Here is a 118038-nt window from a genome sequence, read left to right on the forward strand (position 1 = left end):
TTGCTGGTCAGAGAGGAGACAGACGGACGGGCGCAGGAACAGGGGGAAATGAAGGGGGATTCAATCAAATTCATGTTCATTAAAATCAGAGGACATCACAAAAATTAGAAAGATGCTGACAAATCAAAGGGTCTCAGTACCTGAATTACCATAGTCATTTACTTATTAAAGCCAGGATGCTTCCTGTCAATCAAGAGCCATCACATTCTCCATTTGCGGCGGAAAGCCAGCGTAATTGCTTCTCATACTAATCAACACAACTTGTGTAATTATGCCTTGAAAGTGACATTGGAGGCTGAGAGCGATGTGAGCAGTCTTGACAGCGGAGACATCTCAGATTCATCGGGAGATTTCCAGCCTCGCTGCGAGGAGACAAGCCACTCTCAGACCAAGTTACTCACTCGAGCAGTTTACAACCATAAACACAAAGAAAAGACGATAAATCAAGCTGAAGTAATTACAAAGCAGAATACAGTGTATAAAGGAAGCTCGGCTCAATAAGGCCACTTTCCCAAGTATATTGAGGCAAAATGACTACGCTGTAATTAAAACTGCTGTCGTATTTCTATCATTTCTTAAGTAAACATATTATGACAGTTCACTAAATTGTGGGAGAATAGGAAATTACAGCTCTGTTACCATGCTGTTTACATTAATGTACTCGCTGAGCCGAAAACCCTACAAATAAAACCCTAAGCATTCATTAAAGTTGATTGAATTCTGCTTAATCACAGACTTTACATGTGTCTTCAGAATGAACTTTGGGTAAAACTAGCTTCAACATTCCTTCAGGCATAGGAAAACTATCCAAACCATATTCCCAGGCTGCATCTGTCACCAGTCACACTGCGGCCCAGCCAGGAAGGTCAGAGCGAGGTCAAATTACTGGAACAAATCAAGAGCCACGACATGAGACTCTATCTACATAAAATATGCATATTATTGACATACAGTGACAACAGATTCTTCTTTATATACTGTGAACTTTACAGTGAATTAAGGATTTTCAATGCTCTCATCAAAATCCAAAGATAAAGATGCTGCATTGTCGGGGTTTGACGACGCAGATCTAGTCCGGCTCAGCACATAAGGCAGAGACCACAAAAAAAAAAATGGGCTCTGTGCTCATCTCTTTCAAAGAGGTGGGAGGAACCATCGGAAAAAAGTCACCAACATCAAAAAGAACTCTGGCATGCTATGAGTAGAATAATGATTTAATCTGCAAACAGAAATAAAGATGAGAGATTTATGGCTCGTAAAAAGTTCAAACAGAAAAAAACAAAAATGTGTCATTCCTCACTTATGACCTCCAAACTTTGGCACATGTTGAAGACAAAGTAAAGAAATGCCCTTTTGTGGCCAAATGTGAGAAAAACAAGAACGGTTACAGATATAGAAAACAGAGGCTTTTACAGGAAAAGCCTGTGTGATTCAGCCTCTGCGTTCAACTCTAATGAGTCAAAAAGCATGACCTGCACTTAAACAAGAAGTCACAGCCAGAAGCTGTAAACTCATTTTCCCCATCCGAGCCAGCAACGTCGGCAGGACCTGGAAGATGTGCTCCGAGCATGCACGATAAATCTGACGTGAAATCATAATCATAAAAGCAATTAGCTGACCCTGCGCCACTCGTCCTTGGACATGACAGTGAGAATTCATACAGAGTCCTCTAAGGAGGCTGGCTGCCGGGTTGGGCGAGGAGGGGGAAAAGTGCAACACAGCAACAATAAAACAGAGGGCCCTTCTTGTATCATTAACCACCGAAACAAACAGCGCATGATGCACGATGAGTGTTGCGCTGAGAAACAGAGAATTGAGCTTTTCAAAGATAAAAACTTCGACCGCTGAAACAAACTGTGGTGGGCAGATGTTTCACATGTAAACCTATGGGCATGGGAAATTAAACACAATGATGTCATGGCATAATCATTTGTAGTGTTCCGTTTGTAGATCAGAAAGAGTTTACTTATTTCAAATGAAACACAAGAGCATGAATATTAATGTCCCACACGCCTTTGTTCTGTGCTTCTGCAGAACATGCAGCATGTTTAGAGTCACATGTGACAGGATACTAAATCTATTGACTGCGCGATGGCAGGTGATCAGATTTATTCGACTTTTCCCTTTCAAGGAGTGTGTTAGAATCTGAAAAATCTCTCTTCTCACACTCTCACAAGCACACACACACACATCATTTCTCGCCATCACTTCCCACCGAGTAATTACAGCAAGGCCGAACTAGTGGCTGCCACCTAGTGACCGTCTTCTCCAATAATCATGAAATATCTCTATGGCTCGCGCCCCCACTCGGACCATAACTCTCCTTTACTGCAGACAGCTCCAATAAAGGATTACAATTACAATTAAAGTAATGAGCAAAGAGGAAAAAAGGAAAATCTCAGAGAAGGTTCCCTTGACTAACTAAATGGTAGCCTAGTTTCTTGACAGAATGGAGTTACCATATCAGACTCATTACCGGCACCCATTTCTTATTCTGCCCTAATAATTTATTTGGGGCGTGTTGAAACCTGGAGTCCTCAAACATTTAAATAATGGTTTCGAAAGTGATTAATGTGAAATGAATTGAAATATGAATGCTCCAATAAGAGATTAACTTCTTGTTATTTTTGCTTTATGGTGGTGAGGATGTAAAAAAGCGGAAATCACTTACTGTAAAACATATTATCTTTTCTTTTCTAGAAGATTGTGCAAGTCATATAATCCAGAGAATAAAAAACAAACATGCAGAGGAAACATATTTCAACAAGCCCATGGGGGAAGCCATTGTTAGAAAAAAAGTACTGAGTCAAGACCCGAGAGTAACCTCTTGACTTCCTGGTATCAACGCTGTGTTACAGTTGTGCTACACCCACGCATAAGTGAAGTTTTAAAAAATCTCTTTTTAGCGCCAACATATGAGGAACATCTGTCTTCCTGCGACTCATGGGGCTCAGCTGAAGAGTCGTCAGGGGGAGCGGGGTGAAATGAGGAGAAAAAGAGCCGGAGAAAGACAACAGGGGACGACATCAGCGGCAATACCTTCACGTCGCTGGCTGAAACCATTTCTGTTGGCCCGTCCTCTGCTAACCTGCCAGGTCCCCCACAACTCCTGCACTTAAAACACTGTTCTTTTTTCTCCCTCTATAGTGTGATGGCTATTGCAGAGGGGCTACGGAAATTTGGAGACTGCTGAGCCAAAACAGATCACTTCAAAGCGGCTTATTTAACGCTTGCTAAATTTTTCATCACAGTCGCTTAATATCCTGGGGAAGGGGAGCTTTTGAAGTTGCTGTGAGACCGGGGATGTTCTTCTTACAATTATTTTCCCCCTCCCATTACCACCGTCCCTCTGTTGTACTCAAACCCCTAAACCTAAATACAAACACACTCAGTTAACAGAGGTGCCAAGATGGTACGGATGCAACCCCTGCACAAGTAAACCACATGCTTGCATACGCACACACAAACGCATTTCTTTTCATTTGGGTAATTTTTCAACATGTTGAGAGTAAAGGACAGGTCTCATTCTAAAAGTTTAAAGAATAAGAATAATATTTGGTGAAATGGTCTACACTCCTGTAGATCAGCTGCACATCCACACACATTTTCATACACACAAAAGTTTCTCTTTTTGTTGGGCGTGTTTACAAACTGACTAGGGTCTGATTATTTGCTCCTTCTTTTCTTTATCATATAGAATAGTAAACCAACAAATCTTTGGTTTTTAGACAGTCAGACCAAATAAATAATTTTAAATTATGAAGTGTTTTTTTATATTTTATAGACAAGATTATGCAAGAAAATAATAATAATCAGATGAATAGATAATTAAATAATTTTGTATCTATAACAAAAATATTTTCTCCACGATACGAGCGTCTCTATGAATGTTCTTATTCTTTACTTTATTTTTTATTTAAACTACAATTTCGAAAGAAACAAGTGTGGATATACTGTATAGCCGTTATTCATTCTTCATTTCCCTAATAGCAGACACATTTGTGAAAAAAAGACTAAATGTAATTTTGAATGCAGCTTTTATAATGAAGAAAATACAACATAAAATACAATATCTAGTCTCATATTACAATATTCTCTTATGATACTGGATAATATGTTGACGTATTTCGTTGTTTCAGAGCTAGCCCTGTTCTCTTTTCATGTGATCAAAGGGATTTGTAGACATATAATTATTGTTGTGATGCGTTTGGGTGGATATGAAGGCAGTGAGGACTGAGTGATCGGAGGAGACGAGGAGTGAGCGCAGGGTGTCACTGCAGGGAGAGAGCACAAAGACCAGGGAGACACCGGCGAGAGACTGGAAGGGGAAATGGCCATGGCAGCAGCGAGGGGAAGGTGTGGGGGGGGGGTTATAGATGTAGCAAGCCGGGGTGAGAGCGAGCAAAGAGCAGCGCCAGAGGCAACAGCAGCGGCTGGCAGCCACTGGTATACCAGTCAACCATGATGGAACACACACTCCAACAGTCCCTCGCTCCCTTTTGTCTCTCTATAACTGCAGGTCCGGGCCTCCCCCTCTGGCCCGGGTGGGGGCAAAGGCTGTGGCACCAGCCCCTGAGCTAAGGCCCCCTTTTGCCACAGAGGAGCGCCCACACTGTGTGCCAGGGCCTGCTGATCTGGGCGAGGTGAGTCAGAACCTGTTAACATGACTGGTGTCCCCAGCCTGACACACTGGCTTGCTTGACATGCACATGTGCACATAAATGTTCTACAAACGTGTGTGTGTGTGTGTGTGTGTGTGTGTGTGTGTGTGTGTGTGTGTGTGTGTGTGTGTGTGTGCTCTCTCTCTCCCCCCCTCTCTGCCCTACCAACCCTGCCAGCACTCCCTTTCCTCTCATCCAGATAAAATCCTTTCAGACATAAATTTCAATTATTCACCTCATCCAAATAATGCCATGTGACAAGAATTATCCCTACTGTAATAATCCACTTAACTGGGAAAGAGCAGCTCATCAAAAAAGAGAAAGGCGAAAAGGGCTTGGAAGTGAGGGTGGTGGTGGTGCGGGGAGACTTGTCAACCAGTCTCGAATCAGGACCCTCATAACAAGAATTTCTTCCCTTTTTGAGGAGGCAGTCTCGAAGCGCACTGGGATGATGAAATTGAAGTAAATTGAAAGAAAGCCTCGGAGAATGCTCCCACAATCAATAACCCCAGGATTAAATTAGCCTTGGCATGAAGGGATGATGGGGGGAGGATGAAGAGTGAATGGTGGTGAATGACATTGAGACATGTAGACTGAACAATGCAGCACTCCTGTAACCTGGATGCTGTGTCCATACAAGGACAGTGAATGCACCTGTGATGTATTCCATCCCACTTAGCGATAAGACAGTCCCGGCTATAATCATTGTCATCACTTGATGCGAGCAACGTGTAATGAACACTTCCATTCACACATTACGGAGAAATGTATTTACAACTTAGGGAACTTATGAAGAGTCGAGAGAGCCTGAGTTAAAGGGGGGACAAATATCATGTGAATATTTCTTATAGCTGAATATTAATATGACTATTATTACTACTGTAATGCAGCAATTGAGCAATATTTACAGAAAGTGGGATGCAAGGAAATTAAAATATTATTATACTGCAGTCTACATCTTTAAGAATGAATTGACTAACATTCTATGAATCTGTTTTTGAGGCTACTATACAAAGTCTATAGTTGATTTTTTTTTTTCTTCTTTATATTGGTGACCTAGAGACAATTGAAAAAATTGGATCCAACTGTGGCTGATTACCCACTCTTGAAACAATGGGCTAAAAATGAAATAGATATGTAGTAAAAGTGTTGTGCTAGACATGATTAAAGCAATGTTAGAGCTAAAATAGACATTTTTCCTCTAAAGACAAGGAACGTAGAGTACACTCTCATTATTGACTTGGGGACATCAGAGTGGTGCTAAAGTGAATGTCAGCTAATTGGAAGGCTTCACCACTTGATCTCACTGGGGTTTGGGTAATATAATCTGGTAGCAAAGATAATTATTTTGCTAATAAAAAAAATAAAAGAGTACCAACTTCTTTAATTTACTAGATCATAAAAAAGTCGACTGATTCTCAACTATGTGTTATCAATTGCATAGTGTATCTTCATTCTCTCCAAACAGCTGGTTTCATTGGAAAGCACACAATTAGTACTTGGTTGACAATCATGGCATGCAACATTCATCAATATTTAGAAGCCATAAATAATACAGGTTTTTTTTTTTTACATGGGATTAAATTAAATGTGAGTATCATTTGATCTCACCTGCAATGTCTATCATCTTATATGCACTTATATTAATTAGCCATTCTTCAATTAGTTTTCAACATTGTGGTTATCTGTCAAGTTATTTGTATAAAACACTGAGTTCTTACCAGTGCTTCTCTGGGGGGGGCCGCCGTATCATCTCCAAGCGGGAGGCCAGGCTGAGGGGATAAACAAACACTTGTATTAGACTGCCATCTACTGGAGGATGGAGGCTATGCTGGTTTTTGGAAGCAGTGATCAAATAGCAGCTGTTGTGGACAATTACTAAGAAAATGTATCCAGAACTGTACAATTTTAAATAAATGTGCTTTACTTGAGTATTTCCATTGTGTGCAACTTTATACTTCTACTCCCATACAAGGTCCTTCCTTCCTGCAGCGGTCAGACTTTATAACCAGCACGGCCCCTAGTAGACCCCCCCCCCCCCCACACACACACACACACACACACACACACACAATAACACCTCTTGTTGTTAAATACCAACTATGTGCAATGTGTGCAATATATATATATAGTTTTTAACGGCAATATATAGCTGGCTGCTAAATCCTCAGAACTGTTACAGGGTGTGTACTTTTGTAAAATGTGTAACTTTTTTTATTATAATTTCTTTTTTTATCTTTAGTACTTTTTTTGATGCATGCTTAGGTAACATTAAGCTGTCTTTGGTTCTTTTCTGCTGTAACAATGTAAATGTCCTCTCTGTGGGACTAATAAAGAGATTCTGATTCTTATTAATATCTTGACTCACTAGTAAGTTTACAGATTTTCACAAAATAAAATCAACTGTTAGGATGCATTTTCAACAGTAACGATGCAAATGTATTGATCATAAGATGCAAAATATAAAAGTACTTCAAATTACAATGTACATATTACTGCATCACCAACTATAATGATTAAAATAATACATGCCGTTAGTATACTTAGAGAAGGCCCTTATTTTGATCATTATAATTGTGTCTTTTTACTCCAGTAAAATTGTGTAAGTAAATTGACAAGGTAATTGATACTTCTTCTTTAGTAAAAATTAGTTAGTGGAAGTAGTTCTTCCAGCATAATGTAATTTTCCGTGATCATTCATCAAAAAAGCAATATCACAGATTAATGCTGCTGAAATAACAAAAAAGAAACTAAAAAATGAAATTCTTAAAATACATATATATATTTGACAGCATCAAACTACTCAGGAGAGTTTAAGACATTGCCACATACAACTACTTCACAACAGACATAATCAAATCTAGTAAAGTAAGTGGCTAAATCCGTGGTAGAAACAGAGTAGTAAACGATATACATCGACATAAACTCGATACACGTGCATACAAAGGAATACATATTTATGGCTATGCTCATGCACCAGTTGATTAATTAGTAAATAAGTAATTGTTATGCAAATGTTAGCATGCATGACAATCATTCATGACTTCAGTTCCTTACTTAATGTCTTTCCTGCTTCATCAGTCTCTTGGTTTACTGAGTCTGCCTTTTCATGGTTAATGGTTAAACTATGCTCTTTCATTCTGGATAAAATATGATTTATGCTTGCCTAAATGAACAGTGGATGTAGAGGCAAATTGTAAAGCTGTCCCTGCATACATGTTTAAGCATTGCGTTTATTTATGTGCATTTTTCTGCTTGTCAATGTTAGCAGAGGTTCGAGTGATCCACCAGGCTTGTTTGGCTTACAGTGACCTTTGCACATCATGTCATAATGCACAAAATAAGACAGAGAAAGAAAGACTACACGTTGAAGTGGAAGGACGTACTATGCAAGGTCATGTTAAACAGACTACTTAGAACAGACACAGACATTTTAGCATCGTACGGTGAAGCAGAATAAAGTCGGCCTTTTGCGTTCACTTTGTCAACACAAGCATGTCTGAACTTTTGAAGCGATGCAGCAGCTAGCTAGCATGCTAACTAGCAAGTGTTTGCTAACCTCTTACTAGCAAAGCAGTTATAAAAGTAACTAAAGAAAAGGAAGGCATTCAAGGGTCATGTCATCTAAACACATTATACTGTCGCGTCTGGACAATAAGAGGTGAATGTATTTGTTGCATAAATGTAGACCTGTGTTGGTGGATCAGGTTGCTCGGTGGATGCCATCTTCCTCGTCTTCTTACAGGCTGCTCGAGTGAGCCACTCTCGATTGCTTTTCCTGAAGGCTCTAAACACTGCATATTCATCACACACAAACTGACTTTCTTATCTTATCATTTTACAAAAACACTATTTTTGTTATGTCAAGGAAAATGCCATAGCATGTGTCCTGATTGCTCTCTCTAAAAATAACATAAAACTATAACATTGTGTTCATTTGTGTGTGAGCCTTTATATCAGTGTTTTGGACTGTTTGCCTATCTGATATCCCACTTAAAGGTGGGGTAGGTAAATTTGAGAAACCGGCTCGAGATACACTTTTTGTTATATTCCATGGAATGCTCTTAACATCCCGATAGCAATGAATATCTTAAGTGCTTTGACAAAAAATCCATTCAAAAATGTCATCTGTGGAAGCCGTGGCGCTGTAAAAAGCACGACCAATAAGGGGGCATTTTTTCAAATCAATTTTTATTCTATTAAATGATCACTTTAGGTATGATACATAATGCAGGGACAGAATTTAATGCAGAATATTGTTTAAAGATATGTTGTGCATGAGTGGTGCATTAATTTACACAAATCATAACAAATTGAATCAACAGAAAAAGCAGTCATCTGGGGCCATCGAGGCTCCTGACAGTCTGGGGGCCGGGAGTAGTTGGTCCCATTATCTGTTTTATAATCCAGCCTTGATTCTGAATCTGCCTGCCCAAGATAATCCTTTCAGTTGAGGCCAGTAGGCTACTACTGATATAAACTGTAATAATAATAATGGAACATTAAACGTCAGTATTGCCACCAAGTGACACATTAAAAAGAAGTGAAATTAACTACACTGACTGTAAAGACGATGCTGTTTTCATGTTTCCCGAGAGAAGTTGACACATTTCAAGTCAGAGTCTACTGAAGACAGACTCTGTGTGATAACATAATGTACTATTTATTATATGGTAACTACGCCTGTTACAACAACCAATTTATATAAGTGCAAAAACGAAAATGTAACTAAAGTCCGAGTTAATTGTTAATCAGGGTTTACAATAATGTGTGTGTGAAGGCAAAGATAGAGCAAAAACTAAAAGCAAGTGGTTAAAAGGAAAATGCTGCAGAGCAGATGATGGGTGCTTGTGGAGAAAATGGAGATGAGTACTAAATGTGTTCGAGGCCCAGGCTCTAACAGTATGTACAGAACTAAGTTGAGACAGGAGAAATGTCACAGAGTTTATGCAGAAAAAGACCTTTAGATTTAAGTCCATGAAAATATTCAACCACCAAATCGAAACAGAACAGGTCTGCTTTTTGTCCCCGAAGCCCAAACTAAAAATGTAGAACAGCTATCTGTTTGATTCCTTTATTATATCAACAAACTATTCATGGCGGAGTAACATTTATTCTTTTGTATTGTATACCTTCCTTTTCCCCTTTTGAGCTAATGGTTTGAACTTTCTATTCTCTTGGGTCTTGTATGACTATTTTAAAATACTTTATGGAGTGTTTTTCTTTGCACTTTGTCTCAATACTTCTCATGTTTTATGTAAAGCTCTTTTAATTTACTTTTAGCTAAATGTGTTAACTAAACTTGCCTTGCAGGTGCAAGTACAAGTACAGGTACATCCAGTACTTTTCAGAAGTTTATAACAATGGCAATCAAGAGAAGGTATAAAAGAAATAGCCAAACAAGGTGTCAACAAAATAATACAACTAGACATCCTTTGACCTTAAAATGCCATGGGAAGTGTTTGTTCAACACAGGCATCATATAATGATAAGACATTCACATTTTGCACAACAAATAGTTGGTATTGTAAAAAAATAGGTAAGTAAATTAATAGAAAGAAACAAATCTGACCTGTAAGGTGACTTTTCTCCAGAAGATGGCAGTGGAGCAACACTAACTCAGGAGGATGCTGCCTTTCCACCTCAGAGAAGAAGACACCGCCGCGGTTCCGTGTTCGAAACTCGAGACAGGCGAGAACTGCAGTCCGCATTTGACAGCTTTAAGTTTGAAGAAAGAAGACAAATCCGTTTCTCTATATAAAGCCTAGAATGACAGATAGGAAACCGTGTAGGGTGTGCAATTTCACACGGCAGAAATCATACGGGTTGGTAGTTCCCTCCTTAGATGAGCTGAAGACAAAAGGTAAGTTAGAATGGCTATATTTTGTTAACATGTCTAAAGGGTGACTATCATATCTGGCTCCTATTAACAAAAACTGTTTTATACTATACATATTTAAGAGAATACTCACAATAAGTCTATAAAGCGGTCACAATAACTTCATTTGTTCTATATTTTACTAAACTGAATTGTGCCATCTTATACACAAATGTTATGATGTAAAATGATTGTCAGCACTGTTTCGGCTAACATTGCCGCCATTTGGATTTTGCTGCAGTTTAGTCTTGCTAATCTGTCATTATCAAGAACGAGCTGAGTAGAGCAACATCGTGTTGAAACTTGCAGGAACTAAACATGAAAAAGTCAGGCAAGACCTTCCTCCTGTCCTCTCATTCCTGGAACACTAGTCAGCAGGCGTTGCCCATAGCTATGGATACTTTACACTCTGATAAACCTAAAATACAGGCTCGGTCACAAGTGCTGTCTTTTTTTTTTAAACTATCTACTATCTTTAAATCCTGTTACTCCAGGAGACACAAAACCTGACCCTTTGTACACATGCCAATGAAATGTGTTGTTACAGGCATTTTGTTAGAGAGCACATACCAGAGGCTATATAAGTAGGCTACAGTTAAACACAAAATAAAACTGCTCACTGTTACTCTATTAAACTGTAGTTAATGAATCAAGTAAATGGTTTCAGTTTTACTTTCACCACAAAAATGCTTCACATGTGATTTCCAAAGTTACAGACTCAGTGGGGACTGTAACTTATACTACCAGAGCCATGTTTAGCAAACCCATTGCTGAATTATAGATTGTTCATTAACAAAGAATATACAAACAAGTAAAAAGGGCCTAATGTTGGATTGGAGTAAACAGCACAATCAGCAGTGATTGTGCTGTGATGAAAGAAGAGGTGACAGTTTAGACGGATTGAGTTGTTTGTCGAAGTGGTCGGTATTTGCTTGAATCCTCTGATAGTAATTTGCTGTGCGATGGTGTGTTCGTTGTTACTGCCTGAAATATTTAGCTTAGCTAGAACTTAGTTGTCCTGATTGTTTTGCTGTGATGTAGGCTATGGCTAAAGTGTATCAAAGTTCTCAGCACTTGTGATAAAGGATATTCACAAAAAAACTTTAATGTCTGCTCTTTCCACAGGAAGTGAGTCTCTTGGGTTCAGCCCCGCTGGGCCGGTCTCAGTCGTCCTAGAAGATGATGGGACGATAGTAGAGGATCAGGCCTACTTTCTGTGTTTACCTTTAAACACAAAGTTCATGCTATTGCATGAAAGAGAGACATGGTCTCCAGTTCGCAGGAGTAAGCTTTTTACTTCCTTCTGAGATTTGTCACAGTGAACTAATTCCTATAATTTTACAACGAAATGCACATCCCTGTGTTCTAATTTACTTTTCATTATAGTGGATGGTGGCACGGCCTGGATGGCCAGGGATTCTTTGGTGCTGGATGCCGATACTGTAGACGCCTCCAGTGCTATAGCACCCTGGTGGAGCCTGGCTCAGCAGCTGAAGCAGGACCTTTCCAGCATCATCCTCATGTCTGAGGCCGAATTACAGGTGCTAGCATTATTACTCTGTTTATAAAAAGCTGAAATATGCCTTATGGCAGGCATCTCCTTCTTTCCATCTTTAATTGATTGTGTTCCTGTGTAATATCTGCAACACACCCATATGACATGTGCACTTTAAAACTGAATTCAATCTTTATAAAAAGATAAGTAAAAATAAAACATTTTGGAAGATTTTATCGGCTTAACTTTTACATGTTCTGTTCTCTTCCTCCTTGTTTTGTTCTGCTTTTTGTTGTTGCTGTGAAGCACCACATAGACCAACTGTAGTGTTCTTTATCAAAGTTAAAGTATTGTATGGCTTTGTTTCACCTGATGTTCCAGATCTTAGTGGATGCCCCATGCCCCGAGCTAGCCTCTGCTCTGGGCTTCAAGGAAAAGAAGGCCGAGGACCTTCAGCAGACACTGCAGGGTGTTTTGGACCGACGAGAGGAAGAGAGGCAGTCCAAAGAGTTGCTCCAGCTCTACCTTAAAGCTGCGGAGAAAGAAGAAGGACAGCAGGAAGCGTCAAGCCAGGCCAGCCAGGAAGGTGAGGCTGTGTCATTGGGGGTGGTTTTCATTTTTACAATATGGAATTTATTTAAAAAAGACTATTGTATTATAATATAATTCCTGGTTAAACCCTTTTATACTGTGGCTTTCTCATGCTGTGTGATGAGTTGTCTATGTATTTCACAGTTTCGTTAATGAAGAGAGTATTTCACAGCAATAGTGGTTCTAGGGAAAGCTATCATTTTCAATGTATTCAAGCCCCTAAGATCAAATAGTTAAGATAATTAATGAAAAATGTTTTTCATTGTTGTTATTTATTTCAGAGCAGAGTTTATTTTGTCAGATGCATCTTTGTATTTAGATGGCTTATAAGATAAGAGCTATGCCTTTGCCTTATAGCCACTAGGTGGAACCATTGTTGCTGCTAAATAATCCCACCTCTCAAAGAAATGTATTCAAAAAATGTCCTTATACAACAAATGATCCTGAAAGAGAATCCATTTTAATGTGTCAGGGGCTGTAGAAGTGGAGGTGGATGGGATGGAGGTGGACTCTGCATCCGGATTCATATCCAGGACACTGATGGTCCTGAAAGGAAAAACAAGCCCAGAGACCAGACTCTCCACTGAGGATCTGCAGGTAATGCTCTCAGAGACTCAACACTTCTACAGTGTGTGCTTTGACATGCCTTAATAAGTCTCTTGCTGTGAAATGATGAAGAAATTACGGAAAGCTGCAAGTCCTGACACAACACATTCATACTTTATAAGTGACTCTGTCTTAAAGTCCTAAAGGGCATTCACTTGAACTACAATGCTAAGCAAAGATTGTGTCAACCCCCATTGGAATACATAAAGAAAGCTAAATATTAGAAGCACCTTTCACTGATATAGAGTTCAGTGCACAAACACCACTAACTACTCCCTCGGCTCTACTCTCACAGTGTCAACAAAAACTGAACATTATAAGAGTCACAAAGGATAGGATTTATTACAGGGATGTCTGATTGGATTGCATTATCTTTCTATATGTATCTAAAAATGAAGCCTCCTAATGTGTTTTTTAGATGGTAGTTACCAGAAGGGTAGAAGCGATGGAGCAGGTGCTGGGATGGGACAGAACGAGGACTTCTGCGCTGCTGCAGGCCTGCGAGGCAGAGCTGACCGGACGTCTCCAGCAGGTTCAGGCCGTGCAGTCTATCAGGAGCAACGCACAGCTGGACGGCGGTGTGCACAGCGCGGAGGAAGATGCAGAAACGCCACCCCAAGGCAGCAACTAGGCCGAGGCTTCACCTGAGAAGAGACTGATAAGTGTTCACACTACCTGCCTCAGGGTCAGAAGAATGGGATATTTCTCATAGTATCCATAATGCTGGAATCCATGAATGTTAATGATGTTGACATTTGCTTTACTTTGTGAAAACTTGCAAACCACTTGAATTATTCTTTCCTCAAGCAGAAGCAGCACAGTCATTTGCACAAGCAATGTTCATCAAAGAGATGCTAGCGCTAACCACTGGCTTCACCTCTCTATTTACTCCCTATTGTGATTAGTGTCATGCTGTGAAATTAATCACAGGTCAACATATCCATGACAAGTCAAAGCTAGTTTAGCTTAGCATAAGGACTGGAAACAGGGAAATAGCTTGCCTTGGCTCCATCCAAAGGTAAGCAATTAAAGCTACTAGCACCATGTAAGCTCAGTTTTAACATATTAGTTCAGTCCCTGCTCGATGCCTTGCAATCTCATTACGGTGACAATACTCCTGAAAACAACTGTGGGTGAACAGCAAGAAATAGACCTGCAAATATTGCCCCATTGTCTGATTGTTTGATTTAACAATTGAGATATCACATGTTAAGTAATGAGCTTTAAGGGGTGCTAGTAGGCAGATTGTGTTAACTTCAGAGCCAGGCTAGCTCTTTCCTCCTGTTCTAAGTCTTTATGATAAACTCTGCTTATGCCAGCTACTTTTTAAGTGGATAGGCATGAGAGTCAAATCAAACTTCTCATATAACTCTTGATGAATGTGTATCTCCCAACATTTGGAATTATACCATGGAATCAGCTTTCCAGTATAATTGTTTACATTCTGCTCTCTCTTAAAAACCAATTCAGCAATTTGTACACTGCATTTTATTTTAAAAGGCTAAATATGTGTAAGAAATGTACTTACTTTTGCTAGAGAAACCCTGTGGAACTCCAGTTTATGGTACATAAATATATTATTTTGTGTCTGTTAGAAATAGTTTTATGTTCTATCATTGAATTGTCATTTACATCTTAATTATACAGGATATTTTTGACATTCAGAGTAGCAGTGTGTTCCTAGTTACATGAGCTGGGAGCCAGACGGGCCCTCCATTTTAAAGGCACCTCCAGTCAAATCTTAGAATAAAACAATTTCGAAATTGTGGTGGAAATACTTAGATAACAGGTATCCCTATTCAGGGTTTAGGGAACATACACCGTTTTATGAATATGCACTTATGCCTAAATGTGGTACTTCCTTTTTCATGTATGTGCACCTTAGTTTGAAATGTCATTCATATGTGAGCAAACTCACCATGAATGCTACATTTGATCAAAATATGGTGAGCTCAGGAACTCTTTACCCTTGAAGGTACAATACCAAAGTAACTTGTACATTACAGTGCAGACAAGCGTTTCTGGCAGAAAACCAAATATATTTTTGATAAAAGCTCAGTTTTAATCGTGAAAAAGTAGGACAAGATGTGAGATGATATTACTTCATACATGAAAGCTTCACTGAACACATTATGGGTACAATGGCTTCGTCCCATAGAACCAATATTTCTGGATGAGAGCTCATTTAAGACCTACTGTTATATACTACTGGCTGTGTGGTGTAAGATGGTGTGTGCAGGTCTTTGTGACTCATAGGCCCTGTAGAATATAGCCTTTGTCATGCCTGTTATTTCATCAGAGCTCTCTTGAACAATGAACACACATGAGGCGGAAGGATCATCTTTGTTGTGTCGTTGTGAGATTAAGATGTCATCACCAGCTTGTACTTTAGCATAAAATAAAGAGGAAAGTAGTGCATTCACATCAAGATCTGTCATTTATTAAGCCGTCACTCTGTTTTGCAACCCTGTAAGAATTGATAAGTGTCAGTTGGCCAACACATTCCGACTTTCTATTTATTTTAAACATGCAAATATTGGAATGGAAGTTTCATGAGTGTACATTATGTGATTTAAGGTGCCTTTTATAAACATGTTGAATGGTGGTTGGAGGGATTTTCTAAAATAAAATTTGACAGTACTTTCATCATTTATTATTACATTTATGCACTGAAAATTCTCATGCACAAAAATCTGTTTATGTGTTCATCCTTTATTTAACCATTAAGTTCCTATTGAGATAATATCTATTCTGCTATGGAGCCAAGATGGGGAGCAAAATAAAAGGTTTCATAACTCATAAGTAGGAGGAGGCGTGTGGTGCAGTGGATAGAGCCTTGGTGTTTGGATCAGGGGGTCATAGGTTCAAACCCCACTGCAGTCAGCATGTCGTTGTGTCCCTGGGCAAGACACTTCACCCCAAATTGCTCCTGTGGGGATTGTCCACAGTATTGAGTATGTACTGTAAGTCGCTTTGGATAAAAGCGTCAAACAAGTAACATGTAATAAGTACAAATGTTGTCAGATTACACATAAAGAAAACTAGCAGAAATACAAAAACACACATAGTAAATACAGGAATTTAGCGGTTAAAATGATGAATCCAAATAATAGCACTTGTTAAAAGCTAGGAACCCCTCTTTGTGAAAATGACTTTTTCATTGACATTAAGAAAACACTGTAGAAAAAACGACACAGTTCAGCACCCCATATGGTCTCTTACAAAATAGTAGGACAACATAGTGATGGGTATGTTAGCTCAAAGCCAACGGGCTGCAAGCTGCTGCTAGATATTTTCCAAGAATTGGTTAATGGGTTTCACGGTGTGCATAATTCCTGTGTATTCGGCTCCAACTAGGCTGAACAGTTAGGAGTGAGTGGGGTACGAGAGCGGTCGATTGTGCATGTGTCGCACTGTCTAGGTGGGTTGGATTATAGTGCTCAAGTAACAACTGGAGTTTTTTCTTTGTAAGCACCCGGTTGCCCTGGGGACTCTCTAGGCATTTCATGCTGGAAACAAACCATATCCCATGTGATCAGATGAGTTTTAGAGAACACATGTTGACCTGAGGCCTTTGATTCTGTTGGGTTTACAAATGTCAAGGTGATGTATGGGTCAGTACGCACATCGCTAAGTTATGTTGGCTTTCAAAATCCAAAGTATGTTTGCAGCGAAACAGAGCAGTCTACAGTAAGTTAACATAATGAGCTTTTTACAAAGTCACAAGTTCACAGAGAAGTGGCATTGGCTTATTCCAAGAGACCAGAATAAAATGAATAAAACCCTGCATCAAATCAACACAAATGCAGTTATTTCTCATAGCCGCACATTCAGGTGTGCTCTTTAGCCCCACTTGTGGGCCACAGATGGAGGAAATATTAGCAGGGGAATGCAAAAGTGTCAATTGAGAGGCAATTTCATGGGTCTGAAGAACCCCATAATGACTGTTTTGATGGAGGGGCAGAGCTGGGATTGCTGAGAACAAGCTGTATAATGTATGAGGGTTAAACGACTAGCAGTCATCGCTCCTTAGACACGACGTGCTGACGTATACTGCATGGAATTTATTTGTTATTTCTGCATTACAATGTGTTTCTGTCTTCAGCAGGAAAAATGCAGAATGGTTCACAGCTTAGTACAATATGTGAATGTTTACTCGTGTCAAAATTCTTGTCTGATAACATCTGGCTACATGCTGTATGGTCAAAACACTTACATTAGCCATTTTAATGTCTTTCTTCTTTTATTCCCACAAGCAGCAAAACACTGAAATGCCAATTCAAAAGTGGTTGAAAGAGGTTTGTGAAGGTGACATTACAACAGCATCTCAGCAAACAAAGAAATAAAACATTCACAATATCATTGGAAATTACATACAGACAAAATGTGGAGATTATCATAAAGGTACATTTCTTTGTGCTTGAACACAATATCACAAACACACTGAATCTTTAAAGATTGCCACAGTGTAAAAGTCACTGTGTAAAATATTTGGATAGCGTATATGCTCACACACAGTTTTCATGTCAACAAGCCATCAGGATCCAGCCTTAATACTGGTGTACTTGATCTTCCATCCCTTGTTCTTCCCACTAGAGTCAGATCTGAACACAACATGCACTTGGTAACTTCCTGTGTCAAACCGACCGGGTGCTGTTGATCCACAAAAGGGTCCATACTCTTGTCCAGTTGTCGAAATCTTGTAAACAAAAAAGGGGGAACATCAGGTAAGAAGATTAATTAAAGCCCTGGACGATTTATGCCCACCCAAACTTAATTATGCAGGAAACGGCATGCTCATGAAGTATATCACCCGAGGAGGACACGTCTGTAACAAACTGCCTTCACGGGCATGAGGAGGAATACATTGCTCATTTATCTCCCTGCGTGTCCTGAAGTCACTGAACGAACCTTCAACATATCGTATGGACAAGGGACATCCGAGTGTCCCTCTACGTCAAAGGGATCCAGGAAGTCTAGGATTATTCTGTGGCCCTCTTGTAGACTTATGGTGTGATCACACTGACTCATGGGGGGGTAAGGGTTCGGGTAGCCCGGACTGGTCAGAACCCCCGACAGCGAGGTCAACACCTGGCTGAGGCATGGCACTGCAGGGAAGACTCACATTTTCAGGCATGTTTCAGATATTGTGCGCAGTTCTCTCTGTTTGAGCCCTTGTATGTTACTTGGAAATACTGATGAACAGGTGTCATATGTGCAACAACACAGAACTGGCTATGAAAAATGTATTGTAAGGAAGAAAATAACTCTTCCGCGTCAATCGGGACATTTACTGGCATAATAAATAATGGGATTCATTTAGGTTTGCATTATTGCGCCGGCAAGGGTGCAGATGTTGTTAACAAATTAGTTTTGCAAAGAGGCTGAGTTCCTATAATTCATACAATTAGTACAATCTGTAGGCAGATAATCATTTTTGCCTATTCATTGCATGATTTGTTTTGTCACCCTTTTTCCTGTGGCATAGAATAATAATCAACTGGTAATTGTGATTAATGACATAGTGTCAGTACACTATTGGTGCTGCACACAGGTATCCATTTTTAATGCCATTTGAAGTTTGCTTTCCCTTAGGAATCGACAATAATTAACCTTGTCTTGCATCAGCTGGCATAGATCAACTACTTTATGCATCAGTGTGCCATTTCAATCTGAAATAAGTTAGAACAGGCCAGTTATGATAAAACGAAATCCAATCTAGAACACAATCAACTTTGTGCCAGACTTTAAATGTCAGAAAATAGTCTTTTGAAGATTTGAAGATTTGAAGACAAATGTTTTTTATCCAAATAATTATCTTTAATAACACTTTACAATACTGCAGACTGATCAAATTTTCCTCTACACTTCAGGGGAAAGTCTGAAATTACCATCATTTTGTAATTATAACACTTCGATACCACAGCAAGAAATTGGGCCAAATTAAAGACTTGGTCATTATTTGATTATATAATCAACAAACGATGTGGAATTCTAGTATGTTAAAGCCGAACATATCAAACAGAAGTCAATGCACACTAATGGAAATTGCTTTACTTCCATCAATATCTGCTGTGTCTGGCAGGGGGGATCTGAGCTGTGTATTTAGCTTGAGAAACCCCATAAAGAGATCAATCTACAGTCAAATGTTATGTGCCAATCCCTTAACACTGAACCTACCTTTACAGCGTTTGACCCTTTGATTGAGCTCAGATGAACAAGCCTCTTGAGCTTTTGGCTATGGCTCTTACCTGTGCAGGATCTTGTGTTGTCATGGAGAAGGTACCCTTGTTTGCAAGTGCAGTAATATCCGCCTATGTAATTGTGGCAAAAATGATCACACACTTTCTCCCCATCTATCTTCGATTCACACTCGTTGATATCTGTAGGAGACAAAGAGGTTAATACTTCGCAGTAGATATGTAGCTTTCAAGTCTCCTTAAAATGTGACTAAACTCAGGATAGTCTATGACTGTTTTTTTAAATTGCATTTTTCTGGAGAGTTTATGTCTCCACAGCAATTTAGGCTGACAATAGAGGAGTCCGATGTGACGTAACTCTAGAAGACACGGATAAAAGGTGCTGTAGAAGGTTGTTCACAGTGCAACAGTGTTAATTGCCTGACAACAGATATTGTAGATTATATTAATAAACACTTAAATCCGAAAAAAGGAACAACATTGTTGTGAACAATTTCAGGAAGATTATTACAACGTTTTGTTCATACGTAAGGATGCAAAGAGAAATAGGAAGTGTATGTCAAACTATGTTATTTAATTGAATTAGCCGATACCTGTATGTCAATTAAGTATTAATGTATTTCATTAACAGTGTTTGCTATTGCTTCGTCACTAATGCATTTCTGTTGTTAATAGCCTCTTTCTTTTTCAATAATTGATGTATAGACATGGGATTATATAATCCTGCTTTATATCTTTAGAAAGAACATTGCACATTGCTTAGTGCAATTACAGCCAATACAAATGTATCTACCTTGTGGCAACACATGTCACTTTTCTGCATCACCTTCTGCGGTGTAAAACGCTTGGAAGCCCGTGAATCGGCCCTCGTTAGAGTAGTCACTCCTAAAGACCAACGACATGAGGCGCCCGGCTGACAGGATGACGGTGTTCCTCGGGCTGCTTTCATAGTTCTTCTCTTCCTCTCCGCAGAACCGCAAGGTTTCGTTTCCCTCCGCCAAAACCTGGTTTGACACGGTCAGAGGCTGTTTAAAGATCATGCTACAGAGGAAGAAGAGCTCAGACTTCTTTCTTAAGTAAAATATGCAATGTATGGCAAAGTGTAAGTCTTTATGCAGTGGTGGAAGAAGTACTCAGATCTTGTACTGGAGTAAAAGTAGAAGTACAGAAGTTAAGGAATACTCTGTTACAAGTAAAAGTCCTGCGATCAAAATGTTACTCAAGTAAAAGTAGAAAAGTATTAGCATCAAAAATATACTAAAAGTACCAAAAGGAAAAGTACTCATTATGCAGATTGGCCCATTTCAGAATAATATATATGATATGTTTAGATTATAGATATCAATACATTAAAGTGTTATCAAAGCTGGTAAAGGTACAGATAATTTTAATGACTTTGTATATTGCAGGGTGGCTGGTGAATTTACTCCAGGTGTAACTGGTCTTATTTAAGTGTTGATTATATTTCACAACATTAAACAAAATCTGCAAAGTAACCAAAGATATTAAATACATTGAGTAGTATGATTTACCTCTGAATTGTAGTGGAGTAGAAGTACGAAGTAGCAAATAATTGAAAAGTAGCTCAACATTTGACTTAAGTACAGTACTTGAGTAAATCTACTTACTGTAGTTACTTTACACCACTGTCTTTATATGCATTAATAGCCCATTTCAGTATGGCGTTTATTTGTATCATTTTTAAATTGTAATAACATTAAACTGGTGCTAGATTTCTTAACACAAAAGAATAAATTATAATGTATTAACCATTTGTTTATATTTTAATAATTAATAATCTGAATATTTCAAGTAAACAGTAACTAAAGCTTTTAGATAAATGTACTCGAATAAAAAGTCAAATATTGGCTTCCAAAAGGTAGTGATATAGAAGTATAAAGCAGAATAACATGTAAATACTTCATTTACAAGCAAGTACCACATCATAGAAGCAGTAATACTTCTACTTAGGTGCAGTACTTGAGTAAATGTACTTCATTACATTCCACCAATGGCTAACCAGTGCAGATAATGGAAGTTGTAGTTTCAGCAGTGTAATACCTGGAAGTAGTCATATTCACACTGGTGTGAGGGCTCCATGCTGAAGTGGCTGAAGTAGAGTTTGACCCTGTGGCCCTCTGGGACAGAGATGTTCCATGTTATGAGCTGGTTGTCAGGGTATGGCTGGGGGAAGTGGGGGGAGGTGAAGCTGCCATATAACCCTGTCATTTCCACACTCAGTGAGACATGGAGGAGGGAAAATAGGACAAATACACAGCCCCCACTGGGCAAAACTAGGTGTGATGGCAGCAGGTTTAGGGAATATTTAGCACAAATAAATGTTAACTGACACTCACCTGGTCATGTTGGCTTCACAGTCCCCAGATATTTCGCAGGTTTTGGAGAAGTTCAGCCTCAGTGATCCAAGGGTAAATGAACCCAAGCTGTCCTGGCAGGCCGACATGTAAGTAAACAAAGTGAGACAGGCACATGATCATCTTGTCAGCTTTCCCCACCCCCCTTTAGGCACAGAAATCTATCAAATCCATTAATGCCAGAAAAACCTAAATCTATTATATCCTCTTAAACTATTTTTCTTATTGTTTTATCACTTACCACAATTTACTTCAAGTGAATTGCCTTCAGCAAAAACAGTAAGGAAGACTGAAAGAACTTACTCTGGTGTCTACATTAAAAAAATAAAGCACTATTTAGAAAACCTTTCTGTAGTTTTCGTCACCTTTCATTGGTAATATCTGTAGAATTTGCTACCTATATCACACCTAAGCGCCCTGTAAAACCTGTTTACACAGTGATGCTGATCAGATCAGACTCATGTTGCTAATTATATCAGACCTTGCTCTCATGGTTGCTGAGCAGTAAAGCTGTTAAAGAAAAGCATCGGAAAAAATGTGGCTAATTCCAACCTTTCTCTTCGACCTTTTACAACCGTATTGTGACCAGCAAGGTCACCGAGGTCAGCTGGCTAGTTGCTTCTTATTGTCCAAAGATCACTTTTTCTTTTTTTAAATAACCTTTCAAACTTTTTGCATTTGTTTTAATTAACAAAAATATATGCCTTATTAAAGAAAACGTTTGTGTATTTCATAACTTTAATAATTAAAACTACATTTAGTTCTCCTGACAGATATGAATGAAATCCATCAATATAAGCCAGCTCTATATTTAATAAAAATTAAGAAGGCCTAGCGAAGCAGAGTTCCTTACCGCTAGGTTTGGACAAGAGAGAGCCAGGCCGGGCAACACAAGGTGAACTTTGACTCATCGTGTGGTTGGCGCTTCGTCCCCTGGCGAACACACACTCCCTGGAAGGTGTATGTGAATGGGTAAATGAAAGGCAATTGTAAAGCACTTTGTCTGTAAAGGTAGAAAAGCGCAGACTGGAGTGCAGTCCATTTACCATAATTACTAACAAGGACAGAAGCCCACTGTTCAACAACATTTTTCCAGTCAATGACACCAGACTGCGTCATGATTTTTTTTTTTTTTTCAGCTAAATTATGATTTGTAAAGGTTTTAATAAGGAGGGAATTGCAGTGTATTTATTCTGTCCGTTTCGATCGAATATGTATAGTGGTGTTTGAAGTGATGGGGCGACCAACACCCATTTCCCTAACGCTAAAGCACTAATAGCTATATTTGAAGTAAATTACAATAATTATCGACCTAAACATCAATGGGTTTTTTCTCTTTGCAGATGACCTTTCTTTTCACCTGATTGTTCGCTGGTGGGATGTTGACTGTTGAGCCATTGTGGAGTCTGTACTGATTGCAGATGTTCTCCTCTTATATATCATCCAGCTGCCACTCAGCCATTGATGCTGGAGCTGAAATCACACCCTCTGACAATACAAAAATAAATCATGGACAAAATATGTATTTGTAATAGAAAAACTGTTCATAATAATAATAATTGTAATGCTCATTCAGAAACAGGGTCTACTTTTTTTTGTTCCTGGAAGTGAACATTAATTTAAAACCCTACGCTGTTCGCAGGTTACTCTGTTTGATATTTAACATGGCATAGATAAATACCCTAGGATTTTATACCATGCTTACCCTTGAAGGAGCTGCATCTTACCTCAAACACTATAAACCTCTTGATATTTTCTTTTTGGAATAAAGTGCATTTTCAACAATTGCTTTAAACATATCCCACCAAGTTTTAAAGTTTGGTACAGAGAGATCTTCTCTAAACTCCCTCATGAAAGTATATGTGCTGTTTTAAAAATCGAATTACAGACTGTTCTAACCTCTTGGTCATCTTTTTAAAGTTGATTGACCTCCACAGTCTGGACTACTTATTCTGCAAATACTTGAACTCCTAGCGTGATGTTGTACGTTGATTTGAAGGATTTAATGTGCCCTCTCTGTACCCTCCAAAGAGTGGCACAGCCTTAAGTATGACTGGTCACTCCTGAGGTGGCTGTCAGAGTAATTTGGGCCCATGTAGGCATGTGCCGCCTAGGTGCCTACACAGCTGTGTTCTATGTATTCACATTGTGCTAGTCCCTCAATGAAAGTCTCACCTGGTCCAACCGGGTGAAACATGTTGTTTTGCTGGAGATGCCTAACTTTTGTTTAAGAAACCTTAGGTGATCGACTGACCTATTAAACAACGCAGTTTAATAATCGTTCTCTTCATCTCATTATTGCTCCAAGTCATCTCTCTCACTGGTCATTGTCAAATAGCATGTTCATAATGAAAATTATCATGGCATAGAGAATCATTTTGTGTTCCTTGATGGGATCCCAGTGATGCAGCACTGTCCAGCTTGGAGGGCTTGAATGCTGGCTGATGAAAAGTGTTCTCATCATCTGATTCACAAGCTTAATGAGGGGGAGTATGTTATCCTTTATGCATTTCCAGCATTTTACACATGTAAAGTTCTGAATCATCTATGGCCCCTACATTCAGTTTCCCAATAAAAAAGATTACCTCCTAAAGACAATTTTGCAAAACCTTTCTGTTTAACAAAAACATGGTTAGTCATAAAATAACTCAAACATGCACATAAAACAAATGTGAACAAATTCCCTGAGAGGCAGTGTTTAAGGTCTCCCTTTGTTAGGGGTATGGGCTACTTCTAAATGTCATGCAGCGATTGGCACTGAAATGCCAAATCTCTAGTAATTAGAAGCTGCAAGAAGCAGATCATTCAAAATGTACTTCTTATTTGCTGTATTGACTGAGCACAAAAGATTTGTTGCACTGCAGTCATTTCGAGGAAAAAAGGAAACCTAAACATCTGAAAATGCTTACAGCTGCTAATTACAGCACCTTTTTCCATTGCTTGCTTTTTGTAGCTGCCCTGCTTTATAACCTTCACACCCTAAGGTCATAGCTTTCACAAGCTTATAGGTCATTCTATAAGGTGTGACAACCCTTTAATTTTACTGTTGATGGCTGTGGACTGGAGGCAGAATTCAATAATACAGGCGATAATGAACGGGAGAATAGGAGCACATCAATACAAGGAATCAAACATAAGAATAGAAAAATGCAATTGTAAACTTTGTGCATTTAAATTCTTAGTTCTGAATTTGAACCGGTGTCTTTTGGGGCCGACAGACAGACAGACTAAGTGGAGCTGAACAATAAACATTTAATGAATTGCAACTAGGTGTGCACTAAAAAAAAAGAGATGGATGTAATGCACCAAACCACATTTCTATTATTCAAAATGTCCAGCTATGGAGTAACGTTTTCACCTGCTTTTCATCCAAAACGAATAACATTATGTGTGGTGGATGTACACTTTAAACACGTTTGTTAGGCTGCTAAGATTTTTTGCAGAACAGGAATACATTCAAGATATTGAACTGCAGTATGTTTGATATGTTTGTTGATTAGATACAACATGTTAATACATTTTTTAAATAACCTCCATTTGCATTTGAATCTGAAGGTGAGAAGCTGTGTCCTGTGTTAATTGGTGAGTATATACGTAAATTAAATCAAGCAACTCTGAATGCCCTCCTCAATGCAAAAAACAAACAAACATTATAAATGCTTCAGGGTCTAATGAATACTGGGACTAGCTTTGTACATGTGCACCATGAACAAAGCACATTTGCAATACTTAACTTAGTGGTGTGTTTCTGCATGTACCTTAGATAATATCTCCACACACACGGAGCTGAGCTGGCACTCAAAATGTGCGGAGTCGCAGGTTGTTTTGATTTCAGCATGATCAAATCTTGAATGTCCATGAGGCACACGCTGTCCTCACTGCGCTGTGTCACCTGCTTGCTGTACCATGCCTTAATGAAGTACTTCCTTATATGAAGTCAGTCAGTCAGTCATTAAATAAAGAATAGGCCACCTGACATAAATTGAAAAGACGAGAGGACTGTGGCTATTTGTATCTAGTGAGTCAACGAAAGATGCAGGTAGAGAAAGAGCTTCAAATCAACATCAAATAAGATGCTGGAAGAGCACATTGTACATATGTCTTGAGCTAGAAGAAAATGCTCTCAAACAAGCTAGTCTATTTACCGTCACCATGCCAGCTTCATCCTCTTTTTCTCATACCTTGCTGCAATCACTGTATTCTCAAGCACTAACATGCTGCAAACTGTAATTAAGGACTTGAATAAATGGGGATGTGTCATTTCAGCAGAACACCGAGGAACAATATAGAGTTAATCCACTGTAATTTTCTTTTCTACTGTAGTCGATACAATAGGGTTTGTCTTCAACAGCAAACCTGCTGCAAAAAAAGAGAGTTTAGAAGCAGTGCTGCCCAATATCTCTAAGAATCAAATACTTACACTGATTTAAAAATGTCTGCACTTTAAATGCCTAAATGTTAAATGTTGCTGGCAGGAACATCCACTTTCAATTCACAGAACAAGAACAAATATGTTTGAATGTCGCTGCTCCGGGAACTCACTCTGTCGGTGCCTCGAGGCCAGATGTTCATGAGCTAAAGAAACAGAATTGATTGAATGCCGTCAATATAGTCTATATTAAAAATGTTCTTTGTTCTCTGGGGAGCAGCGAGTTCCTGTTAAATGTTCCCATTAACACTGCCATTGTTCTTGCTTATTGTGCGTGGGCACAGAGAATACATTAAGTGGCACAAAAACAAAAATACACTTGGAAATGACTCAAAGCCATTTCTTGCTAAAGACTCATTTCAATCCCCTGCATGTTCTGAGCACATGGAGCTTTCTTCAGGGCTGCTTTCAGAGAAAATGACATAGTGAAAATGGTACTCGCAAATAAAGGCAGAGAATAAGTGTTACTGGTGCTGCACTGTAATCTTTGTGGGCGTAATCAATGTTAAAAGAGATACTCATGGGGGGAAATCTGCCCAAATCATCGGACAAAACACAATTTAATTTGAATAACATGAGGGTTTTAGTCAAGGCAGATCCGTTTTATTTAAAAAGCATGCTTCATACAGAAGGTAGCTTCAAGTGGCTGAACAGAGTCCCAGTTAAATAAAAATTGCATGACAAATATAAAAGATTGATACCAGGCAAAGGTTGTTAAAAAAATACCAAATCATGTGTTTTCTTTACTGATGGAGCATACTGGTTAATTCTGCAAAAGTCAATAGAATGTTTTGGTAAAAACCACAAGTGTTTTTTTTAAAGTAAATGTAGTTTATTATGTTAAAGGTTAATGAAAGTCTTATCCCATTTCACAGACAAACTGTCCTAATCAACCTGACTTTATAAATAACAATGTTATTTAAAGTTGAAAGATAGCCTTTAACTTTTGAGTAGTTTACAAATCCACTGAAATATGTCAACAAGTTTTGTATTGTTTCACTTAAGGATGATTGCAGTGACAGAGCCGTTGGGCAAAGTGTCCCAGATGCTAGACCCACATGTTCAGAGTGTAATTTATTGCTCTAGAATCCCCAGATGCTAATGATAAAGAAGAATGGCTCCTGATGAATTGATGTTGAGTCTTTTTGTGCTGGATTTCATCCCTGACATCAGGCCTATTACTCTTTCGATTTGGCCCAGCGTGGCTCTTTTTCACAGATAACAAATGCGGCCATTTCCTTGCTAATGCAAACAGGCCCAGGATTTAGCAATTCAGTGGACTGCCATAAGGCGGTAAAGCATTCAGTGACGTTGGAGCGAACAGGCAATGATGAGAAATGGCACACAGGTGCTGCTTCTGCCCCTGAATCCTTTACTTCATTATGGTGCCTCGGCTCGGTGCCACCACGCTTTTTCCTTCATTAGATTTTAAACAGCTCCCTTTCACGAAAACAAGGAATTAAAATTGAAAGTTAGGAGATCATTTGTAACTTGCTTATCCAAAACAACTTAACCGAAAATGCCTCTAAGATAACTATTAAGTTAAAATCAGCAGTGAAAATGTATTCTAATAACATAATACATCCACTCATTGTGAACATACACATGCTACTGATGTAAAACGTTATAATAGTGCTGACAAGCCATGACTCAATAAATCCAGTAGGGATATTAATGGGGGGTTTCTTCTTGTATAATTGATTAAACATTTTCAGGTCTGTTAGGCTTGAGAAAAATGATGGTCAGCCTGAACATTAAACATGGATTTCCGATATGATTAATGGCACGACTCTCCTCTGCAGCAGCGGGGACTTCACATGCTGTTTATAAACAAAAACCATCACTGTCACCCGTAATGCTGTGGTAACATTTAGGATCTTTTTGTGTGTGTGTGTGTTTCTCTGCATCGTGGCAATTTGACAAATCTGTTTTTGTTGTTGTTAAAGCAACTGCAATCAGGTGTAATGCCATCCCACATTCCTCACTGTCTTAAGCAGCACTACTGGGGGAAAATAACATTACTTGAGCTCCCCACCTGCTGCTGTGGCAACGCATCTATTACAGGTGCAAATGCTTAGCAAAAGAAGGAAGATCACAGGATTGTTATCCCTATGATTAGGGTCCCATATTGTACACATCATACAGAATGCCGGAGTATTTAATCAAGACAGCCAATATCATCTTGTAGCTCTTTGAGTCCCTCTCTGAAATCCTTTTCCTTTAATGACACTATCAAGACAAGTGGCTTGTGGTCATGAGTCTGACGCTAAGTGCTAAAGAACTGCCACAGTAACTCCGACCGCTATATCGCAATGGATACCTGGATAGAAGTTTGTATTTTCAAACCACTTCCTTCAATACTTTCTATGACTCTGTGGTGGCTTCAGCCATCTCCTATGGATTGGTCTGCTGGGGCTGCAGCATCTCGGCTGCTGACAAGAAGAGACTGAACAGAGTAGTTTAGAAGGCCAGCTCTGTCTTGGGGAGTCCTTAGGACACTGTGGAGGTGGTGGGAGACAGGAGAATGGCAGCCAAGCTGTCCTCCCTGCTGGACAACGTGTCCCCCCCCCTCCAGGACACCCTGTCCGCACTGTGCAGCTCCTTCAGCGACAGGCTTCTTCACCTGTGGTGTCTCCAAAGATAGATACCCCAGGTCCTTCCTTCTTTCAGCGGTCAAGCTGTATAACCACCATGGCCCCTGGTAGACGCCCACACATATGACAACAAAGACTAGACTATAACACCCGTGTTGTGCCATACTACTTATGTGCAATATATATATATATAAACTGTAAATAACTGTGCAATATACTGTATACTCCAGTCCCAGTGACGTAACAAGGTTGTGATTGGCCCCGGTGCACCCCATACCCCAATCCCCCCCCCCCCCCATCCCCATCGCCCCAAACATAAGCGCACGCTGATGCGCTCATACACGCACGGACATACACAACCACTCAGAAGCGCCACATGTATAGGCTGGCCTCAGACCACCACAGCCTGACAACGGCACAGCGAACTAAGAAGAGGGTTAAACCTGTTTCCTTGATGTTTGTCTCTGGGGAATGGGCCGGTAGGCCTTCATAGACCGGTTGCTATAATATAGCTTCTGATCTTGGCATCGGGGGTCTCAATAGTGCCATTGAGTCCCCTATCGGTTGAGGCCCTTGGGGGAACTGTTGGACCACCGCCGGGCACAGCCAAATCCAGCCTCTCCTCCTGGCTGGCTGGAGAAGAAGGTTGCACGGCCACGGATACAGCTTCACTTGTGGAGCTAGATGGCAATGATGGTGGTGAGGCAGGTGAGCTATCGTTATCCTCCGGCTCCGGCTGCCGCTGCACGTCAACATTGCTAACGTTAGCGCTCGATTTCGAGGACGATGTATGACAAAAAAAACGGTCTAATTTTGTCAATTTAGCTGTTATATCTCACAGGCTCCGCCCTCCACTGGACTCAATGGGTACTACCCCTTGACCTTACTATGCGAGCGTTCACTTACTGAGATATCTTTAAACGTAGCCAGCCCCTCGGGGCGGGCCTACCTGACTGTGCGCGCAAGCCCACCCTATATATAGCGGCCTCGCCTCCTGACTGTCATCCTTTTCTCTTCAGCGAGCAGGATAAACAACTGAGAGAAGCGGAAGAAGAGTAAAAGGAAGAATAAAATAATAGACTCACCAATCCTAGAGCACCAACCCTGTCCTACGTGCACCGGCCTAATTGCAGGTGCCGATCCCCACCGCCTTTGTTTCGAGTGCTTGGGGCCTGAACACGCCGGGGACGGCCTGACCCAGTCTCCCTCCTGTAATGCATGCCGGATGCTACCACAACTTAGATGCCGGCACCGCATGGAGCATTTCAGGCCTACTACGAGGAAACGGAGGACCACGTGGACCTCGAGGTGGTGGAGATGGAGGAACAGGATGTGGCTGGGGGGGTGTCCATTTTAGCATGTGCCCCTGGCCGGCTCTTGGCCACGGTGCGTTGCACCGGCTGCACCGGCGATAGTTACGCCACTGCTGGTATACTCCCATCTTTAATACTTCCACCTGGCTGATATATCTCAAAACTGTTACTGGTACTGGATGTGTATCTTTTAAATTGTGTAATTTCTACTTTTCTTAATATTTGTATGCATGCTTCTCAATTAAGCTATATCTGGCTCTTTACTTGCTGTAACAAATGTAAATGTCCCATATGTGGGATGAATAAAGGTATTCTGATTCTGATACTTTACAACTAACGGTGTGTTCGTTAGTTGTAAAGTATCAGAATCAGAATACCTTTTTACCCATATACCAGAGAGTATTTTTCTAACTTACGATTTGGTCTTCACAACCTTTTACCACAAAGATACCAACAATTTGCTCGGACCACACATTCTCACAGAAAGGGTTCAAAACAATAAAAGTGATGAGATTAAGTGTCGGACTGGAGAGTCATTCATTGGATCAACGAAGCATGAAACAATTACTCTTTACATGTTTTCCACCACTGCCATCAAAAGTACAACACCACCCACACACCATTGCACCAAAGCCTCTGCTCTGCTGATTATACATGACTCATAACTGTGTATTTAAAAAAACTGTAGAGACACAGTGTTCTATAAACTGATCCTATTGATTTTTGGTCCGTTGAGTTTAAAATGGCCCCTGGCTGCGAACATCTGAATATATAACCTGCTGAGCAATTTGAAGTTGATTTGCAATCTAAATAGTTACAGATCACAGGTTAAAAAGGTTCATAAGGGAAGGGCGTCATAAACTGCAAATGACAAAAATGAAGTACAATGTCTCATGAGTCATGAATGGATATTTCTCTCCCTGACGCTTTGTTGCTGGGTGGCAATTCGTAAGATGTAATGTTGTTTTTCAGATCTAAAGCTCATATATTGCTCAGATGAGCTCATAGTCATCAGCCCATTTTCTACTGTAAGAAAGAGTTGTAATTTTACTAAATGTTTTACAAAATGGTCAGATGATTTTAGGCCAGGGTGGCATTGAGGGCGTCAGGCCGTTGTGTCCTTGGGCAAGACACTCTACCCGCATTTGCTCCTCTGGGTAATGTCCACAGTATTGACATTTACATGTCTAATATGTGTAATATGTAATTGTAAAGCGCTTTGAGCACCTGTAAAAGCGCTCTAATTAAAAAATGTAATCCTTTATTATTATTATTATTATTAAAAATGGGTAACATATACTTCATTGTTCCTGATACGGCCACTGACTTATGTTGCATGTCATCCAAATTAATAAATAACTCCAAAACATATTCAACTACATATACGTATATGTGCATGTTGCCTTACAGACCGATTGGAAGGTCAGTTCAAGTAGGTTCAAGACCATAAACCTGCTTTTTACAGGTAATACCTGCTAAACATTGACATGTTAGCATTGTCATTCTGCTAATGTTAGCATTTAGCTCAAAGCACAACAGTTGTGCTTAAAAACAGCCTCACATCGTGGCTGTGTAGACTCTTAGTCTTGTTTTAACATATTCAGGAGAATAAAGTCAAAACTTCTTCACATGTTATTCTTATTTACTCTTTTAACTGGTAGTCCTAATTACACAGTGAAGTAAAAATAGGTAGTACTTGTCATTGCATGCACTCAAATGACCTTTAGTTTAAGACCTCTCATGTTGAAGATTGCTACTTTTGCTACAGTAAATGTAACCTGCGGTTAGCGTTCTACAGCACTTTAAGGTCATCATTAACTGAATCTTTGAAACCCTGTGTTTTACTTTCTCACCACAGACCTGCCCAGCTTCCCCAAGCAGTGCCATACAGAATAAACAGGGTCACAATAGTGACCGGTGTGCAGCATCCCTGAAGCCCTTCCTCGGGCTGGTGACAGCTTGTTTTCTGAGCCACGGCTTCAGCACTGAGAGAGCAGAGGGCCCCTAATGATCAGCTTTTAGTGCTGGCATAGGTCGGCTGATTAAGCCATCAGGCATCATTAGACCCTGCTGGCAAAAACAATCTCTCCAATCTCATTGGTGCTCCCAAACAGGAGAACTCTTTGAGAGAAAAACATCAGAGGACACTTTAGCTTGTGTGGTGTGTCAGGAATACTTTGGTCAGGAACAATGAGGTAACATTCAGCGGTCAAAGACCCTCTACTTCTGATGATGTAGCTCTTTATGATGCCTTTGAAAAGCATAATTCATGTAATATGAGACACCTGGTTGTCAGGTGCTTGCTAAAACTATTCTTTAAAAAAACAGAAAGCAAGGGCTGATCAACAGCAGGAAGACATGGCATCATAATACTTTCAACTAAACAGAGGAGAGGCCCTTAAAAGGTCCTAATGATCTTTCTGCAGACACAGCGACAGGTCCATTATTCCTACTAGGCATGTCCATTTTTAAAAGTGGTGACTTATATATTTATTTTACTTCAAAATGCCTCAGCTAGTCTGTGGATACAACCTCTCTCAAATGTCACAACTAAACAAATTGAGCCGGGCTGACAGAGATGAATAAGGCTGCTGCAGGCGCTGTGTCCAGAGTCTCTGGGTTAATAAAGTACAAGTACTACAGAATGTACAGATCTTCCATCTTTGGTTTTTCAAATAAAGCATGTACACTGACTGTATAATGTATCACATCAAAATGCATAAGGGTATGATGAGTGTTTTTCATAGCCAAGATGTCAAATTAATGTGGCTATGTTGTATAGTATAGTTCAAATGTACTCAGTATTTGGTTACACAACACATCTGTTGTCAATTTATCAGCTGCAGTAATTATTCAATGTTATGTAAATCATTATTTATCAGCATAATGTAACTCTTTGTTGATAGAGTTTTTTGTAGAGAGAAGACAGCCCTTTCTTTTAGCGGGGGTCTCGACACAACATGTCTCTAACACCTTTCCTCAGAAGCATTAGCAGAGTGCTCCGTGTTAATTTGGCCTGTCTTGACGATCAAGGCCAGGTTAAAGAACCATTTGACGTTAAGCGTTTTAAAATTCTCACTGAGGGATGAAAAATGAGTTCTGACACATCTGTGAAACACAGAGACAAACAGGGACCATGTAGAATTCAATGAGGAAGCTTATAATGAAGGTAGGTCTAACATGTATTGTCTCTACAACTAACATTTATATTACAAATAGTGTTTTGACTAAATGTTCATATAAAAATATTGATACACAAATATTAATAACAAATACACACATCAACAAAAGTTTAAAAGTGAACTTTGAAGTCGTTTTTTCTCCTTATAAGGAGCTCCAACAAAATGGAAGTCTTTGTTATTTTCATACACCAGCACATATGAAGTCACATTTAAATTTGAATTACACAGTTAAGCCTGAGCACTCCTCTACGTACTCCTTCACATCAAAAGGAAAGCCAATAAAATGCTTTGCTTGCAGGCATCAGCTTTGATGTTTGCTCCTCTGCTTGCTCATTTGAGCCCGGAGGCATGAAGTCAGGAGTGGACAGCACCTCTACTGACATCGTTTTTTTATAACCTCAGCCCCAGATGTACTGATTGGCATCATAGGCTGTTTTTTTCGTAGCAGCATATGATTCTCTATTCTTCAGAATTATTATTTATTTACAGTCTAGTTATTCTCCCACATGCTGTAAGTCTAAAATATGTCATTTTGATAGGGAGCTTTTTACTGCGTACGAATTAAAGATACTAGGTGATGAACTGTAATCAAGTAAGCCCACAGGAGCCTTTGTCTGTTCAGCATCGTTAACGCGAGCGGCGGAGAAGACTTCACAGCGGTTGCGAGAACATATAATTACATTGCTTAGAAATGTGTGGAACTGTAACTCACCATCAAGGGGTGTTTTCATGAGATTATGCAGCCTTGTTCAATAAAAACTAGGATGGATCATTGAAGGGCTCTTTTCACTGCCTATAAAGGGAGAAAATGTCATCACCGTTGCCTTAAAATTCCCACCTGAACATGAATCAGCACTGTGAACCTATGTTAACTCAAGTCTTTACACCTGTGAAACAAGCATATTTATGAGCCATCATCTCCTATTCATCCTGTTCAGGAAGATAATAAGACAGTTACCCAGTCGAGGTATGACTAAACTGAGTAGGATTTCTATGGATCATTATTGTAGGTTATTTAAGAATTCTCACATTTCACTTAAGATTTTAATTTTATGATTGCATAGTGCCATATAATGTGGATAAATTACTGCAGGCAGTACACTTCAACACGAATATCCACAGAGTGTTGTATCATTTTATCTTTTCAGATCTATTGCCAGCTTTTTTCTCATAAATTCACCATGAACCAGTAATATGTAAACTTCATGCCCTACACTTGTCACAGGGGAAAGGCCAAAATGTGCTTTACAAATGTTAAAAATAAGAACATGAAAACAGTCAAAAGTGACTGCAATTTTTTAATAATCTACAACACATTTAGACACACTAGAAAAGCACAAAGGAGCAAAAAGGCCAGTTCAAAACAAGTAAGTTAGTGTACAGAACAAAGGCCAGACAGTATGAGTGTATGCGTGAATATATTATGCAAGTCATTTGTATAATGATAGAAACTGCTATTATGATGATATGCCTTTTGCTTTCGTGATTCAGCAGTCAGCCTTTAAGTGTTGGTAATTTGTTTGTTTTGTTGTTTGTTTTTGCTCAGCGGTGTGATTGGCCATCTTTTCACAGCTATTTAAAAAAACATTAGTAATTTGAACTGCCTCAAACAGCAGGATATTTCACCCGCATAATTTCCCTCATGTTATCCATCAGTTCACTCCTAGGGACTGTGGACCCGGTTAGAAAGTCAATATTTGATTGTGTCCAGCACCTACTCCACTCCCTACTGCAGTAAGTGGTTAAAAAACACACATATCACAACGGTTGTACATGCCAGAAGGACTGAGAGAGCGTGTGGTAATTGTAGTGTGACTGATTGAGGGCCGACGCTTGGTTTTTGTTGAAGCAAGAATCGAAAACAGGGTTGATAAGGTCACACAGAAAACACTTCATTATCGCAACATGCACTACCAGTCGTGTTTGTGCATTTAAAATCAAACAGTGAGGTCTGATTAGTTTCAACCGTACACCTTATTTACATTTAGATTTTGTTTTAATGTTTTATTTTACGTGTTTTCACAATCCAGACTATGTACTCTATCTGCTGCTGTTCCTGACAGCGTTGAGTGAATACAGGGGTCTCTTCTAATTTATTTACTTTTCCATCTTACTGACATGTTTAACAACCTGTGATAAGTCACTGAAGCATCTCCCAGAGCTTGTGACTAGGAATTAATAAGGGCCACAGTCTGGTTACTACTAAAACATGTACAAATGTGTGAACTAAATCATATTTATATGTTTAAATATTTGTTTTGTTTACTTATTTATCTATAAAGTATCAATTCATTTTTGTCATTTGGTTATTTATATAAAAACAGTAATAAGCCAAAATTGTGCCACTTTTTATGGTAATAGTTTTCCAAATTGGAATATTAAATGTTGGCTTACGCAATATTTATTTCCCCGTGAGTATTTATTTTGCCAGAATAAAGGAGATGCACACATTACAAGCTGCGCTCTGTTACCTTGTAAGATCGAGACTGGAAAAAAGTGGCTTTCACTGTAGGAAGTTACATTTGTCTGTGCATTGTACCATTTACAATGTTGCTTGATTTTGAGTATATATTTAAATATTCACCCTTAAATATTTCCACAATTTCTTTGTATTAATTGTATAATAAAATATGACCTTTTCCCTATTAGGTATATTCTCGAAATAAATAAACTGTGATAACGATCCCAAATGATATATCCATGCTTTATTGTTTACCCTGAAAGAAACAGCTACATACATACATACTGTACATACGTACATACATACATACATTGTATACATAAATAGATACATAAATAATTAATATTCAAACAGACACTGTCACTGTGTCAGTGAAGTCCATCGATGCTGCATGTCTGACAGGTGTAGATGTTATGTACAGCTGAGGTCTACTACAGTTCATGTGGAGCTGGCAGGGAAGGAGTACAGGAGGCGATGTGGACACTGTTAGCAGGAGGTGAACGTTTTCCAGAAGAAGTTTTTACAGGGGGCTTTACGGTCACGCTGCGGCAGTGATAGCCTGTTGTAGACGGCCCTCTCCTCCAGACGGGACTCCAGCGGCTCCTCCAGGTCCAGGGGTCCGGCCTCCTCCGGCAGCATGTTGGTGTCCAGAGCTCCGTCCAACAAGCCCGACACCAGCTTCAGGATCAGCTCCTTTCGCTCCTTACTCAGCTCCTGACCAAAAATCTGAAACATATCACAATCATGTGAAAATGTAAAATCTTGTGATCTTGGGTATTATCATTTTTTTTAAGAGGCTGAATAAAAGACTGTATGAACTTTATAATAGGTTAATAAAATGTTCTTGGAAAATATATTTGTATTCCAAATAAATTCTTTAAAATAAAAAAAAAACTCAAAATATCAAACTATTTATTTTTGACGATTTTAAAAATAATCTGGATTTTACCGTTATTATTTTTAAAACTTAAAAAAATTTCCCTACAAAAAATTGTCAAATCTATCAATAATAACTTTTAAAAACAAGAAATACATTTTGTATGAAGTATACAACAACATTTTCCTCACCCTGTTCAGATGGATGGAGCTCCTGTCCTCCACAGGAAGCACGGAGGCTGCTCTAACACTGTACAGGACCCCCATGAGAGCTGCTAACACCACCAGGAGCTGCATGCTGTGAGAGGAGTGCAGTTGACGGAGCAGATCTAAAGCCAAAAGAGCAGGAGGCTCACAGAGATGGGAGAATGAGGGTAAGAGAGAGAGAGGGAGAGTCTGAGCAGCTCAGAGATCCAGAGGAGACTGGTGGAGAAAGTGCAGCGCGGCTGGTGGTCACCACTGATGATTCTTCTGCTCTACCTCCAAAGTCCCTCACCCTTTTATACCCCTTTCTGCCACTGACGTACAGTGTGGTGGGTGGATGATAGGGGGTGTATGTGTGAGTGGGTTTAGGGGTGTTTTTGTGAGTGTGGAAGAGGAGGGGAGATGAACGGTTCAGGACAGAACAAATGGAAGCGTCGAACACTTAACCTTTTTGACAAATTGTGAACATCTGCAGAGGGCGAAGACGTCATCGGGCTAAAAGCAGGTTTTGACGTCAACATGTCACTAATGTATTGACAGTTATGAAAGACAATCTCAAACAAGATCTCTTCAGGTGGTGAATGGACAATTCCATAACTCATCAACCGCCCCAAACACTCTCAACTGGTAATTTCCCTTAAGTAGCAATCAAAAAAATCCCAAAGCAATACAAATGGACCACAAGCTGACTTGTCATTGTTATCTCAGTATCCCCTTGTATAGCTCAGTGCATCTGATTCCTGTCACAGTGCCTCTACGAGCCTCTCTGACACCTGCAGATTACAATTGAACGGTCTGACACTTACTAAGACTGAGGAAGTGCCTTCAGGAAATGTATCCACCTTAGCGGAGTAAACACAGTTGGTAAAAAGAAGAAGGACCAATTAATTTTGCTTTTCTGAATCGAACAATGGATTTTGTTCAGTTACCATCAAATAAAAAACTGTATCCCAACTAGTTTTACAAAACAAAAAATATGTCTGTACTCTCGTCTAGCAAGCCACAACGACTGTGAAAGTACAATAATTATAATTTAAATGCACTATAGCTGCAGCTCAATTAAATTCACACTATATTCTAAGCTGTTTGGATTAGTGAGAAATGGTTTCCTGGCTAGCAATACACATAACAAATGTGTCATTTACCTATTTTCTTACCCAAGTCTTTCTTATAAATTATTCTTCGGAGATCAGCACTAGACAGTGTTTGAATGATTTATATAAATATTACATAAGGCTTAATATTACATTACATTTGAATTGAGCAGAATACATTAAAGTCAACAAGTGATTACATTTAGGATGACTTGTTTATTGTATGCAGCTAAATAGCATCATTAAATGTAGTTCACAGTTTAGCAAAGAAAGATTTATCTGAGCTATTCCTAATCTGCTGTAAATCTAATTAGACTGGTCTATATAACCACTCACCCAACAAATTGTTGATGACAGCAAAAACATACACCGTTGTTGGAGAATAACTTGTTTCAAATGTTCAAGCAGCCCTCTGGCAGAAATTGCTGAATTAGCACAACTGACAGTTTACTGACGGTGCTACTGGCAGGGAACATACAGTACTTATACTCTAGTCGATATGTTTAAATTGATTTGTTGTGCTTTCAAAACAGTGTTTGAGGTATTTTCTTCCATACACTGCTAAATCTCAACATGGCCAAGATTAGCTGGGTTTTGAAACGGCTTTATATTTGCAGTTCAGTGTGTTTAAAGAATCAACAACAATTGGGCTCCTTATAAATATCTGCAGTCCAAACTGAAAGAGACTTCAAGCTGTGAGGAACGTCAGCATGACGGCAGGTCTGGGTGCTCCCAGATCTTATTAATGTGCGTGGAAGTCTCAATTTTCACTACATCTACTTCATGTATGGCCTCAAGCAACACTTCAACAGCTCTCTGATAGCGATCACAAAGGAACATTGAATATGAGATCATCTGAGGATTGGGTGTGGAGTCGTATCTATGAAATAGATGGATCCAGACATATGGGTAAAACTTGTCAAAATGCCTCAATTTAACTTGCATTAAAGTTACAAAGGACAAGAAGGTGAAATGTCTTCAAAGTTCTGTCACTTTAGAGTATTGTCGTTTAAATGGATAAACATACATTTTAATACCAACATACTCTTAAAGGATCTTAATGTAAGACAGTTTACGTTTCCATTCCTATATTACTGCAGTGAACATTCATGAACATGAAGAACCTTGAGTGCATCCACTGTAATGCACTATGAAAGCAGTATGGTAATAATGTACTGTGCTGTTGCAGGTTGCTCACATTTTAATAGAAAACCAGTGACGGCTGAGGTCTTACACAATAATGAAGGTTGATGCAACTTAGGGCAACAGTGACATTTTCCATTGCAAAACACTGACTGATGGGAACAATTGAAAGGAGCCAATGGGCTTTTCATCTAAATTCAAAGAAAACCAAGTTTAATTGAAATGCATTCCTTTACCATCATATGCATAACAGATTAAAGAACGCCATCTTGTGCCTGAATACTGAAACTGCACTTGTACATAACCATTACTGCAACTCTGTTCATACCAGTACCTGCATGACTATGTTCAGGGTTAACCATTTTCCATGAACACATCACATATGAACCTGCATTTGGTTGGAAAGTGATGCTGCTATTGGTGAAGATTAGTTCAGAAATATAAGACAGGTTTAGTGGATAGAGATCTTGAACACAATTTTAACTCAGTTTTTTCCACTGTCCTTTACAGATTTAAAATAGCACTGGGTATTTTTCCTGCAATCAACTATGGTATTTTTAAGGCACGATATATTTAAAAGATATCAGCATTATAAACCAGAAAGAAAATATGAAATGTATTCCTCCATTTAGCTGTTATTTGCAAAGATAGAAGCGTATGCACACGAGTAAACCCATCAGTGTTGGAATGCATACAGATTTCATATCGCCATTTTATTTTACCAGTTTATTAGTTCTTTAAAAAAAAAAATCAGATTCATTGCTCATGTATGAAACCATTTCTCAATAGATTCAATGTGGACTTGAAGCGAATGAGTACTGAAGATCAGAGCCGGTAAGGACTACAGGCTTACTACAGAACACAAGTACCACTGGTAGTCAATACCCAACACTTTAAGTGAATATCATATTCAATTCACATCTTTAAAAAATGTCTTGCTTTGTAAAGCTCCATTAGCCTGCTGATTCATTTGTATGTTTAACACTGTAAAATTAAAGACTTTCATTTCCAACATATGGTCAAAGCTGAGCAACTCTATTCATCCTTAATTGGTATTATTATAAAGGGATACTTTCTCAACAATGGACACTTGAACTTTCTTCTAGGCCACTTTAGGTGCCTGGTACACTTTGATAGATAAAGAACAAGTTTTCAAACAACAAACAACCAATTTCAGGCACTATAGGGTTCGTGTGTAGAGTAGACATATTTTGAATATACAGTCATGACAGATGGCAACTCTGCATTTTCCTATGAGCACAAACCGATGATTAACATTACAAATAAAAGTAAAGCAATACATTACATGTCCATATCCATGTAGTAAGTAACGTATTACATAGTGGGTAGATGCAGTGAGTTCGATAGACAGTACACAGTTTCAGAGTGAGGTTAGGTTTCCACCGCAATGCTCTTCCTGCTCGGACCAGCCCATTATTTAGCTCTTGACAAAAATGCTGATAAGACATTTACAGATGTAAAAAAAAATTGAAAAACCAAAATATACATCAGTATATTTAAATAAAAGACTGTAAGACTGGAAGGAACAAAACATTGGAACACTATGTAACTGAGCAAGGTCCCACCCGCTGATTATTATATGCCTCCACCTGTGAAATGTTGGAGGCTACTCTCTCCTGTGTTACTGATCTGTGTTGAGGAGCAGAAGACGTGGAGCATCTGCAGTCTGAGGGCCAGGTAGAGGAGGAACATGGTGGTCGCTTGTTGTTGGTCATGCTTCATTGAGAACCTGTAAATGGTAAAGAAGATAGCGACTGAAAAGTAGCAAAAATGTGTTAACAGTTTAAAGTGAACTTGAATCAAATATAAAAAGTAACATTAATAATATTTACCTTTCTAGCGAACTCTGGCAGGACGAACGATGCTTTGTGAATTTCAGGGTTGTAATATTTAAGATTCATACTTTCCATTTCTTCTTTTGATAATGCTGTCATTGGTTCCAGGAAATTTGTTTCCTAATTCAAAAGTGAAAGTGCACTCCAGTCATTTGATGGACATTACCAATGACCATGAAAACAGCAGACATGTTTATTGTGCTTCAGATTAGGTTTTACAATAAGCAAGTGGCATGTAAAGTCTATCAGACAACAATCAGGAAATTGGCGGATGGAAAATGAAGACTGACTCGCACACTTACAGGATTTGTACTGCAGAGCATGAATCCAATTTGGCCACTGGGATAAGTTGGGATGGTGGTGTAGGCGTAGTCTACCACAGGGAATAGGGTCTTGCAAAAGGTTCGCATCTCCTTTATCAGCTCCAAATGGAGCCATTGACACTCTCCTGTGAATATGACAAGAGAGCGGAATAAGGGCATGTTCATTTCCTGCCCTGTTTCTTGTAGGTGGACGACTATATTAATGGGAACACGACACTTTGAGGTGTGTAAAAAAACAAGCCATCACCAGTATTTTAAACGTACCTCAACTTCTACTCAAGTCAGCACTTTACTAATTTACATAGACATTTTCTTACTGTTAACACAAAACTTGGGTGAAATATAAAATTACCCTGCGAACAAAGAATTCCACCGGTTCTCAGCGCTGTCTTCATCAGCTGATAGTAAGACTCCTTGAACAAACTCTCAGCAGGTCCTGCAATACAATCATAACTCAGAATTGGATTGCCTAAATGAACAGTTGTGGCAAACAACGGTGTTGTTAGCTTACCAACAGGGTCTGAGGAATCGGTTATAATGATGTCAAAGGCATCCTGGTTCTTCTTCATGAATTCAAAGCCGTCTCCAACATGGAGGGTGAGCTTGGGACTGTAAAACCCTTTGGCCATCCCTGGGAGGAACTTCTTCGACGCATTAATGACATCCTTCACAGAAGACATGGAAATGAGCAGTGATTACTTAGGTGCTGTATTAGGATACAATTATCCTTTTACACAGAGAATCTGTGAATTGACGATGTTCGGCATCATAATGCTGTTCGTAAAGTCTCTCTGGTGATAGATGGGGGATGTTAGCATGGTCACCGAACCAGTCTGACAGTTTGTTGCAATCATATTAGAGGCTTCTCAATACTCAAATTTCCCCTCCTCGGTCCTCCGGTAGTGACCCGGAAATGAATTTCAGCGCGCCATTTTGAAGGACGTCTCATTTCTCGAAATGCACACCGAGGACCGAGGATCGAGCGTCGAGGAGGCTCTCTGGAGGAGCTATAACCGAGGATACACTGATGGTTCCTCCACGGCTCCTCCGCGGATGCATTTCCGGGAACGGTGGAGGCGTGACGCACGGCCGGACTTATCTCAGCCAATGACAGCTCTGCATGCATCCTCTGGATATTATTTTAGAAACGGCTTTCATCGCGTTGCGATGTTTACAGTGAGAACAGCTGTGAGGTCCGTGCAGAAAGCAGAGCAGTGTACAATATCACTCAGTATAACAGGCCTACATTACTCTCTTTATTTGCTGTAGTACAAAGAGTCGATATTTTTCTAAGACCATTTAGTGCGTCACATAATAAAATACACAACGGCTGTAGCCTGATTATGCTTTAGGAGCTGTAAGTGTGTGTTGTAGGCAGTGTGTGTTGTAGGCAGTGTGTGTTGTAGGCAGTGTGTGTTGTAGGCAGTGTGTGTTGTAGGCAGTGTGTATGTGTGTGTGGTACAGTATGTAGGTGTGTGTTGTACAGTGCGTAGATGCGGCAGACAGACGGGTCTCAGTTGGTTTGGTGTCCTCTGCTTACTTTTAATTTAATTTCAAATCTTTATTTATACAGATAAATCCCATTGAGATCATTGATCTCTTTTTCAAGGGAGACCTGCTCAAGTAGTTCCACATGAAACATAAATAGAACAACAAAAGGACATCATACAGCATCATTTACATAATTATCCACATAAACAGGTACCAACAGCTTCCGATTGACAAGCATCCAACCGAGCTTTAAAAACATTTAGTGGCACCAGATTGTTCAGTTTCCATTTAATTTGCAGACTATTCCAAGACAGAGGAGCTGCACATCTAAAAGCTGTCTTCCCTAAGACAGTCCTAGCAGTTGGCACATTTAATAAAACCACAGCATGCGATCTCAGGCAGTAGCCACTTACAATTCTCCGTGAGATCAGGGAGCAGATATAAGATGGAAGTTTCCCTAACATGGCTTTGTATGTTAGGGAACTTCTTATATCTGCTCCCTGATCTCACGGAAAATTGTAAGTGGCTTATTATTATTATTACAAGTTAATACAACTTTTGGCCCGTAATTTCAATTCCCCATTTCAGCGACCAAAGAGAGGGGGGGGGATATATCCAGTCTCTGATTGTGTTACGTTATTATGAGAGTGCTGAGCTCTCATACTTTAAATTGTATATATTTATATAAATATATTTGTGTGTGTGTGTCCGCATCTGTGCCTGTTATTGTCTCATTATACCGCACTCTCAATGAATTCAAAGTAAATATGTGGGGGAACAATGTTCAGCTGATCTAACAGAGATTATAAAATACAGCACTATGACAAAACACTCGACAGCTGATGCAGCTGTTGCCACGTAATAATGAACGGACATCGCTTTAATATGACCACTCAGAGGAGAGGAGTTCTCATTTCTTTAAACGTCTGCTGCTTCCCCTCCTCTCTCCTCGGTCCTCCGCTCGCATCTCCTGTGGGCGGGTCTAAGTCTCGAGGAGGGGAGTCGAGGAGGGGAAATTTGAGTATTTAGAAGCCTCTATATTGTCTGTGGCAGGGCGCCGGCTGCTGGTGTGAAGGGAGTGGCTCGGCCGGAGGCCAGACAGCTGATCGGAATCAGGTAATCAGAGACGGAATAAAAGCATGTCGTAACCTGGTTCTGGTCTGTTTTGCAGTAGGCGGGATCCTGGAAAGTCGCCAAAGGACCCACACGGGCAACGTTTGAGACCTGTGTATACTTTGTTTTGGAGTTAATAAAACGCCTGTGATCAACCAACCTGCTCTTTCCGTCCCTATTTGAACCCTGTGTGAGCGGAGAGGCTCACAGTCATATATATATTTTGGTCATTAAAAGTAAGGCGTAATTAAGATCATAGACTAAATGAAGCATAGAATAAACCTCTAACTTGCTTGCTAGGTAAGTTAGCAAACTTTTAAGCTTCCAAATATGTACTTGTTCGATGCTGTGGCTGCTCTGCAAATCACCACCGAAAGGTGGGTGATAAAGAAACTCCGTAAACAGCGGTTTGTACATAAGTGTTATTTGTTTGCCCGGTGTCCGCTTTGAGACAGTTGTTGTTGCGCTCTGCGCCTCCGCAGAATCATACACTGGTGTGAGACTTGCTGTCAGAGCCTCCTCAGCTGAAATAGTTTTCCACAGGAAGAAGTGAAATCAGTAAGGAGACATCTCTACTCTCCCAGGGAACGTCAACACAGATCTTACTTTACTTTAAAAAAAAAAAAAAAAACTGTTGAATGATGAATTGATTCTTTTTTTTGGGCATTATAATATAGGAAAGTGCAGTGCCTATGCCCTGCTGCGAAGTGGGGGGCAATGTTTGTTTTTACATTTTCTATTTGAGGTTTAATCTCCAAATTGCATATCTTGGTTCCCCAAAATACACCCGTCAAGTGTGAACAGGTGCACTGTTCTCAAGATGTACATGTTACTTGTGTTTTTTTAGAACATTTGTCAAAAGTTATACACAATTGGCCATCTCAAAAAAGGGTGGGGACATGTCACCAGCGTAAATGACACTTATGATTGAAAGTAGTGTTGCTCTCACCTCATCTATCTCACACATAACCACCGACTCCACCAGCGGATTCTTCACCACTTCCCGTAGCACTCCGCCATCTCCACCTCCAATAATCAGCACCTGAAAAAAGGGAAACAGACTATTAGCACAGGAAACATGACTCAGCCATACTGCAGATAGATTAATGTATCAACAAATCTGAGCCATACCTTCTTGGGGCAGGGGTGACTGCACAAGGGAAGGTGGGCTATCATCTCTTGATAGGAGAACTCATCCCTTTCTGTGCACTGAATCACTCCATCCAGCACCAAGACATTCCCATAGGTTTTACTGAAAAGTAATGTTGCAGCAAAGTGAGAGGCACATTACATTTGAAGCTAGTGTAATGAACTAATCACGAATATTTACATTACTTAAACAGGATAGAGATATTAGAGACAAGATATTGCTAGCTTGACTGACCCGTTAACGTTACTCCTCCTAGCCAAAAACTATAAATACTAACCACCTTGCCTACTCATCCGTATTATGTCTTTCTTTTCTACCTAGCTAGTGTGCTTGCAAGAAAAATGTGTTTAGGGGCAAACTGAACAATAACTCAGCTAAGCTAATAGTTGAAGAAACTTCTCCCGATCCCAGGAGCTTCAGGTTGCTCATTCATTGACGACACACGCTAACAGCTAGCAACCAAGTTTTTTAGCTGAAAGTACTCACCTCTTGAAAACCATAACATCTTGAAAATCGGATTTCTTGTGGTAGAGGACCTCTTCTACTTGAAGGCTCATTGCTTGCCCAGGCCATAGCGCGCATGATTCAGTAAACCATCCATCTTTTATGTGCTCCATGACAGAACTGCACGGCCAGAAATAATACTAACGTGTGGGTAATGTGGCAATGTGAGAGAGTAACACTTTCACGTTGTCTGCCAGCTAAACTGATGCCTTGGCCCACAACCAATGGGATGCTGCCGACGTCAGTGATCTGTCGTTATGCAGACCAATGGAGTGCCGTTATAAATAGTTTCCTGTACATTTTGTCTGACTTGAGACCGCAAGACCCGCCCACCGCCTCTAGGCTGTTCTCCTCACACAACCATGCTGTTGTAGCCAGAGCCATATAATAGAAGAGTTACGACAACGGAAGTCCAAAAACGGTTATCGTCACGTGGTTCATGTAGAAGAGGATATATATGCCTATATATGATATATGGCTCTGAGCTAAACCAGTGCTGGTGTACCAATGAAAAACCAAGAAAAGGCAAACATTCGTTTATTGTATTATATTATAAAGGCGTTTATCAAAGTAATTAATATTTTAGACACATAAAAAAACAACACAACAATGTAAACTAAAGCCTATCCTCTTTGTAACATATTATTCAAATATGAACTCAAAAAACTCAAGGACATTTTCAAGAACTAACTGTAGGTGATTCAGTACTTCTTTAAAGTCCCCACTCAAACCCGTGTTGAAAGATAGTAATTTAAAACGGAAGGAAAAGTACAGCTCTGGGTAGAACATACGCTTCATCGTGTGTCGCCTATAATATAATGAATGGGTACAAACAATGGTTAAAAAATACTTCATAGTAAAGAGCCAGTGTCTGTTCATTTGCAGGATCACAAGTAAATAATGTAGCCAGAGGCTAGTTTTATTTTGGAATTAAACAGCCTTCTGTTATACATTCAGTTGTTAAAAGTGATAAGAGCTTTTTAGAGGTCAGTGCCATGTTGACCTCAGCCATGAAACTGTACTTTTTGTTCTTGTGTTTTGATGTGGGTGCATATTTTTAATATGTGGTTATGTATTGTTTTATGAAGCCTTTCTTCTAAATAAGTACATATTTGTAATTTGATTACCTAAGTGTTTCCAATGTGAGCGTTTCTTTGTTTAATTTATTACACAAGGGAGGCACCGATACATTATAGACAACATTATGTCCAAACATATAAATTAATCACAAAATGAATACAAGAAGTCAAACCTGTTAGGGAGAGTCAATTCAAGGCAAGGTCCCTAAATGGCCTTGAATTGAATCCCTTGGTGAGTAGATGGCGCCGTGGATGGCTGCCGGGTCGCTAGTTCATCTCCAACTTTGCATTTAATTGCATTGTTGAGGAACCTTCGACCAAAGTTTTTAATTCATTACATAACTACACCGTAGTTGTGTATATGATATGACAATAAACCTTTTGAATCTAAATGGCAACAGTTCAAAGTAACAGTGAGGAAACATGATTTCAATTCACAGGGTTAAACTGGTAAGCGATTAATAGCAGAATGTGCTCACCCTGCAGGAGTTTTATTTGAAATATTGACTGGCCGCTTGACATAATCCATTAGAAAATATCAGTGGTTATAGTTTTGAAGAAAGGTGTCATTGTTATACTGCATCACACTGCTCAACCATATGTAAGTTTATTAGGTTTCATTCATAATCATTATCTAAAAAGGCAAATAATTGTTCCTCTAAAATTGTCTTTAATAAAGAGGTCTGTGCTTCCACATATTTACAGGGCAAACTGTTTTACAAATGGAAGAAACTTGAGTAGGAAAATCGTTGATTGTTGAAATGAAAAATGAAAATAAAGGGATCATTGTTTCTGCAAGATAAGAAAAAGTTTTAAAATAAGAGAGAATATGGCATCAAGGAGAGTTTATCTTTTGGGCCAGTTGTGCTTGAATCCTCTGTAGAGAAGAAGAAACAGACAGAATGGTTAACATACTTTGATGAATGTATTAGTGAAGGCAATGAATCTACTGCACTGTAAATGTTTACCTGTCAGATTTCCCAGCCATGTACGACATACTTTTTCCACCTCCAGAATTAGATTTTTGTCCCTTGGGTTTTTTCTGTTGGGATTAAAACATTTAAATTAGTCATGCACGCATAAAAAAAACATATTGTCAATAAAGAAATGAATCAACAAACAAATACCTTTTTCCTAAAATCATTGGATTGCCGGTTTGGATCGAACTGAGTGTTGTCCGTTGGTTTGTTACCTGTAAAAATAAAGTAGGTGCCATGAGTTTGATTCATTTTTATTATTATTATTTAATATACAAAGACCAACTGAAGAGAAAAAATAAGTGATGTGATGACAATAAATAAAATATATACATACCAGCAAAGACTTTGAGGTCTGACTTTCTGTAGTCGAATGGCTTGAAGGGTTCTGGTGGAGGTGGTTCAGTCTTCTCGGGCTTCTCTGCAGATTTCAATAGCTTCTTACTCGGTTTGGGAGTCGACTCACCAACGTCACTGGCGACCCTCTCTCTTTTCGTTCCGGGTTTTACAGATTCCTAATGAAATTGGTCAGCAACATTATTTTCTGTACAATACTTCCAATAAATACTCTAATGATTGTATTCTGTTTCACTAACAAAACACATCCAGTGATGGGACAAGAAGTATGGGGGGAGGCAGTTCTGAGGTACAACTAATCAAACAGCTCTCGTTTTGATTATTTTTGATTTATTTATTTTCTGGGATTGCTCTATTTATGGTGCACCATTACATTGAATTTAATAACATACACCAAGGTAATCTTAAGGAATTAAAGGAAATTATAGAGAATAATAATAATGGATACTACCTTCAAACATTATGATTATCTTTACTGCATATTTGACAAATATATTTATTTGTACCAAACAACAGTTTAATAGTGTATTGGCCTGTGATCGAGATAATTGCAGTTAATTAAGTCCACATTGTTTGACTCTTTAGTGAGGAAACATTCTCAAATAGAGAACCTAACCTTTTGCTGCCATCTAAAGGTTTGAATGCTCACTTGGCTTGACTCTCTGCATCATTAAATTGTTGTGTCTCTGTTAATTGACACTGTGTGTTATTCAACGACCTGTGGGTGAGTGCCACGTGAAGTTAAAATCCCTACAATGTATTAACTTGCTCAATAAATGGTTTGGTTTAAGACATGTGAAAAAGACTAGAACATCATTACACAATTGATATAATGATACAGTAATTTAAAACACTTTTCTTTTATGCAAGTTGGAGCATAGTGGAGTGTGTGTCAAGTCTGTTCTTAGTTAAAGTAAAGTGTTCTACAATGGTAGTTATCCAGCTAGAAGGTCAGTTCAGGGCATGCTTCATATTACATTACTACAATCACAGCATAAGATGTGAATGACTGAGGGTTTAAAATTAGATTTAGTGGCCAAACTATTTCTTTTTAAACATTAGTGCAGCATACTGCAGTTGCAGTACATACTTAAAGTAAAAAGAAGAGTATGTGATTTAGAACACAGCCATAATATAAGTGCACAAGAAGCTTTGGAAATCTTTCTTTCAAACTGAAAGAAAAAAAAACTTCACTGGGTTAACCCTAACTACCAAAGTGGCAGCTGAAACATAGAATGATCCGATCAGAGACAATTGTTGCCTGCAGTTGGCAGGTTGACGAGCGTTACTTTCAAGTGCTGCTGCCAACTATAATAAATGCCACCAGACAGCGCGAACATGCTTGTTTGATGCCGCCTTCCCAACTTAAAACAAACTTTCACTTTTCACTTGAGCCTTCATCACACAATGGATTTCTGTGGAGCACGTCATTACTGAGCACAATACAACTCTACTCAAGGTATCCAACTCAAAGCCCATGCATGGTTAGAGGCGAGAGTCAAACAGAGGGGACCATTCTTTCTGCTGCACAGTCTCAAGATTTTTGTCAAACTGAGCATTTAAAACTGAGAGGAAACACCATATGGTGGCAAGAGCGCATAGAAGTAACTTAGTAGGAGGGCGCCAAGCAATACCCTCGACAGACGGAGCTAAAAGGAAGTGGGGCTTTTAAGCAGAAAGTAGATATTGTTGTTCCCCAGGAGGGAAGAAAGGTGTTTGATGAGCAGAGGACAAGTCTTTAATGCTGCAATCCCACTATGTATTTTTCCCCAGGCACATCATGTGACAAATATATATTAAAAGGCCACTGAAATGCCAGTTCTGCAGACTGGCAGCAGTGGTTCAATCGCTTGTGAGTCACTGTATTTATGCAGGAATACCAGCAAATGGGGGGCATTGAAGAGGGTTAAACTGTCTATTACAGCACTATCTTTAATATGCTGAGCCAGGCTCTTGGGTGAATATAACACTTGTGATTGTCACGGATATGTATCTTCCCAACAGGGACATCAAAAGTGAAGTTGACTGTGTAGCCAATCTAAAGTGGGTGAGGGGAAATGTAAGCACAAAAAAGCACATGACTTACCGCTGCCTGCTCGCGAACAGTGGGAACGTTCTGGAGAGACTCCTGGTAGCTCTGCTTAGCCTTCTTTCTCTCATCTGTGGATATGTTGCATGCAAATACAATGAGGGGCGTTTCATTGAAAAAGGTGTACATTTGGAGCATATTCGACCTCCATTACCTGCCACTTTCTTTGTGAGTTCCTTTTTTTCTTCCTTTGCTTTTTTTTTGGCATCCAACTCCTTCTGTTGCTGCTCAATACTCTGCAGCTTCCATCTTTTACTTATCTGTAAATGTGAGATGGTACAGCTATGAATATTCAAATATTTAGCTAAGAGGAAAAGACAAATAGGTCTAGAGGTTGATGGATGGATGGAGTTTTTACATACCTCAAATATTTTGGAAGATGGGTCAAACTTGGCATTCTTGCTGATGTGCACATTGTTGGAGGGCAAGTACTAAAATCACAAAGAAGATAGTTGAATGCCGTGTGTCTGTTTAAATAAAAACGCAACATTACTGAGGGGTTATCGCTGGTCATCTCTTACCATTCTGAAAGGGTTTTCAAAAGACTCAATGATGCGCCTGGCTTTCATTTGACCCACAGGAAGGGATTCTGGGTCATTCTGTGTTTCCGGCTCCTTTAAAAAAAAAAAACGCAGAGTTATCACATAAGGTATCACATTTGTGTGAGAATCGGCCAAGGTAAGGTAACTAAAAGTCTTTACCTCAAACTGTGTGATTTTAGCTTTTGCTACAAGGCCACTTGTGTTTTCTTCATCAACATCCATTTTGGGCTCATCCTCTGCAAAGAGCATCCCTTGTTTGATGGGCATTTCTGAAAATAAATACACAAGTTACAGGCCTGATAGGCTTAAATAATAAATTACTGGAATAATGCAATTAAATATGTGCAATTATGAGGCTTACCATCAGTAGAACAGTTATGGAGATCGCTCTCAGAGACCCTGGATGTATCATGAGGACCAAACAACGTGACGTCAGCCTGGAAAAGTATACAAAATGTAGTTAATTTTGTCCCATTTGTTGTTTTTAACAAATACTGAATGCAAAACACATATATTCCATCTGGTTTTTAACATTTCTTAACTAACCTTTTTTATGGGTGTGAGTCCTTTCTTCTTTTGAGCTGCAATCTCAGCCTGTGCAACGTGTAGAAAAGATTGCAATGGATTTAGATGCAAACATTGATATTGCACAAAAAAAACATCCTTACGGCTGCGCCCCATGTTTTCTTACCTTGAGGAGAGGCATTTCTCTGGCTTGCTGCACTAACAAATGCAGCTCATTGACCTGCTGCCTCACCAGCGGGGGTACAGGGTTACAGCAGGCGATGATGCCCTGTGGCTCTCTGAAAAGAAAAAGAAAAAAATAATGTGCTACAGGGAGAGAACCAATGCTGAAGATGAATCAAACTAAGTGGGAAATCTAATGGACTTACTTTGGCATCTCCTCAGATATCTTGTTCATCATATGAGTGGGCAGAACAAATCTAAAACACACAAATAAACACATTTCAAAAACATGTCAAGACAGACTGTGAATGATTCTAAAAGAGAGATTGTCACAAAAATGTGGGTTATAAAATCATGCTTGGAGAGAACTATAAATAGGGAAACAGCTAGAGGATTTCTGGAACATCGAGTCCATCTTCCAAACAGCATACCCGGTGCTTTCATCTTCCTGCCTGGCCAGCTTGTCCCTCCAGGCAAACAGCAGTCTGAAGGCAGTGAGCTGCTGGGTGTTAAAGGACCTTTTCTGCTTCCTCTGCAGCTCCAAATATGACTCCTCTGTGAATATAGGCTTCACATATTTCTGTATGGAAGAAGAGCACATGATGAATGTTGAAGAATGTTAGAAAAGGCCAGAGACCATGGTGTGAACATTAAAAAAGCAATTAAGAAATGAAACAGTGGAATAGGAGTATATATATAAATGTTATTCATTGGGATAAACCCCTTGAGATGCACCATCTAGTTTTCAAGGGGTCCCGACAATAGCAACAACTTACAGACATACATAAACAAAAAGACAAAATGCAAAACATGACACACAAGACAAACCACATACAGTCTGTTAAGTGAAATTCAAGCAATGCACACAATCATTAAAATTTGAGACAGTCAAGCAAACCAGTTTCATCAATATCAGTTATAACAAGTACAGACCAGTTGAAAGTGAGATAACAATGCATGTTTAAATAAACCCAATGATGCAAGAGATCTAATAGCAGCAGGTAAAGTATTCAAGTCAGTTGGGGCTTTAAACATGAACGCTCTTCTGCCAATCAATTTTTTTGCAGAGGGGACAGAGAAATAAATCTGAACAGAATGTCTAACTTGATGAATTGGTGAGTAGGGTACAAATACTGCTTTAAATAAGGGGGATAGTTAAGATGAATGCATTTAAGTATCAGCTGAAGCCAATGCATGTGTCTTCTTACATTTAAAGAAGGCCATTTAAGTTGGTTATACATTGTGCAGTGATGTGTACGAAAAGGACAACCAAGAACAAATCTGCATAGTCTGTTGTAGGCTATGTTGAGTGGAGCAAGATCTGATTTATGTGCATTTTGGTAGACAACATCACAATAGTCCATAATCAGAAAGAATAAGTTGAGAAGCAATTATCTTTCGGACACTGAGCGTAAAACAATTGCGAGAGCGGTGTAAAACACTGATTCCGTAATTGACTTTTTGTATTACATGCTTTATATGTAGTTTAAATGAAAGTTCAGAGTCTAGCCATACACCAAGATATTTAAAGCTATCAACTTTATGCAGAGAAGTGCCATCCTTACATGTTATTACTACATTAGGTTTGGATTTGAGCTTCTGCCTGGTACCAAAGACCATGGTATAAGATTTTGTTTTGTTAAGCAGTAGTTTATTGCGTGATAGCCAGTCCTGTAAGATATTAAAATCTGATTCAAGAGAGATCTGAATTTGTGAAAAATCTGATTTGGATGTATATATGACAGTGTCATCAGCATAAAGGTGAGTACAACAATAAATGAGACAAGAAGATAAATCATTTATGTAAATAGAGAACAGAAGTGGGCCCAGAGTTGATCCTTGGGGTACACCCTTTTGTTGGATCAACAGGTCAGACTGTTTTCCATTAACAACCACACATTGCTTTCTACTGCGAAGGTACGAGTTAAACCATAACACTGTATTATTAGAAAGGCCAATGCCGTGAAGTTTATCCAAGAGCAGATATCGATCAACAAAATCAAAGGCTTTTGTCAAGTCAATAAAAATGGCACCTGTGAGTTCACCATCATCTGCAGCAGAGTACAAGTCATTCGTAAATTTAAGTAGGGCAGTTGTTGTGGAGTGATTAGGCCTGAAACCAGATTGAACCGGAGATAAAATATTATAAGTATTGAGATAATGTGACAGTTGATTACATACAGGGTTGGGTTGTAACGGAATACATGTAACAGCGTTACGTAATCAGAATACAAAAATCAAGTAACTGTATTCAGCTCGCGTTACATTTGAAAAACGAGTAATCTGATTACAGTTACTTTCGTAAACCTGAAGTGAATACATTTTGGAATACTTATTGGAATTATTGGTGGAAAGATTTCCTCACAACATGTAATATTCATTACTAAAGGTACAGCCGAATCATCACAGCCCACAAAACCTTTTACCGCCGCAGATGGACCAAAAAAGCGTTTGAAAAAAAATCGCGGGTCCGCTCAGTGAAACAATAACAACGAAACATGGAGGAACACAAGTCTGCGTTTAAATCGGGTGTGTGTGGTTAAAACACATCAGCCTGCGGTCGCTCTTTCTTTAGCCTTACTAATGATTATTTCTGAAGGTAAACACAGTGAAGGCGGTGCGTGAAAGGCACTGCGTGCTCGTCTTCTCAGAGGCTGAGTTAACCCTCCCGCTGCCTCCTGGCGCTGCAGAGATTTCATGAAGTGAAGGAGGTGTTCCTTCTATAAAACAGCTGCGGGCAGCAGATACTGTGAGAGTCACGGACATGAATTCATAGATCAAGGCAGACTGGTGCACACACTCTCCTGTTTTGCCAATCCGGTGCTTAAACAAATATAGCTCTACACCCCTGGCCGTAATGTCCTTAAAATGAAGTCCGAGTTTGACATTTTAATTCATGTCCTGCCAACACTGGCAGGACAAAAGGCGACACGCTCGTTCTAAGCCGTGTCCCTCACTCCTCACATCCCAAACTGCATCCCCAAAAAGTTAATTATGTTGTTACATCGTTTCAGATGTTGTGTTTCAGTTGTGCTCTTGATAAGCCATTAAAACAGTAAAAACACGTTCCTTTTGCTTTTTGTGTCTCCTGTTCACCAAAACATACCCATCTGTGATGGAAAAAGAAAGTAATCCAAAAGTAATCTGATTACGTTACTTTTTTAAGACACGTAACTGTAACTGTATTCGGATTACTTTCAGAGCCATGTAATCAGTAATCAGTAACTGATTACATTTACAAAGTAACCCTCCCAACCCTGATTACATATTATTTTCTCCAAAACTTTGGAAATAGAACAGATTATAGAGATTGGTCTATAATTATTTGTATCAAGTAAATCACCACCTTTATGCAGTGGAATGATGCGTGCACATTTCCAAATAGTCGGCAACTCACAGGTGGACAAAGACAGGTTGAACAAATCAGCAAGTGGGTACATGAGAATATGGGACGCCAATTTTATGAACCTGTTTTCTATACCATCGAGTCCTGCACTGCCATCCACTTTTAATTCTGTGATAGCATTATGAACTTCGTGTGGTAGAATCTTCTTAAAAGAAAAATAACTGTTGCAGTATGAGTTACTATTAGAAATACCAGTCGTCAAATAGGAGTCAGATAGTAGTGTGGAACATACATTAGCGAAATGCTGATTAAATATTTGGGCAATGGATAATGGGTCATGAATTATTGTATCAGCAGTTCTTATTTTATTAATAGAATGTTTACCCGATTTATTTAAAATAGATTTAATTTTAGTCCAAAATTGCTTGGGATTCTTAAAGTCCGATGTGAGAGATTCTTTATAGTAGTTCGATTTAGCATTTCGTGTTTTGGTTTTACTCAGATTTCGAAGATGCCTGTATACTTCCCAATCGGCTATAGTTCTTGAATGACGATATATCGACCATGCTTTATCCCTTTCCCTAAAGAGACTGATGAGTTCAGAATTGATCCAAGGGAGATGTTGACCGTTGACCTTAACCGTTCTCACAGGAGCATGTTTGTTCATGACATCAGTGAGCTCTTTATGCAGAAAATCCCAAGCATCTTGTACAAAAGGTATAAGTTGAAATCTGTCCCAATTAAGGGCAACAACATCATTAATAAATAAATCAACATTCCATTTTTTATATTGTCTGATTTTGACTAGTTTTGGAGGTAGTTTAATTAATTAGATTTTCCATACGCAATAAACAATTGAATGATCGCTGAAGCAATCCGACATGACACCAGCTTTTAAGATTCTGTCAGGGTGTGACACCAGTATCCAGTTCTAAGAGTGATACGAGTTGGCTCATTAATTAGCTGTTTAACATTTAGACTACTGAAAAGTCTTTTCTCTCTATCAGATGATTTATCCAACCAATTTTTGTTGAAATCACCAAGCAAGATTATTTCATTTCCGCAGGAAATGGAGTTGATAGTGTAAATTATATGGTTAAAAGACTCTGCAGGTGAAGAAGGTGGCCTATAGATGCTAACAATAGTTAAGCATTTATTTTCATGAAAAATAATTTTAAGAAATGCATTCAAAATGTAGAGGCTCTATAGAAGTAGCAATTAGCTCAGTCACAAGGTCAGAGGAGACATAAATAGCCACACCTCCACCCCTGCTGCATCTATCAGATCTGTAAAGCAAATAATTTATGATTTGTAATTCACTATTGGAAATGTTACTATTAAGCCAAGTTTCAGAGAGTGTGATGATTTTAGGTTTATGTAGAACAACCCATATCCGAAGTAAATCAATTTTGGGCAATAGACTCCTGATATTCAAATGAATGATTTTTATACCCTTTAATTCATCCAGTCTAGAATGAATAGCAAATAATGTTCCTGTCACTTGTTACGCATACGTGCGATTCATGATTGTAAAGATTGCTAGATTCAACCATTAATGTAAAACAGACATACAAAACATTCAAACACAAAAAGAAAAATACAGAAAAACACAAAACAACCTTTAAGAAGGCCCAGCAGCCCTGGACACCAAATCCCAGAGCATTAGAAAAGTGTAGGTGTTGATTTAATCCTGATGGTGTATGAAGTGAGATTTGTTCTCACCTTCAGAGAGATGTCTTTGCTCTTGTTCCAGACACACTGTAGCAGGCCGGGCTGCCCGTGGTTAAAGTCCAACAGCTGTTCCCGCACACAGTCGTAGATGTAAGGCAGGAAGTGTGTGTCTGACCGAGCATACTGCACCATCTCCTCTGGCAAGGGGCTACAGGAGTGAGATACACATGATTTAAAAGTAGAAAATAATCACATTTAAAAATGTACATTTACATGGATATAGACTCCTGCATTTACTTGTTCATGTTAAACCTTCTCTGCAACATTTAGCTTATAGTATTTATTATTTGACATGTATATACAGGGTTCCTGCACGTTTCACCAACTCAAATGTAAGACTTTTTAGACCTATTTCACGACAAGAAAGTAGGAAGGAAAATTGCTATGAAAGAAGAAATACATCCCATAATTACTTACAAAGTAAATGTATTCATGTTCAACATAAGAATGATGACTGAACATAACCGCATAACAGTACACAGAACTATGTTAGCGTGTCAGACAAAAAGTGTGTAGTGCGTGTGTCTCTGTGTATGTGTGTGAGTGACAAGAGCTATATTCAGAGCACTGCTGCCTTCATGCTGTTGTATGATTGGTGTTTAGCTACGGTATTTAGCGTCCACAGCACCTCCGCTTTTAGGGTTGACGTAGACCCAAACGTCACCCGGAGGTCCCCCGATGTTGTTGCGGGAGCTGCTGCACCAGCTAACGCTGCATTAGCAAAACAAACGCTAATTTTGTTTGCAAAAGGTGCAGCAGGCTTCAAACACGTTCCCCTCCACTGGTTTCAACCACGCACTAAATTCATTGTGTTCCAAACAAATACGGATGAACTTACACTTCCCCATATTTATTTGTAAGTAGATTAGAAGATACCAGAGTTTAGCTGAAGCTTGGTTGCTAGGTTACTAGCTGGGTGTTGTTCTCCAATAAGTGGCCGGGGGAAACAAAGTTAGTGATTACTGGTTCCATGTTGATTTATTTCAATACAAATTGTTTGGGGGAACTGAAAGGCTATTACCGTACTGGTTACTTTGCAGCCCGGACATTTCCCCCAAAACACATTTAGACGCGATCGCAACACAGAAGTACCTTTCAAATCCCATCTTTTTTAAGACCTTCTAAATCATATTTAAGACCTTTCTTATTTTTTCGATCATATTTAAGACTTTCAATTCTGATTATCAAATGTAAGACTTTTTAAGACCCCGTGGGAACAACACTGTATATAGTTTATTTCATCTGCATTACTTGCACATCTTGCAAGATAATCTGACCTATTCTATAGTACTCTGTTTGTCCGGCAGTGGCTCAGTCAGTAGGGGCTTGGACTGTGAGCCGTAGGGTCGCCGGTTCAAGTCCCCGAACAGACCTAAATATGGAATGTGGACTGCTACTTGGAGAGGTCCCAGTTCACCTCCTGCCGTGGTGCCCTTGAGCAAGGCACCGGACACCCCCCTTCCCCCCCACTCCCATTGCTCCCCGGGTGCTGTACAATAGCTGCCCACTGCTCCTAGTGCTAGACTCCTGGTACTAAGATGGGTTAAATGCAGAGGCCAAATTGCACTGTGTGCTATATGCTCTGCATGTGTGTCCATTAAAGAGGGTTTCATCCGTCCGATTATATTTCTTCTTGAACTATTTAACTGTTTTTTTATTTGTTTAATTGTTTTATGTCATGTATATTCATGTTACATTGTTGGAGGAGCATGGGACTAAAGATTTTCATTGCCATATCTATACTGTAGCTAATGTGACCATGAAGACTTTGAATCTCTAAGAGTAATATTACAATCAATATGAGATCAATGCTGGATTTTCCTGATAAGAGATAGCTATCAATCAGTTAAACCCTAAACATTAACTATAAAACGAAGCATAGAGTGGCCGTGTCATCTTCATACCGAATCCTCCAGTCAGCCAGCTGGTAGCGTTTGTCTGACTCCACGGTGCAGTAGTGTTTGAGCAGGTGGTCGAGGGAATGTCTGGCCAAGTTCAGAGCTCGGCTGGCCTGATGCGTGTCAAAAAGGTTGACGACATACAAGCCTAAGTCCCTCTGGAGCCACTCCATGTCAGAGTCAGCGCCGTGAAATATCTGAGAAAAGGAGAGAAACCACACTCAATTAAAAACTTTAAAAAATATATTTTTTCAGACAAAGAAATCACTGCTTCGATACAGAATATAATACTAGGGACACACTATGTGACATTTTCTCATTGGGATTTTTTTCACAGATCTCTCAGCAGTTCAAGCCCACGCAACACACTTTTTCACAGGTATCCTACAGTGTGTGATTCACGTTGGCTCCCACACACTACAGGACACCCACCAACTTCATCAAACTTGTTAGAAAACTTTGAGGCTCTGAGACAACTGAAAGAAGTTCAGACGCAGAAGCTTTTAAGAGTAAAGCTTCAGAAACGTACTACACTGGTGGATATTTTCTTCTACAGGTATCTAATAAAACTTTCATAAGGGTAGTCTGAGCCTCCTTCAAAATCATCTGCTTGAAATAAATGTATCCTCTTGGGGATATTTTGATTTGGGAAAGGGATGACAGAACGGCAGGCAGAACAAGACATTCAGACAGGTTCTCTCTAATTATCTTCAGTTTATTCATATACTTGGAAATAAGAGAAACATCGGTTATAATTGTCCAGTGCATAGTAAAACTCATTAGCACAAAACTTAAATGTGTCACAATCTCATTGATCTTGACAATTGTAAATTTAGCAAATGTGTTTCAGCTTCAAACTAGTGGTTTAGTTAATGTGATATGAATAACATGTGCAGTGTGGTAGCTATGTGCAGTTGTGAAAATATGTCTAGAAGTCCTCAGATTCAAAATGTAAAACTGTTAAATAAATTATTTATGTATAACAGAGAGAATGTTTGCCAAAGACAGACCTGACCAAGGCTGAAGACAGCCACAGAAGGTGCAGTTGCCTATTAAGAATCTGTTTGTCTTAACAGGATACAGGAACAAAAATTAACTTGTAGATTAGCGCCATTACCTTGACAATAGCAGGGTCAGTGAATGCCTCATTGAGAATGTACAACTCGCCCCGGAGCTCAATGGTGTCGATGATGAAGTCCTCGTCTCTGGTGGAGATCTGCATCAGGCAGGTGAGGCCGAGGAAGCTCCTGTAGGAGTGGTGCTGCGACAGAGAAAAAAGTTTGTTAACAATAACTTACTCGCGTTGCAATCAGGATTGACAACAAATTGACCGTTGAAAAGTCTGCATCATAAGCCTTGGAAAAGCATTACCTGTTGTATTGGATCAGATGACATAACATAGGTATTAATGATATTGTGCCGACTCCCTCCACACCCATGAACTTTTTCTTATCCCTTACCTCAAGATCCACTGCAAATTCAGACAATTTGCAAAGTTTCTCATTCAGAGCCACCAGATCCTCCAATGTTTCAATGAAGGAGCATTTGGTCTCATCCAGGGGTTTGTACATCTAAGAAAACAGCAACACACAAATTACACATTTAGTAGAAGCTTAACCAGCAGTGAGAGGATTATATCTAAGGATCAGTAATGCTTACCAGCGGTTGTGGCTTAGAAAGAAGGCTTTCTGTTAATGTGAAATGATCCAGTTCATATTGGTATGGGTGGGAAAACCTACATGGGTCAGAATCAAAAGTTAACATGGACAAGAGGAAACAGGAAAAGACGAAATGTTACTTTTACACAGGAGACAAGTCTTACATGTCTTCAACATGTTCCTGAGTTCTCTGCTGGTGAATGAAGTCAGCCAGGGCAGCCGGGACATCAAGGTCCTCAGGTCGCTCTTTACGGATTTGTTTGTTGGTGAAATCTACGATTGGGGAGTAAGAGAGCACATGTGTTATAAATGTTAATGAGTTTATGAAAACACAAGATGGGGAATAATATGAGCGTGAAAAGTTTCTTACAGGAGGGAAGAGGCTTTACTGCATTGGGCTTGATGAAGATCTTGGGAACAAATGGTGTGTTGCTGTTGTCGACTTTTTCCCTGAATTTCAGCTGAGGCCTCACAATATTCTTGGCATGGAGCAGACGGAACGTCTCAGAACGACTGCCGGAGCCTGAACCCTGATCAATAAAAGGCATTGTTTACAAAATGGGTGGGGGTGGGAGTGTTAAAAAAAACTTTCTTTAAATGCTTGAATGCTAGGGCTGGCACAAAGCATTAAGGCTTGAAGGCAACCCAAACAAACTGGCATCTGCAAGCATAAGAGCCGAGAAGTTAATTGGCCAACCTTGCGATTCCAGCTGGAAACAACAATCTTGGGAGCCTGAAAGCCTGCGGGCAGGACAGGCTGCTGGCTCCTGTTCACCCCATCAGCTTCATCAAGAAGAATCCCCTGAAAAGCAGATACAAGAGCTCAGTTAGTTGCAAAGACTTTTCCATGAAAAAATGTGTACAACATCAAAACTGAAGGAGGATCATACCACTCTTTCGAGGATGACGTCGTTCGAGTCCACGACCAAGTCGAACCTCTCCTCCAGCCCTGTCAGCTTGTTCCTGTCCCTCATGTGAGATCTGCAGCCATGGTGCTGCATTATCTGACTCATGCTGACATGGGGACAAAGTGAAACATTTCTTATTAAGAAACAGCGAGTAGCAATCAAATCCTTTGTGTGTCTTAAGGTTGGTACATCATTTTGGCATCCATACGTTGTTTAACAGTGGTTTTACACCACTCGGCTGTCTTTGTATACCTTTAAAAACCAAATTGTATACAAATTAGTAATTAGGGATGCTCCGATCGCCAATTTCGGGGCCGATCGCCGGAATCAGTATCGGCCGATACCGATCACCGATCCGATCGAGTGGGCGGGGCCTAAATGGAAGATTTAAATATCACTTTAAATCTTCCATTTAAAGTGATGTTTAAAACTCAGTTAATGGGGCTCATTCACTGGAGCTTCCACAAACAACAATCAACTTAATTATTACATTCAAATGATGTACATTATTCAAGTTTACATTCACTTTGGATAATATACACGGGAGAAATGAGCGGAAGCGCTCTCTTTTCCTCTCTCTCTCTCTCTCCTGACAGCCTGTCAGTATCTCACGCAGCTCACTGATCCAGTAATGAATGACCCGACAGTGAAGAATACATATATTTATAATGACTAGTTTAGCTTGTTCCAGAGGTAGATAAAATAGCTAAGTGTGTTAGGTCTAACTCGTGTGTTTCGTTCCGCTTACCGGTCCGGTGGGCGGAGCTGCAGGACTTCTGCTTCACACACGTTGCATACCGCTATTTTACTGTCTTTTTCGGACACCTTAAAATAATGCCAGACCGGTGAAACCATTTTGGCGAACTTGTTTTGCCGCACACAGAGAAAAGTGTCATGTATTTTACGTCATGCGATCGGCTCTCGCGATCGGCATGTTTAGAGAGCACCGATCGATCGGTAGAGAGTGAGTATCGGCCGATCTCGATCGGTGACCGATCGATCGGAGCATCCCTATTAGTAATGGCTGTAACAGAAAATCTCCCCACACCACCTCTCTTCTAAACAAGTCTTTAGTTTGTATTCTTTTTTTCTTGCCAGCTACAGGTGAATCGGCCACCAACTGGATTTGAGTGTGGAACAAATAACGGGAATTTGTAATAAGGACCTTTAAGGACACACAGATCCAGAAAGTATACAATAGCCTTAAAGGTCCCCTATTATCAGGGGTGCACATAACTGGTACGCAGGTGCAGCCTAAATGTGGAATGCGTAACGTCCCGTGAGTCATTGCGCGATACGATAACGTTTATGGTTAAGTGTTAGCACCCCCGAAGAGGAACAAGCTCTTACGTTGATATTGGAGATTTCAATAAATTAGAAAAAAAACCGGGAAAAAGACGAAAAAACAAAACACAACGAATAACAAAATTGAAACCTGAATAGTACTCCAACGAACGAATATTCGGGTACAGCCCTAGTAGACGGACACGTTTATTGAGCCGATTCCGTGTATTGAGTTGAATTCGGTGAGTTTTCGTCTCCGTGTGGACGGGGTCTCAATTGATAAGGGGGGTGGGGTTACCTTGGTTGGTTATTGGCTAATGGTTACACAACCCAAAAAAACGTTATGACATCATAAAGTGGCCAACATCTGATCAAATCATTTTCAGATGTTTTTATACAAACGGATCAGGAGAAAAAGAGAGCAAATCTTTTTTTCCTGAAACTTTCAGAATCTCTTTACACAGAGGGGACACATATTTCTGTATCAAAGACATGAAAAAGTGGATTTTGCATAATAGGTGACCTTTAAGGATCAGGCATACTTGTGTCCACAACTCCTGACAAAGAGCAGCATATTCTTGAATGTGTCAGGTGAATGGGTGAAAGAGAGGGGGAGCAGGTGCCTGACTGAGCCAAAACTCAAAAGGAAGCGACGACATAATTGAACTCACCCCTGCAGGAGCTTATCTCCTTGTCTTTCACAGAACTCCTGGAAGCCCGGGAAGCTCCGATAGAAATCATATTCATCTCCAGTCTGAGGCAAGCTGGCGGATGCCTTGGTGGCAGATAACACCGCACCCAATCCATACTACAGAGAGAGGATCAGCTGTTAGTCCATACCAAAACATAGTATGATCAAAAACATAGGGAAAGGAAACAATTAAATGAACAATGTGTATGATCTTTTAATGCAAGATTAGGGTTTTCACAACAAAGTTATTTCTAAACAGTGAAACTTGGCATATTTGAACTTACATACATGCAGAGTTTAAACGGTAATTTTTTATTAAACTAGTGGAATGACTGAAAATATAGCGAAAACGTTATTTATAATGTAATGTGTTAGCTATACCTATCTACACAACTATATGCTGGTGACAGCTTTTCTAAATGTGGATATGTATTACCTTTTCCCAATTAAAGAGCTATCTTTAGTTAGCTAAGTTAAATCGCCCATAGCTCAAATTGGTCCCAAAATGAACAATTAGCGAAAGTATTTATCGACTGTTAATTTCTTTAAATAAATGAATATTAACATGAACACATTCACCTAGAGAGGCATATTTTTTTTGTTGAAAACTATTGCAACTTCGACCATTACCTCACTAGTTAATTATAATATTAAAAGCTTGTGTCAACAGATACCTGTGCATCTTTTCTCACCAAGCCTAACTAATTTGACTACAGCTCGTAGGCACTAAAGCAGACCCACGTTGCCCACCTGACTGCTAGCCTGGACTCACAAACTGCGCGTGCAGCGTGCTTAGTTCACTCACTTTAACAAAAGCATCCGCGTCTTTAAAACCGGGACACAGGTCTTCCTTTTCCTCGTCGTTGTTTTCGGAATTTGGGTCTGCAAAGACACTGTTAGAGGAGTCTTTTCTCTTAGAATAATCCATATTCCAGTTTCAGTGCTGTGTACATGTGTGCCGCAGGAAGCAGTCTCCTTCTCCACAATATTTTGTCTTCATAGCTGACACAAGGCAGGGCAGGGAGACACAGCGCCACCTGTCGGAGTGGAGTAAACGTTCCGCGAGACGACGGACTATATCTTCAACAATTAGTTTGACAATAAGAGAAATATTGCTGCTTGAGCAAATGTGAAATGTTTGGATTCACTGAACCCATTGCTATTAATTGTTGTTGATATTTCAGCATTCTGCCACATTTTATGTTTTTCTATATTCTACGTTGTGTGGATTCTCTTAGGTTGTGATCCAAATCAGGATTGGTCATGAATCATTATTCCACTGCATTGCCATGCTCTGGTCCTCAATGTACCCGTGCAATGCAGTGACACTGCAGACACAGCATACCTCACCCATCCAACCTTTTTACCTCAGTGTTGCACCAGACTGCTGGTACCATGGGGGGGCAGTATTGATATATGCAATATGCAGCAACTAAACTACATCTGCACTGTGTTGGTGGGCTATAGGAAGAACAGCAATCATGTCTCATCCAATATCTCTGTAAGAGCTATCTTAAACATATCCGAATATCTGCATTTTGCAGTTTTCAGCAATAGAGGTGATGTTGTGGGTATACCGGAGGATATTAATCATACATTAATACCCTCCCTTAAGTGTCTGGTGTAAAAATAAGTTACAGTAGCCCAGTGTTGTGATTCAGCGGTCAATATCATGTCAAGAGCCATTGCCGAAGTATTGACACACCAGCTCATTATGGATGATCTGTGGTGTGTAGGGAGAAACCTCGCTTTTCTTCACTTCCCTTCCCTATTGATCTCTTCACAGGGTCCTCTCCCTCTTATTATCTTAAAAGCATCTCTGCAACACTGGCTCAATCAATATTTCACAGTAGCTCTCCATGTCATTCCCTTTTTTTAGTGGAAGGCATCCGAAGTTCAGAAGATATATGCTTGAATAACACTATTCAATATATTCTTTGCAAAACCTACTGCACAAAGCCAACTACTTGAAATATCGTTTTAGATTATGTATTCTTTTAGATAGATGTATGACTTTAGAATGTGTGTGATGATAATCCTTATTATTTGATAAAGCAATTAGTTTATTCACCAAAGTCTTTGCAAAGGTGTTCTGTGTCCACCGAATAGGACATTACTGCTGCCATTTACCCTCATTTAAATGCTTTTTCATAATATTATGCATTTTATAGCTTTGATGGTGCCTCAAGGTAGCACTCAAATTCTTCCTGCAGTAAAAGACACTAAAACTGCTGATGCTGAAAATGACACTGTACCACCCATAATTCAAAGAAATCCGAGAGAATCCTCAGTGAATTGTTTTTATTAACTCCCTCATTTAGAAAACACAAATGCACCAAACAATATCATACATGCACAGCTTCAGCATATCAAGATCAGCTGATGACTTTTCAATGTGAAAATGTTACTGCCACGATCTCACGGAGATCACCTGGACATCAAAATACTGAGGAGTCACAACAGAAAGGCCAAGCGTTGTCACCCAGAGCTCTAATTGTATTTCTCCAACACTCTTTATCCAATTACAAATGTTTGGCTAACTCATTTATTTTCAATGAATTCAGCCTTTTCTGATCTTGATAGTAGCAAGAAAATTGTAAAGTTGTAATATTATAAAAAGAAGTACAAGTAGATAACACTACTTGTATTATCTACTGTGCACTGGTTGACTACCTTGTAACAGGTAGTGTTTGTGTCATTGCACCAAAAGGCTGTGTGTGATAGCAGCTGCTTAGAAATGTCTCTCTCTCTGCTCATGTATATTTCAGATTGTGGGTTGGAAAGACAATTACAATTAGAAGTAGGACACCATGGTTTGGTCTCGCAGTTGGGGGCGTTGCTTCAAATCACAACAAAATACATACAGTATGTACTGTTTACTGTATGCAGGCAATCCAGATCTCATCGCACTGGCTCTTAATTGTTATTCTAAAGCAACACTTGACCTTTGTGCAGAATCTTTGGAAGAAACAAAATAAAAGAAACAATCAGGAACAATATCAAACATTAAAAAAAAGAAAAAATCAAAGTCCAAATCAAAACATCTCCACAGTACTGATACGTTACAAAAACAAAGAGGTTGGCAATGCTTCTATGTACCCAAGACACAAGTTCATACAATGCGTAAGGTTGTCTTTTTCAGTTCATATAATCAATAAATCAGCCAAAAAGATGCATTTCCTGTGTAAACATTTGTTAGCCTAACAATGACATTCTGTAATGAAAGAATGTGTACAGATTAACCACACGTAAAGCCACAAAAACAACATAACAGGATTCAAAGAGCGCTTTCAGAAAGTCTTCAACACTCATCGTGGGGAGAAAGCATTTTGTCTACACATTGAAAACAGACTTGTACCTGACATGGCCTTCTGGATTATGAAGCTCGGTTCCATTTGTTCCTTTGCACTGGCTTTCATTGTAATTTGATTTTAATTACAATATATCATATTGCCCGTGCTGACCTTGAATTACTCTATTTGAATGTCCACATGCTTCATGCCCAAAGCGCTGAACCAGGGTTAAGTACAAGAAATTAGTTTAAATTATATTCCCCCAGCAGAGATTTCTTGCAAACACACCGTAGTGTAGGCTAATAACCACACACACACACACCCTTGAATCTTCCTGGTGTCATCTTGATGGGATTGTCCTGATTTAGTCCTCCCTAAATCCTGATACATTTGTCTTGTGTGGGTGTCATTAGTACCATTACTCCTATGCCCTTTCCCACAGGAGCCCCTCAGGCGTGCTCTAATTCATTAAGATGTTTTAATGTCTGCTAAATCATGGCGCATATCAGGCTTTCCATTCGTCAAGTCAGTCTGTTAAATGGACCCTTGTGTTGTGTGCTGACAGGTAACTGATATACTGTATCTGTTCCTGCCACTTTAGGGCTATTGAAATGTACTGTAGGGGTAAGCAGGTCTGAATACCTGAGCAGTGAGGGTTTTGCTGAAATACATAAAGGAAACAATGACAACACATACCACATAAAAAAGCCAATACAACTGACAAGAAAGGACAGATTCACAAAGTATTAAAACACAGCTGACCATACATTTTGCCAAATAATGTCTAAGCTGGTGGCTAGATTTTAATGATCAGACTGGCACAATTGGCAGCACTTTAAATCCCTCCTCATCTTGACTGCGATGGCTGATTATGCACAATGACTGGCACGGCTACTGTGTGTCGCCCAGATGGATGTAAACTAGGGCTCCAACTAATGATTATTTATTAATCGATTTTTCTATAAAATGTCAAAAAATTAAGAAAAGTGAGCATCACAATTTCCCAGAACCCAAGGAGATGTTTTCAAACAGGTCTTCTTTCGTCTGACCAACAGTCCAAAACCCAAATATGTTATCACATGCATACCACGGCCACGGATAATTCTGGATCCTGATTGGCGAAAGGTCTAGTAACGGGGGCATCACAAACAAAACAGAGGGGTTTGTTTGCCATGATAAACAAATGCAACAGTACTAAAGTCTTTTGAAAAGCTAATCCTAACTCAAGGTAAATGTAACACCTTAAGAATCTTTTAACCACATCACGGTTTTCAAAATAAATTGAAGTTTACTCAGTTGAGTTTGTTCAGTTGACATAACCAAAGGTGTCGGATTGCAGTTAAAGAACATAAATTATGATAATCCAAACTGTTTGCTGAAATATTTGAGGTTGAGAGCCAATAGGTACATCTTGGAACATTTAATTTTTGTTTGAAACTTTTGTTAAAGTGATTAGGAATAGCTATTCACCCCTCAAAAAGTATTTAACTGCTGTTTTGAATTCTTAAGAATTGACCGTGTTGCTTTGCGATTTGAGTGCAATCAGTGAAAAATATTCTTGGAATGGGAAATATGCTTGTGTTGCAAAGCGGATTGTATATATTTTTTATATTATGATTGTTTGAATATTCTGATTTTAATAGTTGTTACTTTAAAAACAGTCAGAAAAAAAAGAAGTGATATCAGGAACTGAATGACTACATAATATCTTTATTTTGTAGACCTATAGCAGTTGTTTGGCATGTGGCCATGGTATAAAGTGGAATAATACCCTCCGAGTTGGATTTCGTGGCATCAAATGGATTGAACTCATACACACACCTTGTTGGGTATGGTGTGCATTTTTCCTTGATAAATGACTCCAATGACTTGTTGTTGATTATTTCCTGGTGATTGTTTCAGCATTAGTGTTAACGGAAATACACTGGCAGTCATATACCTCTCCTACTACTGCTGTATACAGGCAGATGTAATCTTCGTGAGTGCAGAGTAAATCCAATCCATCAATCAGCGGGCCATCAAAATAACTGGTCTGAGGCATTAAAACCTGTACGAGCCCTCACGGTACACATTCAGCTCTGCACAATCAAATGATAAAAGGTAAATGGCTTACACCGGCACTCTGAGCTGTTTTATGAGTTTCATCTGGGACAACTTTTAATGGAGCGCATAAGATGAAGGCGGCTGCAGTATGTTCTGAAACACTGAGCATCACTGACTATTGTCTATAAGTGAGGCCGTTACAAGAATCTCCAAAGGCACGGGCACGGGTGAATGGACATGTTCCTAGTCGCCAATTCATATGTGGAGAGGTAAACTGAAAATATTCAAAAATACAAAATACAACTTCTCATCATGGCCTTCCGCAAGGTACACTAAGACCTTCAACAATAAGAATCTGTGAGGGATAAAATGTTGAGGAAAGCATGTAGCTATCTTAGCAACAACAAGAAGGCTGAAACTACTTTGGCACATGGATCTTGGTACATGGTAAGGCATCTGTATCAATCTAGTCGAGAAAAAAAAGTGTTGAAATGGAGCATTGTTTTTAAAAAAAAAGAAGCTAATTTACTGTTAATAAGTGCCTGACAGCATGCTCCACTCTTGTGCTGCCTCATACTATACACTGCAAAATAGTATGTGGTCACCTCCAAAAATAAGAGAGAAAATAAACCTCAGCAACTTTCACAAATTCAAGAAAAAATAAAACCATTAAGAAGGTTGAAAAAACAAAGCGGAGTTTGTCATTGTGTCACGACGTTGACCTGAAGGTTGATATTGCAATGGCCAGAAGCAGGGAGAGGGGGGAGGTATCCGCACTCCAGGCTCTCGAGCCGCGGGCACTCATACCTGCAACACACACAAAAAAAGTCAAACCTGGAAGTGGACGTTTGGTGGCAGCACCAACAGTTCTGGACATCCATTTCATTCCTTATCTTACACACTCTCTGGTATCTTACCTGTAGACACATCTGAAAACAGATTTGCAAAAACATTCTAAAGGAAAATTAGATACTTACATTTCCAAATCATGAAACACGCATATGGATGTTTCACAGGGATACTTATAATGTGGTGAAATTGTATTTATGTCCTGTTTTTATTACTGCATTTGTTAGTAAAAATGTATTATGGGACTATAAAGGGACCAGGGGCCTGATGCAGATTTCTCTCATCACTAATTTGTTATGTATGATTTAAGCGACTCAATTAGTTCTTATGGATCACTGACTATTTTCCTGTAATGACATCCATAGAAACTCTTTCCTGGAAAAACTATACATTATTTATGCAAAATAAATCTCCTGAACCACACAGCTTCCCTTTCTATCCACACAGCACCACAGCACTCTGTTTTGCCTGCTAATGTGTTTTGCAAACATATTTTTCTTTGCAGTATCCAAAGAATCTCTGGGAAAAAAGTAGCATATTTTTCAAATGAGGTTTAACAGAAAAGCCAGCGTGGAATTCTCTGTCTCAACTGCTGTTTTCAGGGATTCAACACAGAATATCAACAATGCAAATTAGCATTTAGAGCAGCAGAGGAGCCCCCCTGGTGTCCCTCAGGACAGTTATAGCATCTAGTAAAAGAGGAAGTCAACCTCTGCAACAGAGATATATTTCGCTGCATATTTCTGCAAAACATAAGCAGGGATGAGCCCAAACAAGGGTGGATGGGGGCGCGGGTAATGGCAAGTCAACGGAGGACAAAATGTCCCTGCAAGGTTTAAAAAGTGCTAAGGGAATTCATTTACAAGAGTGGGTAAATAGTAAAAAACTAACAGCTCTGAGGGATCGAGGTGCCGGTGTCAAATCTTGCTACTCTGTCGTGGTACTCTCAAACATGGAAGCATTAGCATATTTCAGTGTGAAAGCTTAACACAAAAATATAGCAGTTTTTCAATCTGAGAAGCTATTCCTTGAACTTGGAACCACGTTAGCAATACAACCATTAACAACAAACTCACTTAGTTGGTGGATTCGTATTGGGTCAGAGGCCGGGCCCAGCCCTCCTTCACTCAGCGTCTGAATGTGGATGATGTAGTCGTCATCTTCCTCGGGGAGGGTCAGCTCTGCTGTTGAATTGGCTGTAGTGAGGGTGTATACCTCTTTGAGCCTCTGCCTCCTGTATGACAGCTGGATGGGGAGCAAAGTGGGTGACACATTGTAAACATGTCATCTTACAACCTGGCAGCTTAGTGTGAGCCACCATAGGTACATTTCCCTCAGATGTTTAATAGGAACATGGTAATGTGGAGCATATTAAAAAAAGTCTAACTCACTTGGTAGCCTGTAACTTCTGACTCTGACTCCATTGCCACCACAGGTTCCCAGTAAAGAGACAGCTGAGAGCCGATTAGAGTCCATTCCACATTCAGCGGTGGTAGGGCGGGTGCTGCATGATATCAAAACAAATCATTTACACATCAGCACAGAAACACATTACTGCCACATCAATCTATAATAATTATCCTCTCTTAAGGGATGATACTACTTCAAAGGATGACTTTAGAACAGGGGTGTCCAAACTACGGCCCAGGGGCCAAATGCGGCCCGCGGACCATTTGGAATCGGCCGTCAGCAAATAAAATAAATAAATAATGGAATATGGCCCCCAAATGAAACTTGCGGTTGTCTTATATTGTACTTCTTAAATATAAATGTAACAATATATTACACAGTAGTATTCATGTGTAAATAAGACCACTTTTCAAATAAATTCAGTCAATTAAAGTTGGAAACATTTTTTAGTCCAATAAACTTATTTACATAACAAGCTTGAAATACACCCTTCCTATTTCTCCTTATTATAATCAATCTGAGGCTCCTGTTTTAAGGGATGATCTGCCAACACTCACAAGCACAATTTACCTATATTTGATTGATTTAGCTAACTTATAACTGAACTTATGAGGCAATATACCTCTAGTGAGTGGCTAGCCCTTCGTATATTTTTCTGTATGTGGCCCTCGGTGAAAAAAGTTAAGACACCTCTGCTTTAGAAGCATATATTTTTATTCTGCCATCTGACGTGAATTATAACCTGTTTGGACATAAAATCACCGGAGCAGCAAGGTGTCTTGGGTGCTGCAACTTACGTGGCTTTTTTGTGGTGACATTGATTGCTGGTAGGAAGGGGCCGGTGCCGGCTGTGTTGAAGGCGCTGACTGTGAGGAAATACTGCGTGATTCCTGCCAAGCCGCTCACTATGACCGAGGTTTGGTTCCAAGGCACCCTGACCTTCCCCATGGTCTCTGGTTTGGTGTCATCTTCCCAGTATGCCACCTGTTTCAGACAGAGAGCACGGTATCTGGGATTTATTCAACCGTGATATGTTGCTTCAGAGTGGAGCAAAATGCTTACATCAGTACTATAAATGTTTTATCACATACAGAACATAAAGTGTTTGTAGTTGTATTTGTGAAAATGTGGTGTTAAATAATTATTATTTCCTTAACCTTTCCAGCAGGTTATCTTATCTGAAGTAAAAAGCCTTTTTAATTGTACTTTTACAACTACTGTTGTTCACTATGATACCACTGAAAGAGTGAAAATAGATGTATCTTTTTTTTATTCATCAACAGATTTGACAGCTATATCATTATCAAAATGACCAATCCAGATGTCTATGTCCCTCGACTAATGGATTTATTGTGAAATCATTTTAGCCCTACAATACATTAATCTGTGCTTGCGTAATGAATTAAATTAAATTGTTGTACTGATCAAATATAAAGTTAATGTACCAATCATAAAATAAGTGAGTCATTTTTTTCTAACATCAAACTGATTATATATCTTAAAAAGAAGTTCATCCTCCTACACATCTACCTTTTATGTCTTTATTATTCAATCTGAGCTGATGTTTACAGCTCTGAATTGAAATGGCACAGAAGCTCACTTTTGCAGATGGATATATTAAAACAACTTTAATTTTATTGAGCACAAGAATAACCGCAGCATCTTTTAATAAATCCCTTTGATCAGCCTGATGATTCCGTCAGCACAATCAGGCTGTCCCACTTTTGAAGATAAGAATAGAAAACAACAGTTTTGGCTTTAATATGTCATAGATTAATATTCCTATTTTATTTAGTGAACAATGAAAGATTTAAAATTAATCCCAAGGTGCTTCTCTGTAAAAACAACAAACAGAGGAGCTTTTCCGGTCTCGTTACACAGTCTTTGGCGTGGTGTGATGGCATTTCTTAGCATTCTGACACCAGGTCTGGTATTGCAGCACATACCATCATGAGGTCTGCATCACGATACACCATAACTGACAGCAGCTTGAAAAGGGATGTGGACCGGCAATTTTATTTTTTGTTCTCTTGAAAACACGACCCGTGGTGTTGGTACAAAGAACTGTATAATTTTGTCTCTAACTGTCTCGCAACTGAAAAAGCCATTTCCATGGTGACGCAGAGTTTGGGAGTGATGGCTTTTTGAGGTACAACAGGGGTGATGACAAGCATTTGAATTGTGTTGTGTGTGATTTCTATTTCCATTTAAAAGGGTAAAATGTACCTCATAGCCCAGAACCCTTTCAGGGGTGAAGGAGAGAGCTTGCCAATTCACCTCAATCTCAGAGGCGGAGACACTTCTGGCCCAAACTCCTGCTGGCACCCCGCTCGGCTCTGAAAACAGACGACAGGAGACTGAGCAGTGCTGCCTTTTTCCAACAGAGAGACGGAGAAAAGCAGGACAAATCTCTTCATTTTATACATTTATGACAGTGCTGTGTTCTTGTTGATCTCTACTTGGATGAATCATCACACACAGGTGCCGCTGGTAAATAGAACAACAGTACTCTACACACTGACCTCCTCTCAGCGCGTTAAGAGGTAGCATGGATCTAAATGCCAACCGGTTTTCACTTCACAATAGCCATTCAAAAGAGTGCTGATATTTGTAGGCAATCTGCCTGTCCTTACATAAACGTGTTGCACATTTTCTTTTAGCAAATGTTCTACTGTGTAAAAAGACATAATGATTCCCCAACGTTTCTATTTATCTATCAAGCGCTTTCAGTCCAGTGGGTGCAACAAAACCATTTTTCACGGTCTTTGTCCTTTTCAGAAACAGAGAGAGCTTTGCAAAAAACACCACTGGCGTCCATTCCCTTACCTATCTCTGCAGAGTAGATGGTGACCACGGCGCTGAAGGGACCCTGCCCTTTGCTGTTGTATGTGCCAACCTTGACATGAAATGGAGAGAAGGGCGCGATGCTCTCGTTGCGGTACACGTAGCGCGAGGCACCGGGGGCCGAGGTGGCCACGTGGGTCCAGCTAACTTCTCCAAAGGCACGGAAAGCAATGATGTAACCAAAGCTCTCACCATTCTGTAGTTCTTCGGGGACAGGCTGAGAGTGAAACACAAAACTATAGTGATATTAAAACATATACAAGCCTCTCACATTCATCCCGCCGCTGGGCTGACAGAATCTCCACCCACTCTCATTGTGCCAGAAGAAGAGCATGACCCACAAATTGCTTTCGTGACCCACCTGACGAAATGAAACGGGAAGTAAAATGTCATTTAAAAAAAAAATCTAAGCTCATTACAAAACCTCCGTGCAGCTTTTAAAATGAAAAGTTTGTTGCGCATTTAAGGAAAAGAGAAAAGGAATATAATGAGATAGCGTTACATTATTCTATTATTTGAACTGGTTTACCTTATTGCTAGATTTGAGCATTTGCAGATTTGGCTGAGCAGTAATTACCTAAAATCCAATCTTCATAAATGACAATAACTGTCAGATTAAGTGTTTTGCTTGTGTATACGTTGTTGCTGCTTTACATGCAGACTCTTTAAATAAGAAATTACAACGCCAGACTTCAATTGACTCGAAATTTATGACACCCGCAAGCCAAACCGAGCAGAGGCTTTGATTTAGCGAGAAATATTAAGCACCTCACTGAAGGATAAAAAAGATTAACTGCAGGCACTTTGAATAACAGACTAGAACATAAGACTGATGACTTACCTCCCATGTGATGACCAGTTCTGATCTGCTCCCACCTCCTCCACCCACGTCACCTGGCGCTGCGTCAGGAACTGCAAACACAGAGCTTCATCACTCACACCTCCGTACGAGAAACACTTCAGGCTTGGGAAAGTTTACAAGAAGAGATGGTATAATACTAAGAAAATGTGTCTTATTGCAAATCATATAGTTTCTTCCAGATCAGGACGAATGATTCTAGGGGACAAAAGGGATTATTTTCTGTACCTGTGTCACCTAGTCGTGATGACACAGGGCTGGGATAATAGTGTTTTGGGCGACACTTCAGGAAATATCATAGTTCTTTGCACTGGTAGATTTTGAGTGTTTGCGCCGTTTTACTTGTCTCATTTCAGAATTATGAAAAAAATACTTTTATGATATTTATTTTTATATTTTTGTTTCTTTGCGCCTGTATAGTGCCCCTTAATTCACCAAAAGTAAGCAAAGGAAAATGCCTCATTTGAATATCCAAACATAACATTGAAGAAACATTCCAATACAAAAAATGATAGTCTTAGTTTGATGGTGGATTGCTTAAGATGTTTTTCTTATTTACCTGTAGTGTCTTTCAAAATGTATGGAATTTTATAATACATATCTTTAAAGGCTTATTTTCTTGTCATACTCATACATAAAAGACTCTTCAGTTTCACTCATTCACCTGTTGTGGACTCCCATTAAGTATCACAACATCAATCAGTGTACTGCATAGAAATTATGACAATATTTCATTTGACTAAAAAATAACATTAGGTGTTGAGTCTAATATAATTGTTCTTTTTATTTAGCCTCAGAGAGATTAAATGTTTTTCTGCATAATAATGACATACATTTGTAGGATCAACTTTTATGTTTTGTCTTTAATTTTGATTGAAAAAAACGTGTTTTATTATATTCCCTATGTGTTTTGTATTCATGCTCATATAAGTGGTGTGTTTGTGTTATCAAGATGCATCCGTTTAATTTTCTATCTTTTATTGTTTTCAGTCTAATTTTTTATTTGTATTGAAAAAAAAGAAAAGTCAATTGCTTTGACTGTACCTGCGTCCTCTGTCCTGGTCTTGACCGACACAGGGCTGGGTTCTCCGACCCCAACACTGTTTTTGGCCAAAACACGAAACTCATACTCCACCCAGGCGTTAAGGTCCACTACAGTGGCTGTCAGTGTGCTTCCATCGATCATCTCTGGGACTGAAATAAAACAGAAATAATACAGTGTACATAAATATATATAAGAATACAAATAATACCAGGAATTCTTTTTAAACAAGATAACTAAATCTGTAAAAAATAAAGTATGTCTTTGGGATGAATGGGAGGTCAGCTTCAGTTTTGAGTCTAGAATGTCAAACTTCTGTCACACAGTTGTGTTGTTCAGCAAAAGCTTAAAAAAACAACCATAAACTGACATACAAATACACAAGACTGTATGACCTAATTTGATGACGCTGCAATGTGGTGACTCATTGCACCCAATTACTTCGAATCCATGAAAGGCTGGTAATAAAGCAAAGTTGGGTAGAGTAATGCTAAAAGATTTTCCCAAATTATCATTGGATAAACTAAATAATGACCTGAAAGATGCCAAAACAAATCTGTAGAATTGCTAGGTTTTACCTTCTAAGCTAACGTTCACTAATTTACAGTTTTCCCTTGTGCAATGAAGTGTAATAAACTGGTAAAATGAAAGCTTGTGTCTCCAGACTCTTCAAATAAATGCTTTCCCCTCTCCATTGGAACAAAAGTCGTACGTCTTCCACAGAGACTTTACTTGACTTAAGCAGATGAAAAGGGTTTTGTCAGGTGTAAAGGTCCTTTCAGTGGTTTAAATGAGATCATGTAAAAGCAGCAGCGATGACCTCTAGTTCTCTCGAGTAAGACCCTGAATCCCTCCCTTCTCCAGAGCCTTCGTTCTGCAGCTGACCCTACGCTTTGACCTCCCAGCTGAAGCCGGAAGAGAAGTCAGAGCATTTCCCTGTGGGGATCTATGAATTATCTGAGCAACATTACATGTGGTATGAGAGGAAATTTCATCTTCAAGTGCCGCCTACCTGTGTTAACCCTTTGCCATCCCACGGTGAAGGGAGTCCTGGTCTGGATGAGGTAATTGGTGATGGGGCTGCCATTGTCTCTGCCGGGACTCCAGGCCAGCTGGGCTGTACTGTCTGTCACCTCCACCACCGTCACCGAGTCTGGGGGGGTGGGGGAGCCTGGCCCAATCACAGAAAAGACACTGTGAGGTACTCGCACACGCACACCAGACGGCTGAATGTGGATGCTACACCACACATACTGCAAGCAAAACATGAACTGCAATCTCATTTGCATAAGAAACACCTCTATATATAGAGCAACAACTGATTACTATTCATTTGTATCTTGGAATACACATTAGAGAGAGAAAAACATATTTAAAAAGCTTTAAGTTTGAGAACATATGCCCTTTACAAAGATATGAGAAGCTAATTCAGGATTTTTTTCCTTTAATATTCAACATACTTGTATTCCTTCCCTTTCATGGTCTTCCCGGTAATTGATCGATAAAACAGCAGACGCAAGTAGATGTAGGGAGTCAAATTAAAAGGTAAAAGATGAAAAGGGGCCTCATAGACATGAAGAACCAGAGTTTTATCATTTATTTTCATTATCCCACCAATTAAGCAGTGTGATGTTTTAGTTTGGCTTCATCTACTGTTTCCTGTTCTAATGAACGTGTCTGCTCATCAGAAATAATGGACCACTAGAGAGCTGTGAGACAGACCGCAGAATAATAACTCGCCCAGCTCTGCTCACACTGTCCCTGTACTAGTTCCTAATGTGAAGCAAAAATATTCTAATTATTAAGGCATTTAATGATTATTTTAACAAACAATCAATAGTTCATGCAGCAGGGCTGTGATGTACGTATAATACATGCATCTATGCAAAACAAGGAACTGCTGAACTACATTTTTTTGTTTACAGAAGCATTGAGCATGATGGCCTTAAAGCCATGGCTTTAGTGATATTGATCTTTGTAAAACTCATTAGCAGCTCCTGATTAAAAAAAAACCTTTAATATACTGGCTTCAGTAACACATATTAAGAAGCACACAATCAGGGATCAATTCCTTATCCTCTTAATTATATTGCATTGGCTGAGGGAAGAGGGTGCTGTCATTGTCTTTAGGGTGTTCAAATGATCTGTTATTAATATGGACACACTGTCTGGGCTTTTGTCGTGAACTTGGCACGGGGCAAATCATTATCTGGCGGTATTATGAATACTTACAGAAATGTTGATATCATTTTGATCTGATTTAAATATTTCCCAAATTTGTAATATAAAGAGTTGCACATGTCAGAATTGAATATAAATAATCATTTGTTTTATAAATAATTAAATAATAATGATAAATCACATTGTGTTGCACTGACTGTTGTATATTAGGTGTATATTTCTATGTAATGTTTTCCAGGACGATGATGATAATGCAACTGTCAAACAAGCTCAAGCGCTCACCAAGTGGTTTGAATGCTAATGGTCATGATGTATTCGGTATAACATGACCTTCTCCATAACCACCACCACCCGGTGGAATGTTTGCCAGGTATCATGGAGAGGGATCTAAAACATTTCCCTCTGTCATTGTGGAAAAAAAGAACCCAGATGATCACTCGAGAATCTTTGTGTCGGGAGCGATTATCATTGACCTTCACTGCTGCGAGAGGAGTGAAGCGAGACAGGAGACAGCATTCAAAATCACTGAGATACTGTCACCAGCTAATATTATGTGATTGTAATATATGTTTCCATTGCCAATAACACCAATAATACACATTACTTCAAGTATGATCATTAAAGTTAATAGCTGTTTTCACACAACTACCAGCGCAATGACACTGGCACCATTTTTATCACAGTTAAATGAGTGATGCGTTATTCAAAGTGTTGTCTTAACATTAAAATAGCATTTCTTTGAGCACATGCACATGCAGACACTCTCCTACACTCTCACAGTATATATAGCCAAGTAGACAAGGTTTTATTCGTCAAGCCTTGAGCTATCCATCTCTGTGATGTTTGCTTCCACCCCATAATAAATTAGAGCAGAATTGATTATTTAATGGGTTTCTCCCGGCTTTTAAAAATTACAATTTAAAAGAATCAAAGCAACATCTCCCGATGCAGTATCCCCATTGCTTGAGATAATATACACAACACAGGACAATTTTCTGGTCGAAAGTAGTTCTAATAAATACAGCATGTTCCCTTTTAATTATCCAGACTCCGACAGCGACACGTTGAAAATAATGTGTTACTAAATATGTTTACTCAATAAATGTATTTAATTAAAAAAGTTTGCAGTAGCACCAAAAGAGTGACTCAGATGGTTCCACTTAAACAATCTATTTGATCCAAAAACATTATCACATTGTCCAATTCAAATAAAAAATAAAAAAGATCTACGTAGACAATCTTTTGTCGTCTATTCCATCACATTAATAATTGCACAACCCCTTAGATTAGACTCTTTAAACAGGACAGACCCACAGGTTGGGAACCACTGCACACTGCTACCTAAAAGTTAATTTAAGTAGTTAAAACTAAATACATAGCACCATGATGAGTCAGAATGTAAAAAAAAAGTCTAATAATTCACAGAATTCACACAAAAAAAATAATATTTTGCCGATGATGGGAAGTTACCTAATTTAACTTACGTAGAAAATTGTATGGAGGATTTTTACAGGCAATAAAGTATTATTTTATTGTTGCATTCATACTTTTACATAGGTAGTATGTGACTAGATGACGACAGATTGTATCTTTGCTATGCTTAATATGGTATTTTGAATATAATTAGAAATAATGTGTCTTTTATTTTTCATGGGTACAAAGGTAGTGGGGGTCTCCCAACAGGACACTGGACATGTGATCACTGTCAGTTTGTTAGTGGTGTTCAGCTGTGATCAAGCGAATCCATTCTCAGCCCCCCATGACTGGTTTTCTATCCGGCTTCATGCTTTGTCGGCCAACATTTGGAGCTGTTCGATCCAAGCAGTGAGACATCCATGACAGCTGCCGTGAGCAGGAAGTGTAAATAATGCACAATCTGAATCACAGACAAGTTTCTCTCCAGTCAATACTGGGCCAATCAATTTCCAGGGCCTTGATATTGCTTCTGCTTGAAAAACAGCCTTTTTTCCACTTAGTCCTCAGCCAATTGGACAGGAGCGCTTAATAATGCCATTTGATTAGAAGATCTTTAACACCGAGTCATTGGTGGATATCTTTAGAAGATAAAGATATGGATTCAAATTCAAACGTTTCAAAATGTTACACCAATATCATTGCTCACCTCATCTGACATTCAACATATCTGCGTAGTGTCAATTTGCTGGGCTATTTGACATTTTGATCGAAGCCAGAAACATCCCTCCTCTCACTCAAGCAACACAAATCTGCCTCTCCCCGAAAACACAAAACAAAAGTTGTTCTATTTTGTTCTGCCCAATGTAGCTCTTGACAATCGTGTCTCTCCGGAGGACTACATATTGCATGAGTGAGCACAGACAGGCATCTAAACATTGTACTGTCAAGTACATTGCAACAATATTGAAAATTGGTCATTAAAAAGAGAGAGAATATTTTCACACAGTTTCTTCAAATTCTCTGCTCCCACAAATACCCCTGAAAGCAATATAAAAGAAAAGCAAGCCTCCTCTATTTGATGTAATCAACCGACTGCTACCAGGAATAATAATCAGGACATAAAAACTGTGGATTCTGTGATGACATCCAGAATAATTTTCATGAGGATATGGGCATTTTGGTTGCACTGCAATCACTGGCTGAGACACAAACCATTTGAGTTTAAAACCCTAAGTGAACATTATACAGTCGAGCAGTCTTTATATTCTTAGTAAAGTATATTCATATAATGTCTCCAAAATATATATTTCCTTTGATTTTTTGCAACACAGGTTTTATTTGGTTACCCTTACAGAGTGCAGACATCTTTTTATTGTCGGCTGTTGGCTACATCTATCAGCCACTTAACGGCTATTATATGTCCAAGCGTCCTTGAGCGAGACACTGAACCCTAAGTTGCTCCCGAAGGACAGGCCAGCCTCACATGGCAGCTCCAATGTGTGTGTGTGTGTGTGTGTGTGTGTGTGTGTGTGTGTGTGTGTGTGTGTGTGTGTGTGTGTGTCAATGGGTGTACAAGAGGCAAATTGGAAAGCGTTTTGTCCGTTAAGGTAGAAAAGCACTATATAAGTGCAGTCCATTTACTGTCCACCCTTTACAGTTAAGTGTAGAGTTTTTATTTCCAGTTCTTTTTTAAAAGAGGAACTAAAAACAATCCTGGCTATAAGCCCCGCTTTAATTAGTAACTCCAGAGCAGAGAAGAGGTTTTCTTACCTTTGACAATCAATACAGCCACGGCTGACAGGCTCTCCACGTCCGTGTCCACCACACAGATATATTTTCCGGCATGGTAAAGCTGAATGTTCCTGATCATCAGATCCCCTGCTGTTCTCTACATGGGGGGAGAGAAAGCTTTATGTAGCATGAAAGATAACAGACCCTGTGACAGCTTATTAAAGAATGCAGCGAGGCATATATAAGGTGCAGTAAATAGCTGAGCGTTTACAGATCTTTCAGTTATTTAACTTTGCAGAATAGCCTGTTTTTAAAGATATTTAACACCGAAGATATTTTTAGACATACTGTGCATCTCGACACTTCTTGAAGTCGCAGCCATAAAGGCGAGCATTATGAAAATATCCTGAATATGACAGAACCTTTTAGTCGCACACTTCTGTCCAAGATGAATCCCGATGAAAAGCATCTCGGCCAAAAATCACAGAAGTTGTATGCTGCAAATGGAACTTCTGTGTCTGAAAAGGCTTTTGCTATTTCTTCTCGCTTTTTGCAGAGGTCATCATCATCGCCTTCAAGTCCTGCTGCAAGAAACTACACAACTAAGCTAATACGTTTGAATTCAGCCAGTTTTTGCTCGATTGGAGAGGAAAAAAAGGCCCTCTAGATTCTCATCTGAGAGGACACCCGTAAGCAGCAAACGGTAAATTAGTGGTGAAATCGTTCTCTAGGTATTGGCAGGCAAATGTGGCAGTAGAGCCAACGTGGTTTAATTACTGTATGGAAATTAAATTCCTTGAAGCAGCAAAGTTAAGTTGATAATCTCTTTGGACTGGGGACATTCTAGCATTTCTGGGGGAGTCTCTTTACAGATAAGAACATTGTCAGTCAAACACACACAAGGAAGAATGGTTAATCTCTAAAGGTCTGAGGGTGTTATGAAAATATTTTGTCATTTGGGGCTCTGCCAAGACACCTCTAATAATATGTATTCCCTTTCTGTTATGGAGCAGCAAGCTATGTCAAAAAAGGATTTGAAAAGAATTGAATAGCAACCAAACTATTGAAAATAGATTACTTCAGAAGGGTAAGCTCGTGTAAGGGAAGTGTACTTAAAAAGAGGACAACCTGTCACAGTGGCTGAGCAACTAAGGCATGATACATGAGGTTTCATGTATATTCTGACATAGCATAACCATGGTTCTATTCACAAACGTACTTTTGGAAGCTGAGAGGGGCTGAATGGTTTAATAGAGCTTCCTTTTTAAACATCTTCCCACAGCCTGTAATGCCTCCAAGGAGACTCTTTAGAATTGCAAAAAAGGATGGTATCATACCTATTGCAGTAAAACTAACCACAGCAAATCTCTCCAAGAAATACCAGCGTGTCAAACCACATGCTGTCTCTTTTAACTAATGGCAGGGATGAAGTGAAGCAATATGGGGAGAGGTGCCAACTGCCCATTCACACGTTTTGAAGAAGTATGACTGCGGGGTCACTCACCCCACCCACTAGCTCAAAGTGACCGTCTCCCTTGGCTATCAGCTGTCCGTTGAAGGCCCAGGAGAAAGAAACATCAAGGACGGGGTCACTGGAGACTTGACAGGGTAACACGATGCTCTCGCCCACTATGATCTCCATGTCCACGGGCCCCTGGGTGATTCTGGTTGGATCTGCCCGAAAAAAAATTGTTGAGAGAGAGTCATTTCTCACAGGGCGGCTGCCAATCTAACACAGATCATAAGATATTCATTGCGACATGAAACGAGATGAGCAGTGTATTGTTGATTTTCTGCAATAGAAGTTCAACCAGAGATGACAAAAGTACAACCATCCTTTACTCAAGTAGAAGTACAGATACTCGTGTTTAAAAATACTCTGGTAAAAGTAGAAGTACTGACTAAACTTCTTTACTCAAATAAAAGTAAAGAAGTATGGGTTTCGAAATGTAATTAAGTACCCATAACTACCATCTGTTTTATAAAGTAACTGACCTCACTTTATATTAATAGAACAATAATGTCATTGTTAGCTACTGAATGTTTAGATGCTGAACAACGGCAAAATGACAAAGTTATCATTAATAATGATCACTCCACCAATCACAGATTAAAACTAAAGTAATGTGCCTGTTTTGAAGAAGTTTAAAGTTCAGGTATTTTTGTTAGAAATGTAAGAAGTAAAGTAAAAGTCGTCAGAAAAAGAAGTAGTGGAGTAAAGTACTGATACCAGAAAAACGTACTTAAGTACAGTAACAAAGTATTTGTACTCCACTACTTCCCACCTCTGGGTTCAACAGTGAGGCTACATACGCTATAATACACTTAGTCACAGGCAGGGAATTATCTATATAAAGCAAGGTCTCATCAAAGTCTTAAGTGGAATAATGTGATAACACCAGCCTGCCACTACTAAAATGGCCTAATACTCCAAGCTGACACCGCTAGAATAATCTCCTGAAATCCTGATAGCAATTACAATACAGTGCGGATCAGATAAAACTTCATGTAATGGGCTGCTCTGTGCATCCAGAACATAAATGAAGGGGCGTTGCTTCAAAGTCTACAAAAGCAATGACTGGACTAAGTCTGTCGTGCTTCAAAAGTCAAGATAATGAATCTGCTAGAATCAAATAAAGAAGGTGCAGCACAAAGCAAGAGGATTTGTACTCTTACATCTTACCTTATAGAGTAGAATCTCGAGGGGTAAGGAAATTACATGTACAAATGTCCCCTTAGTTCTTAAGCTAGTAATAATCAATGTCTGGGTCGCGGCTCTGTGCCGCTGACTGCATTATGGCCTTGAAAAATACCCCCCCAACTGGCAGTTACAGTGGCAGACAATAGCGTTCAGCACATTAATAAAACCAATAAGAGAACACTTTACTAACACTCCACTGGAAGCACACGCTCCACAACAACAGCATCTATAACACCTCCTCACTAACGCTTTCATTGCCTCCACTCAGGGCACTTTCATTTGTTGCAGTAAATTGGTTGTTTCAACTGCTTTGAAGAAAACAATGATAGAGTATTTTTTCAAACACCTTCCAAGTGCGTTATTGCAGCCGCACTTAACAACTCAATGGAATTAAACTGAAAGACAAAAAGGTTTTTTTTTTTAAAGTTGCAGTCGAGTTTGAGTAAAAATGACATTTAAAATAATATACCAAAATGATTTCAGGCATTTTTTTATTTTGTAAAGTCCTTGAAGGCTAGACAGCTCCTAAAGTTTCTGACTCGCTCCTCAGAGGAAAACCTGAAGTTTGTTTATGTTTCCACCCACCAGTTATCGACTCTTTGCGCCACAGTAACTCTCCCTTGCGTTAATCCATAATGAGAGATAAATTCTGCTAACTAAGTGGGATGCATAAACATTCTGCTATGTCACAGTGGAGCTTACCGGTAACGAGGAGCCGTCCTGTTGTACTTGACATGCCAAATCTATTCCTCGCGAAGCACGTATAGCTGCCTGCATCAGACTTGCTCACGTTGGCAAGCCTCAATGTTCCATCTGGGGAGAGTGTGATCCTAAAGCAAACAGAGACACCCGTTTGCAATCCAACTTCAGAGAACAAAAGATAATATTGTCATTAGATAAACTCTAATTCTGGATTTGTCTCAGTGTTCTTCATTATCATAGGCAACGGGAAACAGTGTAAGTGAAGGGGGATATTGATCGTTTGGACTTAACAAGGTTGAAAACATACGATGGGAAATACTGAATTGCCTTTAATTGTACATTCCTATCACATCCATCGGTCCTCTGGCTTAATTAAAGCAGGTTCAGTTCAGTCATTACCTGTCGTTGGTGTGGATAGGGAGGTTTCCTTTCTTCCATAAGATGCTGGCGATGGGATAGGCCTGGGGTTTACACTCTAAAGTCACTGTAGTTCCTGCCTTGGCTTTGAGCAAAGCTCTGAGGACGTTTCCTGTGAAGTCTGGCGGAGAGGCTGATGGGAAACAGTAAACTGACTTTAGTACAAGCCTGCTGAAAATCTCACAGGGCATTTGAAGCACGCCTCAGTTTGATCTGGGAAAATCATCAAATTGGAAAGTAATGGAGACAGACATTTGAAACATTTGTGATGGGAGAAAATAAATATAAAATCCAATCACTACTGGTGATTTTTGTTCCATTTTCTATAAAGAACATGGATTTACAGGGACCAACAATGTTGCATCTTTAATTGGTTTTACTCATAAAGATCATTTTTGTCATTCATTTTGAATCAACTACCCCATCCTCACCTTAACTTCAAAGTAAATCAGGATATCATGAAGGGGAAAATATTTTTTAAGTGTGTTTGGCCCCATCAAACCCTCCTCGCTGACCCCATTATCCACTAATCCAGACAACCTTTAAGAATGACAGTAAGATGACCTTTAAGATTCTTCGGCAACAATGATTGGAGGATTTAAAGGAGAGATAAATGCCACCGTACCTAAAACCATTAGTTCAGCAGAGAAATATATGACGCCATGTTTATTCTCAGCCACACACTGGTACATGCCGGCATCAGATAGCGTCAGCGCGGACACTGACAGGACTCCGTTCTCCACATGGATTCTGTCCTGTGAAGAAAAGGATGAAAGAAAGCAATTATTGCTTAAGACTTGAAGGTAGGTTTTTGCTTTGCTCAGCGCGCTCTGGCAAAGCTCAATAAGAATTGGATTGGGTTAGAGGCAATGTCAATGGGCGAAGATCAAATCAGGATTATGTTGCCGTGAATGAATCAGAGTCAGTACACAAACAACATGTTTTTTTTCAAATATTCTCACTATCATGTTAACCAGTAATCAGCTTGTAATAATATCCTGTAGTGAAAACTATGTGTGCAAAATGTGTGTATGTGTGGCTAAATTCAGCATCCTGTTATATATGTATTTATTTTATTTCTGATGAATGATTAAGCCAGGATATATCTTATTGAGGTGAAACATGTAACGTTTTTTCATTAAAACCCTTACTGTATGTAACTCAATCCATGCAATTACACACATTATGGTCTAATCGTATATTGTTTCTGTTTAGCGTGTGAAGATTAAGCTCTCTCTTTGAATTAAAGATTATAAATTTGTAAGCCTTACATTGTGTCTGAAACTGATATTATGAAAAGTAAACAATACTGCCTTTTAGTTAAACAATCATGTTCTTGATCTTGCAACAGTACATATATTGTTACAATCAAATCATAGAATGACATTTAAAAAAGCCTTTTTGTTGTTGTTATAGAAGCAGGTGCTCGCATTGAGCATTACCAAATGCTGCTGAGAAGATAAAGCAACAGCAGCATATTGAAGTCAAGTCAAGTTGAAAGCTATCTGTGTCCCTGGTGGTCCTGGGTAAGGTGTGCAGCCGTATAGCATATTTCACAGTAGATTAAACCCATTGTCCCTAAATCTGGAGGAGCTAAAACATGCACCATGAATAATGAAAACAACCACCGACTCCATTCAGATGAAATGGAGCAATCTCGGAGGGACTACACTGATCCACTCTCTAAGACTGTGTAATCTGCCAAGGTAGAGCGGAATAAGAGACAGTTACATCCATGTCTCATCACTGGCAAACCTCAGCAAGACGTTTACACTCGCCTCTCATCGCACTTGGAAAAACAGCCGCGTGCTTGACGCCAGGCTCTCTAAAATGAAAGGATGCGCTGAAGATGAGGATTAAGTCTTTAAAAATGAAACATTGGTAGGTGGCAGAAGACGGGCAATAATTTACCTCAGAGAGAAGCTGTTGGCCGTTCTTCAGCCACGTGTAGGCGGGCTTGGGCTTGCCATTGGCTCGGCAGTCCCAGTAAAGTCTCTCCTCTATGGCCAGGGCCGTGTCCTTCGTGGCCTGGATCCACTGAGGCTTGGCTGAGGGAACACAAATATGAACCAGTGAAATGTTGGAGAACCAGGAAGACAGACTTATGGAGCATAATATCTCTGGGGTTTCTGCAGGTTTGAAGATAAATTGAAGACTTTTTAAGACCTTCTTAAGTTACATATTTAAATTATAGAGGCATTTTTATTTTGCAGTTATACTGGCAGAAGTATGGAGGAACATTTGCATTAAAAAGTATTTCCATTCATTACTTTAGGAATGGGCATTTATTGATCTGATCCATGTCTGCTTGAGTTTGCACTTCCCCATCGTGCAAAACAAATCATAATTGAATGTAACTCTAAAGCGAGCCAAATCTAAATCCTAAAATCTTAAGAAGCGGGTATGATATCAAAAACCAAAAGTAAATAAACCTCTTTAATATTTGAAGTGGTAGAGCATTTATTTTAGGACCAATACAATTGTTCTTAAGAAAACCTGTTTAGGCCTACATTTTGAAAATAGAATTTGAGAAAATAGTTCAAAGGAAAGCATGAATAGAGTGACAGCTCCAATAAGTTAGAAAATAGACTTGTCTTTAAAGGGGAGAGAGGAGTGAATCTAGGGTTTCACTCCGCTTCATCACTTAAATGTGTCAGCTGCCTGTAGCAAGTCAAGATTAGCATGAAATGCCACGCCACAAAGCAGGAAGCTGTCATGAACAGCCACCTTAATTCTGTGTTTAATAAACATCCCCCTGGGTCTGTTCCCACATCCAGCACACAACTTTCGAGCTTCTTTTCTCTTACACATTTACAACTTTACAGAATGTGTAGCAGGTAAAGTGTTGCGCTCATAACAATCGGCACAGCTGACTTTACATGCATTTGCAAAGTGTCATTCTTCCTCTTTCAAAAAGGAACAGCAGTTGAGGTAAGTCAAGATGCCAACATTTTTTAAAACTGCAGTAAAATGAACACTAACCGCGTGGAAAGAAAGAAAATTACTTGTTAAAGCTGTAAATAACAATAGGCTGTTAACATATCGGTCGTATTACCAAATAACAACTCTTTTGACACTGACAGCAGCAGTATTACATTGAGAATATGACAGATGGAACATAGCAAAGATCTCACACATTACAGTGTATAACTTAATCGGTACAACGTTTTTTGTTGTCATAGCAAGTAAAAGAAAATATATCTTACCATAGAAGGCCAGCCGACCGGTGGCTATGTTCTTGCCCATCTTGTTCTCAGCTACACACTCGTATCCTCCCGTATCATCCTGCTGGAAGCTGGGTATCTCCAGCACGGCATTAGAGTACTTCATTTTGACTTTGCTGGGGAAGGGAACGCCGTTAGCTCTCTTCCAGGTGATTTCTGGGACAGGGCTGAAAGACGCAGAGGAATTAAACCTCAGCGGAGATCCCGATTCAAGTCCTTTTGAACTTTTAAGATTGCAGCTCAGGTTGCAGGTCTCTGTAATCCTGCGATAAAGTGTTTGATGAAGCTTTAAAGTCACAGTGTTTTTTTTTGGCGGAAGAATGGTTTAGAGTTACCCTGATCTGACAACAAATAATGCAGTCTCACATGGCTTTCAGACCAATCATGGCTTGATGCCACACTCTAAAAAATATAATTGCCAAAGCAACTTTACTTTCCAGAAATCCAGATGTCTGGAATGAAAGACAGCGGAAGATTGAAAACATGCTTGAAGGAATCCAGCTTACTTCCCAAGGGCGAAACATTCCAGCGTAATTGTTGATCCTTTTGCTGCGGGTACATTGTCTGGGAAATTAACTTCTATTTTCGGCTCGTATTCGCCCATCACTCCTATGAAGAGCAAGCACAAGAACTTGCTCAGTCTTCCATTATTCATGACTTACAAGCAATATGGTTTGCATTATGGACCAAACAATCGCACTGTAAAACTAACAGAGGAGAAATAAAAGACACATGAGCAAACATTCTCTCGCGGGTAAACTCCAAGTAGTACATCACTTAAATGTCGCCAGAGCGCCGTGAAACACCAGCAAGGAATAATTTAAATATCTTCTTGGTGGAATAGATAGAGTAGAATTTGAAACCTTGTCTTTTGTGCTGGTCTGGCTGTTAGTCTATTATTTCAAAGCTTGAGGGGGCAGCTCCCAACCCCTTGTGTTTTATTGTTTGTAACAGTATTTAAGACAGTCAAGGCTAGGATCATAAAATGATGCGATGAGATTTAAATGTATGCAGCCACATGTACAGTACACTGAGTGGAAACTAACTGGTTGAGCCACCAGAACACTCAATGTAATGGTCCAGTGACGTATGGCTTATGTTTTATTCATTGGAAGGCAATTTGTATTCACTCTTTCTATGAAGGCGTAACAGAGAATAGAACAACAGACCAAAGAGAACCGGGCTGGAGAATTCATGTGAAAGCACAGAGAAAAGCTTTTAAAGGCAATGCGAAATTATAAGAGAGCTAAGTCAGCAAAGAGGAGATTTGGGTGCTTTGTTTGCTGGCCTACATTGAGGAGCAACTATTTACTTACAAGCATTAGCGCTCGGTGACTCAACGACAGCGAGGCACGACACGACAAAGAGCACTCATGCAAGTGCGATGATTAAAGCCACCTTCAAAGGAAAGGTCCCTAATACATGGCTGTGAGGCACACTTGTCACATCGCGGCCCTGAGCTGGGCTTCTTACCATCTGTCCTGAGGATCAGAGATGTAGGTGAGCTCTGAATCTTGCCCTTTGTGATGCTGTTCATCACCACACAAGTGTAGTTGCCCACGTCTGAGGGGTCCACCTTGGCGATGTAAAGATTTCCCGTCTGCTGGGAGACGAAACGCCGATTGTCTTGTTGAACAAAGTAAGGGTACTCATTGAAGACCCATGCATATGTAAGGTCTGGAAGAAAAAGAGATTGTTAAATGTCATGGTAAAAAAGGTGAATTAATGCTGGCAATGGTATACTTTATTCTACAAGCCACTTCAACTTTAAACAACTGCACAGTTTGAAGCCAGGATGAAGGTTTACCTCCTGAGGAAGTGGACGTTCCACAAAGTAACACCACTCCTTGTCCCTCACGGACTGACACTGCGCTTCTGGTGTGGACTTTGAAATGATCTAAGTCTGAGGGAAACAAAAATGAAAAGGAAGATCACCGCAGGAGCTCACATGTGTCGGAGTGCTTACAGCAAGACTCTCACACAAGCACATAAGGATATTGTCAGGAGAATTGCACTTCAGTGAATGAAACAGGTTCAGACTGAGAAGAGGCTTGTAGGTATGAGCACAAGTGCAGGGAGATATAACATATATATTGCTATCCTTTTTAAGTGTCTTGTTATAGTAGTTCAGGGAAAAAAACGACAACATACAATATATAGCAACCACAAGGACACAAAACCAACAGTTTAGTCATATTTCACATATTGCAATAAACATAATACCATTAACCTTCAGGTCTGAATAAGAAATAAGAACAATAACTACTGTAGGTTAAACAACCAACTATTCAGTCTTGCCCCTGGTAATGGCTTAGAAATAAACTGAAAACCACAAAAAACAGTATTATAACATATGTTATCCAGTGCATGGAAATAGTGAAATGATTTTTCCACTAACCCCTGGTAGTATTAGGCAATGAAGATATCTTCTGGTCACTCTATATAAGCCACAAACCTCTCTTCAATCAGTTTCAAAGTTTTCCTTTGGGCTATTTACAGATGTCATAACAAAACAATCCTATCAGCAAGGTGTTATATAGTGTAACAAAGACATTATTTCTGCACAATGGGTTGTTGAGTTTGTTATGTCATTATGTCTCAGCAGTGCATGTCTAAAAGCTTGAAATACAACCAAAAATATCGGCAAGGCCAGACACAGAAGGTGTGAAAAGATACTTTCTTGTTATCTGCAACAATTGAAGTACAATGAATAGTACATTAACAGTAAGTACTTATTTCTTTACTCATTTCAGATGTTTGCTGCTTTTACCACCACGTGTATGTAATGTGAGAGATATCACAGTTTGTCTTATTTGTATGGCAATACAATTGTACTAAATTGTACTACTGTTTGTACTAGTTTAGTTAGTTTTATTAATTTCCATTACTCAAAACCGACATATTATGTTGGAGTCAACATTAACACATCATTGAGTCCTTATTGAGGTATTTGTCATACCCAACACAATTTGGTTGACTTATTTACCCCCCAGAGTACATGACATAAAACACCAATGACATTTCTGATAAAGCTAAGCAAGGTGAAATGAAGTATTCATTCTTAGTTAGCAAGAACGAACATAAGTAAAGAATAGACGTCACGCTAAAACTGCCCCCATGCCATTTCAGCATTTAACATCGCCTCAGAGTTGTAGCACTCATAAATATTACAAGCGTCGCCCACCTAGTTTGGTGTGCGTCGGCATTATTTTCTAAGTGCGGTTACACCACCATCCCATTTCTTAATAAAAAGTGACGTGAACTTACAGGCAAACTGCAGACTGGCTCTCCTGCTGAGAATCGCTCCTACAGTGTTGAACGCCATGCACTGGTACATTCCTACATCCTGGTAGCGGTCCAGACTGCTTATAATGAGGTTGCCCCCAGACAGACGCCGCCGGCGATCCAGGCCCAGATTTATGAGAGTCCCATTCAATGACCATCTGTGAGGGCAAAGACACCATCAGTCCCTGGCAAAAAAAGCAGCGTCCATTTCTTTCTAACCAACCAAGGTGGTCTGAACAGGAGGTGAGTGGGGAACACAACTCACTGCAGTAAACTCACTTGAAGTAAGAATAATACACTGAACATTGTGCTGGTGTGGAGGAATTCACAGGCTTGCAGGTTGAAGCATGAAACAGCATGGACTTGTGTGATTTTTAGCCATTTATTATTATCCTGCTGGAATTGAACTTTCCTAACAAAGTTTCCTAAGTCATAAAGTAGCTCGGAAAAGACTAAATATACTGAGAAGCCTTTTTAATTCCCTCTGTTGTTTTTCTTGTTTTCTTCACAGTCCTAAATTATTGTCAATTTAGATTTGTATTAACTGAATAGTTCTCACTATCATATTCTGCACATGTTCGATGATTGTTGCATATGGTTTTGTCCCTGTAATCGAATAATTCTGTTATCCATTATTCTACAACATGGTCCAGTGTTTTTGGTTTATATTACACTTAAATTGCACATTTATTATTTATATTGTATTTTCTGTTCCTATTCTATTTTTCTTTATTTTGCTCAACCACTATTTGCTGCTGCAGCGATCTCATTTCCCCCCCGCAGGGATCATTAAAGTTTAATCTTAGACTATCATACACAAAGCTGTCTTCTGCTATTTAAGGGAAGCAGAAGATAAAGGTTTTAGAAGCCATCATAGATATTATCACCAGTCTTACCCATAATAACCTTGTCTCTGTCACATTATATTTACATAATGTGACATTATTCCACCTTTGACTTCTCATTAGGACAAAACATTAGCACTTGGCAGGGGCTGATGTAACAAAGGATGCCTTTTAAACTATTTTTCACCTTCCATTACATCTATTGCACCTGCTAAGTGTTGAAGTTTGAAAAGATAATACCTTGCGCAGCAGGATCAGATTGTGCTATTAAATAAATGAATCACCTAAAAGATCTAATAATGAAATTAGTTTAATTAATGGATGTAAAGAAGCCCCAATATTCAGTTAGAAAATACATTCTCTTCTTCTTGTCACCACAACACTTCTCTTTTTAAATGCTAGTGAAACACGGAGCTTTGATGGGTTGAAGGACAGAGCCCTTTTCAAGAATTTACTATCATATTTCTCAAAGCATATAAAAGAACAATTTCTCTTCTTCAGCCCCAACCCTTTATTCGACTTCTCGTAAGTGATGAAAGAAAAAATGAAAGACAGGGAGGCCATAATGGCAAACTTTCCAAAAGCTTTCAAGTATAACCTCCAAAATAATTTCTTACAGAATACCCAAACCATTGAACGCCGACGAGTGCTTGCCGCCTTCCTCTAGACACTTAGACTTATTTCATTTCATAGTGGTTGACTTTACTTCTTAGAGCTGAACAGTGTGAACGTCTGTACAATAAACACCTAAGGGTTCACTCTGTTATTAAAACATGCATGTGTGTGTTTAGGGGTCTGTGACCACACAGCTGCATTTAGCTCCATCACCTCTTTTTGACCTGAAGTGCCTCAGTGGTGGCCTGAACATTGGGCAGGTGATTGGAAATCAACCCCAAAACTGAGTTACTCAGCTTGAGACTCATTTTGTGAACACAACTTGTCTGACCATCTGACCACAGAGAAACTGGATATCCTGGATCATCCTGCAGCTCAGAGCCACAGGTGTTATACCTCAGGTCAAGTAAAGGTTAAGCAAGTCACCCTCTGCATCACTTTTATGACTGGCTGGGGAGAATATGCTTTTTCAAACTAGTTGTGGCTTTCTCCCATGAGCAATAATGCCACTTCAGTGTGCATATATAAAATACTCATCTCTTTTGGAGTGACAGGTCTGGCAGAGGAAAGGGGAAGGGAGAACAGAGAGAAGAGGGGAGGAAGCCTCAGAGGTGCGGAGGGCTTGCAGAGCCGGGCATGTAGAGCCGGGCACAGCCAGCTTGACAAGGCACCGCGTTACAACATGCTCATCTCACCTTTAATCAGTACATGGAAATACCTGGTCGTAGGCGAAGAATGTGAAAAGCCTGAAATAATGAGCATACGCACTCCACACGGCTATCATTCATCTCGCCTGTGCTGGCTGTGCCGCAGTAATTCTATTGTTCAACGCCAAAGACACTTGTAATCAATGTCTGTTGGTGCCACATGGTGTCTAGCAACGTGCATCGGCCTCACAGCGTTTTAAAAGAGGAGCTTTAAGATGCATTAAGATGCTACACGTGTGTCGCTAAGATAATATCTGGCGAGACAAGAGGAAGATTGGCAGCGTGTTAGTCAATATGAATGAGTGAAGCCATAATGACGCCCCTGCTTTGAGTGTCTGTAAGCGTTTCAGTTTAATTTAGAGAAAATGAAAAGGGGGAGCAAGGACGTGCTTATGCCATGTGAAGAATGTTCTTTTAAATCCTTATCTTCATTACTGTGAATGAAATGAGCAGCAAGGCTGACAGTAGTATAAATAATATATATGTACTGTATGTGTAACTTTACGGTTTCAAGCTGATTTAATGTCCCAAGCACACAAAGGTTATGTTTACTTTATATTAAACAAGGTCCTCTTATGACATTGACAGCTGCTATGAAAACGCTTTCAGGGACGAAGTTCAAGAGAAGAATAGCTGCTGATTCTGCACTTGACTTCCTTTAGGTTCATACCAAGGAAAGCAATAACTGATGATGGTCATTTCTGATAATACTATAACGTTCTTCTGCTGCTATTTATATGTCTATAACAAATTTGCGATTGTTGATTTTCACAATGCGTAATAGTTTAAGTAAAGATAAATTGAACACTTTCATATGACGGTGCTGGATCTTTATCTCACACATGCCCTCATTTGAACGATTTCTCACCTGTACTGAGGAGATGGCGTTCCCTGAGCATCACAGGTCAGAGTGGCTTCTTCTTCTATGGAGTCCACAGGAATGAACAAGTCACCTGGCTCCATCCTCCATCTTGGACCATGGTACGATCCACTGTCCAAACAATCTGTCAGAAAAACAGTGACAGCCTGAGCAAAACCGAAGAAAAGTGCCCATTTTGATAGGAAAGTTTGGCCTGCACATTTCCCCCATTCTTCTGGAGGAAATAGGACACTCAGTTATAATAGGAGGATGGACATTAGTAAACATGGGGAGAGACTCAATACTTTTCATTTCATCTTGCAACAAAAATGCAGATTCTTCCTAAAGAAAAGGCTGAATAACTTTAACAGGATGACATTCCTGTGAATTTAAAAGAAGAAATGTTGCTTGTCCAGCAAAACATTTTCTGAATTTTCCATTTGATAAAATATAATAATGCTTTAGTATATTGTTGTATATTATAAGTTAAAATAAGACTTAAAGGTCCCATGTCATGGCCATTTCTACTGATCATAATTCCATTGTTGAGGTATACTAGAATAGATTTAAATTGTGCAATTTTCCAAAGTCACATTGGTTTCTCATACAGCATCTCTACTGTATAGTATGTGTATTCACTCTCTGTCCTAAACGGCTTGTTGGAGCTCCTGCCCCCCCCCCCCCCCCCCCCCCCCCCCCCCCCCTCTCTATGAACCCAGTGGCCGTCTGCGAGACAGCGAGACACAGCGAAACTCAGCCCGAAACAAGCCCGAACACACACCCGCAGCCTGGCTGGCAGTTTGTGTGTGTACTCACACACCGACTCACAGCCTCGCCGCATCCCGCCGTCTCAGGAGGAGAAATTGGCGGAGCTGCAGCTGAGAAAAGATTGAGTGTGTGTGTGTGTGTGTGTGAGGAAGTCCGCGGATTGGTCAATTTGGACCAATCCACGGACGTAACGTAACGGCTCCACGGATTGGTCCATTTGGACCAATGGGTCCATTTGGGTATGGGCACGTCACCATACCCAGGAAGAACACAATGGAAAAAGAGAAATCTCCAACGAGGCGTTCTGGGGCAGCATAGACAGGTATTTTCTGTGTTAGAGTTTTACTCGCTACAGGGTGCACTTTGAGGGTTTGTGAATTGCTAACAAAGCACTTTATATACTAACAAAGGGCTGGCTTATCTAAAGCCAGTTGAGTAGCACTTGAAATGTTTTGGCTCTATGAAACCTGATGTACTTATATGATTCTGTTTTCTTCAAGTTTGTATCTTGTTGGTCGAATGCACTTATTGTAAGTCACTTTGAATAAAAGCGTCAGCTAAATGCAATGTAATGTAATGTAATGTGACTCTGCAGACCGTTTACATGCAGAATAACCTTCATAACACACAAGGGGACGGGTAATAACCGGAAAAGCATGACATGGGATTAAGAGGGGCAATCTTTATTTGTTATTTGTTCACATTAACTGAGTGATGAATATCATTTGGAAAAAACATATCTTTAGGTAACAGTCATGATAGTCTTTGCTCTGTGTTTTGTGTGAATAAATAATTAAAAGAAAAATAAACAATGCCTTCTCATCAGGTTGCTATCAGAGTAGTGAGGAGGAGGAGGATTGAGAGTATTGTGTCTGTGTTGTGAATGGAAGTCAATACTGAGGAGTGCCCCTTTAAACGTGGGCCATCCTATCATCTCTGACACGGGCATTATTTTCGGCTATTCAGCTATCATCTAGCAACTGTAAATGTCCAAACAAGAAATAATCATTACTCATATAAAAAGGTGGTTTACCTGCCAGACAGTCGATGATTGATAACAGTAGAAGCTGTTTCCATGGCAACGTCATCTTTGGCAGCCAAGGGCAAATGAGACTTTCATCCAATAAGCTTTGAAATGGCACTCGTGTTCTCCGAGAGAGGGGAGCTTGACCTGTTGAAACAAGATTTGTGTTGTAAAACACCAAACTCTGGGAAACCCAATATTTTCATTACACTTTCAACCGGATGTCTTTCAATCGTCCATCAGGAGAAGACAGGATAAGTATACATTTCAGAAGTAGAAATATATAATGATGATACAATTGTATGTTGCATTTGGTGCAAGATAAGGCTGCACAATATTGTTGTTGTTATTATTATATTGCACTCTAGGAACTTTGATTAGTTGAAAGATAAATTCAGAAGAAAACTTCACTTTGAAATGAAGCTAGCACTCTTTTTCTAATATGTGCCTTTTGTGATCATTCCATGTTCAATTTGTGCAATAAAAGAATGTTCGGAAGCAATTTGTTCCATTCAACAACATTATTGAATATTGCATATTTTGCTAACAGCTACGTGCAGGATGTGTCTCATTTTACTTCAGCCCGTTTTCACAATTCTGATCGGGGAAGATCCAGGCAGTGTCACTTTGTGCCCTGTGCTTCGGCCAACTTGCACCCAGAGATGTCTGAGGGTGATACCAGAGGCATATGGGAAGAAGCCAATGCCAATCTATTAGGGGGGCGACCGACGCCTAAGCTCATCCTTCACTTGGATAGATTCACTCTGGCTGCCGGAGGAGACTTGGACCTGGGAATTGGGTGCCGTCCAATCAATTAGATTCACCCGCAGCAGCATGTGTCTCCCCACATGCTGGGGTGAATCAAGACAGCCTGATGAGGAAGCCATTCCACCCAGGTCCATAATCAAGGGCAAGTGTCTGTCTGCGTGTAGCATGTTCTGCCAATTACGATGCACCCGCTTCTTGCAAAAACTGAGCGAGTAATGATGCAATTATGAAATGTCAAACATACATACAACGGAGAACCGGCAATATCACAGCAGTAAAGTGAGCAGTTACACATATTCACGTGTGTTGGGTATAGGCAGATGGTTGTACAATAGCGTGTACCTACATATTAACAGCAATACGAAGGTCTGCACACACAGAATCACAAATTTCTTCGAGAGATGTTCAAGATATATTAAGGCCAGAGACTGGTAATAACACCAATCTGCTAAATGTCACACAGCCCACATACACCTACACTCCAAACTCACTTTCTCGCCGTGTTCAACACGCATAACACCCTGCCTCCACACGCACACACACACATGCACTCGCTTTCCATTTAGGAAACATAAGCCGTGATGTGCGGCTCATTTGTGGCTTAATCCCGGGGCGAGCCTGGTTCAGAGAGCTACTTATATAGGCTCTAATTGTTTGTCAGCTGCCTGGATGTCAAATCAGGCACGTGGGGTCTCAGCCAGAATTTTTTCTTCCCTACCTTTCATGTTTGCTGTCCTTTTTCTTCGCCTGAAAGTCTGCACAATTGGATTGGTACGCTTCCTCTCAAGACGAGTCCTGCATGCCATACCTCAGTGATAGGCCCACGGTGTGCAAAGTGCTGGCACCTCAGGACTGAATATTGGTGTGTGTGGAAGGTACAGTGGGTATTACACTACTGTCGACTTGGCATGTTGGTTTGCATTTATAATGGAGTTTTGTCAAGGATGGCACCCTGGAACAACTGATGCAACGTGTTCCTTTTTTCCTTATGCAGATCTAATACATAATTTACAAATGCAAAATAAATTCAGATTCTGTCAGTTATATGACACAGAGCTGATAGCTCAGTGCTTCACATGTACACACTGTATAATACTTTTCACACGCACAGTAAACACACAGATCTGAACATGAGGCAAACACACTCACAGCTTGCATTCATCATGGATAATGGTGCTACCGATGACTGTGATAGAAGGTGGTGAGAAAGGGTTTACGGGGTGAATCACTCTCAATCACTGAGGCTTCCTAGACACCACTGGGTTAAATAATGTAAAATCCTGATATCTACCACCTCCATCACACTATGCCTGCATCCAAGTAACACGCTGGTTGAACAAATAGTCCAACTGGCACAGTGGGAGTGTACTTACTTTGAAGGCCTTCGCTGCATTCATCACAGATATTCCAGCTGACATTGTGGCATACAGTATGCAATTACCTGCTGAATGTTGCTGTATCTCTAGAGGCTTACAGCCAATCATAGCCGGGACATTTATCAAGGTTTTCTGAGGGTATTTTTTACCTTCATGCCTTTGAAAGAGGGTCCTTGGTAACACCTGGATACCTTTATGATGTCTTTTTGTGCACACAAGCACCAGGCATGCAATTCCACCCAAGGCTGGTTACTCTCAAAAAATGTTTTAGTGGCCTGTCGCAACACATTTCAGAGGGTGAGGTGAAGTGGAGCTGCAGTGTGGCACCACACCAGGTAGGAACCACAGGAGCAGTTAGAGGCTACAACAACTATATGTGAGTACAGCATCTATACATCAGTTGGTCAAAGAAAGGCACAAAAACAACTCCCTAGTTATAACAAACCCCAATGTGTCTGTGTATGAATGAATGCCCCTCCAGAACCAGACACTGTGGAGGAATTGGCTGCAGTTGGGAGGGCACGTCTCGTTACTCCAGCCTAAACAATTATTATCAAATAAATGGCATTAGAAACTGATGAACAAATTCGGGACAGCAGCCAAAACAGGCCGACATGTGAGCCTGTTAGGATGTATTAATATTTTAGCATATAAATATCACTGTGTAAATAATTTAGCTGTTCCGTATTTGTGCACGTTCCCAATTGTCAAGCGCGCTCAAGGGGTAATCATTTGTTGTCTTACCTCTTATCTTGAAATTTCTTGAGACCAGCAGGAACCAAATTCAGCCCTCACGGAAAAAGCGACAGATTGATCCTCCATGGAAAGCCTTTTTTTAGGGGGGAAAAATCGGTCACAATCGCAAGGTCGTTCATACAGGTGAAAAATTGAGCCGGTGGTCAGTCAGAGATAACGGGTAATGCAGGAGGCATAAACACCCGCGTTTCATATCGCTGCTCTCCTCTTTCTCCACTCCCCACTAAAAAAACACACACACACACACATATATCTATACACACACACACACACACACACACACACACACACACACACACACACACACACACACACACACACACACACACAACACCCACGTTGTTTGCCGTGCTGAATCACATTTGAAACATCCCCAGTTAAGAGGCTCGACTCTCGCCTGTGTTTGCGCTCTCAAATCCAACACGCGTATAGGTCTGAATTTGGGCTTGGAGGGAATCTTGCAGAGATTATTTATTATGCGCATCAAGTCAGCTCCCCCTGCGAACAAGAAGAAGAAGAAGAAGAAGAATAATAAGAAGAAGAAGAAGAAGAAGAAGTAGAAGAAGAAGAAGAAGAAGAAGAAGAAGAAGAAGAAGAAGAAGAAGAAGAAGAAGAAGAAGAAGAAGAAGAAGAAGAAGAAGAAGAAGAAAGAAGAAGAAGAAGAAGAAGAAGAAGAAGAAGAAGAAGTGGGCTGTGCGAAGGAGCAGCCACAAGCAGCAGCGCTCGGATGGGAAGGTGCGGGAGGAAGGAAGGCGCACCTGGAGGGGAACTGCGCCCCCCTGCGACAACCCACGATATGACAAACAAACTGTGAGCTTCCACGACTCAATATCTATCAGGGTTAACTGGCTCCCAGGTTTTGACATAAGCACAAAGCTGCATATTTATTTTTAAAGATTTAAGGTCCTTGTGCCACACATGCCGTAGACAAAGGCTATAGCTAAGTCGTGGCTGTGCCTGTTGCTGTGGTCCATCTTCTTGTATACTTATTTATAGACACATATTTATAGCATTTGGACTGTTGTAAATGTGTTATCTGTTTGATTTACAAATGTCACCTATTGCACGTCTGTCCATCCTGGGAGAGGGATCTCTCCTCTATTGCTCTCCCCGAGGTTTCTTCCATGTTTTCCCCATTAACTGTGGGGTCTCTTTGGGAGTTTTTCCTGCCCAATGTGAAGGTCCAAGGACAGAGGGTGTCATATTTGTGTTTGGTATAAACTGTTAAGTCCACTGAGACAAATGTAAAATGTTTGATATTGGGCAATAAATAAACTTTGATTGATTAATTGAGTTAATACAAAGAGGATGTAATATAACTTAAAACATGACGTATAATAGTTAGGATGATTTTTTTTCACTAAGGGTGATTTATCAGTTTTTCTGAAAAGCAGAAGCATCACTTGGATCTTCTGTATATCTACATGGTTTGTGGTAAAAAATATATATATCATTTTAGAAAAATGAACATTTACTGCAAAAGGACAGATTTAATTAATACTAACAACAACAAAAAAAGCAATACATAACATGTTTGTTTTATACCATAGGCAGAGTAATGTAAACAGTGGAAACTCTACCCGGCAAAATAGCCCTGGCATAGGAGGCAAAGAAGCAAGTTTGATAAAAAAAAAAACGTTCTTATTATTGAGCTAGTTCAGTAAGTAACAAAACCTGCCTAATTATTAATACTGCTGGGTTGGGAAAATAAACGGACAGAAAATATGTTTCCATGGCCTACAGTATGATTGCGCAGTTTCTTTGGAAACAAATGCAGTGTGTCCTGTGTTATTGGTACATCTAAAGAAAATGGAAAGTGATCAGTTTGTCTTTACGACAGGGACACCAACAGAAAGACAGATCAATATCATATCATGTATAGGAAAGGTATCATTATTTGCTTGGATTATTTTGGACCGTTTTAAAGCATGGGATACTGACCACTAGGGGTCCTAAAACTAACTCCTGAGAGAATTGGTTCTGGGTCTCCCCTCAACCAGTCACTTGTTTACTTCAGCGAGCTGTTCATTTCACACAGACAAGCAACATGAACTCATCAGCTTGAGTGAGTTTATGAGCTAGGAGTGGCTGCCCGTTACAATATGTTTGGTCAGTGAGAGGCATCCGAAATGAAGCATACACGCAGGCGACCAATATAATGAGCTGCAAGTGGCTGAAAACATAGAGCTGCCTAGTTGGGTTTCCAAATTACTTACAAATGTGTGAGTGTGGGTTCTTCTTTGGGTGCTAGCTGTGTGGGCTGAGTGACATCACTCAAAATAGTTTTCTGATTGGAGGAGTGGGAAGTGTTGTGGGTACAACTGCACCTGTTTTTCAATGTGCAACTCACTGCACAACACACATGTGCCTGGTTGTTATGGAAATGTAAAGGAGCAAGTACCTGTGGTTAAAACCCACAAATACAAATTGACGAAATAAATGTTGGTGACATGTCTCCCTTTCTAATTGGCCCTTTCACTGAACATTTGACATGTCACAGTAGGGAAGACATGGAGGTACATAATAAAAAGAATGGCAGCTGAATTCAATTTAGCAGCTTGAGTTTCAGGATCCTGGTATTAAATAGAAATGAGCTGTAATTAATGCTGTTACCAACATCTGTGCTTTTGGTGCAATGACAAGCCAAATAGGTCCGTTTAAAAAATAATAAAAACATGTTTATGCTAGCACCTGACTGTTTGTTACAGGAGTGTGATGTTTCACCTGAGATTATTTGATCCACTTTATTCCGAACACTTCAACGTTTTGCCTAAAACTCTTATTGTTAATATTTACTAAATTATATACAATCTCTTTCATTATTTACTTAAAGATTTCCTCAGCACCTCATATCTTAATGGAGGATCAAGGAAAAAGTAAATAATTTTGTATCTTGTACAATAGATTTTCATGTTCTCCGAGACAAATTGGAGATTTTGGGCTCTATAAAGACATTTTACTGGAGTTGACTATAATTAAAAACTGCTTTCGCCAACTGAAATAAATTGGGTTGCTGCTGAGTTGCAGAAGGCTGACATTTCCCTGTTTTTGATAAGCATCCGCTGACAGCTTTAGTTCATGGTGAAAGGATGTATTTCCCATGACGAGACTGGAAAGAATCTGCTCTCCAAGTCTCTTCCTCCATTTCTCATTCGTACTCTCAAACTTTCAACTGGCCTTCCTTCCTTTTGTCTCTCTTGTTCTGTCTGTCTGACTCTTCCTCTAAGTCAATACATGTCACCCTTGTGTATATTACCACCAGGCCAATATGTGTACTTGGCCTCAGAGAAGCCTAAATGTATTACCCATAGACTGTGGTATTACCATACATTCTGGGATTCCTCAGTCTATACGAGGAGCCCCATTAAACCTACATTGATCATTCTCATTTCAGGTGAAGGTTCCTTTAACATAGCCAGGGCATCGTTAATAATGCTCCATACAGCAGCCATTTGACATTTCCTTTAATTATGCCTGTAATTTATTCATGCACTTGATCCTAGGAGCTTGTTGTGAAAAGCTTCCTCCAGGAATATTTTATCCTGGTCCTCTTGAGGCGCATGGATTAACCATCTTAATAGCAACCCCCTGAAGGTATTACTTCCTTCATTGTCTGTGTGTGTGTGTATGTGTGTATACTGTGTGTGTGTGTGTGTGTGTGTGTGTGTGTGTGCGTGCGTGTGTGTGTGTGTGAGAGACAGCAATGAGCATTGTACCTCACATGTGTGTGTTAAGCTGCAAAAGTCATTAGGTCTTATTTCCCAACCATTCAGACTACTCGATGTAAAGTCTCCTGGATGACTAGCTTCTCTAATTTTAGAAGGGCATAAAGAAAAGTGCAAATGGTTGCAAGATCCACGCTTATCGCAGAACACAGCGACCCCCATGTTTAACCCAGTTTTGCAGAAGGAAAACATCACCGCTTAATTTGCTCACTCTCTTGGTCGGTTAACAGACAGCGAAACACAGCAATTTCCCCACAAAGTAGCGGAGGAAATCTCAAATGCACACACTTGAAATGGTATTTGAGATGTTAATTATGATGTTTCTTCATCACAGCACAGTGTGTGCTCAATTTTAGAGTGCACACCTGACACAATTCCTCAGGCTTTGTTGGGGAAAATGTGAGCATTTGAAGACTGGAAGTGGAGGCCCTTATATGAAACACACACACACACACACACGGTAGAAATGGAAAGCAATTTGTCACCTGTAAATGGAAAGTGATTTGTCAATTTGTCAGGACTGGAGGAAACACATATACCCTACTTTATTATTTCATGAAAAATTGAACAGCTATTGCTGCAAATATGTAAACTTACATTTCTTTCCCGTTTGTTGTAATCATTTTTCACAAAACCATAAATCGTCTTCCTTTGCTCTATTCTATAATACATCTAAACATAAAGCATCTCTCACCTACATGGTTGTCAATCTAAAACAATTTGGCTGTTGTCTGCAGTTCACACAGACACTGGTATTAATGCTCTCCCTCCCTCTCTCTCTATGGTATTGACTCAGGGAGTTTTCCTCGTTGGTGTCTTTCTTTCTTTTTTACGTTTCTGGTAGCCTTAGTTCATTAGCCAGGCTGTTGCATAGAAGACTAATGGGCCAGCATACCTTTTATTGCATACTGCAATTCCATGGCTGTGGAGGTCCATTACTTTGGAGGATCAAGAATTTACTCTCTACTGCTGCTGATAGGGAGGCTTTGCTTGAGGCTAATGACGGGAAAGATCCACTTTGAGATAAATCCTTCAGTAGGTCAATACAAAATGTGCTCGGCTGCAGAAGAGTCCTGCAATTAGAATACAGCCTGTGAGGTCTGACCTGGGAGGAGTCCAGAGACGGACTGTCCGTAGGTCCGTCCGTCTTTCTGTCTGTCCTCCCTTCTGTCCGTCCTTCCTTCCGTCTACATTGATCGCACAAAAAGGTTGGTGAAGGTGCAATTTGTGATGCCTGGCCCCCATCTATAAAGGTCTCCTATTATACTCTTTTTCATCAATATATTATAGGTCTCAGATATATAAAAAACATGTCTCTGAAGTGTTTTGCTCCAAATACCAAACAGATCATGCATTGTAGCATCCCATAAACCCCTCTGTTTCAGCCCTGTTTAAAAAGTGCTGATTCTCTGTCTGTTACTTTAGATGAAAATAAGGAGACACTCCCCACGCCCCTCTGCAAGATATTTGGTTAAAAAGAACACAATGGTGCTCTAGCCCTCGTAATGTCCTCCCGATTACTATGCACCTTGTACCCTCTGGGGTCAAAAATGACCCCATCTGGCTTGTCTGATATTTAACGCATAAAGTATAAAATGTGAATCAATTTTGTGTTACACCTTTAGTTCTACTTCAGTACAACCCATTACCACACATTTTCCCCTCAGTTTTGGAATTTAGGGCTGATAGACCCTTATTTATATGAAATTATACCATTTTCTGATAAAAAAAAAAATTGAAACAATGAATTAATTTGACCATATTGTATTGTGACTATTTGGCTTATCTGGTACTGGTATATGTCAAAGTTTAGTAAGGATGCCCTTTTTGAATAATTTATATTTTTTTAATGACAACACATAATCACACCTTGTGCCCTCTGGGGTCATTTTTGACCCCGTCTTGCTCGACTGTTATTTCAAGCATAAAGTATGAAATGTCAATCAATTTTGTGTTACACCTTTAGTTTTGCTTCAGTTCAACCCAATACCACACATTTTTCCCTTTGTTTTGGAATTTAGGGCCAAAAGTCATTTTTGACCCCGTCTTGCTTGACTGTTATTTCAAGAATTTAAAGTGGAAACCTCACGCATTTCTGTGTTACACATTTAATGTGCCCTCAGTTGCATGCAGGGCAGGTAACAATGGTGTGATATTTGCAGATGTATGCATTGCATCTTTGGCACATTTTCTTGGTTTTGACATCTATCTGGCGAGGGCAGAATTTGCACCTGCTCCTTTTGGGTGATGGGTCAGGAGGGGGAGCTTGGCGAGCGGGAGCTGGGCGAGTGGGAGCTGGGTGACGGGTAGCTGCTGCAGAGGTAGAGCTGGAGCAGAACTGCTGGACCTCCATAACCAAACTGGCAGCGGCTGGCGTGCGGGGAAGAACCTGTCAAGTCAAGTCAAACTTTATTATAATAAATCACAGTGCAAATACAAAAAGTTCAAATTGTGAGGACACTACAGAAGGAAGAGCAACAGAAATGAAGCTTAATGCTGACCTTGCGTCGCTGGATGTGAGGTATCACAAGTTGTCGTCCAAGCTCCACCATGAACAGCCTCCTCTTGTTGCACTTCCCCTGATTCCAGGCTGGGTTGATCTCAGACCACAGGACAAAGGAATTGTATGCAGACACGTCGAGAATGTTGAAGAAGACAACTAGGGGCCAACGGGCTGTCATTCTTTTGCACGTGTACACACTGGTAACCTTGAAACAAAATAAACAAACCAAAACATATTCAGAAATGTATGTTTATTTCCTACACACAAATTCAATGCATTATCCTTTCCATAAATAATATTATTAACATTATGAATAATAAATGTGAAATACCTTGTCAAGGTTATCGACACCCCCTTTGTTGTGATTGTAATCTTCGATGATTTGGGGCTTCTTGTCATCCCTGTCGCTCACAGCTGCATCCCGATGCAGAGTGCTCAACAGAAGAACATTTCTCTGTTTTTTGGGGAGATAGGACACCAGAGCATGGGTCTCGGTGAAATCAAACTTTGATGAGAAACGAGCCCTGTCCGCTTTTGACACCAGTGCAGGGGGAAGCTCAGGTTTATTTCTCCTTACTGTTCCCACCATGAACAGCTTTCTTTTCAGCAGCGCCAGGCCAAGGGCCTGTGAAGTAAAGAAGTTGTCACAGGTTATCGTTTTTCCCTGGAGGCCTTCTGTCATGTCAAGGACAACTCGCATGCCCTGATTTTTTTCTGACGTCCCACCAGCAGGTTTGCCAGTGTATATCTGCATATTCCATGCGTAGCTTGACCTGGCATCGCATGCTGCCCATATTTTTATCCCATATTTCCTTGGTTTGCTTGGGATATACTGTTTGAATGGACAGCGACCTCTGAATGGGACCAGGCGCTCATCGACAGTCACATTAGTGCCTGGATTGTACATAATTGGCAGGAGAGACACCCACGTGTCCCAAACGTCTCGAATTGGAGCAAGTTTGTCTCGTGCCCGGCGATCTTTTCTTGTGTCTTTGTCATCAAATCTTATGACTCTGGAGATTTTATGAAACATTTTAAGTGTCATGGTAGCACGGAAAATTGCCCTACCAGACTTTGCATTCCATAGACTTGTTGTAGCCTCTTTGCTGGATCGGTACACTCCAGCTAGAACCAACAAACCCACGTATGCCTGCAGGTCCATTTGATCCATCTTTCTCCATTTTTTCCCATAAACACGCTGCCCCTCCTTGTTAGTCATGTTCAGCACTGACTCTTCGATGGCCTTGGGCAGAAACAGATAAAAAGCTGACTTTATGTCCTACATACAGGGTTGGACCCTGGCAGCTTGTCTCTCTCTCTGCTTTCTCTGCTGTTACCATGCGACGTCCGTCACAGGGAGGGATGGAAGACCAGATCATCTTTTCATTCTTCGATTGGAAATATTCTTCCATCTCAGCTGGGTCATATTCCTCAGATTCTTCCTCATCAGTGGATTCTTCCACTTCCTCAAAATAAGTGCGGTCCTCCACTTCTGACACTTCTTCCATTTCTGATTCTACCTCTTCATATTAGCAACCATGAGAAAAGGCCTGTTTGTTTTTGTTTATGATTTTTGTTGATCTAACAATTGATTGATCCTATACATCAAAAGTGTGTGTGTGTGTGTGTGTGTGTGTGTGTGTGTGTGTATGTGTGTGTGTGTGTGTGTGTGTGTGTGTGTGTGTGTGTGTGTGTGTGTGTGTGTGTGTGTGTGTGTGTGTGTGTGTGTGTGTGTGTGTGTGTGTGTGTGTGTGTGTGTACCCCGAGGAGCAGGCAGGGGGTTGTTGCAGCATTATGCTGAAAAAATGTGCCCCATTGCTCCACTTTGTCCTGCGGGGTCATTTCTGACCCCAGAGGGCTTAAGGTGTTATAAAATACAATAAAACACCCATAATTCAATTAAATTACTTCAAATGTATTGTAATCGTTAAGAGCATAGTATTGAACAACCCCTATAATTTTCAGACGATTTGATGAATTAAAAACCTATTTTTGACAGCAAGATTTCCTTTTGGGGTCAAAAATGACCCCAGGACAACAGGAGGGCTAGGAGGAGATTCAGGTGATAAGGTGGGCGGGGGGGGTTACCTTGGTTGGTGATTGGCTAATGGGTACACAAGCCAAAAAAACGTTATGACATCATAAAGTGGCCAAAATCTGATCAGCTCATTTTCAGACAGGTTTTTAAATAAATGGATCAGGACAAAAAGTGAGCGAATATTTTTTCCTGAAACTTTCAGAATCTCTTTACAAGGAGGGGGCACATGTTCATATATAAAAGACATGAAAAAGTGGATTTTGCATAATAGGTGATGATGCAGAAATGTGCTCCTTATGAGACCCAAGAACCAGTAGCAAAAGCACATCCTAAGGGTGCACTGGACTAGTCAAGTATTACAAATCGGTCAAAAATAACTATGCTATATTACCAGCTATTGAAGGGAGGAGAGCATGTGGCAGCTCTGGCAGACAGACCTTCAGTTAGCGGCTGTAGCAACTAGAAATGTAGCAAACACCTAGCAACAGATTTCTGCAGACACAGTGGGGAGTCAGTCAGGGCGGTCAGGATCAGACCCCCCGGTGCTAGGGTTCAGGTTGGCTATCCCCTGCAGCCACCCCCAGAAGGAGTTTATTTTTTCGTTTCAGCCACTTTGAATTTAATCCAATAATCAAATGATGAAAATGTAGAAAAAGCAACAACCTTCAAAGTGACAAACCCTTGAGCAGCTCTACTTCTTGGAATTGAAGGCAGACTGGCCACTACAGTATCTCATAGCACTTCCATGGTTTAAGTGGTACTACAAGACATAATGGGCCGAGGCTGGCTGGTGAGCTTTCTTCAGATATCTCTGCAACACAATACGTTCGACAAAAACCTCAAAACATTACTCCGTCACATAGCCTTCTATTGATAATGTCATTTGTATGTTCTTAATTACAATTCTGACCATATCTTTAACATTATACCTTTAATGGCACAAATGATGGACAGGACAGTGCTACAGCATGAAGTGAACTGACACTTTGTAGCAACAACAGATGGTGGTGTGAGTGAAAGGCAGATGAAAAACCAACTCTCCATTATCAGCACTATCTCGCTCTATTAAACAAAAACATGCAGAGTGATACCCGGGGGAGTACACAGTAGCCTTCTCCTTCACAACAGGAAGCAATATGGTATATTGGAAACATGGTCATAATCTGGATCATAATTTCCCAGCACTTACAATACCTCCGCAGTGCAACAGAGGCTACTACCAATTATCTCTGCCCTTGTTTCATTAATGATATTAAGGTAACTGAAGTAATTTACTGCCACAATGACATACATTGATTGCAGGAAAAATGCCACACGGTGATGGATTGATTAAAATGAAAGACATACTGAACAGTATCTATCTGCTCCAAATAAATACATTCACATAGAATGAGCAAAATACAGACAGATCTGGTGAAGCTTATGGTGGTGCAGTTGTGCTTGAGGCTGACAGTGGTGTTCATTCAACTCAATGGTCATTCAAAGGATTTGTAGTGTTATTTAGCAAATGTCCTGTTAAGTGTTTTTAGTCGGCTTTTGTGAGGGTCTACTTGTGACCACTGCTCCTTTTTGGTTTTCCCATGTGTGGAATATTGTGGTTGAGAAGTGCCCTTTGTGTTGTATTATTTCACAGTTTTTGTGACTGATGCACCAGCAATTTGAGCAGCGATGACTGTCAAAACAAAAAGGCAGCTTCACAATAGCGAGTAATTTCTAAATTGAATACCAACCAGCACTATGTGCCAGATTAATTGTACCAGATCTGAAAATCACAGTTTTTACAATTAGTTTTCAAGACAACATATGGCAGCTGAAACAGTCCAAATGGTCTCCGACTTTTACGCTTAGCAGCAGAGCATGTCCCTCGCAGTAATTTGGGGTTTATTATCTGACTCAAGGGCTCTTAAGCAGTGTTTCTGGTCTGTCTCCGCAGCCTTCTTGCAGTTGATAGCTTGAAACGTTTAATGGCGTACTCTCCTCACACAGCACCAGGAATCAACCCAAGTTTCTTACAGTAGTTTGTTGATCAGTATCTCTACCTCTGGGTGAACCTTGAAGTTTTGATAAGATTAAATTGCAATAACATCATCATCTCCCGACGCCTTTATGGCCCCGGTAAAAGGTCTCTAAATCTCGAACTCGCAGTGCAGACAGAATTAGACTCACTGCCGGTGGCCTTGCACTGCTGAGCGGAAAACATTGGGAGAGGAGCAGGTGGCAGCAGACATTACTGCCCACGTCCTCATGTCATCGGAACAGACATGTTCAGCTCAGTCAGTCATAAATTCATCCAATGGCCACACATAGTGATAACGAAATCACAAAATTGCTTTAATATTTGGGTTTCAGTCAGGCTGGGGGGAGGGGAGGTGTTAAATGTGGTAAAGTGTGAAGAGGAGATTGGTAAATGGAACAACTTGCCACGTGTAATGTCCTGCTGTCATATTTTGGGATACTTTATTTGGCGGCATAAAGAAGAAGCACAGATTTATATCATTTGTTTCAACAACTGAGGGTCCTTGTATCCATAGAGACCGACAAGCCTCATGGACAGCATGTTTAAACTCACCAAGGCATCCCCAATGTTTAGGTTGTGCAGCTGTTCTATTTAAGCAGCTATAAATGTTTTAACTATAAAACTGTTGTGGGGGATGATACCAGAGTACTCTCACCTGAATATTCATTACCTATAAATATTTGAGCTCACGTTTCACCAGCTTCCCATTGACTATCTGGTACTGTATGTGTGTGTGTGTGTGTGTGTGTGTGTGTGTGTGTGTGTGTGTGTGTGTATGTGTGTGTGTGTATATGTGTGAGTATGTTGTTTGCGGGGTTCAATTTTGCGGCCCAATATTAGGTTGTCTGACATCGGCAATCAATAAAGCTATTGAACCAACAAGGTCAGCCTAGCTCTCATGAGATTGCCAATTGTTCTCTAATGTGAAGCTGCATGCATCTACACAATCACACATGGTCCTTGGTCTGCTGAAGTATTACATTTTCTTGTCTTTAATATTTGTGAAGATGAGATATGGACAGGAGAGAAATATACTATTGTGAATATGCATTTCACTTAATGAAAACAAATGAACTGAACGAATGAATGCATTAATATTTATTATGTAATATACACTTAGATAACATTATTTTAGTACATGCATACATCTCTCAAATACCTTGCAACAAGATTTTGCTTATTTAGATTAAACCCAGAGCTCTAGTAACAAAAACAAAACGCACCTATATAAGTGAAAATATATAATCTTTTACAATCTATATCATCTTTTGAGCTTGCCCCAACTTGCTAAACCCAACAAGGGCCACCTGGGTGTGCAGGTCTTTAAATTAAATGTTTACCTCCTTCATAAGAAAAGGAGGCAGTTGGGAGTCGTGTTTACTTTCATTTTGAGAGCATTAGAGGCTTATAGGTAAGTGAACCCTGCAGTGTTGGGTTGTCACACAAATGGGTTGTCTCATACTTTTCCTCTCAAGAGAGGGCTCCTAGCCGATGCTGCTGGTATTGTTCACACATTGTTCTCAAGTGTTCAATGATGAGATCTATCCTAGGTGATTAAGAATTTGATATGGATAGGTCTAAAGTATAGACCACTGTATGGATTTTTCTCCTGTGGGCTAGCTCTTCCTAATGAATGTTTTAACTCTCTACGTGTCAAAGAGACAACGATCCTCTGCACTTAGCATACATTAAAAGCTACAAGCATATAAGCTTATGAAAACAGAATTTATCTCGGCTGATTATGAAAGATGTGCTTTAGTTGCAATTATACACCAACACACAACATGCCGTACACAGCACCTCTCATCAGCACACTGAAGAAAGTGCAGACACATAATCAACCTCAAACAGCTGGTTACAAACGACTACTCTGCTGTTCTCAAGCGTTAACTTGCACATTTTTTGGTGACAAATGATGCAGAAATAGTGTGAAATGGCAATGTTTTTTAATTATGGCCACCAGGAGTAGCAGTACATCTGCTTGGCTCTCATTTTCATGGGTGATCATTAGCTGGTTAAGGGTGAACACATCTGTCTCCCGATGCCTTCGCCTAGCTTAGCATTATTCAAACGTCGCAATTAACATAAAGGATCACTTAATGGTCAACATGCTGATTTATGAGTGTACATCCATCCAGGGGCGCCGTAAGGGGGTGAAAAGTTAGGACGATTCTAAGGGCCCGTGACTGACAGGGGCCCCAAAATATTTTAGAACATTAAGAACAAATGTTTGAGTAACCTTTCATCAATCATCAATAATTAACATTAATATAAGGTCATATTGATAATGTACTCACTAAACTTACGATTCATTTCACTTTTTTTCTTCCAAAAGTTAATTATCCAAAGCCTCTGTACACCCCCCTCTATTTACATGTAATGGTTTGGTCCTGCCTCCAAACGCTGTGCAGCACCGCTCTTTCTGGCAGAGAGTGAGAGCATGTGAGCAGGGATGCTAGTAGTTACGTGTGTACGATGTCCAACGACTAACAAAGTCAGACTTTCAAAAAAGAAAATAAAGGAGAGAAAGACAAGAGAGAGGGAATAAAGGGCGACAGTATGTCACCCAGTTTTTCAAGAGAAAAGGTGGGAGTGGTCCATGAGTGGTGGAAATTAGTCTGTTAGCTAAGCTTAGTCCATTGTAAATAATCATTTTAATGTTTTGCTGACATTAAGTTCTGTTAATATCTTCACAGAAAATTCAGAGGTTTTTGATTTCACTCCTCTTTTAGCTGACATTTAATAAATGCAGGTACATTTTTAGCAGCTATTCATACTAAACCAGTTGTCCCTCCCCTGGTGCCAGGACCAACTTTATCTTTAGGATCTTTAGGCTCCGCAGCACTGTCCCCCCATTAAGGCTTTGCAGTCTTGCCATGCTATGCCATGCCATGCATTGAAAGCCAGTTGGCTAGAAAGCTGGACTTCAAGGACTTGATCAGTGACTTTGCCTGTAAGAAGGCTAGGCGCTGGGCTCTTGGTGAGTAAGGCTGAGCAAGGGCTCGTAATAACTGTTAAAGGGCAAGGCTATGGTAACGATATTGGATCACTACACAGAAGATGCATGATGAGAAAAAGACTGAGAACAGGTGATAGGCTCTGATTTAGCACCACCATCAGGCCTTTTCACTTCCATTTCCGTTTTATTGTCCATTTACACTTTAATACCCGCTTATTTTGTAGTTGGTATGTATATTTAATAAAAAATCTGCTGCTTATGTTATTTTTTTTATAGCATTTAATAAATGATAATATTGGTGTTAATGTTCACTTTATTTTAATTTAAGAGGTCATGTATATTTAAGTTATATTTATTTAGATTCATGAATGTTCCATTCAAAAATGTTATTAAAAAGGCATGTACACCATAAAAGATGACTATTGAGGTCTATTTTCAGGAATGTTAGTGTTATATCAAATAGTGAATTCTACTGCAGCAGAATGTTTGCACGTCTGCACAGTGTTATATGTTCACCGCTCAATGTCAGTAAATATTGTGCGGTTAGTATTGGACTACAAGATAGATGCAAGCCTGTACAGTTAGAGTTATTTAAAGCATAAATGAGTCGGTTGGGTTCTGGAGGTGTGGTTACAGCAATTGCTTGGTTGGCGTGGCCTGTGCCTGGTGGTGGGGCCCAATGTGATATATTTTCATGGGGCCCAAAATCCCTGGCGGCGCCCCTGCATCCATCCATCCATACATCTTCTCTCGCTTATCCGTGGTCGGGTCGCGGGGGTAGCAGTTCCAGCAGAGAGCCCCAAACTTTATTTCCCCTGGCGACATCAACCAGCTCTGACTGGGGGATCCCAAGGCGCTCCCAGGCCAGCGAAGAGATATAATCCCTCCACCTGATCCTAGGTCTACCCCTTGGTCTCTTCCCAGTTGGACGTGCCTGGAACACCTCCCTAGGGAGGCGCCCAGGTGGCATCCTAACTAGGTGCCCGAACCACCTCAACTGGCTCCTTTCGACGCGAAGGAGGAGCGGCTCAACTCCGAGTCCCCCCCTGATGACCGAACTTCACACCTTATCCCTAAGGGAGACACCAGCCACCCTGCGGAGAAAACCCATCTCGGCCGCTTGTATCCGCGATCTCGTTCTTTCGGTCATGACCCATCCTTCATGACCATAGGTGAGGGTAGGAACGAAAATGGCCCGGTAGACAGAGAGCTTTGCCTTCTGGCTCAGCTCCCTTTTCGTCACAACGGTGCGGTAAAGCGACTGCAGTACCGCTCCCGCTGCTCCGATTCTCCGGCCCATCTCCCATCCATTGTTCTCACTCGAGAACAAGACCCCGAGATACTTGAACTCCTTCACTTGGGGTAAGGACTCATTCCCTACTTGGAGTGGACAGTCCATCGGTTTATAAAAAATCTATATGCACTGTTAGGGAACTGGGGTATTTTTGTTTTATAATAATTATTCTTTCTGTATCCCCCACATATTTTATTAGGAGAAACTGCATGAATGATTGCTAGGCCTTGCATTTGCACCAATCAGGACAAAGCTTCTATTTTTTGGAATAATGTTTTTCTGATAAACGGCTATACCTTTTCAAAAACTGTGATTTTAAAAAGAGAAATAATTCAGCCGAAAAGGGCTTTTGTACCAGTTTAGAGAAACTAGTTTTGGCTCTTTGACCAACACACAGTTCTGCAACAATACACTAACCTATATATATGTGTATGTAAAATGTGCAAAATAGGTTCTTCCCTTGTGGTCCTAAAGTGTTCATGTAAACACACACAGCAGAGCAATGCAACAAAGCATAAATTCAACCCTTAGTCACATATTCCCATTGTGCACATGTATTAAAGTAATTTAACATTTAAATTCCTTTTTTTCCCTTGGGCACCAATAGTCTAGCGAGCTCCCTTTTAATAGTGTTAAATGGTGATGATGTAACATCTTGTATTCCACTGCAACCATGATATTACACACTTTCTCAAACACATTCACACCCCTGGGTCTCGAGTCAATACATGAAGGCAGCTGGCTTTGATTGCACTTATCAGTCAACATTTATTCCCAGTCCATGTCCATTTAGCGCCCATCGCAATGCTGTTATCTTGTTGGGCAGCATATATGCCAGTCCAACTGAATTTGAAATCTTGCACTAGGTGTGTGATGTTCCCAGTGAAGTCTACACAAAGCGAATGGTCATAGAATAAATGCATGCCGTCTTATCATTCTCCTCCGACACAAGTCACATGTAGGTTGCGGTCGAATAGTCCAAAAGTCATCTCATATAGTCTATTCCTTGACCTCTGTCTGAAACGTCACGGGGTTAAGGGATAGTGGATAGGAGAATTGAAAAGGATTTAGGAAAAACAAATTGCGGTGCTTTGAGAACGACTGCACTTTCACTATCCGAGGTATTTATGATGTGCCAGCGGACGTCATGAATGTGCGTCTGCTGCTGTGGGGAAACTACAGTTTTCTATACAGCGGACTACATGATGTAGAATAAGAAGGAGGGACTACTGTAAACTCATCTAGAGACTCTGCACCGTGCTCTGATGCTGTTGCTTTATGCTTTATGAACGGGGACAACAGAGAAACATATTCTTCATGACCAAAGTTGGAATTGAAATACAAAAAGTGAAACTTATGCTCATTGTCACCCTCTCCCTCCGGTCCACATTAATACAATGATCTCAATATTGAATGAAAGATCTTAAAATAAATACAAATGTATGTTAGGAAGGTTCCTAAGCAAAATTGACTATTCGACCTCAACCGTAGTCTGTAGAATTTCCTTCAGAGAGAGCACAGCATTGTCTCCTCCCTTTCAACACCAATTTATTTCATTCTGGCACTCTTTTATGAATTTTACACTTAAAAGTAAGGTTGGTCAGATTGGATGCGGCAAAGAACACCTGTGCTCTGTGTTCATAAAGTGAAAATGGTACTGAAAGGAGAGCATGCAGAGAGAGATCCCTGTCATCTTCAGGTCAATGCGCCCACATGCTGCTGGTTGAAATCTGATTGAAATACAAAGAAACTAAAAAGATTGCCGATTTCTAACGGTGAGCAGAAGTTCAGCCTTGCACTATTGGTAATCCTTGAAGCACTGCTAATATTCCCAGTCTGAATTATAGCCTTGCAATGGTAGAGGACTTTCAGTCAAAATCAAATGGCAATGAAGAAACCTGCTAAAGTGTTGTGGTACACAGCTGGAATGAAACATAAGATGATTCAAATGTATTTGAAACCTTTTTGATCAAGTTAGATATCTATCATCTAGAGAAACCAACATGGTTCAATTTCATGCTCAGTTAATATAGATTAGTTGCACCAATCATCTGATAATAGGTGTCAGAATCACATGGAATAACAACACAGAAGGAAAAAAAAGCGAATTAAAGGTCACCAAGAGTGTCACATTACATGTCATTTGTTAGACGCTTTTATCCAAAGTACTGTGGGCAATCCCCATAGGAGCAATTTGGGGTGAAGTGTCTTGCCGCAGTCAGACTCATACTTGCTATCCCCTGATTCAATGTCCAGCACACTACTGAGCCACAGCCTCCCTGTCACATGTTTGATAAGCTCCACTAAGGCACCAGGGAGCCCCAAGTCCTCGCAAGACCATGGTGAAGACTAGGATGAATTGTTAAATAGTGTCCTTAACTGCATATGGATTTGGTGATTGAATATTAAATGTTACTGCACAACAAATCACTTATACATTGAAACGCACTCAGAAGCTCCCTCTAGTGTTTCACTCCAATAAATAAAATATAAGCACGACAGACCCAGTATAACAACCGTAGAATATTTATTGCAATTAAAAAATCCACACTGATCATTAGCATTCAACCAAATCCAAACCCTGGGAGAAGTAGTTATGGTGCAGCTGGTAAACAATGTGTTGCATGCTCAATTACAAAAGAGGAACACTGTCTTCAGCATGTTATCCAAACTGTGGTCTGTATAGTGGACAACATCTTCGGAATATCAAAAAAGGATAAAGGTTGAATTTTGATATCTTAATCAGTCAATTTAGTGAATTTACACATCCCAGCTTTTCTTAAATCGGATGTAATGTTCCTATTTGCCCAATATTTACTAAGATTACGATCGTTGAATAATCTCGAGCTTTCTGAGCTTGCTAGAGAAAGGGTGTGAAGAAAATACTCCGGGTATGTGTTTTTGCTTCCCTGGTGTACAAGGCCATCAGGGATGACACTAGGGGGCATCGTTATACCACAGGAGGAAAGACCTGCCACCAATAAAATATACATCCATTACTATGGCAACTAGATTTCTGCACTTCTTTCTCTGTGGAATAGATTTAGCATGTTTCTCAAAACACAGGGCAGAGGGCAAAGTGAACTACCATTTGGCTTCTACATTTTGATCAAAATGAATTGCTTTGAGGGATGAGACTCAACACTTGAATGAAGAGTTTAGTTGGTTCACATTCATTCTATACACCACAGAAGAACCTCTGTTAATACATTTTGAGACTAGAATGTGAAGAGGAATTTATATATCTGCACTTATCAGCACTCAAGTGCTTTCAGCCAGAGAAAACACAACTTGGGGTCAAGATTACAGGTCATCACAATGGTCTTTTAATGGGTGAAAATATGTGATCTCCAAGCTATGCTATACGATGTCTCTCTTTCTATGGAGGGTAATGTCAAGGTTCAGGACGCAGTGTTCACTGCTGCTTTAAGAGTTGTTTGAAATGGAAGCATTTTCTCTATAGCAGTGCAATTAAGATTGGCCCTGGAATGGAGTATGGCATAGACAGCTAGACAGTGAAGAGCTTTATGATTTATAGTGACATTTATTATTTGGTGTTCTAGTATATTCACAATCCATAAAAAGCCCAAAAAGTCACATCAAGGACTTATGAGATTGAATGGCAGGAATGTAAATGTTTTTGTTAAACATATCAAAGCACATAGCAGCTGTTCTGTACACAAAACACTTAAATATCATAGGGCCTTGCTACAATAACAAAAAACGAACATTAACCTTGATTGCCGCAGTATACCTGGAAATTGCAATCTTTAATTTTAACTCCAACTAAGAGTACGTGTCAACAAAGTTCTATTTTTACACCAGAGTTTATAGGAGAGGGAGTCTCCTTCACTGTGTGATTTCAACCTCTGATTACACAGTACGTTTCAACACAGAGTACATTGCTACTCTACATCCAAGATAAAGCTACATGTATTGTTGCACACTTGAACATGAAAAGGGGACTTCCATGCGTCCATACGTTTAAAATAAATTACTTTTACGTAGTTTGTTTGCGAAATAGTCTACAGAAACACGAGCACGTCACTGCAACGTAGGCCTATCTGCATACTATCAGCTAGGTCTAATTAATTATGCTTAAAAAACATTCATATACATTCTTAACCTGCATAAAACTTTAAATATCATATATCCGCAAAACACATTGTACGAGGATATTCAGCACAAACGGAAAACCTATTAAAAACAAGCTACAGGTGGTTCGTTCAAGCACTGTTTCAAATGGCACTTATTTATGGAACAGGTAAAACTACGGTAAAAATGCGATTAAAAAAATATCATGTCGGCAATACAGTAGTCCGTTACACTTCCATTAACTATAAATCTGTGCTACTATAAATAGCTTCAACACTTCTGCTCATCTAGAAACATATCATGATGTCTCTGCTGCTTCTGCGTCTTACCTGTTGGACCCCAAAGCTGCCCACAGTGTCTGTTTGAGCTATACTCATAACTTTAGCTACTAAATGTTATAGTTGCTATTGAACATGTACATTGATTTGAAGAACACAGGTTAATCAAAGACAACAAAATACAATAGTGCCAATGACAAAGTGCCATTTCTATTATGATTCCAGTGCCCATTGATAGGCTCAACATTACCATAGTCCACAGTATTTGTCTGGGGAATAAAGGGAAGCTGAATTACAATGAGTGTCAAAACATGTAAAGTTTAATTGTCACTGAATTAGTTACATTTGAGATCTTGAACTGGTCTGACCACAGATATTTGTAATAAATGTGGTTTATTATGTCACAATATCATCCAATATACTGTGAGTATTTTACAGCAACAAGGTTGACTTGTGAAAATAAGATATCAAATTATAATTGTATCACCTTCTTGGTGTCTTTTGATGTTTTCCTTATGCATTATTGCCAGAGATAGTCCTCCATGAAATAACTATTTTAATCAGTGATGGATATGACTGTTATTTTCTTGAGTTCTTAATAAGTGGCCTTTGAAAATGTCAAATGAAT

At 39.8% G+C, this 118038-nt stretch overlaps 7 protein-coding genes across 9 annotated transcripts in view; 1 reads left to right on the plus strand and 6 right to left on the minus strand.

Moving 5' to 3' along the window:
- pex14 (peroxisomal biogenesis factor 14) overlaps window positions 1–10372 on the minus strand; it is a 46641-nt gene extending 36269 nt beyond the window's left edge. The window contains exons 1-3 of the mRNA XM_034209544.1: window positions 10234–10372; window positions 8352–8455; window positions 6383–6433 (exon numbers count right to left, since the gene is read on the minus strand). Coding sequence (XP_034065435.1) covers window positions 6383–6433; window positions 8352–8455; window positions 10234–10372 — 294 coding nt within the window. The remainder of the gene's footprint in view (window positions 1–6382; window positions 6434–8351; window positions 8456–10233) is intronic.
- Window positions 10302–15877, plus strand: dffa (DNA fragmentation factor, alpha polypeptide). The gene is made up of 6 exons (XM_034209547.1): window positions 10302–10524; window positions 11665–11823; window positions 11926–12080; window positions 12416–12620; window positions 13098–13222; window positions 13650–15877. The coding sequence occupies exons 1-6, from the start codon at window positions 10431–10433 to the stop codon at window positions 13860–13862; spliced, it is 951 nt and encodes a 316-aa protein (XP_034065438.1). The 5' UTR covers window positions 10302–10430; the 3' UTR covers window positions 13863–15877.
- Window positions 15878–17455: 1578 nt separating this feature from the next.
- masp2 (mannan-binding lectin serine peptidase 2) lies at window positions 17456–21879 on the minus strand. The gene is made up of 6 exons (XM_034208896.1): window positions 21789–21879; window positions 21493–21715; window positions 20258–20435; window positions 19483–19614; window positions 18143–18339; window positions 17456–17930 (listed from the first exon to the last, which is right to left on the minus strand). Exons 1-6 carry the CDS (start codon window positions 21794–21796, stop codon window positions 17769–17771), a joined length of 900 nt encoding a protein of 299 aa, XP_034064787.1. The 5' UTR covers window positions 21797–21879; the 3' UTR covers window positions 17456–17768.
- Window positions 21880–36015: 14136 nt separating this feature from the next.
- cort (cortistatin) lies at window positions 36016–39497 on the minus strand. Its single transcript, XM_034209040.1, has 2 exons — window positions 36854–39497; window positions 36016–36511 (listed from the first exon to the last, which is right to left on the minus strand). Exons 1-2 carry the CDS (start codon window positions 36956–36958, stop codon window positions 36272–36274), a joined length of 345 nt encoding a protein of 114 aa, XP_034064931.1. The 5' UTR covers window positions 36959–39497; the 3' UTR covers window positions 36016–36271.
- Window positions 39498–39813: 316 nt separating this feature from the next.
- Window positions 39814–45803, minus strand: srm (spermidine synthase). Of its 2 annotated transcripts, none has more exons than XM_034209039.1 (8): window positions 45522–45803; window positions 45017–45137; window positions 44835–44927; window positions 41793–41946; window positions 41634–41717; window positions 41261–41406; window positions 40956–41078; window positions 39814–40852 (listed from the first exon to the last, which is right to left on the minus strand). In XM_034209039.1, exons 1-8 carry the CDS (start codon window positions 45650–45652, stop codon window positions 40835–40837), a joined length of 870 nt encoding a protein of 289 aa, XP_034064930.1. In that variant the 5' UTR covers window positions 45653–45803; the 3' UTR covers window positions 39814–40834. The 2 variants fall into 2 exon arrangements, with proteins under 2 accessions (XP_034064930.1, XP_034064929.1); XM_034209038.1 differs by having other exon boundaries at window positions 39814–40877.
- Window positions 45804–47069: 1266 nt separating this feature from the next.
- Window positions 47070–63789, minus strand: exosc10 (exosome component 10). Its single transcript, XM_034209037.1, has 25 exons — window positions 63592–63789; window positions 62767–62903; window positions 60794–60917; window positions 60601–60705; window positions 60274–60433; window positions 60068–60176; window positions 59905–59980; window positions 59706–59816; window positions 59363–59506; window positions 58252–58442; window positions 56339–56495; window positions 51702–51850; window positions 51477–51527; window positions 51275–51386; window positions 51130–51177; window positions 50945–51020; window positions 50743–50852; window positions 50563–50655; window positions 50404–50472; window positions 50196–50301; window positions 50039–50112; window positions 47933–48110; window positions 47746–47810; window positions 47587–47660; window positions 47070–47495 (listed from the first exon to the last, which is right to left on the minus strand). Exons 1-25 carry the CDS (start codon window positions 63712–63714, stop codon window positions 47465–47467), a joined length of 2673 nt encoding a protein of 890 aa, XP_034064928.1. The 5' UTR covers window positions 63715–63789; the 3' UTR covers window positions 47070–47464.
- Window positions 63790–65072: 1283 nt separating this feature from the next.
- On the minus strand, window positions 65073–99040 carry LOC117541944 (contactin-3-like). 2 transcript variants are annotated; one of them, XM_034209312.1, is made up of 24 exons: window positions 98840–99040; window positions 98490–98574; window positions 95611–95748; window positions 93819–93954; window positions 90766–90941; window positions 89306–89401; window positions 88972–89175; window positions 88005–88107; window positions 87481–87665; window positions 86186–86322; window positions 84900–85029; window positions 84257–84407; window positions 83858–83985; window positions 81959–82128; window positions 80494–80611; window positions 76139–76297; window positions 75129–75278; window positions 74067–74137; window positions 73208–73442; window positions 72659–72717; window positions 71179–71365; window positions 70363–70475; window positions 70048–70216; window positions 65073–68929 (listed from the first exon to the last, which is right to left on the minus strand). In XM_034209312.1, the coding sequence occupies exons 3-24, from the start codon at window positions 95663–95665 to the stop codon at window positions 68832–68834; spliced, it is 3030 nt and encodes a 1009-aa protein (XP_034065203.1). In that variant the 5' UTR covers window positions 95666–95748; window positions 98490–98574; window positions 98840–99040; the 3' UTR covers window positions 65073–68831. The 2 variants fall into 2 exon arrangements, with proteins under 2 accessions (XP_034065203.1, XP_034065202.1); XM_034209311.1 differs by having other exon boundaries at window positions 72608–72717; window positions 98840–99039.
- Window positions 99041–118038: the final 18998 nt, after the last annotated feature.

Source organism: Gymnodraco acuticeps, unplaced genomic scaffold (assembly GCF_902827175.1).
Source record: "Gymnodraco acuticeps unplaced genomic scaffold, fGymAcu1.1, whole genome shotgun sequence".
NCBI classification, from domain to species: Eukaryota; Metazoa; Chordata; class Actinopteri; order Perciformes; family Bathydraconidae; genus Gymnodraco; species Gymnodraco acuticeps.

Bases quoted from the DNA above. Each gene is read 5' to 3' on its own strand.
- dffa (XM_034209547.1), top strand. From the start codon at position 10,431: ATGACAGATAGGAAACCGTGTAGGGTGTGCAATTTCACACGGCAGAAA. The intron at 10,525-11,664 runs GTAAGTTAGAAT...CTCTTTCCACAG, and splicing joins AGATGAGCTGAAGACAAAAG to GAAGTGAGTCTCTTGGGTTC. The intron at 13,223-13,649 runs GTAATGCTCTCA...TGTGTTTTTTAG, and splicing joins TCTCCACTGAGGATCTGCAG to ATGGTAGTTACCAGAAGGGT.
- masp2 (XM_034208896.1), bottom strand. The intron at 19,615-20,257 runs GTGATGCAGAAA...TGTCTCCTACAG, and splicing joins AGCGTTTTACACCGCAGAAG to ATATCAACGAGTGTGAATCG. The intron at 18,340-19,482 runs GTAAGAGCCATA...TCTTCCCTGCAG, and splicing joins CAACACAAGATCCTGCACAG to TGCCATGCCTCAGCCAGGTG.
- cort (XM_034209040.1), bottom strand. From the start codon at position 36,958: ATGCAGCTCCTGGTGGTGTTAGCAGCTCTCATGGGGGTCCTGTACAGT. The intron at 36,512-36,853 runs GTGAGGAAAATG...GATATGTTTCAG, and splicing joins GCTCCATCCATCTGAACAGG to ATTTTTGGTCAGGAGCTGAG.
- LOC117541944 (XM_034209311.1), bottom strand. From the start codon at position 95,665: ATGACGTTGCCATGGAAACAGCTTCTACTGTTATCAATCATCGACTGT. The intron at 93,955-95,610 runs GTAAACCACCTT...TTTTTCTGACAG, and splicing joins AATCATCGACTGTCTGGCAG to ATTGTTTGGACAGTGGATCG. The intron at 83,986-84,256 runs GTAATGACTGAA...TGTTTGCTTTAG, and splicing joins CCTATCCACACCAACGACAG to GATCACACTCTCCCCAGATG.
- srm (XM_034209038.1), bottom strand. From the start codon at position 45,652: ATGGAGCACATAAAAGATGGATGGTTTACTGAATCATGCGCGCTATGG. The intron at 41,947-44,834 runs GTGAGAGCAACA...TCTTCTGTGAAG, and splicing joins TTATGTGTGAGATAGATGAG to GATGTCATTAATGCGTCGAA. The intron at 41,718-41,792 runs GTAAGCTAACAA...ATTGTATTGCAG, and splicing joins CGATTCCTCAGACCCTGTTG to GACCTGCTGAGAGTTTGTTC.
- exosc10 (XM_034209037.1), bottom strand. From the start codon at position 63,714: ATGGATTATTCTAAGAGAAAAGACTCCTCTAACAGTGTCTTTGCAGAC. The intron at 58,443-59,362 runs GTAATGGCGCTA...TCCTTTTCTCAG, and splicing joins CTGACCCTGCTATTGTCAAG to ATATTTCACGGCGCTGACTC. The intron at 50,302-50,403 runs GTATGTAAAAAC...TCACATTTACAG, and splicing joins CATCTTCCAAAATATTTGAG to ATAAGTAAAAGATGGAAGCT.